This window comes from Chlamydotis macqueenii, chromosome 11, assembly GCF_036417535.1.
Source record: "Chlamydotis macqueenii isolate bChlMac1 chromosome 11, bChlMac1.mat, whole genome shotgun sequence".
NCBI classification, from domain to species: Eukaryota; Metazoa; Chordata; class Aves; order Otidiformes; family Otididae; genus Chlamydotis; species Chlamydotis macqueenii.
This window is the reverse complement of record NC_141566.1, coordinates 11,472,770-11,602,049: the sequence shown is the minus strand read 5'-3', so window position 1 is coordinate 11,602,049 and position 129,280 is coordinate 11,472,770. Positions and strand designations below refer to the sequence as shown.

Here is a 129,280-nt window from a genome sequence, read left to right as displayed (position 1 = left end):
TAACGCTCATCTAAATTAAGTGCTTAGGAAGGTGGACTTTAAGAGTTCTGCTTGTTTGCTTTTCTGATACAGGGTCCTGAGTTTGTCTCTGCACCCACAAAGCTGTGAATTCATTTTTTTGTTTCAAAAGGAAGTGGGCAGTAGCATGTAGCCAAGACCTGGAACTTGAAACAGGGCCAAATATGAGGATGTTCACACTAAAAATTGCAGGAGTTGACAGCTGAAGGGTTTGGAAAATGCCCTATGTTCATATGACATGGAATATGTTATTCCAGGTCTTCCTTCCCCTCCAAATACCTTTCTCAGCTTTCTTTGTCAACCCAGAGGAGACCCTAGTGAGCTGCCTGGTGCAAAGATGTTGCTGAGCTTCAGGTGCAAAGCCCACTAGGAGAATAAATCCTAAGGGAACTATGAACTCTGCTGCACTCAGGAACCTAACGTGTCTGGAGACTGTTTTGTTGAAACAGCAATTTTAGCATCCTCTCCAACAAGCAGGAGAGTTAGCCACACAGTATGGTTGCAGATAGAGCCTGTCAGCAGGAGAGCAGAGGTTTCCTAAAGACTTCAGCTGAACCTGCTACTTTAACAAGAGCTCTAAATATCATCGCATTGCCTGTGCTGTGATCCCTGAAAGGATTAATATCTTGTCATGTTTGGTAAACTTTACAAGGACCAGAGGAAGCTGAGGGAGAGGCAACTGTCTAACACCAAGTGGATCTCATCAGCTCTAATTAGCTGAAACAAAACAGCAGAGACCCAAGTAATAAGAGCTCTTCATGATATTAAGGTGAGTGGAGGCTGTGGGAGGCAGGACACTCCAACAACTGGCTCCTGGAGGCACCTGCATGGGAAGCTGAGGCTGAGCCAGAAGCTCAGCAGTTAATGAAAGGAGGACTGCTCAGAAATGGTTTGTGTGTTAGCCTTGTCCTGGCGTGTGATGAAGCACAAAAAAAGGGGCAGTTCAAAGCCCAAGAACTGTCTCCCTGTCACTCACACAGCTTCTCATGCATACACCATCTGCACAGCTGGTGCCAGGGATGGAAGCATGCTGGAGGACTTGCTTATGCAGCAGTCCAAGTCCCCTCCATCCCCAACTTCATCAGGATTGATGGTGACCCCCCCCTCTCAGAAACGCTTTCAGACACGTGCATTGGAAATAACTACACCAGTTGCCTGCCAGAATTGGGCCAACACTGAGGCAGACAGACATTCGGCTATGGGTCCCATAGCAGGCAGCTGGGACTCCTTCCTGGCACGGCACTTTGGTGAGCCTAGCTGTAGTTCTGACTACAAATGCACTACCAATAGTCAATGCTCTCCCAGGGCCTTTTTGCTTCAGGAGGGTTTTTTAGAGTGAACAGATCAGAGACAAGCAGCAAGAGGAGCTCTGCATTTGATGATAGGAAGGCACACGGCAGAGCAAAGCAGCTTTGCACAGGAGGAAGAGCCACAGGGCACAGAGACAGGCAGATGTTCTGCTGCTGCTATCAGCTGTCTGGCAATGGGACATGGAGCCTCTGGAAATGCAGTTAGTCTCAGCCAAGTAGGAAAACACAGGCCCAGGGAACCAAAGGACACTCAAGATGAGAAAAGAGATGCTGTAACTGCCCCCAAGCCAGCAATACTCATATACAGACCAAGATGCATGACCCAGAACAGCTCTACACAGAGGGAAGCCCTGAGACTGGTTGGTCTGTGATGAACATCACTGCTTCCACTCAGCCCCATATCCCAAAGCACACTAGCCGTCAATACTGGGAAATTTGAAACAGCAACTTTTCCTAAGTCTTCTTCCTCCCACACCAGGTGAAAACAGTCAGAACAAAACAGTCCTACAATGGCTTGGTCAAACACTTACCAAAGACTCAGATTAGTTTTTTTCTTCGTATGCCTCCCCAATCCCAGGTCCTGGGCTGTTCAGGTGACTCCAAAGCAGCAGCCCATCTGAGCCAGAGTCCTGGCTCTGACTTACCCCAGTGCTGATACCCCTCACCTGCAAGGCTGGACTTGGGTCCCAGCTGTTAGAGGACACCAGCTGCAGCATCTGAGCATCAAACTTTGCAGGATTTAGTAGAGCAAACTTCACTTTGTTCCAACTGATAGGAGGGGAGAGGATAATTAGCAGGATCCATTCTGCTTTTCCCAATCCAACCAACCCCACCATTAAGGAGGAGAACTCCTTCTGTCTGGGAGCGACTGCACGTGCCACCCTCTTGATTGGTAATTAGTGGAATAAGAATCTCAGTCAACTGGGAAATTTGCCTGAGTAAATGATATCCTCAAGTGCTTTCTAATCTGAGGAAGGCAGCCTCTCACCTCACTGCTAATGGGCTGCAGTAGGGAGCACAAAAATCTCTGCTGTGGACCCACCTGCATCCAGGAACACTTCTTTAGCTAATTCTCTCCAGGATCCATGCCAGCAGCCCCAGCCCCAGTCCTGCCAAGAGTTTGTGTCAGTAATTAAACTGCCTCAGTCTCACAGCACTTGCTCCCTCCTCAAGGCATCATGAGCATATACTATTTAAGGAGTGGTCCAGACAGAAAAGATTCTCGGGTCAACGAGTATGGGAACTACAGAAAGCCCAGATGCAGGTTCAAGGACAGCTGCAGTACTATTTCCATAGAGAGGACTTTAGAAGTGAAAGAACAGAGGTTATGAGTCAAGACAGAAGCTGCACAGCACCTGGCAAATCACACACTGGAATATTAACTAAAATAACTCTCTGCCTCATCTCTTTTAAATTCAGATGCGCAGGGGAATCCATCAAGGTAATTTATGGTGTGTAGCTGCTGATATGCCAGTCAAAGGAAGCCCAGAGTAACAAGTCTGTTAAAAGAGACCTCATTGATCGTTATCTGCACAAACACAGGCTTAATTCCTTCAATCCCAGTTAATCAGGATACTTTGTTAGATTTCTTATACAAAAGGGTAAATGATCAGTGGGAAGCATTAGGCATTAGATATGCAACCCCCAGATAGCTCCCCTTGTCTGGAGGAGGCTGTGGAGGTGCTGTTTAGTAGGGTACGTGCTCTGGAGCAAATCTGAAAGATCTTCAGCCAGAGGTTTTCAATAGGACATTTTTTTCTTTCATAAATGGAAATTTCTCCATATACAAACCCCCAAGATTTTGATGAAAACCTGACAATTTGCAGATGCAGAGATAATAATCAGGAAGGCAGAAAGAAATGAAAGAGCTTTGCTAGATTCCAGGAGCTCACACAGAGGGAGCAGGCTCACAGATTTTGCCGGGAGCAGCAGAGCGGACCTTGCTCTGTGGATTGCAGATCTGGAGCCATCCAAGGTGCCAGGAGCTGCGGCAAGAAAAGTACCACTAATAGTAGCTTCTCTTTCCACCTTCTGTATAACAGCACAAACAGAGGTCTCTTTTCCTAAGTCTGAAATATTTTTGTTCTTTACTTGAAAAGAAAGCCATTCTGACCGGATTGGTAGGGATCTTTTTGCATGGACTGATGTGCTATTGTGTTACTGTAAGCTGTAACATCAAGGCAAACTGAAAAGCGTTGAGACAGTAGGAGGTAATGCCCAGATCAGGACTAGATCTGGTTTTATTAAATATAGTAATTACCAATCTGGAAGAAGGAATAAGCAGCACATTAATTAAGTTTGAAGAGAGTCTGACACAGAAGAGTTGCCAATAACAAAATTGAAAAAAGCTTATAAAAAGGAGGAAGAAAAAAAATCAGGTGAGAAGATAGCGGTGTTACCGAAATCTGGAATAAAACTCCTTAACAGCAATGAGAAGTTAAGAAGCAGGCACTTCTTTATTGCAGCGCTGGGTGCACGGGGGATCGCTCCACCTAGCGTGCGCACCGGTCTGAAAATATGGACAGAATATATTTAGTTATTTCATGCATAATCATTAATCATTCCCAGAATACTAATACATAATCATTAGTTTTCCTAGAAATCATTATAATATTCCCCACTCACTTGCGCATGCTCAGTCTTTTGAGTCAGGGGTCTTCTGGTGGTCTTGGGGGTCGTTGGAGTGCCCCCTCCTCGAATTTGCTGGTCAAACTCCTCCTTGAAATCTTCATATATGGTCTTGAGAACAGGTCGTGTTGCTCCTTGATTTTCTGGCTTCAAAATGATGGCTCAGGGCCTATTTCCACAGCTGGTGTTTGAGGCCTGCCTTTGTTCTACCACCTTTCTTAATTACCCCAGACATGCTAGGCTAACTTCTAACAAACGAGATGTTGTAACAGCTCTAAGACTCCCCGTTCCCTCTAAGGACAAATAGATTTAATATAAAATTTAACCTATGTGACTACGGTTCTACAGTTAGCAAGAATCACCTCATATTGATATTTAATTTAAAAAAAAATCATATTATTCTAAAATTGTATTGATTAAACATTTTATGTCATGTAACAGAGGAATCCATCAGCAAAGGAAATTACATTAAAGAGGCTGCTTGGAGGAGGAGGTTCAACTCTACCTCACCCCAATAGTCCCAGAAGTCCTTTGCTTATCTCAACCTTCTTCCCTGAAGCCAAAGCAGCCTCCAGGCAGAAAGGGCTTTAGCACATCATTGTAGGAAGACAAGTCCTCCCAATACTGCAGCAGTATTAGGAGGGAATGATGGAAGCTTTGTCCTCAGATAAGAGGACAATCATAGAATGGTTAGGGTTGGAAGGGACCTTCAAAGGTTATATAGTCCAACCCCCCCCCCCCCCCCCCCCCCGCAAGGAGCAGGGACATCCCCAACTAGATCAGGTTGCTCAGAGCCTCATCCAGCCTGGCCTTGAACGTTTCCAGAGATGGGGCCTCCACCACCTCTCTGGGCATCCTGTTCCAGTGTTATACAACCCTCAGTGTAAAAAAAAATTCTTCCTAATATCCAATCTAAATCTACCTCCCTCTATTTTAAAACCATTACCCCTAGTCCTATCACAACAGGCCCTAGAACAGTCTCTCCCCATCTTTCCTGTAGGCCCCCTTGAGGTACTGGAAGACCGCTATAAGGTCTCCCCGGAGCCTCCTCTTCTCCAGGCTGAACAGCCCCAACTCCCTCAGCCTGTCCTCATAGAAGAGTTGCTCCAGCCCTCTGACCATCTTCATGGCCCTACTCTGGACCCTCTCCAACTGGTCCATGTCCTTCTTATGTTGGGAGCTCCAGAACTGGACACAGTACTCCAGGTGGGGTCTCACCAGGGCAGAGTAGAGGGGAAGAATCACCTCCCTCGACCTGCTGGCCACGCTTCTCTTGATGCAGCCCAGAATGCGGTTGGCCTTCTGGGCTGCAAGGGTGCATTGCTGTCTCATGTTGAGCTTCTCATCTACCATCACTTCTAAGTCCCTCTCCTCAGGGCTGGTCTCGATCCATTCTCACGCTGCAGAAAATGAGGCTCTGAGCAACCTGATCTAGTCGGGGATGTCCCTGGTCCTTGCAGGGAGGTTGGACTAGATGACCTTTGAAGGTCCCTTCCAACTCTAACCATTCTATGATTCTAATTTTTTTTTTTGCTGAGCAGCAGGATGAACCTGCAACCATTCCAGGACAGAGATTTACTCAGAAAGCCCAAGTGACCACCCTCAGAGAGGCACAGACACACACTCCTCTGTCAAGCTGCAAAACAAAAGGGCAAACTCCCTTTCCCTGCCCTGACAGTTGCAGCATTTCCAGCTTTGCTATGGCTATCTTAAAGTTGCTAGACATTATAAACTTCTTTTATGCAGATTACTCTGTTGAAGATTATATCTACATCCAAAGGTGATATGTCAGCTGACCTGCCCTGAAATTGCTAACAGAATGACATCACCACTAATTAATCAGCTTCTGCCCTGGATATTTCTCAAATCCCCTGAATGCAAAGCACAGCAATTAGTCACATATTCCAGCAGGAATTGCCACCTTCCTTTTCTCTTGCGTTCCTCTCCCATTTCTTGCTCACACACACGCTCTGAGGCTGTGTTGCTGCGCCAACCCAAGCATTTATCCACAAGGAAAATGATCACATGGTATTGCTTAAAGTCTATATTTGCCTTGCTCATCATCATCCTTGGTAGAGTGTTGGCCAACACCAGTATTAACAGAAGCAGAAATATGAAGGACAAAGGAACAAATATTTCCCCTACTAATGCAGAAAGCTGGACCCCACTCAGACCCAAGCAACCTTTCTGAATGCCCTTCAAAAAGCAAGGGCATAAGCACATACTGAACATGCACAGCAGGAATTCCAGATTAAAAGGGACAAGAGAGAGTTCAGTGGCTGACAGCTCTTCCTGTCAAGTCAGGGATGTTGGGACTGGCTGAGGAGGTAGGGACAACTGAGACAAGGCCACATTGGTCAAATGCTGGGCTGAAGACATAGGACCCTGGACCATAAACAGTAGCCAAAGCATGTGGGGAGGGGACCAAAGTCCGTAAACAATGCTATGGCCATGAGTGTCTGCTGCCAACAACCTGTGAAGCCTCTCCAGCAGCAATACACAGAAAGTTGTAGAGTCAAGCACTCAAATCAGGAGTGCCAGAATTCAGAGCAGCCCTGATGCCCTCACATACAGATGTAAGAGCAGCAAATTATGATACTGTTTAGAAATATAATCCTATTACTTCACTACAGGACCTCCAGCTCTTTCAGCCAGCCAGATGCATCTGTCCCAGACTGAATTAGCACAACAAAGTAGCAGCAGTTCCTGTTTACAGGAGACTGCTATTTGTTGCAGATAATAAAGGACAAATAGCACATAGCCATAAAGCTGCAGAAAGATAGAGGATGCTCATCTTGTGACAGTACATTGTGGGAGCAGGTGCTGCCTCTGGCTCTTAGAATACCGGCAAAACCACTCAAACCCAAGTTTCCATAGGGAACCACTTACTTTGGTTCTCAGAGGTATATGAGATCTCCTGGGTCTGTCTTACAGATATGCCAGGCACCCACTAATGTTACTCAGGAGCAGCTGCACTGCAGAGAGCCCTCTGGGGTTAAGTGTTCCAAAATCATGACCCTAGATATCTTCAGCTTGAGAGCCAAAAGCATTCACTGGGTTTCTGCTTTAAGCTCTGCATGTCAATTCTCAGAAATTTAAAGAGAGGATAAAAATAACCTGTCTTCCAGTAGTGGTGGTGTGAAATTAAACTCATTACCATGTGTGAAGCAGCCTGATACAATAGTGATGAGTACTACTGTGCAGAAAAGAAGTAGATCCTACAATAGGCAAAAGAAAAAACTGTAAGACTCACATTGAATGCAAGCACTGGGTATCCTGTGCACTCAATGAGACAGTGGCACTTCAGAGAAGATCCATGGGGGTCAGGTAATTGGGCTGTATTGATGCATGTGCACAGCATGGGGTGGGGTAAGGTAAAAAAAGCAAATTCAATTTTTATGTCCCAGCTCCTGAACATCAGGTTTCACTGCCTGAACATTTCAGTAGCATTAGCATGCATAGTACAGAGAAGCTTGGTAAAAAGCAAAAGGTTAAAAATGAAACCAGGGGAAAAAAAAATAAAAACAAAACCAAAACAACATAAAAAAAAAACCAAAACAAAACAAACCCCAAGATAAAAGGTTGGGTGAAGAAGACTAATGAAATCAAGGTAGAGAATACCAAATTTGCAAAAAAAGCTTGGCTACTTACAAGGAAAAGGCTAATCTAAGAGCCAGTACTTCATTTACTTTTATAGCTATGGTGGCTTTTAGAGAAGATATATAGAGTGTAGAGATCAGGGGAAAGGGAAGATGTGCAAGTAGAAATGTTTGAGTCTATTGGTGAGAAGGCACATATATGAAAGCAGAACTATCAGAGTAATTCCAGGCATCCTAAAAGCCATGCAAAACAACTCAGCAAGCACTGCTAAGCCCTCGTATGATTGCAACACCCATGAGATCTCACCACAGACTATGGGAAGTAATTTTCAGCTGTCTGATGCCTTTGCCTGGCTTGCATTTTGCTGCTGTGGCTTGAGCCTCACAGATTAGCAGCCAGCTCTCCTTGGCCTCCAGCCCACAGCAAACACATGTGGAACAGCTGCAGAGGGCAAACTGCTGTTGGCCAAGAAAGAATTCATCATATGGACTTACTTTACTGTCTTCCATGTGATGTTTTTAATTGGAAGTGTAAGACCTTTAAATGTCTCTTCCAACTCAAACTATTCTATGATTCTATGATACTGTGAATTTTTCAGGCTAGTTTTCATTTTGTCTTGACTCTATCTCCAAAGCACCTCCATGGGGCATGGCACAGAAGCAGGTAGTCAGCTCTCCTGTTGCTTTTGGGGTATAAAGACAAAGCCAGCAGCTGAGGGTGCTCCAAATTCCTTTGAAGGAGATAGAGGGAAATTTGGAGGAAAAGACACGATGCAAAGGTGCAATGGACCCAAGGAGTCGCTGACAAGAACCTAACAGACCGCACTGCACATCAGCTGCACCAGGATTCAGCACTGCCCTGCTAGTAACAATCAGAGTTACAAGGTTGTGATGCTCACAGCTTTTTCATTTTAAAATAGTTTCTGCTAGATTTTCTACTTTTTTTTTTTAAAAAAAAACAACTTTGACTTTAAAAATGTATAATGAAACTTTGAAAAACTGCATTTTTTGTCAAGGTTTTACATTTCCACTTTAAGCTCTCTACCAGCCAGAACAGCAGTAAGAAAGATGAATTTTTCACAGGAAACAGAACAATTTCTTTCAGTTTTCTCCTTTTTGTCCTTCTATCTTCATGTAAGTGACAAAGAAGTCAGAATATTTTAGCAAGGAGCTACTGCCTTAGTCCCTTTCTTCACTCCCATTTTATGAGCTAGAAAAGCAATAAGGGGTTTCCATCACTTTGAGGAAAGTGGAAAAGCCTGATAATTCTTCCCATTGGAAAATAAAAAATTAAGCCAGAACAAAAAACCTTTGTCAGGTGAAAATGGATGAGAAAATTCAAAGAAAGAGAAGGCTATTTTTCACCAAGAAACCACCCATGTGACCCAGCTTCAACTCTTGTGTTAAGACATTCCTTTAAAAAAAAAAAAAAGGGAGAAGGTTAGTGCTTGCTGCTAAATAATCCTTTTTTTAACCTGGGCAAAACAAAGATCTGTGATGAGACTGTAAAGAGAAACAGTAAAGCTGCCTTCACCCTTCCACAGACAAACCTCAGAGCCTCCACAGCCAGGCAGTGCTGTACACTGATTGCTGCACTGCAAGGAACAGACCCAGACCTGGTCCTGGCCATGAGGACAAGGCCAAGGAACACCAATGAAATCTGCAAGAGGTGTTTTACAGTGGGATTATACACCTGTGAAAGTTACTCAGATATTGGGAGATTACAGCCTGTATGAAAACAGCTGCACATTTTCCTAAAATGCTGAGGGAAGGGGAGAGACATCTGGGGTGCACTGGGCTGTGCAGATTAGGACCTCTTTCCAACAGGGACTGTTGTCCTTTGGCAATAACTAGCACCAAAATACCCTGTTTCAGGAGACCTAGAAAGAGGCATCTATAAAAAGGTTACTGAGGGATTCCCTCAGCTATTGACACACCGAGAAACTTGGCAAGATGCTTGCTCTGGAAACTGCAGAGATACAGATGCTGTGCAAGCTCCCTCTGGGGCTTTTAGGAAGTGTCTGACTCAAATGGAAATCAATGTGAGGCTGGAGTCAACTGCTCTGGAGAGAAAAAGCTCCATCCAGAGCCAAGCCTAGGCCAGCCTCTTTGTGCCACCTTGGGGCCAAGAGACAGTGTCCCAGTGCCCTGCCTAGCTTGCGGTAAGGGAACAGCACACCAAGGGGAGCCCAGGGGTTTGCACCATGCTTCCAAGAGCTTCCTTTCACCACAGCACTGAGTTTCTCCCCCTCCCCCGCTTACCTCGCTTCTGCACTTCCTCTTTATTTTCTCAGGTTCTGCCCACAGCCCTTGCTGGTCACGGTCCCATCCCTATGCCTGGGGCAGGATTGTGCCTTGGTCCCAGGACAGCCTGTGGCCAGCAAGCTGCCATGCTGCCTGCAAGGGTGCAGCAGACCTCCTCCTGGGCATCGTTGCACAGAGTGACCAGGGTCTGGGAAGTTTGTTTGGCCAAAACCAGCCCCTTCCTTCCCAGTTCCCAGACAAGGCTGGAAGGGGTAATTACTGTAGTGCAAGGAAAGCTCCCTAAATCGTAGCTGTATCAGGAGCCACGGCAGTAACAGATACACCTGAAGGGCCAGCCGGGCCACAAGTGCTGCTGGAAATGACACTGCTATGAGGCTGACTGCTAACACGGGACAAAAATGCATTTGCTCCAGCCGAGATCTGCTGCTCTCTGTACCTACATACCAGCAGAATGCCCACTGCAGGTAGCACAGACCCCCTCAGCAGGCGTGGAGGTCAGGGCAAGAGGTATTGCTGGCAGCAACAGCATCTGCCTGCAGGCCTGCCCGAGGAAGGAGCCTGGATGAACCCAGCGGAGGAGCTCCCCCAACAGGCCAGGCTAACCGCAACACATATCGCCCATCTCCACGGCTCTGATCAGTCCCCACCACCCTTAACAAAAAAAGCGTCTCCGCCCCCGCCTCGGACCGACCGCGCGGCAGCAGCGGGGCAGAGGGCTGGTGACGCCGCACCGCCCTCCGGTCCCGGCCCCTTGGCGGCTCCTCCGCCGGTTCCGCGGCGTCTGCTGCCCTCTGCCAGCCACGAGAGGGAAGCGCCGCCGCTGCGGCCGGGCAGGCCGGGACAGGGGCTCTGGGGACACCCGCACAGGGAGCGCCGGGTAAGCACCTCCCCGCTCAGCAAGAGCAAACTCTGAAAGCAGCATCCTGCTGGGAGACCTGCGTCCTCCCCACCCATCCCGCAAGTGCTAGAGCTTGCGGAGAACCGCACCTCAGCCAGGCCACAAAACACTCATCCGGTTTTCAGACCAAAGCGCCGGTTAGACAGAAGCCTCTACACCTCCACTGGTGATAGCAGATTGCCAGATGAGCATCGCAGAGCTGAAGCAGCAGTGATCTAGGTGTTAAAAGATACAGCTTGTTTTATTTATGCATTTATTCCTGCAGAGAAGTGATCAAACAGCAGGCTGGGAATTTCTGTGCAACACCAGCACCTGGTTTCTAAGGAAGGAGACTGATTCAAGAGGCACTATCTGGACTCCAGCAAAATCCAAGCTGTGTCCAATCCAAGATGGACACAGTCTGGTCTTCTCAGAGAGGCTTCCCTCCCTGCCCTGCCTTTTACACAGCACTTCTAGCAGCCCCTTCCCAGCACACATTTGCTAGCCTCACTTGCTCACATGTTAAGAAAAGCTGTATAACGATAGTGTCACCTGCAGATATGTGCAGCAGCCATTCAGGTCAATCAGTGCATTTCTGGTAAGTGGACACGTCAATGGGAGACCTCTGCTTTCCCAGATGAACTTCCATTTTAAACTGAAGCTTATTCAAGCAAGTGATGCATGAAAGTGTCCCTCTGCAAGTAAAGTGACTGTAAGATGGCATTTTATCTATCTGGACTTTTTTTTTTTTCTTTCCTTACAAGCTGAGCTATGGATAGATCCTTCTTCAAGTTACTACTTTTCAGTAAAGTTAGGGTTTGAGCTACAACATTTACTGCCCCAGTCAGGGCAGGTTCCAACCTGTAACCCAACCAAGCAAGGTAAGGAGCAAAACCGGGGGCTAAACCCCTACCCAGCAACTGCAGATCTGCAGAAGTTCCCACAGCTGTTCCAGTGGACATCTGAGAAATCATTGGCTTTGTTTTTGAGGGATAGGGAAATTCAGTCTCCCTGCACCTGTGTTAACACCCCACAGACAGCTGGCAGCACCTCTAACCCTTGCTCTGCTGGAAGAAAGAGCTTCAGCACAAACAAGCTTCATCCCTGTAGCTCTCAACCATGCCCAGACATCAAGTTAGCACTAAGCATTTCCCAACTTATGCTACTGCAGATATACCACAGGTGTGCGGCAAAAAGCTCACTCCTCCCCTTCAAATTCTCCCTTCCAAGCAGGCAGCAGGAGGACAGGTCACTGCCTTCAGGGTAGTCTCCCCCATGAACCCACTGGGGTCCTAACCCTGTGCGTGCACTCACCGTAACACAGAGGCACAGGCCCCCCGCTCTGAAAGCCTGCACCTGCCGTATATTCCTGTAAGCTCTGGAGTGGGTTTTGCTTTTCTTTCCCATTATAACTCCTTGGCTACTTCCAGTTTGTGAGCAAGCAGGTTGAAAAACCATGGTTTGATCTCTAAGAGGAAGATCATCTTTTAAGAACTGTTCACACAAAATGTGACATAAGAGGGTATCTGTTTCTTCAACAGATCTGCTTCCCTGCATTTTTTTGAAGTCTGACCTGATTATTCTTGCAATTGTATTTTTAATGCTCATCAAGTATCCTTAGAGAAATGGATAGTCACTTTTTTTAGAACATGCATATGCAATCAGACAAACAAAATATAGCTCACCTACCCTGTTCTTCCCCTCTACAGCAAAACCCACATTCTTAACAACTGCTCCAGAGAGAGCAATAACTATTCCAATGGGACAGAGCACCAGTTTCTGATCTGCCTTGGGCACATGCACCAGAGGTGCCATCTGTCTTCATTGTAGGGACGAATGCTACCTTCATACTGGAAAAAAAACAACCAAAACAAAACAAAGAAAGTTGTTCCCCGTCCCCCAAGCAGTTGCCCTACTCATATTAGGATTTAATGCATACAATGCCTTCCTCTAGTATTGTTCTCAAATATTTGTATAAGTTTACCTAGATTTTTAAATTGGCAAGTTCAGCTCCATTGGTACTCTTATTCCTGCATTATACAGTTTATGTATTAACCATTGCCTGGACAAGACAGAGGCAAGGAAGATCACCCTTGGTACTTGGCAGTAGTGACCTTGCCACCAAAAGGAGATGGGCATTAATTCAGCAGATGATGTAGCATCAGTTCTGCACTTTGTGGCTGGTGAGATGTCACCCACATGTGCTGGATCACCCACCGCTCAAGGAACATAACCTTAGCACTGGGGGAATGAGGAAGAGAGACTGGAAGACCTGCTGAGGAGGCAATCACTTAAAAAAGATCAGCCAGCCCGGCCCACAGTGTGAACCTGGGACATCAGCTCCATCTGTGAGCATACTCCAAGCCCCTCTGTCTCTGAGCCTTGGCACATGGCACAGTTCTAGGGCACCATAAGATCCGTAGGCAGCCCCTGTGGTCAGGAAATGCCATCTCATCCAGGTACCTGCTGAGCTGAGCCCCCAACCCCCAGCCCCCCAGCCCCCAGCCCTTGGTAAGCTGTGGTCCAGGCTTCATCTCAACTCTTGCTGTTGGGCAGATGCTCTGTCATGGATCGACATGCCCTCTCAACTCAAGCCTCAGCGCTCCCAGCACTCTCTTGCCTGCTATTAAACCTCCCAGCCAGGCGGAGCTGGGATCAGGATCAGCAAGCCTGGGGTGCAGGAGAGCTCCACACACCAGTCTCAGCAGCAAGAGCCACAGAAACCCCCCTCCAGTCCTGAGTTAGAGACAGAAAGTTTGAGAAGCTGCAGAGTGCTGCCATAAGCAGAAACCATGGACACAGGCGGTCTCTGCACCTCATAAATCATCAGGAGGGGGAAGCCACCATTTCATCAGTTAATTACAACTGTTAATCATATTTTCATTAACCTGAAATGAAACTGCCAACATTCTCCCCATTTCCACCCCATGCCCCAAATCCCATTTCTCAGATAGCTATTCTCTATCAGCCAGGGCACATGCTGTCCTTTGCAATATGCATCTGGCCAGCCACCTCTGTACAGTGATTTCCAGACCCTGCTATCTTGTCTCTTTTCCACATCTGCATACGCACCCCTTCCTAAGCCTCAGTAGGCACACATACTGCTTTTGCTTACACAGGTGACGTTTAACCCCCTTGCACTCTCTCAACCCTGCTCCAGGTAACCTCCTAACCCTGCTCAGGATGGGGAAAGCCTGCACGGTCTATACTCTCAACTGTCAGACTTGCTAACGTATTGATCACATTGCTAGAATAGCGTGCCTCAATTTCCCCTATTTGTTAAAATGGACTGGTGCTATAAGCCTGCTCCTGTAAAGCTGTTTGAGCTCTGCCTGTATACCTGTGAACAGAGCTGTTCATGCCAGATATCCCATGGGATAGACAGGAGGGACAGGGAAGCCTTCACCCTCCACAGGGCAGGAGGTAGCTGCAAGGATCGTTCTGCCAGGACAGAAGAGCAGAGTTAACAGCTCGGCAGTAATCTTGCAACAGTCAGGCCTTCGTCCCCCGAGGATGGGGATGGAGGGGTGGGCTGCAAAGCCCCTGTCCCATGCTGCTCCATGCGCCTCGTACAGCCACCAAGGCTCTGCACGCTCCGGCTCTGCTCCTGCTCCCCTGTCAGCTTCCACTCGTGGAAGGAGAAGGGGTGTTGATTAATGTTAGTTGAAGGCTTTGGGTGTTACACCTTCCCCCAGGGTACAGAGAAATAAGGAGCAGCGTGACATTTGAGATGTCCTATGCCTGTGCTGTTACAACAGTGCGCCTCAGCCCTGCCTGAGGGGACAACTCCTCTCTGGGGTGAGAAGGGGATTTAGCACGCCCATGCCTTAACTGCTATCCCTTCCCTGCTCCAGCACTCAGCCCCAGGCCTGGAAAACCTTTCTTCTAGGCTGAGACATCACATCTCTCATGTCTTTCTGTTCTTGGGAAAGCACACCCCAAGCGGAGCCCAAACGTTCCCTGAAGCAGTACTGTTCCCAATCCTGCTAAGCACAGGGCACAACATCAGTGGGAGAGTGAGGACATGGGAGCAACCACAGAGCTTAGAGCTCACTGCTCAACTTTGTCTGGTTCAGTCTTGGTCTATCAAGACCACTCCCAGTCTGAACTACTGAAAGTTGAGAGAAAGTGGTGACCACCCTGGCCAAAGCCAAGCCCTGCAAGTGGCAGGACAGCACTTCTTCAGCCTCCAGAGCTGTCTCAGAGTTATTAGATGAGGATGTTGCACTTCTTCCTCCATTTGTTTAGTCTCTTCACCCACTCCTAACATCCAAGAGTTAACTCAACTCTCTGCTTCCTCTGCTGCTTTCGGGGCTGAAAGGAGATCAGAAAGCCAGCCAGAGAAGGGACGAGGGCTTGATTATAAGCCAGGACTAGAGGCTCCAAGCTCTGCAGTTACTTTTGCCTCCCTCTCCTCTTTGCCACCCTCTGGGAGCCTCAGATATGCTAAGCAGCCTGTAAAGGTGTTAATGGGGAATGTATCACCTCTGTCACAATTGCGGTGCAAGGTGGCACCCAGCACAGAAATGAATTATAAAGAGTGTATTTACTCTCCCAGTGTGAAAACTGCTGGGTTAAATATAACAGAAGCTTTCTGGCTCCAGAAAGCGTAGCTGATCTCTTCATTTGATGGCAGAGTTCTTACTTTGTCAGACAGCCCTCAATCTCTATGGAGCAGGCTATTTCTTCTGTGTTTTTCCTGTGTTAAGTGTGTATATATGTTACCAGGTATGATAGAGGTGCATAAATTGCCTTCGTTATATATGTTGCCATGGAAAGTGTCACAACACAATGTCTTGCCAGCTAAGTCCAGCTTTTTTTGTTGTTGTTGTTCAATGAAGTTTTTGATTGTATCTGAGTAGCACTGGTCTCTGCCGATGCAGACCTTAATGAAGGAGGTGTGTGGCAAAAAGGGGGGGCCAAGAAACCTTCGACACCTCCCTGGCAGCCTCAGGCTAACACACAGCAAACAGGACACAGGATTGTACCAGTCACGACCTGCTTCTGTAGCAGCTTTGACAACTAGCATCTGCCTTCTAGTTAGAGCTTTAGCCACGGATTTCCTTTTCCCTTTGTGCTTACCTAACCCATTAGGCCCCAGACAGAGTCTTGAAGTAAGGATAAGCTGCGTTTGTAATATACCAACACACTGCCAGCACAGACTGCTTGGTGTTCGCCCTAGGTCTTCCATAGGATCATCTGTAATTCCTTGGACTTGAGTCCAATGCAAGACATCCTTATCAGCTACCAGTGAGGAGAGCTTCAATGCCAAATAAGCACTCCCATGAGTTACAGACCTGCTCTCCCAGCTAAGTGACTCCCATACCTTACACCCATGTTAGAAGACTGCAGGTGCTTACCATCATTAAAAAAGAAGCTTCAAATGCAAAGCCCTCTAAATTCAACACTAAGCTGAGTTAGTTTAGCCATAGGGAGGAGGAAGGAGAAGGGAGGAAGAAGGTGAGAAACACCTTGCTTCTACCAGGAGTGACCTTCTGTCGTAGTTTAGCCCTGCTCGGGACCAGACTGCAGTCTCTCTCTGACTCCCCTCACCCTCCAAGGGAACAGGGACAGATAATATAAGAAAAAAAAAGCTCGAGATTTGAGATAAGGACAGAAATAGATCCTTAAAGTTACCGTTACAGGCAAAACAGACTCAGCTTGGGGAACTAAAACCAAAGCAGGATAATGAGAAAGAGAACAAGATAACTTCCCCCCACCCCTCCCTCTTCCTGGGCTTAACAGCAGCACAGGGGGGAAGAGGGAATGGGGGTTATGGTCAGTTCATCACATGTTGCTTTATGCCGCTCCTTCCTCCTCGAGGGGAGAGCTCCTCACATTCCTCCCCTGCTCCCTCGTGGGGTCCCACTCACGGGCTGCAGTCCTTCATGAAACTGCTCGGGCGTGGGTCATTTCTTCCACGGGGTGCAGTCCCTCCAGAACAGCTGCCCCAGCCTCCTTCAGGCATCCACCTGCCCTGGCGTGGGGTCCTCCACGGGCTGCAGGTGGATCTCTGCTCCTCTGTGGGCCTCCATGGGCTGCAGGGGGACAACCTGCTCCACCATGGGCTGCACCACGGGCTGCAGGGGAATCTCTGCCCAGAGCAGCATTACTGCTCCCTCTCCTTCTTCACTGACCTTGGCATCTGCAGCCATTCCTCTCACAAGAAAAATTCTGCACAATCAGGCTCAGGCAGACACCTCTCAGGTTCTCTTCACATCTCATCTCCTCTCCACTTCTTGCAGCCGGGCTGGGCTGAGTTGGGCCCAGTCGGCCGCCTGGTGGGAGACCAGAGGGTGAGGGCCATAAGGCCCACATGGCTCACGCCTCCCCCTCTCTGCCCCAACTCCAGCTTCTTCACATCTTCTTTTTTTTTTGTATTTCCCCCCTTCTCAAATACATTATCGCAGAGGTGTTATCAGGGAACATTCTGTCACCAATTGGCTCGGCCTTGGCCAGCAGCAGGTCCACCATAGGCCTGGCCAAGTCCACTGGACAAAGGGGAAACTTGTAGCAGCTTCTTACAGAGGCTGCCACTGTAGCGCCCCCCTCCCCCCACCCCTAAATAAAACCAGGACACCTTCAGAGTCTGAAATTAGCCAAGAAAAAAAAGTCACAAACCAAACATTTTTATTGGCAAGGGTAATTAAGTATTGTATTCCTTGCAACAGCATTCCTCCTCTATCTGGTTGCATAGGAGCTTCTGTTTACAAGAGGTCTGCAAAGCAGTACAACCCTTCCAACAAGCTGGCCTTGCCAAACGCGTACTCTGCCTTCATCCAGCTAAAGTTATTGGGCTCATCAACTGAGGAACGTTAACCAGTGGAAACTTCAGGACATCCTAGATACAACAGCTTATAAAATTACTCCTTCTGACCTCAAACTTCAAGAGCTCAAACTTTCTTGAATCCTTATCAAAAGTTTAGGCACTATAAGCCATTTTTTATACCAAACTAGCTAACTGCCAGCAACATAGAAACACACCACTCACCTTTAAAAAGTCATTATTAATATTTACTAACTGAATGCAAACTGCATAACAGCTCTTATCTGTGCTAGGTTTAAGGCCAGCCCAGTAAAGACATGTCAGAAAGGCTTCTTTTTAAACAAGGGTGCCAAGGGATCTTGTTGTAAGTAAGGATCTTTGAGAAAAGTGAGGAGATTCATTGCATTAAGTGCATGGTATAAAACTGGGTTAGACAGGATTGCTCTCCCTAAGGGGCTGGTTTTGCCAATCACCTGGGGGAAGTATCTTTTAGAAAAAACCAAACCAAAACAAAAAAATCCTCAGTATTATCCAATCCGTTTAAGACCATGGCCCTTTATCAGCCCAGTTTTCCTCCTCAGCTGGGGGCACTGGCTGGGTGGATAGCCCCCTCAGCCCCTCTGTGCATGATCCTGGCTGGGTGAGAGCATACCACAATGAAAGGCATAAAGCTACCACCCTCCTGGTTCCCCTGCCACAGCCCTCATCTTCATGGCAACTACCGCTTTATCATCACCTTCCTTTGCAATATGTTAAGCTAATCCAGGTCATTCTCCATAGAAACCTTGAAGAATAGCTGCTAATACATCCCAGCCCATTTTCAAGGAAAGACCACATAGAGGGTTTGCCAGCTTTCTTATGTCCATTATAATTTTATATTGCTTCATGTTATTACCTAGCACTGTGACATAGAAGTGGAGGCTGCAGCTGGAACGCCAGACCCAAATTTGCAGCCACATCTAAGAGACTGTAGACTCACTGCCAGGAGAACTGAAAAGCAACGGAGGCTTATTAGCCTTGTTTCTTCAGGCTGAAAGAAGTGCTTTGAAGACAGAGGCAACAAAGGGGAAGTTTCGACTCACCTGAAGCATTTTGCTAAAAATAGCTACTCTACCCTCATCACAAGCTTGTGTTAGACTGCTATCGTATTTTAAAAGAAATTTGGTGAGGTAGGGAAAGGAAGCTGAACTATGACAGTTATGCATACAGCTTCCTTTCCCTACCTCACCAAATTTCTGATCAGCAGCTGCAGCACATGCACAGACACATTACAGTATGCACAGCACCCTGGCAACCATTCTGCCTTTAGGGCTCACCAAGTATTAGGTCCAGCTCAATAGGCAAAACCTAATACATTTGCTATGTAATTGCTGAGGTCCCCTCAGTACTTTGCAGAGGAATCACAAAAGTCAGCAACTCACTGCAGAAGGGAGAAGGCTAAAATAAAAGGTGGAAGCAAGAAACAGCACCTAATTAGAGCAGGGACTGAAAAAAACCCAAGCTATGTAGTGCCTTAGACCCCTGCCTCTGATGCACTGCTGACATCGGGTCCCTCAAGTCCATCCTGTGAGACCTCCCACAGAAACACAACACCGATCAGTAAATATGCTGACTGTGATCTGCAGGTGATTGATCGCAGATGATTTTACTGCAGTCTGTGGGGTGGGTAGAGGGGCTCCCTACAGTATCACAGTGGGCATGGTTTACTGCTGGAGGCTGGCACCTCCCTGTGGCTGGAGAGGAGATGGATGCTGGCACCAGTGCCATGCCTGCTGCTCTCAGGCTCAGATTTTGTTCCTGCTTGGGCTAGGAGTGCCCTGGGTGAACACAGCACTTTGCTAAGATAATCAGTGCTTAGAATAATTCCTCAGCAAACACCCCACCTGGACAGCAAAGCCTTCCTCTCTAATGCCCTGGTTTTGCAACAAGATGTCTTTGTAGGAGGGCTTTAAAGTCATCTAGTCTGCTACAGATCACCAGTGAGAGATGATGTTTGGGCTAATGCTCAGCTACATCTCCTAGGGCAAAGGCCAGGGAGAAATACTGCAGGAGAGTGGAGAGGGAGGGAGAGGAATTCCCTGAGCAGAAATTATTTTGAGCAGAGAAAGCTGCAGAGCAGTGTGGAGTGAGGCAGAAGAAATACAGGAGAGGGAGGTGGCTATGCTGGGGGAAGACAAAAGAACAGAGGAGAGTGGAGGCTCAAACAGCTCCTCTGGGGAGGATGAGGGCTGGCAGGTAGGATGCTGCTCACTGGGGCTCTGTAGAGGAGCCTCCTGACAGGATCACTGTCAGGAGCCGGCTGGGCTCAGCAGTGCTTCCCCCTGCAAAGGGATTCCCTCTGCCAGACGCTATTGGTCCTGGCGCAGTGACGAGCTGCTGGAGTGGATTTCTTTTCCCTGCATATGTGGTAGAGGTATAGGAAAACAGCAGCCCCATCCCCCTCCAGAGAAGCGGGATTCCTTCCTCTGCCATCGCTGGATGCTCTGCACCAGGGCTGAGCACTCACACAAAACCACACAACCTGTCTTCAAGGAAATCCGCTGGGGCTTGTGCTCAGCCTGTCTGCGAGATGCAAGGGGAAAGGTTGCTGTGCCAGCAGAGCACTGGGGAAGGAATCCAAAAGCTCAGTCCCTGGTGAGACCCAGCACATCCCCATCTGCTGCTGGCACAGAGACGCTCCCCTCAGCCCCACAGCCATGCTTGGGTCCTGCCTGTCCACACAGAAGTAGACACCCAGACACCAACTAGTCTTGCACAGCTGTTGTGCCACTGTGTATGCAGAAGGTGCAAGCAATGGAGCCCAGGAGATGTGGGATCTGGGCTGCATTCTTCTCACTCATCAGTCCTTCTGCCTTTTCCCACTTATTCAGAATCATGCTCAACCATGTCTAAGTGCAAAATATTACAGTTTAAAACTCTACCTTAAGTTTATTATTTGTCACTTATTTTAGTGACAAAACATCTTTGATTTAGACCTCCTGGATAACTTTGGGACACTCCTCTTTTCTTGTCCCTCTTGTCAAAGGAAAAATCTTCACTTATTACCTTGAAAGCTACTCAGGAGCAGGAACTGGCCCCTGCTCTGCACAGTCACATGGAAAGCTCTGCCCAACTGGGACGCATTACAAGAGAAATTGCAGGGGACTCAACTGGTACCTTCTTTTCAGGAGTACATCTGCTATCTGCTTTCCTCCTTGAATATGACCTGCAAAAGGGTCCTCAGAGAGCTGGGGGCTGGGGAAGCAGCAAGAACAGGGCTGCTTGATGAGGAGGAGCAAATCAGGAGCTGAAGGTGACCACAGCACAGCCCTTACCAGCTGGGGTGCAGCCCCTGAAGATGGGAGGGCAGTCTCCCACACAAGGCAAGGTAATAGGTCACATCCAGGGAGATCAGCCAGAGACAAAGCTGCAAAATATGTGAGAGGGCCCTCTAAGGGACAGGGACAGATCCAGAGGCAGCTACAGCACAGCCCAAAGGAAGGGGCGGTATCGTGAGCCTGAGCTTAAATGGACTCATGGCCCAGTGGGTGGGTGGGTGTTAGTGGACATCGCAGGCGGGGCTGGTTGGGGCAACTGGGCCTAGTGGTGCACTCAGGGCCCTGGCACAGCTGCAACATCATGGGGCAAAACTCTCCAGTGGTGAGTGTCCTGATAGTTGGTCATTTTTAGGTGTCACAGGTGACTTTTCTTCTCTTCACATTTTGCTTTATGCTGTTGTCTGTAGTTTGGGAAGGAGCAGCACACAAAGCACTGGGGTAAAGTAAAAGTCCCAGAACCATTGCAGATCTGGGTGCTGCTCAGAGGCTGGAGGGAAACCTCAGTGAACCCTTGCAAGAGACTTGAAGTGTAACCTGGAGCAATCTGCAGTCCTGGACAGAGAGAAACCAGACCCAGATTGAAAGGTCCCCTTCACATACCTGGACAAAAAGCAGCAGAATATTTATCCTGGCATTAGCCAGGATAAATTTGGCATTAGCTAAATTTTGGCATTAGCCAAAACTATGTGAGACTGGTGCATCACACTGTCCCAGATTATGTGCATGAGGTTAAACATGCTTGCCTGCTGCAGGTGCATGGACAAACCCCTTTGGGTTGGGAGGTCACCTCTAGGGTGGGAACAGAGACTGCTGCAGTTGCCATCTGCGCTTGAGTCCTGATGTCTTCTCTAGCATCTCAGAGGTTCCATGTGGAAGCAGTGAAGGTTTTGGCCATGCAGACAGACCTGCTTTTTTAACACCTCTTATCTCTTTACTCCTATCTGTCCTTAGGGAACATTCTGTGTGATTTCTAATAGTGAACAAGAATTACCTAATACTTGAAAACCTCAGGATCTGGAACAATTATTAAAAAAATGTAATTCAGAGTCGCCCTCTCCATCATGTAATGGAGAGGGTAAAGCAGTCTAGAGTGGTGATGAGATTTGTGGGATGTCACAGCACAAACAGAGCCTGGGTCTCCTGCTTGCACCCCAGGTCCCTGTCCACCACTCAGCTTTGCCTCCCCAGGGAGAGAAGTTGGGAAGAAAATGGAGGGATATCAAGAAGAAAAGTGGTTAAACCCTCTCTCTCCGTTCTCCTGAGATCCAAGGTACAGATGATGCTGTTTTTCTCCCACGGTGATAACCGTTATTCAACTTGGCAGCACAAGGTGGAGTGAGTGAGTGAGGGAGGGCGAGTGTGTGTGGCTGGTATCTTTTTAATCTATCAAACGTTTCCTCGTTCTGCGGATTGCGAACTCCTGCCCGAGCATCCCTGCTGCAGGATCCCGTGTTGCCATGTCAACAGAGGCTGTCATCCCGTATGTTGTGAGGGAACGTTTTGCTTTCCTGGGGGCTGTGGGCTGGCAATGGAGGGATGTGTATGTGCCCAGATGATGCTGACCCATAATCAGGGCATTTTTTGGTAATTTTTCCCCAGAGCTTCCAGTGCTGGGAGATGATTTACCCCTCATCAGCCCCTTTAAGATATCATCATCAGTGCTTGACTTAATCAGGACATCTTGGTATGAAAAACAGCCTTCTCCTGACCCTTGTACTTCCACTGCAAGTTAGATATAATAAAGCAAACTTCCATTCCCCGCAAGGCCTTGCCGCCTTCCTGCTATTGCTGCTGCTGCAGGGGAGCGTGTGGGGCTGGAGCGAGCTGGTGAATTTGGCTGGGCTGCGAGGCCTCTGCCTGCTTATTTCTGTTCTCTCCTCTCCTCCTCCGTGGGAGCCAGGAGCAGAGGCACCGCAGAGCCAGCCTGCCCAGCCCTGTGCCAGCATGGGTTCTTTTAGAGTGTGTTTAAAGCACCGGCTTCCCAGGGAGATGTCCTGCAGGGCTAGTCAGGAAACAAAGAAGAGAAAGTTTGATGAGCTTTGCTTCTTTCTGCTAGGTTGAGGATGCCTGCAGAAGAGTTGTGGATGCAAATGTAAGTGCCACCCCCAGGAGACAACAGCCCCTCCCCCAGGGTGCTGATTGACTCCAAGGACAGGGAAGCAGCGGATCTGCTGCCTGGTCCCAAGTGTACACCAGGCTGACCTCCCTTCTGTACCTGGGGAGGGAAAAATGTCAGCATTGCAATGTGGAGAAGGGCTATAGGGCTTGTGCTGGAAGAGAAAGCAATGGCATGCCAACCTGAGTGTGAGAAAACAAGAATCCCTTTGGTTCAGGAGTGTGTCTTGCTTTGCCTGGTGGTTACAAGGTGTGGATGACTTGCAGTGTGAGGTGAGGTTGGACAGATGATCTCCAGAGCTTCCTTGCAACCAGTGTTTCTATGATTAAATGTCCAGGTACCAGCAACTCATTGTTTCAGTTTTCTCTGCAGAACTGGGCAGCTGTTACTGGAAGAATTGTTATATTGGTGGTCTGGGAAACAACTTCACAGTCAGAAGCTGGTACCTTGGGCTGGATAGTGGGATGAGAAGCTGCTGCTTCTCCTAGGAGGTTGCTGGCTGAGGCACCCTAGGTGCAGGTTCCTTGGGAACATACGCATCCAGCTCTGTCTTTGCTCCGGGGCTTGCCTCTGGAGGCTGTCCCTTATGGTTATGTCTACAAAGTGCTTTGTCCTCTCCAGCTGTGGAAGAAAAGTGGCCACTGCTCTGGGTGACAGAGACTGGAGGGGACAGCAGAAATACTTCAGCGTGGGCAGTGTTGCACTGTGTACTCCTTTGAAGAGGACCCAAGAAGATGTGAAGGTCTGGACTGAGCTTGAGCTGTGAGTTATTTAGGCTTGGCAGTACACTTCCACTAGGGCCCCCAGGGAAGGTAGCAGTGAAATTTGCTTTTTTTTTTTTTTCAGTTAAAGAAACAAACCAAAATGCATTACTGATAACTGTGAGCCCAATACCGCTAGCTGCTGGCTTGGAAAATCACAACCAGCCAAATGTGCGACCAAACCTTGCCTGGTTTTTAGCCTAGCCTCAGGTCACCTTCTGTAGCCTGTTTGCACATGAGGGCTAGAAACTCCAAAGAAAGCAAAGAGGAAGATGATGTTTCCAGGAACTGGGAGTTCAGGGCCAAATGTCAGCAGCCTGTGGGAGCATGGCAGAGGCCAGAGAGACCCCAGTATTGGCAACCACCACTGACCCAGCCAGGGTTTGCTGCGTCCCAGGTCAGCACTCTCCTGGTCCTGCTCACCTGGGCTGCTGCTCCTCCCTGCAAGCCCCTGCCTGCACATCCCACAAGAAGGCTGAGTGCTGTGGCCATTCCTATTTCCCATTCATAAAGAAAACTGCCTTTCCCTCCTGGAGGACGTTTGTACCAAGCAGTGTCACAGGAATGCTTTGTACTTCCCCTCCAGTTGCTTTGTTCTCTTGCTTTCCTGCAGTTTCCTTGGAAAAGTTAATTTTCCCTGTGGACTTTCTTTAGATGGAAACATTTCCCCTCAATGGATTTGGTGAGCACAGAAAACATCAGTTTGGAATCTGAATGGAAATAATTTGAAGCACCTTGGTGAAGAAAAATGGGCATGCACTGAGAAAGCTTGCACTCCTATATCCATGCCTTGGTTCACGGTACATATGAGATATGGCCTAAATTTATGTCAATAGCTTTCCAAAAACTCTTGTGCTAGCTTCAACTCACTTTCTACTACCTTCTGCAGCAGCTGGCAGCAGCATAAAGCAAATGTAACATGGTACTAAAGTCTTATGTCTTTGCACTCACCTTAGGCTGGTGCTAGCTGCAGCAGGAGGTGTTGACTGGTGGAAAATCGGATGTTTCAGCTATTGCTTCAATTATAGATAGCTCTTCCTCAGAGAAGACTTTTGTGCCTGAGAAAAAGGCAGTGGAGTGAAAGGGACAGCAGCCCGGCATGAGGATGGCTGAGAGAGGATTTGTAGCTCCTCTCTACTCTGCAGAAGGAACAGGGCAAGGAACAAGGCTGTAACTCTCCTCTTTGTCTCTGGGTATCAATCTTAAAAAAGAAGTTCTTTTCCATACGAAGCTCAGGCTATGGCAAGGACAGACATGGTTAGCAAGACAGCTGACACAGGCAAACCCAGTGTGACCAGTGCACGTCCCAGTCTCACAGCTGCTTCACCCTGCAAGCACCAGCCCAAGAAATGCTGCCTCCCAGGTGCTGTGCTGAACCTTATTTTTTAAAGAGAAAGCAATAGACTAATTTTCTGAGAAAACGCTTACGGTACAAAGTGGAAATATCCTGTGGAGAGAGATTGACTTTTTTCCTTAATACTCATGAGAGAAGATTTTAACAGACTTTGTTCTGATAAGTGTTGCAGTCCTTATAAGTTTAAATTTAGTATTGCCTGATATTAGAAATGAAAAGAAAGGTACAGCTAAAACAAAACTTTATTCCGAACATCAGAAGCAACTGTACTTAGAAAAAATATTTTTGCTCCTCTTTCCAAATTGGGATAAATCAACTACCAGATTTGGGGTTTCCTGCCAGGTCGAAGTCCTGTTACAATGCTGTTTTCAGTCAGGCCAGGTGGAAAAGCATCAAGATGGAAAGAACTGAGCTAAATAAAAGGTTTATCTTAATTATTAAGATTCTAGAGCTGAGCACGGGGAAACCACAGTCTATCACAACCCTACTACTCCCTCACTATATGAGCATGAACAAGATACCTTGTTTTATGAGTCCCAGAGGCAGCATGGATGAACGCCTCCTCCTGAGGACACTGCAGTATAGTGTGGTTACTCTACAAAAGCAAAAGGGAAAGCCAGAGCATGGCCAAAGGGACAGCTGGTGTCCTTTTTGCAATGTATTCTGTACAAGGGCAGTTTTGTGTGGCATCAGGGGACTGGTGTGGATGGCTGAGCTCCACAGGAGCTGTCAGGCTCCTGTCTGATTCAGTGTTGAAAACGAACGGAAACGCAAGCAGAGAGAGGTAGGGAAACCTCATGCATGGGACAAAACAACCTCCAAAAAATTTCTTTAGCTTGTCTGGGGCAGAGGTCTGCAGCCAGGGCTCATAGTGCCATGCTCCATGTAAGGGGATTACAGACATCCCCTGGGCAGGGATCAGCAGTGGTGAATGAGTGATCTACCAACAGGCTGAGATTTCCCAGTGAGAAAAGACTGAGTGTCACTTCAGTTGGTGCAGTGGCCTTCCCAAGTCATCTTCCCCGAGGTCTGTCTATACCCCTCCCTGCCATCCCTCCCTCAGCCATACCTCAGCTCCAGGCAGGGGTCCCCTCTGGTCTGCATGTTGATGTGGGGGAAGGGATACCCAAAAGTTGTTGTGGGAGGACAGAGGTGCAGGAAGACCTGTGGCTTTGAGAGGGATTTACCAGACCAAAAGCATTTAGCATGGATGGAAACCAGTTGCTTTCCTTGTCCATTTACTCTGTGGCTCCATCTTTCCCTTCCTTCCTTCCTTCCTTCCTTCCTTCCTTCCTTCCTTCCTTCCTTCCTTCCTTCCTTCCTTCCTTCATTCCTTCCTTCCTTCATTTTTTATTTCCAAGCAGTTAAAAGTAAAGGAAATGAAGATTAGATTCACATCCTCTGTGCTGACCAAGCCTGACCTCTCAGCCCCTTTGGAACAGCTGAACTGGGAGTGGGATCCTTTGGGGGATTTTTCTCAAAGGTAGTGTTATTCCTGGTGAACCCTTGTGTGGATGCTCCTTGCTCAGAAAAAAAAAAGTCCCTTACCCCAAGTCAGTGTAATCAGCTTTGAAACTTGTCTGAAGTCTCTGAGGGTTGTGAGGGCAGCAGGATGTGAATCCGTTAAGAGATTAAAAAAACACTACTGACACTCAGAGGAAAACCGCATTTTCCTGCAGTTCTTTGGGTCAAAGCTAGGACACATCTGAAGAGAGATTGCAGCTGTCCCTGGGAGGTGATAGCTAAGAGCCCTTGCAGCAAAGTGAGTGCCCAGAGGTCTTCCCTAGGCTCCCCTTCCCTCTCTCCCTCTCTGACTTCACTTTTGTCTCCTACCCTCAGTTAGACTTTCATCTCCCTCTTGATTCTTTTCATGTTTTTCTATCTGTGCCTTTGCTCCAAGACATGTCCCTCTCTGCTGAAGCATGCTCCCCTCCCCTCTGCCACATGCACACATGTGCAGGCACTGTGGCTGGAGATGCTTCTCTCCAGCACAGCCCCGGAGAAGACTTGCCCTGTGCTCCATCATTCCCAGCCTGTTGCCAGGCAACACAGCATCACATGGATTTCACTCCCAAGCTCCAAAATAAACTGCATATACAGGGGATTTTCTTCCTGTTCCTCCGAAGAGGTACTTCGTGGACATGGGAACTGGCAGATCTGAGAAGGTGAGGGGTCTCCAGCAGTCGCGATTGGCTGCTGAATTTGCTGGGGTGCTGCTCTGCCTGGAGCAGGAAAGCTGGGACAGACTGGGGTGGTGAAGGCAGAGACGAGACACCTGTAACTCCTGCTGGGACCAACCCTGATCTCCTTGTCCCTCCTGTGTGCCTTGCTCATGCTTGACATCTACCTGCCACACTGCAGTGACAGCAATGCTTCTGACAACCTGTGGGACCAGTACTGGGTTTTCTGTTACACTGGTTCAGATCAAGGCAGTTTCTTACCAGTGTAAGAGGGAACATAGAGCTCATTTCAGTTGTTTTCTCTTCCAAGGCAGAGGCATACTTAACACATAGCTCCTCCCTTTACCTTCCCGTCTGATGGTTTTGCACCCAGGAACTCCCACCCTGAGTTTTGTTTGAAGGCAGCGGCCCCCTCTGGGCACAGCCCCGCAGGCGGCTGGAAGCCAGGCACTGGGGAGCGGTAGGAAACGCTGGCATGATCCTTGTCTCTCGCAGGGATTTGTTTAACAGGTGCCACAGCTTCAGCCTGCACAGGACTGACAGTCTGCAGGCTTTAATTTGGGGCTTTGCACACTTACACAGGAGTTTTGTTTTCACATCTACAGATTCAATGCTAAAATGACTTCAGAATTTGAGGCATGACCCAAGCTTACTTGTTGCCAGCGGGCTGATGAACTATCAGACCTATTTCAGGAGCAAGACACGCCTTCTATCCTGTAATGTACAAATTGCATTTCATGACAGCTATATAACACTCCTGAGAGCAAATTTCGGCACAATTATCACCCTTTGCAGGTCGTAAAAGTCACTCAGCTCTCAGCCACCTGTTTTAGAGCTGTCAGCCAAAGCCCCTTGCAACCGCCGCAGTGGTTAAACACCATGGGAAAGCACACATGAATATTATCTCACTTGAAATGCTGAATTAACGAGGAACACATATCGTGTTATCAGTGAGAACATGTTGCAAATACCCTGTCCCAGGCAGGAGGAGTCCTAGAGGAAGCATGCCTTTCCCAAAGCAGTATATGCCTTCAGAAAGCATGATTCGGACATGCCCTCCTGCATTTCCACACTAAAAACTGGACTCAGTATACTGTCTCCATGAGAGAAACAAGCCTGCTAGTTGGCTTAGGTGCCCAGTCAAAACTAAGAGAGATCAAATTTGGGAAGTCAGGGACCTCCCAACTAGGAATGCTACATTCGGAGTAGCAATGGGAACCTCTCAGTCCAGCACATTGTTAAGGGGCCCTTGGTCTGCTTCAGAGCCTTCCTTGGGACACAGACTGAGCACCTGCCTCTCCTCCCTTTTGTATACCTGATCACCAGAAGTGTAAACTTTTCATTCTGAACCAGAATTACATATTAAAAAACCTCTCTGAACTGAAATATCCCAGTGACTGAAAGACCCAAAGAACTAACCTTTGTCTTTTTGACTGCACAAGTCCATTGTGTCTGGGGCTGAGATGTTCTTGCAATGTGGCATTGCCCTGGCTATGCTTTCCTGGCTTCTTGGTCTCTAACAGAGCTGCCCCTGGACAGACAACCTCCTGGCTCTCGATTTAAACCAGCAACTCCAAGGAAACGTCTCTTTCTTTTGTCTTTGTTTTTTTCCTTTTAATCTCAAGTGTCATCTCACAAAGTTCCAGCATTTTCAAATCTTCTACAAAGAGAATACTCTTATAGTTAAAAAGGAGGCAGGAGTTTTAAAAGACTGAAACTGTGCATTGTAGGCAAGTAATTAAGTTAGTGTCTGCCTCAATTTCCCATCTGAAAAATAAAACCAGGAATTTATGTTGAACAAAGGAGTAGGGTTGTTCCTTCTGCATTCAGTCTTGGAAACGTTTACTGCATTTTATGTTCTCTCTCTCAGTTCTACTCAGAGTAGAAAGCCCAGATGGGCACCTTAATGTATGTGTCCTTCACTGGTGTCACGGCCTGGGGACTTAATGAATTTGCCTCTCTCTCTGTAGCTCACATGTCTTTGGGATGCTGCCTTCAGCAATACGCTTCCTCAGTCACCTTCTATATGTTCCCCTCATGACATCGTCACTTGACATTGTCCTCTATTCATGACATCACTGGCCATCTTTTCATTACATTGTCCCAAGTGTTACTTTGCTTGGGTGACCCCTACAAGCCCTTATGCATGGCCTCTACTGTGCAAGGGGCTCTCTTTGCAAGCACACCCTGAGCTGGTGGCCCAGTCAGTCCCCACTGAGCAGAAAAGTCACAGGAGAGAGCCCCAGTTGTCTCCAGCCACTGGGGCATTGCCTGTGGAGGACACCACCATAAACTTAATCATGGGGTAAAATACAGATGAAGACTCACTCTCTGCAGCATGTCTGGGAAGCAAATGTGGGTTTGACCTACCTGAGGCTAATGGGGGAATCAAGCGTACATGCCCTGTGGTGTGCAGGAGTGATCTCTTTTATCACATTTGCTGTGGCCCCTCAGTGCAGGTGGTGGATACTGCAAGGCTTTGGGAGGAAACAGCTCCAGGTGGCACCTGCTCTGGGAACACATCATCCCTGCGACCAGCAGGGACCAGCAACTGGGTTTCTCATCTCCTCCTGCCTCCTGGGTGATGGTGTGGAGCCCTAGCTTTCCTCAGAGCAGGAGAGCTGTGGGGACAGAAGGAGAAAGAGGACCTGAAACCACACCTCCCTGTGGTGGTCAGGAGCAGAGTGTTTTACCTAGATCCTTGCAATCTGTTTCACTGCTTCTTCCAGCACTTTTTATTGGATCTCCATGACTCAGACCAGGAGCTTTGACTCAGAAGGGGGCTTCTCTGTTGGCATAAATGGGAAGGAGCATCCCTAGGAGCAGGAGTTGCTACGCCTTCTGAAACGTGGATGTGTCACGGGAGACATGGACCCAACAGGCCCACTCTGTGTCAGAGCAGATCTCCATCGTTAACAATAATGAACAGGGAGGCATTTTTTGGCACTTCTTAACTGTCTGCAGGGGCTGAAGGGCCTTTTCCTTGCCTTGGGCCCTTCACACTGCCAGTCGTAATACGATCAGAAATGCCAGTCCCAAAGGGCATTGCTGCCGCTCCTAACCACCATCGTGGAAATGCGAAGAGAAAATAAACTTGAGGCCTCTTATGTGCTAAGCTCAAACCTGAGCAGGCTTTTGCCACAGATCAGGAGTTTCTGTTTACAGCCTCGAGATGAGATGTGCAAGTGGGATAAGTTGATGACACGCCACTGCAGTAAGCAGGGCCAGACAAGCTGACACGTCCGAGGAGCTCGCCCCCATCTCTGCGGCAGTCAGTAGCCAGGGGATATACAACCATACATGCATTCATGAGATGACTAAGGCTCTGCATCCCTCAACACGCATGCAGGAACAAGTTCACACCTCCCGGTGTACCACAGCTCCATTACAGCTGTGTGTCAGCCCTAAGGCTGCCCTGTGGACCCGACTCACCCACCTCTCCCATCACCTGCCTTCAGGTATGGCTGGAGCAGATTGTCCCTATGCCATAGGTTCAGGGTGGTGTCACTGTCACCCTGGAGGTTGTCTGTGCATGGTAGGAGAAGGCTGTGGCATGGGGAGATCAGCATGCATAGGGCTGTTCATTCATTGTAGGTATGGGAGCGAAACCCCACCTATCACAGCACTTCCGCACTCTCATAATCAAAGGACATTCACTTGGCCATGCCATTTTTCAAGTGAAGGAAAGCCCAAACTAGATTGTGTCTGCAGCCTCATAAGCTAAATGGGAATGGAATGGGAGCTGGTGCATGAACCCATCTCCATGGACAAGCCTTTCTCCCTTCCCTCCACGCTTTCCATCAAGAGATTTGAGGACAGAGGAGATACATGACTGCATGCAAAGCTCTGTTCACCAGTTCACCCATTCACAGTTCCTAAAAATGTTCAACATTTCCACTTACTCTGGAGAAAGCTGCACTATCTTGTGAAGCAGTGATGGATCTTTAACTCAGCAAAGACAGGCAGCTTTGTATATATACTCTGTCTTTGGGATATTTCCATATGGTGCATCCAAGCAGAGGGGCTCCCGGGCTAGTATATTAGGAGTGATTTGTAACTTAGAGGACACAGAGTTGATGAAATGACAGTCCCAGCTGTCCAAGCAGTTGCTGGTGGCTGTCAGCCCCATTAGTTACAGGGGGTGGCGACTTGTGGTCTTCTCTCGCCAACACCTGAGGGTCATTAAGTGGCCCTGTAATTGCTAATAGAGCATTTGTCCTGCAGGATAGCTTGAAGGAAAACCTCTCCTGGTGGAACCTAGAGCTGGAATTGCAAAGGGTCTCTGGCTTGGTGAGTTCAGTTCTGGATGCAGCTGCAGCAGGAGATGGACGCTGTGCTCTACACCAGGTGGGAAAGCTTTCCTTGCCTCTGCCCTTCTCTATTCCTGCCTCACGAGGTAAACTTCATTTGTTTTCAGGGTGTTTTCCACCTTCCACATAGGAATGCCAGCTCTGAGGCTGAATATTTTCTCCCCTCCTGCAGGGCTTTTATTAAACTTCTGGTTTAGTGCCCGATTTGTTTCGCTTTCTCTTCTTTTGTCCTTTTTCTGCATTGGAAGAACAACCATCTTCTGCTAGGAGCTGTCAGCTTGACAAAAGAGCCAGCCATCTTGCCAGTGGGGAGAGGGGACTGGGAAGATTTTCCACCTTGATGGCAAGCCCTTGGGAAAAGCAGCACTTAGGTGATAATCGTGATGGCAAGTGAAAGAGCTCCTCGTTCCCTCCTGCTGCAACAGGGGCACATGACACCTCCTCGGGGCAGGAGGTGACACAGCTAAGTGGTACTTGTGGATCTGTATTTTGGATGCTCCCCAGCACTTGTTCTGATCATGGTATTTCCTAATGTTGGATAATTTCTACTGAATTATCTACCCAGAATCCATTTGCTGAGTGCATCTGCGTGCTTGGAGAGGAGGTCTAAAGTGTGCTTTGGTGCTGGCAAAGCTTAGCTTCCCTCTCTTTCCCTGTTTTTGCTAAAAGGCAGAAACAATCTGATTCACTGCCTCGCTGCTTTACTTGTGCAAACCCCTCAGTACAGCACTGATCCTTCTCTCCCATGCCGTGAACCCAAAGATGGAGGTAGCACAGAGAAGACCCAGCAAATGCTCAGCTGTTAGCCACCATGGAGAAAAAAAAAAAAGAAAAAAAGAGGAAAAGGGAAAAAAAGGAATTTGCGCTGTCTCTGGTGGTTGTAGACCATAACCCATGATCTGTAGAGGCTTTTGACACAACACTGTCATGCTGACTGTGACTTGGAGTCAGCAGTGGCCACAGAATAAGAAGGCGGGTCAGGGTGTGGAGCTTGCAGCAGAGCAACAAGTAAGAGAGGAGTGCAAATGAATGATTTAATAGTGGAAGACAGCAAATGGCCACAAACACAGTCCTCCATGGCCTCTTCAGGGTGATTACAGCCACAGCGTGTCATCTCCAGCAGCCACTCACTGCTCTTTTCGGACTGAGAATACGAACTTCACAAAAATCCATTGCTGGGCTCTCACTGGAGAGAAGACAGATCCCAGCAGGGGAGGGAGACCCAGCATTTGGGATTCTGGGAGGGGCTCAAGGATACCCATCTTCTGAAGGGCAAGAAACAAACACCTCTGTGAGCATTGTCATGTATCAATGTGCATCAGCCTTAATGAGACTCAGCAGAGATGGGTGACTAATTCCAAAGCAGTCCTTTATTCATAAACATGGCTTCAGGTAGATTATTCAAGAGCACACAACAGCTTCTTTGAATGTATTCACTGCTAAGCAATCGGCTTTCCAAAGTTTCCTGTTGTGGCCGAGTGGTCAGATAATTCATGTGACACGGTTTCTGCTCCCGACTGGGTGAACTTGCAAGTACAAATGTCACCATTTGTGAGCATAATTTTTCCTCTTCATGTGTGCCTCTGACATTTGCTTTCCACTTACCTTTCTGCCAGTAACATGCAATCACAGCTGGTGGGAGAGAGCAATGCTAAGGGGCCAAAAAAGGGAGGAGTGGAAGGGCCCAGGAGGGGCTAAATGGTGCCCAGAGCCTTGGCAGAGGCAAGTGCTCCTTATCTCTCAAAGATCTCCTCCCTGGTACCCATCAGCTTAATTCCAAATAAGTGCTTCAGGAGACCCGTGCACTGGTAGCAGCAGATGAGATGAATAGCATACCTGTACAACAGCTGGCACCAGAGAGGAGCCGGGGCAGCTCGTCCCAGGGATAAGGAGATGCAGAGCATGTGATCTGTGATGTGCCTTTGATAAGGAAACCATGAAGAGCCATGCCAAGCATGAACCCCAGGGCCAAGGATTTGCCCAGCTGGGGCGGGGGCAGATCTCCCTGCAGGGAAGGGCAGGAGGAAGGTGCTGCCCAGCAGCCACTGTGCATTGCCCTGTGCCTCTTCAGAGGCGTTGTGTACCTCATCCTGCCCAGCTGTGGTGACACATCTGCTCTGCGCTCTTGGCCCGGAGTGCTTTGGAGACCATCCATATGCAGGTGTCAGCCAGCACCAGGGGAGGGGTAACTTACTGGCTCGCAGGGTCTGCCCTGAGCTGCCAGGCAGGTACAGAAGAGATGGCATCCAGGACGGTCCTGGTGTGAGAGCTTGGACATTTCCTTCTTGACCCACCACAGCTTCTGCTCTGCATTCAAAGTGCTTCTGGATCTCTTCTTTTTCCTAGGAAAAAAATCCTCCATGGATATACATTACTGCACACCTGATGTAGAGATGTAGAGCTCCTTAATTTTATTACTTTTTTAAGGTAAAGATCAGAAGCTGATGCACAGGATGCTGTGACTGTGAAGATTTCAGTGGCTGCTACCATTTCAGCAGGCATAGCCACAGCACCAGGAGCTGAGCCTCAGCAGCATTTCTGTAAGTTCAGGCTCCCTTTTCCCACAAACTGTATGGTAGTGTATGCAGCACCCTCCAGGGAAAGCTGAGCGTCCCTGCTGAGCTGGGCTTCCCTGGCCTGGAGAAGTCTGCAGCTCCACCAGAGGCTTCAGATCTTCCCCAGTGCCCCAGGAGGAGGCCACCAGGCCACTCTGCCCAGTGGCATGGAGAGAGCCTCTGTAAATCACCTTCTTTTTTATCTCTGTGGCTGAAGGAAGAGGCTCAGCCTTTGCTGATCACACTACTTCAGGCAACCACAGCACCCATCAACTCTTGCAGCTGAGCCACTCTTGTCCAGGCACGTACCCCTGCTTGCCAAAATGCCATCACCTTTCCCATCCTCTCTCCTGCTCCCACCTCCCTGGGGAAAAAAAAAAAAAAAAAAGAAAAAAAGAAAAAAAAAATCCCCTCTGCAAGCCAGCAGGGGTTAATATTGTCAGCCATGACGTCAGGATCTCAATTTGCCCGGAGAGTCCCCCTCCCCATCTACGAACTCCCTCTCCCCTCCCCTCCTCTTGTGACTTTGCAATGAGCAGCAAAACTCCACAGGAGCTGCGGCAACAGCACTAGGGAGATATCCAGTCCTCCCTCGGAGAGCAGCTCTTTCTGCAGACAGGGATTTATATTTTTGCTACACATGCATATATGTATTTATTTATTTACTGGGTTGCATTTGTTTTTTCCTGTTTTTTTTAACCCTTTCATAAAAAAGCTCCAAACCATCCAAGTGAGGAGCCCAAGATTTCCCTAAAATAAAATAACAGCACAGTGGGGTTGTCTTACTTCCCCTTCCCCCTCAGAAAATAAAGAGGGAGGGGGGAGCAAGTAAGTAAAATCCAGATAAAATCATATTGCTAGATAACTCACACCTCCCCCCTCACACACACACACGCACACACACATACTCTCTCTCTCTCTCTCTCCTCCTCCTCCTCCTCTCTGAAGGTGGGTAGCAGGAGCCATGCAACATCTGCAGAACCGGATGGCAAAAGAGCAGGAGGAAAAATAATCCAAGTGGAGTGCTCAGGGGACACTGAGTTCTTTTTTTTTTTTTTTTTCTTTTTCCTTTTTTATTTTTTCTTCTTCTCCTTCTTCTGCGTACCTGTGAGATTCGATTTCAGATTTTGCTGAGCCCATTTTTGGGCATTTTATTTTTCCTTCTCTTGGGATTTTCTCCATTGCCAGAGGATGTCTCTTGTTGAGAGGATGCTGAAAGGAAGAAGAAACGAATTCTTTGACTGGCACTGAAGGAGGTGGGGGGGGTATTTTTCCCCCACATTTTTTAGGGTTTTTTTTAATTATTCTTTTTCTCTAGGAAATCATTAACTGGGGGGGGTTGGTTTATTTTTTCCCCTCCCCCCCTTTTTTTTGGAGGGGGACTTCAGAAGATCCATCCTTCTTTCCCCTCCCCTCCAAAGATTTTTTTTCATCCTTCGTCTTTGTGGAAATGTGGACATTTCAGGCAGACAGATTGAGTGGAATTGTCTCTGCTTTAGCAGCTCTTTGTCTCGCCTGCTGTGCGCAAAGGTAAGGATTGTGATCCTAGGCTGCAGGGACAGGGGGGCTGAGACAGGATTTGGTTGTTTTGTTTGGGGTTTTCTCCATCGATCTGTATGTGGGAAGGGGGAGGGTGTTCTTTCCCTAAATTGCTTCCCCTGTTGCCCGCTGTTGTTATTTCCCAGTCTGTGTCATTTTAGGGGGAGGAGGGATGCTCATACATGAGATGTGGAGCAGGCTCTCTGCGGACAGAGCCCACCTCGCAGCCCACTTGCAGCGCATCCCGCCCCCCCCCCCCCCCCCCCCCCCGCCGTCCATATGCGATCTGGGGGAAAATGGCAAAACCGAAGCGTTTTGCTTGGAAACATGGTGTCTGTAGGAGCCGATGGAGTGCATGGCACCAAGCTGTGTGCATACGCATCCTGGCAGAGGGCTGCCTTGGCCATGCCTGTGTCTGTGCACACACAGTGCACACGCAGCCACGCTCACATCCGACCGTGCTGTGCCTGTACCAAAGCCCTGGCTCTGCGGTGTACGGGACGTGATGCCCATGTCTGTGCCTCTGCGCAGATTTACGGTTTGCAACATAATCATCTGTGGGCGTGATCCCATCAGATACATCCCTGCATGCGCGCAGTCATGCATGGCCATTTGGGCACACGTGTATCACGACACACTGACGGAGCACAGCATGCTTTACCTGCTCTGCGTGCAGCCATGTGAATGTTTGCACTAATACCCCGCGTACTTGAGCCGCAGATATTCCTGGTGTACGCCTCAAGCGCTCCGAGTGAACTGAGCAATCAGAGGTGCAGGCACCCATCCAGCCTGGACAGGGTGTACGGAGCACACCTGTTTGCTCCTACACAGTATTCGTCCACTGCCTTCACAGACAGGAGCAGCGCTGCCTACGCCTCACCCTCCTCTCTCCCACATGCGGACAGGTGGGTTGGTATCTCTGGGCTGGCGGCTTATGTGGAGTCTGCTGGGGCAGTGAGCTGTGGCATTGCCTTGCTCAGCCATGCACACTGAGCAGTGCGTTCCTGACACACACATGCAGATCCCTGCACAGGCTTGCAGATCTGTGTATACAAAGATTTATGTTCCCATAGTTATAAACATGCTCATGTGCAGATTCATGCCCACCTTACCCACACCATTCACGCGTGGTTCCACTGTGTATGGACACATACACAGGCATGCTTAGAGGCACTGTCCAAGCAAAGGTATAAAGAGCAATGCCTGCATCAAAAGCCTTTGCTCAGACATGTTGTTGCATGTATATTTATATCTGCTTATGTCCAGGGCTGATACTCACCTAATAGTCTGCATGTAATATCTGTGCACACCTTGGAGACAAAACACTCTCCCATGTGCACATGCCTTCACATCCCAGCCAGCAGCACAGTGTGCATATATGTGAATATTTGGCTGGAAGTGTACATGTATATGCAAAGCACATGCACACCCACACAGAGTCAGGGACACACTATTCAAAAATTCAGTTCATAGGCTGGATGTACGTGCTCCCTAAGCGGATGCAGACCCACATTTGCCAGGAATAGCACTTAGACGCAGCTGCTCACCCACAGCTGGGCAAATGCACAACTTGCCTGTTCAGCAGGAGGAACATAGTTTTTTGGATCAAAAGGAGCACTGAAAGGCAAGAGACTTTGCCCTTAATCGTGATGCAGTTTATGCCCTCACTGGGCCAACTTGTAGCTGATGAGGAGGAAAGAGCCCCTATATACCTCTTCCCACTCTGCCCCATTCTGCAGGGCCCCTGGCACATTGGTTACTGTCTCTGTTTCAATTTCCTTGCCTGTGTTAAGGAGGTAACACTGCTTCCTGAGTTTATGTCCTGTATGAAGCTAAATAGAAGCATCTAAATCTCTTGAGAAATACATAGTGTCTATATTATGAATATGGAAATGTGTGTACCTAGGAATGACTGTCTAGAGATGAACAAAAGCTGGTGCACGCTATCAATCCTTACTGAGCATATATACATAAGCATGTTGCAAAACCTCACATATCTGCATAGAAATCCACAGGTGCAAGCGGACCTTGCAAGCCCAGGCACAGTGTTGTGAAGATGTGTCCACCTGTGCACACCTCTCTGGCCTTTTTACAGGGATGAAACAATGCAATGAAGAGCTGTACCCCTCTAAGGTGCATGCTCAGGAACACAGCTCAGACTCTTCCCTCCCCAGCACAAGTGCTGAACAGTTTGTCCACGCACCAAAGCTGGGCCTGGGAAGTGTGCTGTCTCACATTTGCACATCCCTGTTTGGTTGAGAAATCCCTGCATATACACAGCCTGTGCATTCAAGAGCCTTAACGCATGCCCAGACTCCCCAAGTGGTCCCACATGCCTCCACCCACACTTGTACGGAGAGTCTGGGTACCTGGGAACCTGCTTTCAGGCACTCACAAATCCCTGTTTCTGTGCTTCTGCATAGATTGTGTCCGCAGCCCAGTGTCTCGTCATAACCCGATGGAGCAAGATCTGCACCCGCAGTCACCTCCAGACAGACTTGGATGTGGCCACACACGTGCACACGCGGGTTTGTGCACCTTTCACAGCTGCACCCTTGAGCTCCAGTGCTTTCATGTGTCTGCACGTCTGAGTGCACAGGCAGGGAGGCCGTACATCCGCCGTACGGTCAGGAGCGCATGTCTGTCTGTCTGTCTCTCTGTGCGGACACACGGACATGTCAGCACAAACCCTGGTGTCCAGTGAGGCACGGGCCTGGCTGGCAGAGGTATTGCTGTGCTGCGGCTTTCCAGCTTGATTTGGATGGATGTGGGAGGCGGTGTTGACAGGGAGACATGCTGTTGTGGTGGGTGACTGCAAAGAGCAGCGGTTGTCACTGGCAGGGTCTCTATTCTCATGCAAAGCAGAGGACGAGGGTGGCACAGAGGCTGGGTATTCAGGCAGAGAACCTATACACCCCACAGCACTGAATAGGTTCAATATTTTTAGCATCCTCTGCTTTCTGGTTTCCCACCTTCAGTTTTGCTTTGGCTCTTGAGTTGTTTTTAGAGGGAGCTCCCTTCTTGCTGAAATGGCTGGAGAAGCTGGATCAGTGTTAGGGAGGATGGCTGACCTCCCTCTGTGGAAGTCAGAGGGTCCGGAGGGAAAGGATAGCTGCTCTGGCACACTGAGGGAAAGATGGGCTGTCCTTTCTTGTCTCTCTCACTTGATTTGCATTGCTAAGAAGTCACGGTGATGTTGAATGACAGAAGATGAATTTTTACATGCCAAAGATCAGCCGTATGTTGAGGCCAAAGGACAAAAGGAGGAGTGTTTTTCCCTTTACTTTAATAATATGAAGAAATATCTGGGTGCACTGAGAAGCAGAGGTTGCATGGGGATGTGTGACAGCGCAGGGTGCCTGCTGGGATGGGACTTGTGTAATGGGGACCTCAGTGTGGGACAGGTTCATGCTGTGTGGTGTGAGACCAGGAGCAAGCGCCCAGCATGGCAGGGGAAAGGGAACGAGCCCTGCAAGAGGGAGGTTGCAGCCACCCCGTGCATGCCTTGGTGGAACAGAAAGGACTATTTCTGCCTCTGTGTGTGTGTGCACCCACATATGGCAGGACAATGAGGTGTCCCGAGTGTGTGGGTTGGTGGCAAGAGAGAGTGTGTGTGGTGAGTGATGCCTGCATTGAGGGGTGCACCAGCCTGGCAAGATTGCTGGGATGCAGGCCCACACCAGGCAGGAGCACGGAGGGGATGGAATTTGGGATACCCAGGAGTTGGAGGAAGCTGCAGAAGAGGAGCCAAAATACCATCTGAGACTCCTGTGCCAGCCCCCAGGATGGCTTAGGACCCCTGGCAGTCCCGTGAGGCTCATGCACAGGTCGAGGGTCAAGAGTTGTACAAAAGAGAGAAAATATGATTGCAACAGGAAAGAAGGAGGCTCTGCCCATGGCTGGGGTGTCTGTAGCACACACAGGCACTTTGGTGCCTTGGGGCACAAGGGATGCTGTGGCGATGCTGCCTGGTCGGGATACCCACCCACGCGGCCGGTGACACACAGGATGATAAGGACTCTCTTATTTTGTCTTTCAGCCCATCCACTGGGAATATTTCTGTGGTGAAAGAGATTGTGGACAAACTGCTGAAGGGCTATGATGTCCGCCTCAGGCCTGACTTCGGAGGTATGGTGACAGTTGGTCATGGGGAGCAGAGCACAGGGGCCATCACATGTCTCTGCTGCCAACTTGGCTGCTTGCAGCATGCACCTACCTTGTGAAACCCACCCATCTGATGTCTCCTACCCTCCATTCTTTGCTAGCCCTCATCTCCTTCTTGCCTTCTCTCTCATGTTTCTTTCTTGCCTCCTCTCTCCCTCTCACTGGCTTCTTTCCTCCCACTATCACCAGTTTCTGCAGACATTTGGGTTGTCCATGGTGTGATGTTTCTGGGGACATTTTGCTGGGACAGAAACACTCTGCTTTTCCTCTACTCCAAACTTTGGTCCATCACAGACAACAGGTTATCCCTCCTCCACTTCTGTTCCCAATGCCAGATATTTTAGCTCTTTTCCAGGCCAGAGGATTTGGGGGTGATTGCTGGCAGGACTATTGGTTGGTCTGCCAGGCTGCATCCTCAACAACAGTATGGGATAAAATATTCCCTGGGGAGCTGGTGGCCTGGCTGCTGTTCAGTATGAGATGCAAGGATCTGCAATTCCTCTTTTGTATCCTGTGAGCAAAAGGGAGAATGGGAAGGGCCTTCTCTTTGTTGTTATGGTAGAGATTAAATATGACATAATCCTTAGGTACCGTCATAGTCCAGGGTACAGTTGAGGTCCATTTGTTGGAGAGGAGCAGGCAGTGGTGAACCACAGCTGACTGCACAGGGAGGGGGATTCTGAGGACTTCGGAGGCTTGGCTGTTTTCAGTCTTTTCTGGGCAATGCTATTTCCTCCTTACAAGGAGATGTATGGGATTGGGGCATCTTCAGCCTGCAGGAAGACAGGAACCACATCTAGATGTTCTTCTCCAGAGGACCACTGGGAAGCAGATTCATGCTTGTGCTCTTGATGGGGAGAGATGCTAGGGCCAAGTCTGTGGTAATACAAGGGAGGAGTTTTCTCCCAGAGGGCCTGATCCAGAGTTCCTTGAAGCTGGAGGTGGAGGAATATCCCTACTGATTTAATAAATTTTTAAAGTCACCCCAGTGTATCCCAGTTTTCCATGACCCCATGAATGAAACTGTCTCTCCCTGAAACCTCTGATTTCCCCACATCTCGTCCAAACTGGCCCTCATCCATTCACCGCCCCTTACCCTTCATCAGAGACTGCCTTCCCTCTCCATGCAACCGTCCCCACCGCCCTCCCCACCACGCTCTGCCCCAGGGTGGAGCAAGGGCTTTCAGCTGGCAGCACCAAGTACTGCTGGACTCTGGCCTCAGGGAGGGCCTTGGGATGGAGGAGATGCTCATCCCTCCATAGTGCTCAGAGCCATCTGGGAGGTGACTTCAGTGCAGTGGGGAACCACTTTGGAGGGGTTTGCAGTGCTCTGCAAGGAAACAGGGGTTCCCTCTCTTCTTTCTCTCCTTTGAACACAGGATATGTCTGGATTTTGTTCAAAGGCTCTATTTGGGAAACATTAAATGTCCCTATTAGCTGACCAGCCCCAGTCACAGGAGTTAGTGCAGTCACATTTTATGAGGGAGAGAACTGCAGAGATGACATAAAAACTGCAAGAAAACCATCTTGTAAGATATTGAGATGATTATGATACAGTAAAACCATAGGTGATCTGGCTCCGTGGAGGCACGGAGCAGAGGGGTGCAGCAGGGAGCCATGGAGCTGGAGGTCCAGCAGCCCAGGACAATTTCACAGCCTGTGTGCTCTGATGCCAGGTCCCTAGGGCACTCAGCCACCCTCCCATGACACAGACTACCCCTTCCTTCAGCCTGGGCAAGGCAGCACGGGGCTCCGTGCAGGAGCTGCTCACTCTGCTAGGTCCGTGCGGTGCGCTGGCGCGCTGGCTGGGCTCAGCAGGCACTGCATCCTTTCTTACTGTAAAATGGATGGTTTTGGGCAACTGTTGCATTTTATTTAATTTGACTCTGAATTCCCAAAGTACAAACTGCATTTTCCCTCACTCAAGCAGAGGAATAGAAAGATGATGGTAACCCTCTCTCCTGCACTTATCTCACTGTTGCCTTTCACCCTTTCTTGTCCTTCCCTTTGCTCGTGAGTGCAGGTGGCACCAGTGACCATGCTTTCGGTGCTCAGTGTGCGGGGTTGCCCTAACTCTTAGTATGTCTGGCCCCCTCCCCCTGAGGGTAAGCTTATAGCATTTACAGTTGAGGGCAGGGTTGGCTGAGAGGTGAGTCTAAAAGCTGAAGATCATTAGCATTACAAGCCCAGGGGAAAGGGGTGGAAGTTTCCTTGCTCCACTGCTGTCGCCGGAACTCACTAGTTCTCTGAGATTTTGGTCTAAGTCCATTGCTAGGAGAAATCCAGTGGGATCATGCCAGGATGTGTCTAACCCTTTATGGCGTCTAGTTCATGCATAGCCCTGCTGTGGAGAGGGTGACATTCCCTCCAATAAATTGTGTGCAGCTGGAAAAGGCACATTTTGTGCAGAGCCTCAAGGATGAGGGCATTGTGGGGCAGGAACGTCAGAGCAGCCAGTGCTGGGCAACCCAGAGGTGCGGGCAGAGAAAGGTCCTTCCCAGACAGATTCCCACATGAGAAATGCAACCCACAAAAGCAATAAACCAGGCTGCCCTCCCTTCGTCCCTTCTCTGATCTTTCCCTGCTTGCTTTCCCCATATCTTCCTCCTACAGAAGCGCTGTTTTCTTCTTGCCATCTTCCCCCCCACATCAGTGCCTGGGGGCAATTACCCCTGCACTGTCCCCACCCGCACAGCTCTGCAGGCAAGGTACCACCTCTGCATCCTGGGGTGCCTCCTCCATGTACCCACACGGTTGCTGCCGGCAGAGCAGGAGGGGGCTCAGGACCTTTGGATGTAGAGGCACTGGAAGAGCCTGTTCCCATGTGCCATTTGTGCTCCTTGCCATAGCAAGGCAGATCTTACCTCTCAACCTTTCTAAGAAAGCCAGTGCTGCCATGGCACAGCAGCCCTGGGCTGCCCTCCTTGTTCCAGCACCCCCACCATCCCCGGATGTGGTGCTTCAGCAGCTCCAAATACAACTCACAGCTCCCCAGTCCTCTTTTTTTTTGAGAGAGAAAGAGAACTCCGACTAATGCCAAAAGGAGGACAGGCCTGGTGGGGATTGCAGTTCACTTTTTAATTTTGAGATGCCTCGTTAGCTCTGGGCCGAGCTGAGTGCCTGAGAAGCATCAGCCACTCACTCTCCTCCCCTCTCCCCCACCCCCTTGGAAACCCATTAGGCCAATGAGCGGGTCGGCTCTCAGGGGTGATGCTCTGGCAATGAGTGTGATGTGCTCATCTGAGGAGCTGGGCTGAATGGGGGGACACATGGAAGAAAGGGGGAAAGTTGGAGCCATGTGGAGGTGATGGAAAAATCGGGGAGCAACTCCTTCAGAAAGCCATCCCAGCTCAGTGGGGGCAGCCCAAGGGGGTCAAGCATCAGGTGAGGTGAAGTGGAGGAGCTGGCGTTGAAGGGGCAACAGGTACATCGATCCTTGGGGTGCAGGTGATAAACCCTTCCAGCCTAGGGAGCCTTGAATAGTCCCCTCTTCTCTCTCAGCCACAGCTCCCCAAGCCCTAGAGTAGCACACCATGTTGGAGAGATGCGGGACAGTGGCAGGGTGGGACAGGTAGGGACCACAAAGCCCATTTTCATGGGCTGAGCAAGGAGATGGCCCGGCACTGAAAGGGCAATGGGTTGTTGCAAAGCAGGTCTAAGGGTTTTGTCCAGGATTGTGGTGGGGATCTGGAACAGCCTTTGGGGAGGGATTTGCAGGGTAGAAGGAAGATCCAGCCAGGGCTCTTGGTCTGCTGAAGAGGGAGATCTCTGTCCTGGTACTGCAAGATCAGCAACCATGCAGAGCAAGGTCTTTTGGCAGGGTATGCTGGGGAGCCCGCTCAGCTCTGCAGGAGCAGGGCAGCGTGTCTCACAGGGAGATCAAGTCACAAGTGGGTAACATCCAACTGGCCCTAGCCTGGGGGATGGAGTATGGGGGAAAATATTCAGTGGGTATATTGCGAGCACAATAATTACATGGCAGTAAGGCAAGCGGGATGCTCACAATTTAGGACTGGATAAGCAGGGGATGCTGCAGATCAGGTCTGGGAAGCATTGCAGGGCCATGGGTGGGGGAGAGAGGGAGCTTTCAGAGCAGCATCCTGGTTCTTATAAGTGCTCTTAGGCACTCACTTTCAGAAGCGTTAGTTCCATAGCAGGAAAAAAAAAAGAAAAAAAAGAAAGCAAATGAAGGCTGTATTGCCCCAGGGTAGAGAAGGCAATGAAGGAATGGCAGGAGGATCCCACTTGAGCTCAGTGACTCAGCTGCTCTCTGTTGGTGCAACATTTGCAGCCCAAAACTTAGCCAGAGTTTCAAGCAGATGGCTCTGCTTCCCAGAAGCGGATGGAAAGGAGACCTTTTATGGTTTTCCAGCATTATTTACAGAGCTTGTTAGCCAAAAGCAAGGTGAGAGCATTCTCTACTCCTTGCCCCTAGCCCACCTAGAGTGCAGAGTTCCTAGTGTTTCTCCTGAGTGGTGTGCACAGTGTCTGAAAATACCTAGTAAAAAAGGAATGACCAGGAAGCCCTCAGGATTACACAGTAATTACATGTTTTCATGCCTATGGATCCAGCAGCTCTCCCTGCCCCATTTTTAATTTAAACTTCCCTAAGGAGAATTAGCACTTAGGGGGTCTTGGACTGAAATGAGCCTGTGTTGTGCTCCTCATCTGCTCTGAGGCATGGACCTGGCTTCCCAGCTCTTATTGCTGTCACCCAGTCTCACCTCACCTTTGACACTCAAACCCTTCCTTAGCTGCAATATCATGGTCTCCCTCCTTTCTCTCCCCTGCCCCTCCTGCCCTCAGCTCCGCTTGTCTCCATCACACCTGCACCCTCTCAGGGACGCAGTCTGCCCTCACGTTCTGCTTGTTTCCCAGCCTTTCTTCTTCAAAGGCCACTCCAAATGCAGTGGACCTGGGGATGAAATCCTCATCCCTTCCCTTCGTAACAGCATCACTTGAAACCCAGAATTGTAAAAATAAATGATTGCTGGTGCATAAAGCATTGCAGTGAAGCATCGTCAGTAATTCAGGGCTCTGAAACCGGCAGGGCTGGCAGGCTGAGCGGCTATGTTGGCTGGCACGAATGCAGCAGGAGGCGGAGGGGGGCCTGAGCCCTGGCCCACCAGCCCCATGTGGCTGTGAAACAGCTGGTTTTAGTGCTCCTGTACTGGGAAGAATGGGAATTTGGTTTCTTACGTACATTCTAAAGGCTTCCTGAAAATGTCTGTGTTTTCCACTGCATATAAGGTTCAGCCACAGTGGTTATGTTTTTTTTCCATGCAGCTAGTTTGCTTTGACAAAAAGGGGGGAAATTTTAGGCAAAATGATCCAGAAATTTTTGAGAACAAGCCAAAGCACATACATGCTGAGTTTTTTCCTCGCCTAAAGCATTGGTGAAACTGGCAGCACCTCCAGCAGGACTGGCAGGACTGGTCCAGGTGTATGTGTAGCAGGAGGGTGCCCAGGGCCACCAGCGACCTGGGCTGGCACAAGCGCCATGGCCCCACCACCTCCGATGCCGGTGCAGCATCCCAGAGTGGTGGTGCTGCTGCAGAGGGGCCAGAGTGTGGGGCTGGGAAGGGAGCAGCCTGGCAGTGGGGTGGACGCTGGTCCTGGGCTGCCTGTCCCAGGGAGAGTAGGAACTGCAAACCTGCCTTTCCAGGGCTTAGTCCTCAGGTGTCCAGCTCTCTTCCTCTCCACTTCTGTAGCAAAAGTGTCTAAATCTCAGAGCAACCAGATTCAATTTTCCCTACGCTTCTGAGATGCCTTGAGCCAACTCTTATGCACGCTTTGGGGAAGGGAATTGAGACTTAGCAGGAAGGCACTCCTCCCACCAGGGCCATCTCCTTCACTGCTTGCACTTGCCCAAAGCTGGACACAGGGTTAACCTGAAATGCTGCACTTTACGGAGCTTTACGACAGCAGAAAATGTCACCCTTCCTTCACTATACCCCAGCAGAGCAGAGGAGCAGCTCTGGATTTGAAAGCAGAGGGGTGAATATGGATCAGACTGGGGAAAGGAATAAATTGAGGAAGGAGAGGTAGGAGCTGTCTGGAGAAGTCTGCAAACCCCAGTGTCACTTGAGGCCAAAGAAAAGGTGGATGTGCCACCAGGGCTGCCAGTAGTCCCACTTTCCTTCTGGAGAAAAGGGTGTTAAGAAAAGGATGTCCTTGGTCAGGAAAACTGGCTGCAGCTGTACAGCCCTCAGTTCCTTCCCCATTTATGTGACTTCTGGCTCCAGACCATGGGTCATATCCTCTCTAGGGCTAATCCAGAAGGAAGATGACAACCTCCTGCTGTTGTGTCTTACTTTATTAACTGAAGTGGCAGGAAACGAAAGGATCCAGTCCTTCTTGGGACATATGTGGATGTTAACACATTGCCACATGATGGAATTTCTATTTTTTTCACTTTGCTCTTTTTATAGGAAATACATGCTGTGAAAAGGACTTTGACGTTGTAAAGTCAGACATTCAGGACTTCAGAAAAGCCAGAACTGGGGTTTCTCCCTGGGTCTATATTTAGTCCCTTTGTGAGGGTGCATCAGGAGGCAAGGTCCAATAGCTGCTTCCTCCTGAACATCTCTACAGAGCACACAGATGCCATTTACACATCAAGCTGATCTTTTTGTTCCCTTCATTCAAGAGGGGGACAGGCTGGGAGCATGACAGTGGGGACCAGCTGAGGTGGTCCTGGCAGGTGGTTAGGACAGGCTGAGCCAGACTGGAGTGAGATACATGTCTGATGCAAAGGCTGGGACTGAGCAGGCAGAGACCATCTTGGACTCATGCTTTCTTGACTGCTCTATATTCAGACCTGCTCACAACAAAGAATTGGGTGTTTTTGTAACTGTTATCAAGCACATCAGTACAGCACGAACGTGTTCACACCTTCCCTCCGAGGAGTCAAACGTATGCCCTTCTGTGGGGTGCCCAGGCAAAACACTTGATTTTCCAGAATACTTAACAGCATTGTAGTCAGCACACCGCATGTTCAACGCACAGCTCCTATTGATTTCAGCTGCAGCTGTGAGTGCTCAGCCCCAGTGCCCCAAGAGAGAGACACACAGAGTTCATGAAAACCTGTGTGGTTTAGGTGACTTGTGTAGGAAGGAGCACGTAGGAACCCCTGTGACACATCCAGTCCTGGAGAACAGGACTCAGCTACATAAACATCTTTCTTTTCCTGGAGGCCTCTCTCTCACTCACTGCATGGCTATCAGCTTCTTCAGCAAATCACAGCAGGGACCCCACTGTCAGTGCTATCCTCCAGTATATAATCCTGCGTCATCCTCTAAGCAAATCCATCCTCTATCAAACAAGGAAAAGGAATGAACAAGGATCCTGTGGACTGTTTAATTAAGAACTGGCTCCGTAATATCCATTCAGCAGTGGGCATCTTTCCACCTAACTTTCATCCATTTTGTTTTCTCACGCACCTTTTTTTTGAGTGCAACCATATTTTAGAATATTAGACCAGTCCCTTCCTCCAGTGTGACAGAGATTGCAAACTTCTTGCTGCATGTTGAATATATTTGTGCATTCACCTGTGGCCCCAGAAGATCCTTATTACCCTCCTTCAGAGACAGGAGGCTCTGACACAGGGTGGTGGAGGGAGTTTTGGGTGATGTGATGAAGATGGGAATGAAGATGAGTTCCCCTGAGTCTCAGCCAAGAGTCAAATTGGACTTGGCTTTCTGAGCAATCTGTGTGCCTGCCCTAGAGCTCTGCTTGGTAGTACCAAGCATTGTTTTCCAGATTTGGTATCCAGGGGAGGACAAGAAGTCTTACTGTCTCCATTAAGCCAGTATACTTTCACAGGGACTGGAGATGTTGATTCTCATGTCTGTGCCAAAGTCCATGTTGGATAATTGCATCCAGTTGCCCTCCTCCTTCCTTTTCACCCTTAGCTGGTGCAGTCTTTCCCTGCAGCTCCACTCGGCCCCGACACAGCTGCTTTCCAGCGCTGCTGCAGCTAGTCCCTGGCAGTGCACGGTGGCTAGCGAGGGGTAGTGCACCGTGGCTAGTGAGGAGCTCTGAGATAGCTCTCTAAAAGAAAGATGTCATCATCATTTTAACAAAGCATTTATTCTGTGGATTTTCCCTCTTTTCTTAGTCATAGATTTTTTATGACTGAATACAATGCATCCAAGTTATTGATTAACAGAATAATTCCAATTCTTCTTAATTAATTAACTGATTAAAAGCAGATTGTTGTTTATAGCCAGTCTGGAGGATGTTTGCCATCTCACCTGAACCCATCTTCCTCCTTGACTAACATCTAGATAACACTCACCATTTCTGAGATTATTCCTGCTGGTAAACTTGCCCTCGAGGGACTGCCACTGAAAGCAAAATGTAAAAAGAGTGTAAAACCCATTAGTACAAGTCCTTTTGATTACTCAAAATATATTCTCACATCCCTAGAGCTATTAATCAGAACAGCTTTACATATCTGCATTGTTCATTTCCTAAGACTCCCAGTATCCCAGTTAGGCAGAAAAATATTTTTAACCCACACAGCATTAAATACAAAAGCCAAGGAATACGCTGTGGTTTTACAGCTACATGAAAGATAGACTGTGTGTGCATGTCACTTTTCTCACCTGTGTCTGGTTCAAAGAAAAGAAAGTTGGAGGCTACTAAAGTGTCAGGCTAAACTGATGTAAGATGGTTCTTCAGCAGTAGTGACAGCATTTGGTACGGAAGTTTGTAAGATCCATTCTTGCAGATAGCCTTTGGTGAGTTTTGCTAAGTGTCTATTTATAGCTTGATATTTTATGTGAAATATCATGCACTTGTTAAAACATGACTAGAAACATGGACAAGACAAATGATGTGCTTAATGATGGTGTAAAGCCCATTAAAGGAATTCATATCACATGTGCGAGAAAGAGAAATGTTGGATGGTGGAGCCCTATAGCATGAACAGTTTGGTCAAATAAACAGGTATTCTGGAGTTCCAGTGATTGATCCTGTTCCCATTAAACGGAAAGAAACTGAGCTCTTCTCACTCAGCCCTTCCTCCCAGGCTGTAGAAGCACCCATGTTTGCTTTGAGCAGGGAATGAATTTCAGGCTGGTTTGGGGAGCACTGATCATGCAGTTCCTATAGGCTATTCTCCTGATTTTGGCATTTATCCTTGGTTCTGTGTCAGAGCTAAAAACTCTTTTTCTTCTCTGATCTTTCCCCCCTCCCCTCCCTGTTCCTCCTGCTCTTTGCAGTCCTACAGGACCAGTGCTGTTAAGTAATTGTGCACTTATAGATGTCTGTGCTTCTGACAGGGGCAAGCCTCAGCCAAACCTACCATGGCTTGAATTTCCCTCCCCAGACCTCTGGACCTCTTAGTTCAAGTCTTAGGATGGCTCCGAGTACAGTTCTAGTTGGAAAAGAGCCTCTGTAAAAATTACATCTTGTTGTTCCGTATTTATTCTCCCTCAGTGGCTTCCATGTCAAATTTGCTCAGTTTACCAGTCAAAACAAGATATTTCTACCTGCCAGTTCTGCCAGCTCAGACTGGGCTCTGGAAATCAAGCTGTGCTCTCTCTTCTCTGGACATCATCACCATCCAGAAAGGATTCTCAAATCAGGGCTGAGCTGGATGTGATTTTGATTGTGCACGAATATAATTTGTTCTCCAATAATATTACGGGCTCTGTGTGACAGATAGCAGCAAGGCTCCTGTGCTGTACAAACATTGACTAACAAATCTTCCCCACTGCCTGTGGGATGGTGGGCCACTGCTGGGTCCATTTCACATCTAGGGGACACCAAGAGGGGGCAGCTTGCTGAGGATGACACAGAAAACCCGTGGCAGCACAAGGAATAGCACTGGGAAGTTCTGCTTACTGCTATTGCTCTTTATTGATGAGAGCAGACCTGAGCACCTTCAGTGCTCTGGTCCACTGCTTGGTCACCAAACCATGACCTTTCCTTCGACTGTGGTAGCCTGTGAAATCCCCAAAGGGAACAGGCAGGTGGGCTCACTTCTTGCTACAGAGAAACAGAGAGGGTATAGCCGTAGGAAGGGCTCTCACAGGCAGTGAGCATTATTTTTGTTCACAAATAGTTCCCCTTTTGGTGGGTGGAGCAAGAGGGCATTCTTCACCATCCTTTTCAGAAAAACTGAAATTTTGAAAATTTGATCATTGGCCAAATATTTTTTAAAATTATATGTGCCAGATAATATATTCAATGTATATGATCATGTCATATAGTAGAAAAAGTGGGAAGGGTGTCCTGGCTATTGCACTTGTTCCAACCTTCACTCTTTGTGTGCTTCTGTAATGAATCTTACCACAGGCTGTCAGCAAGGAGAAACACCAGAGCCTTCCCTGTCCCGGTCTGAGACTCCAATCTCTGAGCCTGCAGGTTCCTTTCAGACACTAAAAGCCACGGTGGGCTTTTATCTGCTACACAGACCAAGCACTACCAAGAGCAATGACCCAGAAGTAGTATGCCTTACTTGGTTCCTATGACAGTTATCATCTCGTGCTTGCATTTGCGACCAAGGCAATCCCAGCCTGCTGGAATATGAGAACACCAGACTGTCCCTTCCTCTTCCACAGGTCATAATGGCAGCTGTGCTGCAGAATCAGGATGTGTTTTCTGATTAGCAGATCTTCCCAAACATATCTCCTCAGCTACCACAGCAAGACAATCCACCTGCAGACTTCTCTCTTTAAGGAGGTTTGCGTTAGTGAGACCACACCACTTGACTCCTCCAGGTTGGGGGAAACTTTTGCCATGGGAAAGGCCAGGTTCGAGGGGTGCACCAGGTAGTTCAACAGGGGGAAGAAGGGGGATCCCCATTGCAGGTGTCAAAAATCTGAGTGTAACATCAAAGGCTGTCACACCAGGAGAGGAGGCCACCCAGGTCACAGGTGGGAGTTTACTGGTGGGACATGGTCACCTGAAGAAGGAAACCTCCTCCAGCTGGGGAGAAAGTCTGTGGAAAAGCCCAGTCTGCTGGCCTCTGGGGAAGGGTCTCAGCTTGGTAGGAAATTTTTGGAAGTGAGGAAAAGGGTAGGCTATGAGCGGAATTTTTCTTCTCTTTCTCCTTTCATAGCAAAAATAGAACATTCATCACAAGTTCCCCTGCATGTTTTTCTTCCCTATTGCACACTAGCTCCTTGCTAGTATTTGAAGCTAGAGTGAAAAAAAATTGATGAGTACTCAAGTTAATAATGCATGATTATTATGTTGATGAATTGCTGGAGATTAATATATATGTAAAAGCTCTGCAAGATTCGCTCATCCATGCATCCTGAGTGAAAGCAATTATTTTGGTGAACAACTGTCAGCTAGTTTTATCTCTTAATAAGAGGTGCTGGCGTAAAAGGTAACCTGGTAACTTTTGCCCTGCTGAATTTCAAGAAGACTTTTGCAAACCGATCATTACTGAAATGATGGAAACACTAGCACTAGAGGCCAATCTTTCAAAAGTGACCAACTTACAAACTTGAATTCTTCGTCCCACAAAATTCTTGCAATTCTCAGTCATCACTGAATTTTGTAAAATTTTCTCCATCTTGAGACTATGGAAAAAAAGCAGAACAACCTGAACTAGGCACATCCAAGAGACTCAGAAGATGAAAACATATAATCCCATGTATAGCATTTGGAAAGGGGGAGGCTTGTTTGTGTGTGTGCTTTGCTTGTCATGATTTCTAACCCAGGCTCAGGATTTGAATGTCAATATCATGATATTTTCAGGCCTGACTCACTCCTTTTTTTTCAATACTTGCACTGTAAATTCTCCTGACTGTCACTGAGCACAAGCTTTGGGCACCGTGAGACCCCAAGCTCTTGCTCCGAGCTGAACCAAAGGGCCGCATGCACTTCATAGTGTAAGCAGAGGACCAGGTGCGCAGTATGGGGAGGTGGTGGTGTTAGGTGCCTGAAGTCAGCATTAACAAAAACCCTAATAGCAGGCTGTATCAGGAAGGATAAGGTGGGCACCGGGAAAGGGCTTTATCTCCACAAAGGACTTGACAGAAATAACAAGAAAGGAGTGACCTTCTCTCCCTTTGAGATCCCAGCATTATGCTAGGGGATGAAGGACCATGTCCAGCACTGTCAAAAAATCATCTCATGGAGGTACGGCAAGGGGGCCACAAGCAGGGCTGTCCCCTGCTGCTCCTGGATGTCCCAGTCCAGATTTCGATATTTGTGCAAGTTTGGCATGTCCTGACCTGGCCATCTTGTTTCTTCTCTTTTTTTCCCCATATGCTTCACATGTCTGACTGGATTCAGTCCAGGAATTAGGTGCTGTGGTATCCTTTAAAGACAAGAGTCCATAAACAGTGATGAGTGTGACTAACTCATTAAAAATTGAAAACGGGGGAAAAAAGGAAAACACCTTCTTGTTGTCACTTTGATAAAAATGACAAGTCCAGATATTTTGTTGTTGTTACAAATACTTCCAAGATGGAGTAATGGATTTGATATGAATGGAGAAGCTTGTGTTAACCCATTTAAATTAATTTAGCTTGGCTCATTTTCAGCTAAGGGAATTAGATGGCTCAGGATTTGGTAATGTGTGAGAGTGTCTTCCCAGACAGGTCACATACTCCAGTACAGGCCAGGTCTGCAGTAGTTTGGGGGATGATATTTCCAGTGCACTAAGAGAGAGGCTCCTCCATGTAGCAGACATTTATTGGTAATGTGCCAGAAAAGCCTAGCGCTGAAAAGGTGGGTCAGGACCTTTGTGCCCTGCGTGGGCAGATGAGGAGTGAGACAGACTGATGGACAACACGGGAGAGGTTTCCACAGCTGCCAGCTGGTATGCAGGAAGAATGGCTAAATGGCCTCACCTGCGTGCCACCCTTGGCAGCCCCTCCTGAGGGATGTGGAGGGTCCTGTGGAGGGAGGGAGCTGGGTGGTTGGATCCTGTGGGATCCCAGCCAGTGCTGGGATGGGATGTCCCACATACAGCACCACCTCTGCACTGGGAGCATTTTGTCTGTGAGCAGGAGGATGCTGTTATCTTTTCCTCAGGTAGTTTACTGCACACCTACCTCCTGGGCTGCTTCAAGGAGTGTCATGGTGCTGTGAGGGTCCCAGCACTGGAGATTCAGCCCTAATCCTGCTTTAAAATTTGTGTGCATTTGTGGACCTTGTAGCACTGGAGTTCATGCAGGAATCCAGCATTTTGGGTTGTAAAGAGTGTTTTCTGGGCTGTGAGAGTGAATCTGGGAGTGAATCTGCTCTGAGACTAACCTGGTGAGCTGGAGATGAGGCAGGAGGGGGCAGCTGCTTGCACTGAGGATTGCGGTGAGCGTGATCCAGTGGAAAGCTGTAGGTACATGATTAAATACCCTGCTTCCTTTTGCACATTTACCTATGGGGTTCAAAATACTTACGGTCTGCATGCAATTCTTTCTGAAGGTCTGACCTCTTAAAAAGCAGGGTACCAGGCAGTGGGCTAGGAAATGAGGAGCAGCAGGATACCAAAGGCTTCTGAGCCTGCCCGAGCTGGGGAACAGTGGCTGTGGGAATGCAGAGAAGTGCCCAGGCTGGCTGGGAGGAGATGGAGCAAACATGAGCTCTGAGGGCTTGAGTAAAAGCAAAAGGGCTGGAATACTCCCGAGTCCCCCAGAGCTTCCAAGGCAGGCAGAACTGAGCCCCACAGCTGCACTGTCAGGGCCCACAGGGAAGATGCACTTGTGTGCAGGATCCTGACAGGGGTAGGAGGGAAGTCTTCTCAGGTGGAGAAACGTGGGGGTGGCTGATCAGTGTGGATATGATGCTTCACATTGCTGCTGGGGAAAAAAAATGCCTGGCTTGTGTTGACCTGCTGTCAGTCTGCAACACACGCTTGCTCAGGAAGCCCTCTTGCCCTCCTGCTTCTGCTCTTGGCAGAGAGTAAGAGCTGAAGGAATCTGAGATGCGCAATGCCTCTACTTTTCCCAGGATTAGCTTGGTGTAACCACAGGGAAATGCAATGTTTCATAGTGCCCAGCTCTGCAGAGAGGGATATAAAAGCAAAACACAAAGTGTGTGCCCTGCAGACTGCAAAGCCATGGAGCTGGTCTCTATGGGTGCCCTAGAGGATGCAGGGAGGAATGTCCCTGGGAAGGGAGAGCAGGTGACCAATTCTTGCTCTAGCAGCACAGTGCACCAGGAGGTCAGGGCATTGCCTTCATCTCCTGATGGTCAGATCTGGACCTGCCTTCTGCAAGAACCCTGCTCTGACAAAGAAACTGATGGCTGTGGCAGCCTTGCAAAGTAAACTGGCTATGATCTGAGCTGGGTGTTGCCTACTTCAAGGGGTGGATGGTAGTTGGGGGTTGGTTTGGTGCTCTTGGTAAAGTTACTCTTAAAAGGTTGATTGCTTGGGACCCACTGGTGGTGCCAGGTTGGTAATGATCAGGTCTGGTGAGGTGATGAGTTATGTGTCTGTAAATGAGAGCAAATATGCAGTTTGCAAACCTGGGAACTTATTTTCCCCTCAATTTGCTGTAACCTTATCAAGCATACATCACCCAGGCAAAAGAGATGCAGATAGAAGGCTTTGGAAAACTATCTTCTTCACTGAGGATGAAACAGCTTTAAGAATCTCTCTCCTGAATGTTGACCTAGGCCTCTCCCAGGAACTGATGGTATTCTGAGTAGTCAGTGATTTTTCTCCATGCTGAAAACGCTCTGTGTGTGTGTGTGTGTGTACAGGTGCTTTGCTGAACTGAGTCCATGAGTAGTAGAGATACTGTAAGGGTTGGCGTCTACTCTCTTGTTCTGATTTTAAGCCTTTACATTTGAGATCTTGTTTTTATTCAGCTTGGGTAGCTGTCTACCAGCATCTTTTAAAATCAACCTTGATTTAGCTTCCTCTGTAATCCCTCAATACCTCTGGGACAACCTTTACACTGTTTTTGCAGCCAGTTGATTGTTCTCTCTCACTTCCAAATTTCCATGGGATATTTGCAATATCCCACTCTAATACCTACTAATCCATTAAAAATACCCATGAGATAGATTAAGTAATCCACTGTGCCTCACAGATTGTGCTCCTTAGCTCTCTGCTTTCCCTAGAATATTCGCAGAATGAGTGCTACCTCTGCATTGGGAAAGCATTGGTTCTCCAAAAGGATCCCTCAGCACTGGCTCACAAAGAGGCACAGCTTGCTTGAGAAAAAGCTCTGTATCTATTCAAATCTACAGGGACAGCCTCATTTGACAACATGCCGGAACTGTGGCTGCCATTATCAAGGTTAACCTGTTTGTTTGCAAAGAGCATCACAGGATAGCAGTTCTTGAGTGGTCAGTTCTACCTGCTCTGCAAGCACTGTGTCTCTTGGCTCCTTGCTGAAGAATTGGCCTCATTGCTTGTTTGGACAAAATTCTGTCTCTTACAGGAGCCCTTGATCTTTTCAATGTTTCAGTATTCCAAAAGTCTGCTCAAGAGCTGTGCTATGGTTGTACCCTCCATTAGATGTTCCATCCAACATGTGTGCTATCCTTGATATTGCTATCTTGGTGAGAGCTTGCTCTAACTCTTCATTTCTCTTGGGAAGTCCCCAGTATTCCCCCTTCTTAAATGAACAGCTCAAACTCAGTCATCTGCCTGGATGAGGTGAAAAGCCCGCCTGTGAAGATGGCAGAATGGTACAGGCTGGAAATCCTCATTAGCCTCCTTGCACAGGGTGATGCTGTGTCTGGTCTGATGTGGATGGATGGAAAGCCTGGTAAGTTTAGGCACAATCTTTTTCTGTGCACAGACTCAGCAGCTTAAAAAGTGCCAAGCGCTCCCGAAAGAAGTATGGCAAAATATAAGAAACCTGTCAGGCGGAACTGTTTTCTGCCAGACCTACTTGGAAACTAGCTGCAATCTCCATGAGAATTAGGGGTGGTAGATACCCCTCCTGCCCCTGCAGAACAATGAATGCATGTGAAAGCAGCAGGCATTGACAGCCCCACATATTCTGGAGACCAGGACCCTGTATTTCAGCTTGAAAATACCATACTTGCTTCACATGAAGGAGATTCCTCAGGAGCAACGAGTCCCTCATTGTCTGTTCCTCCACAAACAAGAAGGAAATGTCATATTTTTTGATTTGCCATGAGACCATCTCTTTTTCTGTTAATGTGTAACAGGGGTAAAAAATGTAATGTCATGGTATGCTTTGCTCTGTTAAATCCAATGGATGTCATGGAGTGACCTGCTAAGAGTAGGGGGAGAGCTATCAGCCTCTGAGCATGTGTGATGTTCCTGGCTGTTATGCTGAGCCTGGCAAGCTTACTGTGCAGCATCGGCTGCAGGCTGGGGAGAGGTCATGGAAATAAGAGTGAAAAACCAAGTGGAAAAAGGGTTGGAGAGTGTTTAATGGGCATTTAAACCTAGACTTTTTGGAAAAGTTTAAATAGATTCTTAAGAGACCCTGCTGAACTCAGTGCTTCTAGATGTCACTGCAAATCAGAGATACTGGATAAAAGTGGTTCCCAAAACATTTCTGTTTTCATGATACATGGTCAAATTTTCTCACTCCTCAAGCAATATTAACACTTACTGAGTTTGTGCTTGATGTACCTAAGCTGAAAAAAATAAAAGGAACTGGAAAATTAGTGTTGGGAACCTTCTTTGTGATTTGGCTCCTGTAGTCTGCTGGGATGGCATCTTTTAGACATTCTACTATTAATTTCTATAGCAGAGCCTCAGTCTTGAGATCTGTGAGCACAGCTATTAGGCAGACAGCAATTTGTGTCACCAATCCTCCTGTATGCTGAAAACCCAGGAGCATTTCCATTCTCCCTGTCCTGGGGTGTGGGTATAGACTCCTTCACAGTGAATGTGAGTGTCCTGACAGTAGACTGGCCTCCGAGTTATCTTTTGGGTGGATTTAAAAAAACTATGGCTGAGGACTAATTAGTCCATCAGCTGAAAATAATTCAAGGATATCTGTTTTGGGAGGGACGGAGTGAGATTTCTTAAGAGACTGTGTGGCTGCATCCAGGCAGCAGCTCCTCAGCTAGTGACAACCCTTGTGCTGAATGTGCCATCGTCTGCACCTCTGATTACCTGGAGCTCTTGCCTTCTAACTAGCCATGTCTGTCAGCCCTTGTATAACCAACTCATCGCTGCATGTAGCAGTGACGTGGGTCGTGGTTTTAAGCTGTAAACACAGAGCCAGGGTGCCCTGAGGTTCAGTGCAGAGGCAGCGGCTTGGGCAAACCATTTTCTGCAGAAAGAGCTAGTAGATACTGAACAGTTTTCCCTTGTTCAGAAAAGCAGGGATAAGACTGAAGGAAATAGTCCTGGGAGTGAAATTACAGTCTATGTGCTGGTCATGCCTTTGGCAAGCCTGTGAATATCCTAACTGCTGATCCTGTTTGGTGTGGTGGTCACTGAAAATGCAAGTAAGGCACTGCAGTCCTGTAGCTACATGTATCAGTAAACCTAGTCCTCTCGATGCCTGCCTGTATCGCCCTGCATTTGCAGAAACAGTTCCCCCAGCCAGTGCAGGGCAACATTGTCTGGGATTTGCTGTTTCTGGGCTCTGATGCTGCTGCTGTCCTCCAGCGTCTGGAGTGCTGAGGATGAGGAGCAGAGTTTTGCATGGACAGAGTTTTTTGCCTGTTGGTATTTACCGTTGCAGAGTAAGGCACAGACCTGTCCTATACGTAGATTTAGTGGCTGAAGCCTCTAATTTTCTCTAGTTGGCTTTGTTTGCTCAGCAGAAGACCTTAAAGCAGCTTTCCTGCTGCTGCAGGGATCTCAGAGACTGGTGATGCCACAGGCAGGGTGCAAGCAGGGAGCGCTGGAGCTCATGCACAAAGCTGTCTTGAATAATTTTTCCACTTGTCCAGAAACAACAGTGCTGTACTCCCTCTTCCTGCACTGCGTGATGTACTCTAATGGCAAGACAGAGGCTGCCCCTTTAACATCTCTAACCTCCTAAACAACGTGAGCAGCCCCCAGGATGGGTCCAGTAGGTTTGGAGAGGCTGCTGTGGTTTTATGAAATGCTGCACATGGGAGGTTGCTTTTTCTTTTCTCTGTACTGGTGACACATCATCTTTGCTTCAGTGGCTTTACCATGCTTTAAAATAGAGATGTAGACAAATTGGCAAAAGGCCAGAGGAGAGCAGTGCTAATTGTCAGAGCTTTAGAAAACATGACCTCCGAGGAGAGGCTGAAGAAATCAGGTGCATTTAATCCAGGCAAAACAGTATTTGTGGGGGAGGGAGAGGGATGTCATGGTTTCTCCGTGCATAAAAGCTGTTGTTAAGGAAAGATGATGGATTTATTCTTTCACTATCATTAGGGAGCAATGATGAGCCAAAACTACACTTACACTGCAGAGAAGGTTTAGTTTGGATATTTAGGGAAGCCTTCAGTGCAGTGAAATGCAAGAAGAGATTGTCCAGGGGAGCTGTAGAATCTCTGACACTGGTGGTTTAAAGAAACTCTGGTCTGGTTCTATGAAAGATATGGGCTGTGCAACCCCCCAGAATCCCTGCTAGTGCTTTTGTTCCTGTAGTTTAGGCTAACGGGCAGGTTTGAGGCTGATACCTCTCCCTTAGCAACCGCAAGCCTTGGCTCTGCCAGCATTGCCAAGTCCACGTGGTCAGATATGCATGAACCAGACTCCTCAAAGCATTGACTGTAGTTCATAAAAATGGCGTGGCTTCAGTGGACAATAAAGTAAGCTCTGTTTATTTGCCCACTGTTCTTAAGTCTTTTTGGCTATGTCTGCATTGCAGTTGGAGATGTGACGGCAGAGAAACCCAAGCTTGCTCTTATCTTTCTTGGGTAGGAGTAAAGAGAGGGCAGCTTGGACCTTAGTACAGGGCAGTTGCCCAAGTAAGCACCCACTGTCTGGAGACTTATTACACTGAATTTTGTGCTATCATCTTCACGGCTCTCTGTAGCTGAGGTACTAGGCTGAGATCTGGAAGACATGTCCTGAGCCAGGCTGCCATCACCTCTGGCTGTAGCACAGGCAGACACAGGCTTGGGAACATGACCTTTCCTCTGCAGTCGTGCCATAGGAATTACCTCTGTAGCAACATGACTCTAAGTTCTGGGGCTTTTAAGCATTATAAAATAAAGTGTGAAATTAATAACTGGTTGCTGGGAAAATATTGCAGATTAGCACAACTTGTTCTCTACCTTGACTGTTTTTATATTTGACAAGTATCACTTGCAAAAAAAAAGGACAGGTTTTTTTATAACTCTTTTGTCTTCTTCCCTTCCAACTTCCCGAGCAGATTTTTCACAGGCATCAAACCACTTTCAGGACAAATTGTTGGTGTTTTCTCCAGTGCTGGTGAGAAACAGGGATGTGTGAGGGTGCTGTTCGCTGGTGAAAGTGGCAAAATTTCTCACATTCCCTCACTCATAATCTTGCCTACAAATTTTTTCTAGGCATAGTCTTTTTCTTTAAGGGGAAAAGGTCTATTCTTTTTGCACCCATTGGTAAGGCACAGATAAAAGCATAGACCTTTAGTATCAGGTTTGCTTCTTTTGCCTTGTCTCAGATCCACAAATGCAGTGTTCTGCCTTTTTGGACAAATTTACAGATGACATTATCGCATATTTTAAATACCCTACTTTTGTATCCCTCTTGCCTGAAGCTATTAACATTGGCAGAATTTATGTCCTTTGTTTGTTTTGTGTACTATTTACAGCCTGAATGTTTGACACCAGCTGGTCGTTTTTCGTTGGGCTGCAGTAAGAGGTAGGGCGTGCTTTTTCTGTTGGCTGTGTCCGTGCTCTTGCATACCTGTCCTGAGGAGACTGCGAGCCAGTCTTCACAACAGGGATGGAGAAGGTGAAATGGCTTCTCTGTGATCAAGCTAAGAGTGGGTCCAGTAAAGGCAGGACTTTGCATACCTTCATCTTTGTATGACAATCACACACTTCTGCCTGGGGGTAGATGGGCACACACCCCGGGGGTTGTGAGTGGGCAGTGGAGCCTCCCATTTGCCATGATAGATGGGGTGTAGAGGTCTTGGCAGTGCTCAAAGTGGCCAAGAGGAACATTGCTGACTGCGTACAGCAGCTGAACCCAGGCTGACGGGGAGCAGTGTGGCTCATCTCCACTCCAGTGTTCGTCTTGGAGCTGGGAGTTGGGAGGTCTGGATCTTATCCATGGCTCTGACACTGAGTCACTGCATGACCTCAAGCGCTCAGATACCATGGTGATGAACACAGCACAAATGTCTAGACAGATAGATTAGATTGAATAGAATCTGTATTTGACAAATATTTGTATATCACCACTGTCAGTGCTCCCCTGCTATAACCACCCAGCCTGCTGGTTTCAGTGGGTCTCCTACACAGCAAGGTGGGGAAGAACCACTTTTTGCACTGAGGAAGGAGGGAACACACAACCACAGTGGCACAAGTACCGGTGGTGGCAGACTGGAAGCAAAGCAGGCAGTAAGGCAACTCTTGGAGGAAACAACCATGCACAGCAGAAAGGCTCAGGAGTCGGCAGCTGGCTTGCCCCAAGCTCTGCTGCAGCCCTGTGCGTGGCCGCGTCTTTCCTCCTGTAACCAGTTAATCTGTAAGATCCTCAGGGCAGCAGTGACTTCCTCCTCCTGCAATGGCTTCTATCAAAATGCCCTGATTTGAGAACATAAGACAAACTATCAAAATGAAGCTTCTTAAAAGCTTTCCTGTGCCACTGTCATCTTCTGGAGGTTGCAGGAGAATCGTCTCTCCCCAGCGTGACTCTTGGTTATTTTCCTACCGGTTTCCCTTGTGAAAGATGAACCTAGCAGTACAGCAAAGATGTGGCTAGGAGTGTGTCTGTGTAGGGATTTTCAAAGGCTCTGCAAGGTCTCCTGTGCACCCCTGCCTCCGGCACCCCTGACTGAGCCAGAAGTGCTGGAGAAGAGCACTGCCACTTTAAGGAGATTTGCATAGCAGGGCTTAATTACAGTTGTTGATTCTGATGTTTTCAATGTTGTTCATATTCCATTAAAGGATAATGCCGCTTAATTTGCAGCAGAGGGTCTCGGTTAACAGTACACCCAATCACGAGGCAGCCCTAATGACACTACTTCCCTACTTCTGGTAACACATAATTAAAAAATCACTTCATTTCCAGTTGTGTGGTTCTCCCCTCTCCCCCAATCTCCTAATTACTTTCTAAGCCATTTCATTATTATCTGTAAATATTTAGCACTTAGATCTACTAATGAGTCCATGGAAGAGTTAATACCTTGAGTGGCATAACTGCTTGCCATTCCCTTTCCAGTACTGCATTGCAAGGAATCATTTTTCACCTCGCACATACGAAAAGAGGGGCTTTCCTTGAGGTAGGATTGGGTTTGTGCTCTGGCTTTGGGGCTGTGGGGATGACAGGAGAGGAGCAGCACTCAGAAACCCCATCTCAAGCTACGGGAGGTTTTTTTTTTCTCGTTTTGGTAGCAGATGTTTGTATCTCTGCAAATTATTCTATGTGGCTTAAATCCTCTGAAAGGGCTGTCCTGTCGCATGGCTGTGGGAGCTGCTAGTCAGAGGGGCTCAGGCAGAACTGGGTATGAGTTTGGATCTAGCTGGGATGCCCACACATCCAGAAGAATTGGCTGAAATGGCTGGTTTCTGCCCTGACTCTACAGGTTTGTGGGAAGTGGTAATACAGCTCTTGCTGCACTTGGCCAAGAGAGGGCAACAGGTCTGGCTGTAACTGCCCTTGTGTGGTATTTCTTCACAAGTTCCTCTTGCATGCCGCAGTCAGTGGCACTTACTGTGGTGTGCGGGTAGCTTGGTCATTGGGTACGGCAATATTTGAATTTCCCAGCAAACCTGTGCACCTGTGATGTCTACCACAGCTCTGTGGCTGCAGGCAAGAGGATGTAGGGTGACAGGTGACGTGTGCTCTGATGCCCACGGTAAAATGGGGAATCTGTTCTCTAATCCAAACGCTGCCCTTCTCTGAAAAGCCACTATACAAATACTGCTTTCTTACTTTATAGATCTGGTTCCTGTACTTGTCTGGTATCTTGGGTATTAAAATTCACTTGGGGTTTTCAGGCTGAGCATTCAGAGCTGACAGAGTGATGGAGGAGTGAGCTGGAGTATCATCTTCCCTGCCCATGTATTGTATGGGCTTGATTGCTATGGTCTTTGTATGGTCAATCAGTAACACCTTATGCAAGCCCACTGGGAGCCTAGTGATGGTCTCTGAAGGCATTATTTGGAATAACCAGAGATAATTGCATAACTAGGGGGTAATTAACTTCCAGGAATTAAAGAATCAAGCTTAGGCTGCACTGCTCCTAGGGGTGAGTCTGTAAGGCTGGGAGTCAGAGAAATCTACTCTTCTCTGATCATTTGAACATGACACTTGTAAATCCTTGATACTTGGGAAATGTAAGGCTGCTTCAAATCATATCCATGCATTTCTAGGCAATTCTTTAATAGCAGGTAAGGGAGGAGGGCTTCAGTATGGTCCTAACCCAGTCCATTTGTGTTTCAGGTAACCCTGTCACAGTGGGAATGAGCATCCATATCTCCAGCATTGACCAGATCTCTGAAGTCAACATGGTAAGTCTGGAAAGAAAGAAAGGAAAAAAAAAAAAAGCCTAACAAACTGTTCTTCTATTTTCTGGTTGAGATGTACCTCCAACACAATGGCTCCTTGGAGCCGCCTGAGATCTCAGGGTGCACTTCTGAAAAGCAGGGTAGTCACGCCCCTTCTTCCTTCACTTCCTACTCCAGACCTTCCCTGCAGCTAAGTTGCTGGAGGAAGAGTGACGTTTGTCTGGTACTGAGGAAGTATTTTTTTTTTCTTCTGCTTTGGACACAGAATTTTGATGAGTGATGAGAACTTTGATTTAAGGCAGAATTCTTCCTCACTAAAGCTTAAGGAATTCAAGGATGATTTCTCCACATGTAGGGTGATGAAAAAGAAAATCAAACACTTAACTGGGCCATAGGAAATGAGAGGGGCTCAAATGTCTTTCTCAGCATACTGCTTTCAGGCTGATCTTTGCTCCTTCCACTCAATGAGGGGCCTGTGTCACTGGGTAAATTCTAGTAGGGTTAGTGAGTGTCTGTATCGGCACACTGAAGTATCCCTGGTGCTACCTGTAAACATGTGGACAGAGGATCTCTCCTGGCATCTCTGGAGCTAGTGGCATCTTACCCAGAGTAGATTCTCATCTCTTATATTTCTGTGCTGGTTGCACAGCCACCTCTCTAAGCCTTTAATGTTTATGCCTTAAAACAGTAGATGTGAATTGTATTTTTTTGGTTGACAAAAAGGCAGTGGTGGCTTTACAGTCAGCCCATGCCTGCCAAGTTGAAAAACTGTCAGTGGCTTTTCATGTTTGCTGGTGGTAATTTGGCATTTCTTTGGAGGTCTGTACTGGAAAGGGAGGCATCTAATGGAAATCTGGTTTTGGGTGGCATTGCTAGACCAGAGCTTTTCATAACACTGAGAAGAAAAAAATTATCTGCTCAGATAGCAATGGTTTGGAGTGAAATTTGTTAATTATTTTCATCATAGTTTGGGTACACATCCAGGCCTGTGCTATCTGTCTCCCAGAAGCCCTTAGCACCCAGCAGAGGACACGGATTGTGCTGATCATTGCCTAACTTTGCCTTCCTCCCTCCTGCCCAGAGGCTTTTGCACCAAACTCCTCTCCTTTCCAAGAGGCTGAGTGGAGTGGAAGGCTGGTGGGGACCTCCTGGCAGAAGCTGTCCTGTTCCTTGGTTCCTGACCTATGCAGGAGAATCCTAGGCCAGTGTAAAGCTCTTGCTGTTCAAGTCAATTAAAAACTTGGTTTCCCAATGCTCCTGTCCTATTTATCTGCTTCTGGACTCTCCTGCCCTGTTTCTCTGGCCCACCAGTTATTCTTCTGTTGCATGGCGGGAGGAGGGGAGGTGAGACAATCTGACTAGTCATTTTGGTTTCCAAACTGCTTGGAAATCCTGAACACATATGTTAATACGACCCAGGGTGAAGGGACAACCATGAACCTTCATGTTCTCAGATGAAACAATTTCTTTTGCAGACTCTCTGCTATCATCCCACTATTACTGTAATTATCTGCATGGCATGTTACACCTCAGTCTAGTAACAAAGGCACTGGACAGTGTGTAGAGTCAGAAATTCAGGTACAGTCCTATGTTCCCATTGCATTGGGTAGCTGCGCTTGAGGTTAGGCTCAACTTAGAAGAGCCAGATGGCTTAACCTAGTTCCATGTATCTTGTCTGTCAGGGCAGAGCTCAACTTTGCATCATCTCCTCCTCCGGTTTCAACTTGGACCTGAATTTTCCTATGTGGTGAACCAGCTGTCACTCTCCCTACTAGAGCCAGCATCAAAAATTTGGGGTCTGGACCTGTACCTTAAGACCCCAGCTTGCGCAAACATAACTGGGAGGGAGTGAGGGATTTGATTCTGAGCTTACCTGTAACAACTGCTCTGATCCTCCTCTGTAGACCTGAGAAGATAGCTGAGCACTGCAGAGGCTGGAGATCTGTCCATGAACTATAAAGGCTGATTGAGTGCTTTGTCATACACCTGTTGTGAGCAGCTGTGGTCAGGCATGCTGCGTTCTAGGCTAGTAGCCATTCTTTTAGCAACACTTTTCAACCCCTGCCATGTGAATGCGATGCATTCCCATGTCCAGTGAACACGTGCTTCCCTCCACTGCAGGATGGCAGGGGCAAATGTGTATGCTCGGGGCTGGAGAGAAACAGCAGCAGTAATATCTCTGTGGGGTGCATGGGAGAGCAGGTTTCCTGGCATGGACCTTCACCCACATGCTGCTCTGGATCTTTCAGAATTTGGGCAGCACCGTTGATGGACATTGAGTGTTTTGATGACTGTGGCACGACTGTAATCAGGCTGGGCACCAGGCACTGTCTGTGCCACGCTCCTGTTGATACTGTGAAGGCATGTCACTTCTAGGCTTTCAATTATCCCTCCTGCTCTCTGTTTAACTTGACAATCATAGAATCATAGAATCATAGAATGGTTAGGGTTGGAAGGGACCTTCAAAGGTCATCTAGTCCAACACCCCTGCAAGGAGCAGGGACATCCCTGATTAGATCAGGTACATCCCTGACTAGATCAGGTTGCTCAGAGCCTCATCCAGCCTGGCCTTGAACGTTTCCAGGGATGGGGCCTCCACCACCTTTCTGGGCAACCTGTTCTAGTGTTCTATAACTCGCATCGTAAAAAATTTTTTCCTAATTTCCAATCTAAATCTACCGCCCTCTATTTTAAAACCATTACCCCTCGTCCTATTGCAACAGGCCCTACTAAACAGCCTTTCCCCATCTTTCTTGTAGGCCCCCTTGAGGACAAGTATAATCTTCTGCCCATCCTCCCTACATATGTTGGGTGCAGAGAGAGGAATGGGGGACAAAGTTGCTACATGTAAGAACCTACTCAAGATCAAGATCTATAAGCACCATGGTGAGGCAGCTTCAAAAATGGGTTAAAAAAACCAAAATTGTCTTGAAGAACAAACATTTAGGGAGCAGAAAAGTTCTCATGTGATGTAAGTTTCCAGGCTGAAGGGATTTTATGTGCATAATTCTTCTGTGTGACAGATGCCCCGGGGAAGGGGCTGTGTATTACCCTTGCTCTGGACATGGATACTGGCAAGAAAAACAAAGCATTTTTTGGCATCGTGTGTGATTGGGAAAGGGACTGTGCAATGAATAAATTAAAGGCACACAAGTGAAGCTGGGTTGTCATGACAACCAAATAGCTTCTATTGTTCCACAGGAGTGTTATTACTTACTGCCCCTTGTAGGATAATTAATTAATCCTCAGACATCCTTTCTGGAACAACAGCCCTGGTGCTGGGGCTGGGCAGGCTGAGGAGAACCCCCAGCTCTTCCATGCCTTTCCCTGGGACTCTTGGTGACTGCTGGCTGGTAATGGTGGGGAACAAGTGCTGTCAGTGACTAGCTGTTGCATGATTCAAAAAAGTTGTTTTCCACAGGAGTCCAGCTGGATGCAGTGCTGTGGAGAAATACAGCTCCACTCGTGATCTAAGGGGCACTCCTTGCCTTCACTCCCATGGGAACAGTATTCCCAAAATGATGATGTGGTGACATTTCAAACCTGGAGGATACAGGGCTCTCTGCAAAGGCAACACAGTTATGTCTTTATGCTGGAAGTTCCCAGACGCTCTGATAGACATAATGCTTTGCAGCTGCCTGTACATGCTATGTGTTCCCTGGTGCCTTGCTATACAAAGTTAATGCATCTCCATTTCCTTGAGGGTCATGCCCAGTTACTCTGCCATGGTACAGCTCAGAAGATGGAGTCATGCCAGAATGCAGAATATTCATAGGTACAGTGCCGGCTTTGTAATGACCTCCCAATGATGAGGGACAAAAACTACAGTTTGTATTTTATAACAATGGCACCTTCTTGTTCATTGCAGCTGCTGCCTGTGTGTGGTCAGCCATATTTTCAAGCTCACTCGCTAGAGTAATGCTTTATTACTGTGTACTCCTCTTAGCCCTACTAAGCAATGTTGAGCTGCAGCCCCTGTGCTTGTCGGTGATTAGAAAGATCACTTACCGAGCCAAGATCAGTAACATTAACTGAAATGCCTGGGAAAGGATGCCAGGGGCCAGGGCAAATAGGTATTGGGGAGGGCACATTTGACTGGCAGACCCTCTGGGAAGTGCTGATCCATGAAGATGAAAGGCCTAGCTGGAGTCTTTTCATATCCTGTACAAATTTGCAAGTTGGGGATTTAAAGGCTGAACGGAGGAATGCCTTCATAATGACGTTCAGTATCTCAGATGATCTGCAAAGAACAGAAAGACTGGATCTCCTAGTTCTCCTTAAAGGAAATGGGTTGCATAAGTTGGTTGCATAAGTCTGGTAAACGCCATTTTGCTACAGGTGTTGGAATTGCAGTAAGCACGGAACAACATGCAGGTATATATAGATGCTTATTGGTGTATAGTGATACTTGGACAGTGCCATGTTCAGACCTCTTAGTATGGTACCCAAGTTACGGAGGAGTCCAGCAGTACTTCTGACCCAGGAGAATGAAGAGCACTGGCAGTGTGGAGCTCAAGCCACTCTGCGGCTGAAGCAGCATGCAGTTTTCTGACCTTGTGGTACGTGGCCTGGATGCTGCCCAAAGTCACTATCAACTTAATGATCTGGTTCAACCAACCTGCTTTGGTGGATCCAGTTCTGATGGTATCCAGTACCAATGGGTTCAGAAGGAGCTGGAAGTCTTTCCCTGCTCCTGCATGTTCTTTCAACAGACAGCTGAGAACTGGCCTGTCCAGAGCATATCGTACCTGCTGCGTGGTGGGACTAGAGGCTAATTCTTTGAACTGTAGCCTTCTCTCTCCCTAGATAATCTTTGGGGACATATTTTTCTTGTACCAGACAGTTCAGACTCCCTTCAAGCATTAATGAACTATTTCAATACGGAAAACAACCTGAAGTTTTTTATGCATTTGAAATAAGAGATGGTTACCCTTCATAACGCTTCAATTTTCCTGCCCTATGATCTGTGCAGTCCTAAACCTGCTCCCTCCTGTGTATCTGCACACCGTAGAAAGCTCGGCGCATCCAGCCGTTATAGTTGTGATTTCTTTGTGGCTCCTATAATTTATTCATCCCAAGATGCTCTCCTACATCTGCAATAACATTGTTTCAGTTTGTTATAGCACTAGCTTTAAAGTTTTATAAACCTGATGACAAGTTGAAAAGTTACAAGAGGATTGTTGTAGAGGGTTAGTGTAAGAAATAAGGCTTCCAAATAGAAATGTTTGCAGGAATATACCTGTTAAAGGAATGATGCCTGTGGGATAGGCAATACCTTTTACTGGGGCACGGTCTGCAGTGCAGACAGGTTAGAAGTTGGTGCAGGATGCTTGGCAAAGTTGACCTTGATGCTTCGCTTCATTGCCTCCTGCTCCCTATTCCTGAATCACCTGTTGCCCCGCTGCTGTCTTGTCAGTGACTGCACTCACACTGGCACACCGCACTGGATCTCTTGGGGGTTATAGAAGAAAACATCACATCTGTTATTTCCCAACTTCCCAAAGCCTGCTTGAAAAACAACCTGTCCTGTTTGGCAAAGAAGTTTTCCGTGTTCAAGAGAGATGTAAAGCATGTCCCAAGACAGCGATGAGCTGCAAGGGTTTTAAATTGGCTTTTAACCCAAAAGAATGTGGATCAGATGGTGTATAAGGGTGTTCCTGATGAGGACAGTTCATCGTACAACCTGTTACGCCATCATCAGTGAGACATCACTCTTCTCACTACGTCAAATTTTCTGTCTATTAGGCGTGCTTGAAATAGCCTTTGTAGTGGAATCTGTGCTGACCAGGCTTTGCAGTTCTGTTTCCACTGGAATATGAATATGCACTGACTACTTGAATCTGAATTTCAGTGTAACCTCTGCACAGTAATACATGTGCTTGACTCTGCTGTATGCTGGATGTAGGTGATGGAAGAAGGCGGTATGGGTGGCTAGGGTCTGTACAAGAGGCTTTCTTTGGGACAAAACACAGCAGCCTCTTAGGCTGTACGGTCAGAGCTCTGACCTTTGGGCCCTTTCAGGAAAGGGGAAGGGAAAGGCAGGAAAATGTATATCCATGTGGGATTGCTGATCTGTATGCATAATGTCCAATCCATTCTTGAACTGTTCTGACAGTCAAATTATGTATGCAAAACTCTGGTTTCCTCAGGGCTGATGCAACTTTAGCAGTAGCCTTTGAGGACCCTCAGCAGATTCTCTGTATACTTGCAGTAACGGACAGAAACAACTTTGCTGCAATATGCCCCTGAAAAGGACTTTCCTTTGGTATAGATGTCTTGAGCTTTAAAAACCAAGATTTTTAAGATGAAGTTTCTACTATTATACTGTGCCTTATGCTGCCATATGTTCTCTTCAAATATATTAGCATTTTTCTTATTCTTAACTGAAAGTGTTCTGTTTTGTTACTATCTCTTTTCAGTGGAGAAATGACATACAGATATTTCCCAGTCAGTCTATTCTATGTCCCTGGGTATTCAAAGATTTTTAAAAAGCAAAGGTTAAAGCATTTAAATCCTACAGTCAGAGGTTTCTGGAGTTATATGCTATGAGATACAAGTACGACATGACACTCCAAGTGTTGTAAATGTTTCCCTGTAGCCTAAGGTATCTCCAGCCCTGTGACGCTGTGGTATCTGAACTGAATGTGTTTGTATGCATTACATCTTGGTATTTAAGACTGCTGAATATTGAAGACTGCCAAAATATGGTAAAACTAAGAGGCAGCTTTGATGCTGAGCTAATGGTGTGCTGTAATGGTACTGCAGAGGCTGTGGTCCTGTTGGATTGCTGTAGACTCCTGGGATGTTAGAGTTGCAGGTAGCAGAGGTTGCTGTAGGGCCTTGGTGCCGGAGAACGGCCAGATCCTACCAGTGTGGCATGGCAGGAATGGTACAGCTCAGACTTTGAGTTAGATATCCCCAGGCTCTGTGCTGGCCTGGACAGATAGGGGTTATGTGCCTTTTTCACATGCTAGGGGCTTCTGTGTGCTGTGATTTAAACCAAAGTAAGGTATTACAAACACGCAGCTGAGACGGAAGGTTTCTTCAGAGCTAGCAGGTGCCTGTGCCTTCCTCTGCCGATGATTGTTTCAGTACAACTTATGTCATGCAGCTATTGTCTATTGAAGTGCTGATGTGCAGGGCTGCAATGCACTGGATGGCTGTTTGCTTGGGAAATCAAACAGTGGCAGTTCTGTACATGTGAAGTAGCATTTTCCTGAAGGGGATAGTCACCAGGGGATGCAAAGGACAGTCCTGCACAATAGTTGTATGCAGTGTCCTATGCACACTGCCGTCAGTTATGCATAGTCACCTTGGTGGCCTTCTCACGTCTCTGCTTCTCCAGCAACAGGATGTAGCTTGTGCATAAACACGCAACCACTTGGCTAGCTGGAGGAAAGCAACAGCATCTGGATGCTTTTTCCTTCTGCTAAAGGGATTTTTGGAGAAATAAAAGATAGCTGTAGCAGGATAGAAGTAGCCTCCAAACCACTCTAGACATACCAGCTTTGAGCTGGTCTCTTTAGCAGGCAGGAGGTACAACTGCCTGCTCTGTGGCCTGTCTAGATAGATGGTAAGAGTAGAAGTCTACTGAACTCCTAGAAACATCTTTGCAACAAAGCAGATGGCAGGGATGCATCTCATCTGTCTCATCTGCTAGATTGAAGGTTACTTTGTCAGTCCTTACAGTGGTGATATCCTGTGACTGCTGAGGCTCAGGGTAAATTTCACCAGCACTAATACAGTCTAAAAAGTCAAGAATCAGATGTGGATTTCTACTCACACCAGATTATACTTTTCTTTAACTGAAATCCCACCGATTGTGCTGAAAGATCCTTTGGACTCAGGTAGCGCATGAGGACAAGTAGAGCATCTGGCCTCAGGGGTGCTCTGCAATGTGATGGTAGCGGGAAGTAGATGCTCAAGTTTAAACACACAGTTGTATGCTTTCTGCCCGAAAGACAGGGATGATCCTTCCACAAAAGGGTAGGGGTTTTCAACAAAATAGTTAAGAATAAAGCAAACTTGTGAAGGGACCTGAAGTACTCCCCATTCATTGGTTCTCAAAATCGGTTGCAAAGAGATTGTCCCAGCTTAAAAACTAGAAAATAGGTCAGTGTGACTCATATGTCAAAATTTACTGTATTTATGACAACTTGTAGAAAGGAAAAATCTTATCTATCTTCCATAATATTTCACAGATTATCCCATTCCCATGACAAAATTCTCCCTATGCCCTTGGTCCTGGTGTTGCTTGACTGCAGAGACAGACCAGTAAATTCACCACATCTTAGAGTCAAGTTGCGAAAGATCATGACACAGTCTCTTCCAATACCATGGCCAGCTGAAAGCTAGGATCTGCACAACACACCAGCAATTCCTTCTTAGGCAAAGATCTCAAGGACTCAGTGCATGTGTAGCAGAGAGCAACCTAGTAACGCAGCAGTCCTGCCAGGTCCCTGCCACTGTACTGCCTGGAGGTGTCCTCATGTGAGAAGGGACAGCATTATCACTTCCCCGATAAAAGGGTCTTCTGTGATTGTGCTGAAGGGCTCTGATGTTTTGCACATTAATGACATCCCTGAATGAAATATTTTTGTTAGCTGAATTGCATGATTTTCCATGTACATAGATCAGTAGATGGTGAACTGTGAAAACCTTGCTGAAACAAGCTCTCAGTTGAAGAAAGACTGTGAACTGCTGGACTAGAGAATCACTCTATGCCTCTGATGCTTTCTATTCTACCATGCTTGTTTCTTCCTAGGGATCTTGTAGCATTCCCATGATATTTCAATGGGAGAGTTTGCAGAAAGCTCTTTGTCTACGTAACTGGAAATTCTTGGTTATGGGAAAGCTGTTGGGTAGACTAGCTGACTTCTAGCCTAGACCTTGGGTTTTGCAGCATGAATAAAATGTGGTGGCAATGCTTTTTGCAAATTATTCCCCCCATACATCTTTTTGTGATGCTGTTATCCCTAAGGAGCAGCTCTGCAAGTCCTCCAGTATCACAAGTTCAAGCCTCAGGAGGGCTGAGTCAACGCTCCTCCAGTACTGAGAAACAGAGTTCATATGTTTTGCTCACTAGGTGATTTCCCAAATGAGAACATTTCTGTGCTCTCAATGAAGAGGCCAAGTTCACTCTGCATTTCGTAGGTGACTCCACCCCATGGCAGGAGAGAAGTCATGTTGGAGAGGATGACAGTCCACGGCTATATAGTCTGCAGCGTGCCTTCAGCTGAACAGTGCTATGTATTGCAGTGCTTCATCTGTTCCTGTATCAGCCGAGTTATCTTTAGATCTGAACATGACAATGTTCTGTGGTGGTGGTATGAACCACTTCAGCTTACACCCCAGCATTCCTGTAGCAGTTAGAATTGCTATTGCAGAAAACTTTGCCTGGGATAAAAATGCCGTGGTTTTTGGGTTTTTTTTTTTTTCTTCCTTAAATTTTTATTCAGGTTTTTACACAGGCAGAACTCCCACAGCCTTTATATATATATATATTTAATATATATATTAAAAAGCTGTCTGTATTTGAGAGCAACTGCCACCTGTTTCAATAGCAATGCTGCAGCATTGGAGAGGATTACTGCAGAATGCTAAAGTATCTTCCCACAAGTGAAAGCTTCATCTGGTTTGATTGAAAACCAAATTAGATCTTGAGAATCTGACCTTCTGACATCCTGTCATATATATGTTTAAAGCATCTAGCAATAGAGACTATATGTGCGCAAGAGTGTCAGCACCTCAATATAGAACCTAGATCCAAATACAAGTGCTTGCGTGTTGTGTTGCTATTTGAATATGTAAATAAATGGGGCTATATATAGCTCTATATGTTATGTACATGTTAAGTGAAGGCGGCAGATACGACAGCTGAATAGCTTTGATGTTTCTGAATGCTGGTAGAGGTTCCTTGCATGCTCCCTACATCTCTCATGCTTGCTCCTACCCCTCTCAGCCTTTCTGCTATCAAATTTTTCAGGCCTCTGGAGAAGATCATGTGTGGGGACAGGAGTTGTTAATATTCTGAGTCTGTGCTGAGTTGCTAGGCTACAGAGAAAAATGAACATTCAAGGAAAACGGATGGTAGAAGGAAGAGGATCTGCTGAGCTGTTTGGAGGTCCAGAAAGGTCCTCTAGTTAGACAAAACGGATCATCAGGGGGAAGGAGAGCATGCACGCATGTGGGATGAAATGTGGGCAGTCCCTGCTGCCCTGACACAGGTGGAGTCTCAGGCCAGCTTCAGCCAGAAAAATGGCAGAGAAGGGAGAAAAAGGCAAGATCCACTGACCCCTTTCCATGTCCCTGGCTGCAAGCTATGCACAGCTGGTCTCCAACTGTGCCAATCTATGCCAGCCTAGTTGAGGCTCAGGACATGGTGTAAGACAACTAACATTTAAAGAATTTGATTGCCTCTGCCTACCTCCTGGAAAATGACATCTTTGTGGTAGTTTTGTGAATCTGGAGTATCAAACCTTCCTTCTCTAAGCTAAAACAGTGTCTTTAATGCACTGTGTGCCTTGATACTGCTGCACAGAGTCTAATGGTTTTAGTGCTGAAAGTTGTATATATAGCATTTTATTCTGCCATGTAAAGTCACCAGGCTGGAGTATGCACTCTTATGCACCCTGTGACCCCTCTTTGCAGGGTGCACTGAGCTCCTATCTGAGGCTCTGCTGAAGAGGGAAGCAAACCTAAAACATGATCACTGCTCACAGGTTGGACCTCATCTCCAGCTTGCACTGCAGCAACCTGGTACCACAGTATCTGCTTCAACTTCAGTGTAACTGCAGGGAAAGGCAGCCTGTGGCTTGTATCTCCCTGTCCGTCCCCTGTGATGCATTCCTCGGTCATGGACACACAAAGTATTGACCCTTTTATCTATCAAGAGTTTGCAGCTAAGATTCAAGGGGACTTGAGGTTTTACAATACACAAGCTTCTGTCCAAGCCTAGTTTTCCTGAGTCCCAGTCTAGTTCCTGAACACAAACCTTCTTCCTTTCCAGCTGTTCCCCCCATAAATGAGTGTCATGTATTTAGCTGTGCAGGCTGTGAGCCATTGGACCTAGCAGGTGCCTTATGTTCCACTCCTCCTGACGGATAGCTTTGTCCTCTGCTCTTCTGCAAGATTTCAGTTCCCTTTCAATATTACTAGCTGTATCAGACCCCTCAGAAAAATTAAACAGTGCCTTTGGGTATTTTTATTATCTGGATACTTTCTTTACTGAGCTCACATGGGCTCCCTGCCAATAACTTTCAGCCAGCTCTGCAAATAGAGCTCCTTGGCTCCAGGACTGTTGGTCCTAGTACTGCAGAGAGCACTCACTCAGCATGGACAGAGACTGCAGCTCATTCTCCGCCATCCAGTTGGCCATGAAGCCAAAGTCTGCTTGCTTGTGGACCTCCACAGCCTGCTGAAATCTCCATTTTCTTCATGCATCCTGTAACAAGCTCGACTTGCTCAGCAGAATCCAGAGTGTTTCATACAGCTGCATTTTGAATGCTATTGTCAATTAACTACACTGCACCCGTCCATCAGGTTTATGATCCTGCAGCCAAGAGTTGGATTGCTAAAGTGGAAGAATGATAGTATGAGCTGTATTGTGTGCACTGCTGCTGGTGTCAGCCTGGACTGGTTCCCTTGGCTTTACCCTGGCATAACCAAGGGCAGACTAACCCATGGATGGAGGCAGAGGTAGACTAAATCCAAGATGATACACTGTCTGGTCAGTACCCTTGACAGTAGAAATTGTTTCCTGGAACAGATCAGTTGATAGCCCTGTACTTTTTGGTTGTCCCAGCAAGACTATACAGTGCTCTGTTCACATCGCAGTTGAGATAGTTGATTGCTAGTGCTTTTCTCTAATGACTTCTACAGAGTTTGTCAGCTTAGGGGCCACAGATACAGCTATGCAGAATATTCATATGTAGAAGTAGTGATCCCAGATATAGAACTGGGTCTCTGTGTGCAAGAGTCTTAGGGTTTTCAAGTGCAATAGTTTGCATCCAGTTTGCTTGGGCTTCTTGAAAAGTAGACTTTGTTTTTCAAACCACAGGGCTGTCATCCTCTACCCTTCGGAGACCGCCCTTGACCTAACTGAACCCTATTGCCAGAAATATGTTTTGCTTCTTTGCATTTCACCATCTTATCTCCTTACTTCAAGTTATCCTGCTTGATTAACCTGCTCTCCTACTACAACAAGGTGACCCACTTAGTGGATGAGGGAAAGGTTGTGGATGTTGTCTACCTAGACTTTACTAAAGCCTTTCACACCATTTCCCACAGCATTCTCCTGGAGAAACTGGCTGCTCGTAGCTTGGATGTGTGTACTCTTTGCTGGGTAAAAACTGGCTGGATGGCTGAGCCCAAGTAGTTGTGGTGAATGGAGTTAAATCCAGTTGGTGGCTGGTCACAAGCAGTGTTCCCCAGTGCTCAGTATTGGGGCCAGTTCTGTTTAATATCTTTATCAATGATCTGGACAGAGGGATTGAGTGCATCCTCAGTAAGTTTGCAGGTGACACCAAGTTGCACAGGAGTGTTGATTGCCTGAGGGTAGAAAGCCCCAGAGGGCTCTGGACAGGCTGGATCGATGGGTCAAGGCCAATTGTATGAGGTTCAACAAGGCTGAGTGCTGGGTCCTGGACTTGGGTCACAACAACCCCATGTAACACTACAGGCTTGGGGAAGAGTGGCTGGAAAGCTGCCCGGCCGAAAAGGACCTGGAGATGTTGGTCAACGGCTGGCTGAATATGAGCCGGCAGTGTGTTCAGGTGGCCAAGAAGGCCAATAGCATCCTGGCTTGAATCAGAAACACTGTGGCGAGCAGGACTTGGGAAGTGATGGTCCCCCTGTACTCAGCACTGGTGAGACCACACCTTGAATACTGTGTCCCTCACTGCAAGAAAGACATTGAGGTGCTGGAGCGTATCCAAAGTAGAGCAACAAACCTGATCAAGGGCCTAGAGCACAAGTCTTATGAGGAGCGGCTGAGGGAACTGGAGTTCTCTAGCTTGCAGAAAAGGAGGCTGAGGGGAGAACTTACTGCTCTCTACAATGAAAGGAGATAATAGCGAAGTGGGTGTCGGTCTCTTCTCCCCACTAACAAGTGACAGGACAAGAGGAAACAGCCTCAGGTTGCACTAGGGGAGGTTTAGATTGGATATTAGGAAAAATTTCATCACTGAAAGTGTTGTCAAGCAATCGAACAGGCTGCCCAGGGAAGTGGTTGAGTTGTCATTCCTGGAGGTATTTAAAAGACGTGCACATGTGGCACACAGGGACATGGTTTAGTGGTGGATTTGGCAGTGCCAGGTTAACGACTGGACTTGATAATCTTAAAGGTCTTTTTCCAATCTGAATTATTCTATTATTCTATCCTTCCTACATTATCAAACTTTGCTTTCTACAGGAAATAAACACCATTCTAATCTTTTGGTCAAGCCAACCTGTGCCAGCCTAGTTGAGGCTCAGGACATGGTGTAAGACAACTAACATTTAAAGAATTTGATTGCCTCTGCCTACCTCCTGGAAAATGACATCTTTGTGGTAGTTTTGTGAATCTGGAGTATCAAACCTTCCTTCTCTAAGTTAAAACAGTGTCTTTAATGCACTGTGTGCCTTGATACTGCTGCACAGAGTCTAATGGTTTTAGTGCTCAAAGTTGTATATACAGCATTTTAGTCTGCCACGTAAAGTAGTAATATTGCTTCATTCATAACATGATTCCCTACCTATGCAGCCCCAAACTGCATTGGTGGCCTTGACCACCACAGGGAATTACAAGCTCTATTTAATTTTTTTTTTTCCCCAGGGAAAAAAAGTTATTTCCGTTCATTACACACTTAACACTTGCCTACCGATGTGGGGATCCCAAACTGCAGCATGGAGGCAAGTTAGCATCAGTGTCTTATTTTTACAGATAAGACAAAATGAGGCATAGGTAAAACTGCCCAGTCTCCTACAGAATTAACCGTGAGTGAGCTGAAATTGATACCCAGAGGTGTTTGCTAGAGTACCTAAATCCAATGGGCTACTTAACTGCTTTTATTTTGCATTCCTCCAGCCTTTTTTTCCCCCATGATCTCTACTAGTCAGTGTCTATGTGGAGGGCTGCAGAACCTTTCCTGCTTGGGGTAGAGTCTGACTAGATTGGTGTCCAGTAAAACTCTTGGCAAAGTGAAGAGGATTTTTCATTTAAATATAAAAAAAAAGGGTACAAAAGAGTGAACAGTTCTGGGAATGTTTTGGAGAAATTACATTTTTTTCTGTTACCAGGTTGCTCCTGTTAGAAAGCCTATTGAGTTTTAAGTACTTGAAGTGAGCATCTCTCAGCAAGCAAGAGGTAAGAAAGTCACTACAAGGTGAAAATTCTCTGAGGATACATGCAGAGGCTGTGAAGCCCCTTTGAAAAGGTTTAGGGAGCATCGCTGGTCTTCCAGCATCACCTTTCCCTTGACATAATCCAGTTTTCTTCCCCCATCCTTCTGAGGGCTTTAGAAACAGATATCTTCACTAGTCAATATTCAAAAGCCTCACTCAAATGTAATTTACTCTAATAGGCTAGTCGTTGCATGTTTAATTAAACAAAAAAGTTATTATTAAAAACATTTTTGAGATTTAATGGCTGTATATTTTATATGCCCATATGTGTATGCAGGAGGACACTGGCAACACATGTTGTAAGGCAGTAAGGGCAGTGCCGGGAAAGTACAAAAAGATGAGTTGGGAGAAGATAGGTGGGAAAGGAGAGGAGAAGAGGTGGGATACAGGCACCGGCACTGTCTCACGGCTTATGAGTGTGCAGAAAGCAGTTGTGTAGCATACTAGATTAGTGCAGGCAAACAGTGGAAGGCGGCCTTTCTGAAAGCACCATGTTTTCCTGTCATGGATCAACAGAAGCCTATGGCAGCATAATCTGTTTTATATTATCAAGTACTTCCAACCAGAAAGCTTGCTGTAATAAGACTCCCTTTACAGCTATGCAACGCATGATCGTAACACTTCTCTGAGACTCCACAGAGATAGTGCATTAATGTTTGTGTGTCTCACACTGTGGTAATGGCTGACTTAGTGCATACCTAGAAGGAGGTTAAGAGAATCAACAAAAGGGGCTAAGTTAAGATTTTGCCTTGAGTAAATGTGGTAAGAGAGAGAAGGGATTTGAGAAGGCTTGATGAAGCCATTTGGAGACATCTGATGCACTAGCAGAACACAGATATAAGCAATAAGCCTTTATGAGTCTCCAGGAGGTGGAAGAATCCATGTTACCAGCACTGTCTGGGACCCATGTCATTCCTGGGACAGACTTCACTTAGGAAAAAAGCATCATACTTCTCATGGAGGGAGGGTCAGCTTGCTGCCCTCCTTGCACTACCTCAAGCCACTCACCCTCTAACTTGCCATTTTCCTGGCAGAAATCACTCAGTTGAGGACTTGCTGCCTGAGCTCCTTCCTTGTTTAAGTGAGTATCTTACCTGTTTTATCTCTCCAGGTACTGCAAGGAGTCATTACCTGTTCCCAGCCCATCTATCAGTGAGAAGATAGTGTAAGCACAATCCCTTTGACTTTCTGCCTGAAAACTGGTCAAATTCACACATCACCTTTTTCTGAACTTAATGTGTGACCTTGCTTCTCTGGCCTTAGTTGGCTGTCTGGACAAAGCGTGCCCTTCTGTGCTGGTTTGGCATGGGAAGGTATAGGAATCAAAAATCAGTTTGACCAGAGTGGTTCCTCTCTGGAAAAGGCAATTTCTCAGGTTATTATGAGGTCTGGAGTGAAAGCTAATGATGATGCAGAAAGGGGAAGGTCAAACAGTCCTGCTTTTGAGGGTAGAATTGGCTTTGGGTTTTGCCCAGCTCATGGCTAACTGAGTGAGGAGACCAGACCGGCAGAAACGGTATGCAGTAGCTCACAGATTTTATGGCTTAAGGACAGAAACTGCCTGGCATTGTTTCCTAAGAGCTTGCCCGAGGAAGATGTCATGCTGCAGGTGGTGATTTTGGGATTGCTGCCTGTAACACTGAACAAGGTTGCTGTTTCGCATGTGAGAGCAGTTGATGCTCATCCCTGAGCCCATCAGTTTTGGCTTTCTCCTCTTGACCTCTGCTTCCAGCACGACTGGGGTTGTTAAGCAGATGACATATGGTACTGCCTCTTGCTTGGATAGAGCATTGATACACAGACTCAGACATCTGAAAGCCTTGTTATGGGCAGATCAATGCTCTTTTGGCTTAGGACCCAGCTAGATATGTCCTCTATCTCACACCTGCAGGACCAGCAGCAATCCAGGTGCTGCAGGGATAGTGCATGGCAGGAGAGAAATAGGACAATGAAGTGACACTTTACTTGCACACCTCTAGTTGTTGAGGATATAGCTGATATCTGTCCCAGTTTCTGGACACGCATTCAGCAATTAAACACATGCAAATTACTACAAAAATAGATCAGATTAGTGAGGGAAACTTCTCCATGCAAAGTACTTCTCAAGTCCTAAAGAAAATGAGTTCAAGAGCACAAAGACCTGCAGCACAGAAGGGCATAGAGCATATCCTAGGAGCCAACCGTTCCTGTCCCCTTGCATTAATGGTAGAGAGATTGCAGGTGGAAGGTGCTCTTCCTGATCTCTGAGTCAGTGCTGACATCTGATTATTCAAAAACACGAGAGGTGGAAAGAGATTGTGGCTTTCTCACCCACTAAATTGAAACGTAGGGAGAAAGGCAATATCTAGAATGCTTGTCACTTTATGTATAACAGTTGTCATACAGAGCTTCAGACTTGTAAACTGGGCACTAGCTTGCACCAAAAGAGAAATTAAAAGCAGCACTTTGGCAGAATACTTGCCACATGAAAAGTATAGTAAGTACAAGAGCTGCTGCCTCCTGCCCTAAGCAAAGGTGAGAGTCTGAACAGACTTTGTGCTGTCTTAGAGCTGGAAAGAGTATTTACTTCTGTCAGACTAACTGGTGCTTGTTAAGGTCTGAGACCCATTGATTTATCTGTGTGGAAATGGACAAGCCCTTATGAGGGCCAAGTAGTTTTATTAAATGAGCTTGCTAAGGAAGAACCGCGGCAGTCTTCCTCTGTCCTCCATGTATTGTCCTGTACATTTTACACTGCTCCAATTCTTTCCAACTGATTGCAAGCACATCCTGTCTCCTCCCCTTAAAAATAATTCCTCTTATTTCCCCTACCCCCTCCTTAAAATGAAACATACTTGAGGACTACTTTGTCCTTTAATTTCTTTCCCAAGAATGACGGGAACAGGAGACGGTGTTTAATCATCAAAGAAGTTGAAGCCAGCAAACTGTTCATTAGTCTCTGGCAGTGGCAGCTTGGTTTTTACTAAGTCAGACGGTCCATTTTTCTCCCTCTTTCTGGAGCATCTTGGCTTTCCTAATGTTCTTTTGTGATCTTGGGCAAGGAGACCGTATGCCATTTGCTTATATGGCGAAGGACTTTTATTTGGTCACTTCTGCAAAAGGAGGTGCTTTATCAAAGTCAGAGTGGAGGGAAAATAGGGGAAAAAAGTGAAGTGGCACAGCTAGTGCTAGAGACAAGTTGCAAAACCTCTTTTATGTCTCATGCCCAAAGTCATGCAGCAGCAGAAGTGCAGTATGGGTATGTAGGGGACAAAAGAAAGTCCAAGGAGAACGTAGGCCCCTTCCAGAAGGAAACTGGTGTCCTGGTTACCCAGGACATAGAGAAGGCTGAGGAACTCAATGACTTTTTTGCCTCAGTCTTCACCAATAAGGGCTCTTGTCCCACCACCCAAGCTGTAGAAGGCGCAAACAGGGACTGCAAGGATGAAGAACCGCCCACTGTACTCGAAGAGATCATCTGAGGAACTTAAAGGTGCACAAGTCCATGGGACCTGATGAGATCCATCTGCGGGTCCTGAGGGAAGTGGCGGATGAAGTTGCCAAGCCACTGGCCATCATATTTGAGAAACCGTGGTGGTCTGGTGAGGTCCCCGATGACTGGAAGAAAGGGAACATAACCCCCATTTAGAAAAAGGGGAACAAGGAAGACCCGGGCAACTACAGGCCGGTCAGCCTCACCTCTGTGCCTGGCAAGGTCATGGAGCAGATTCTCCTGAAAACTATGCTAAGGCACATGGTGAGCAAGGAGGTGGTTGGTGACAGCCAACATGGCTTCACCAAGGGCAGATCATGCCTGACCAATTTGGTGGCCTTCTATGACGGGGTAACAGCATCAGTGGACAAGGGACGAGCAACGGATATCATCTACCTGGACTTGTGCAAAGCTTCTGACACTGTCCCACACGACATCCTTCTCTCTAAACTAGAGAGGCATGGGTTTGATGGACAGACAACTCGGTGGATAAGGAGTTGGCTGGATGGCCGCACTCAGAGAGTGGTGGTCAACGGCTCAGTGTCCAGGTGGAGACTTGTCATGTGTGGTGTCCCCCAGGGGTCCGTGTTGGGCCGGGCCCTGTTCAACATCTTTGTCGGCGACATGGACAGCGGGGTACAGTGCACCCTCAGCAAGTTTGCCGATGACACCAAGTTGTGTGGTGCCGTCGACACGCTGGAAGGGAGGGATGCCATCCAGAGGGACCTGGACAGGCTGGAGAGGTGGGCCCGTGCCAACCTCATGAAGTTCAACCAGGCCAAGTGCAAGGTCCTGCACCTGGGTTGTGGCAATCCCAAGCACAAATACAGGCTGGGCGGAGAATGGATGGAGAGCAGCCCTGAGAAGAAGGACTTGGGAGTGCTGGTGGACGAGAAGCTCAACATGAGCCGGCAATGCACCCTTGCGGCCCAGAAGGCCAACCGCATCCTGAGCTGCATCAAGAGAAGCGTGGCCAGCAGGTCGAGGGAGGTGATTCTGCCCCTCTACTCTGCCCTGGTGAGCAGGGCACCCCATCTGGAGTACTGTGTCCAGTTCTGGAGCCCCCAACACAAGAAGGACATGGACCAGTTGGAGAGGGTCCAGAGGAGGGCCACGAAGATGATAAGAGGGCTGGAGCACCTTTCCTATGAGGACAGGCTGAGAGAGTTGGGGCAGTTCAGCCTGGAGAAGAGGAGGCTCCGGGGAGACCTGATAGCGGTCTTCCAGTACCTCAAGGGGGCCTACAAGAAAGATGGGAAGAGGCTGTTTAGTAGGGCCTGTTGCAATAAGACAAGGAGTAATGGTTTTAAAACAGAGGGGGGTAGATTTAGATTGGAAATTAGGAAAAAATTTTTTACAATGCGAGTTATAGAACACTGGAACAGGTTGCCCAGAGAGGTGGTGGAAGCCCCATCCCTGGAAACGTTCAAGGCCAGGCTGGATGAGGCTCTGAGCAACCTGATCTAGTCGGGGATGTCCCTGCTCCTTGCAGGGGGGTTGGACTAGATGACCTTTGAAGGTCCCTTCCAACTCTAACCATTCTATGATTCTATGATTCTCCACTGCAGAAAAGTTATTGCTTTGAGTACCTTGCAAGTGCTTGGTGAAACACAACCTCCACTAGCAGCCTGAAATAGTCACCTTCACTTTCAGAGCCCCTCCAAACGGTATCTGAGTCATTTGTCATCTACAAAAACAGACTTGGCACAGGAGACATCCATGTTGCCAGAAATACTGTATTCTGAGCAAAGATTTGACACTTTCACATATATTATTCCTTCCATTTCTAATCCTGGCTTCTGAGTCTAGTGTAGTTCCCAATGAGCATGCACACTTCTGCCTCTGGATGAGTTTAGTACTGGGTACTCTACAGGTCACAGCACAAAGTAAAATGATCTGACCCAACCTGCCAATGATCTGTGTCTCCTAGGAGCTCTGCTGAGGCTTTATGTGAAGCAGCCTGCCCAGGAGGATGCGTCTGGTGACTTTCTGTTGGTAGATCGAGCTTCTGCCTTGCAGCAGGAGGCTATGTATCCTTAGACTATTCTTTCCCATTAGTCTCTTCCTTTTATGACTTGGACTGTGTTTTCCACATTAATGCCTAGACCTTTCAAAACTCTGTTAAGCTCCTGACTTCACACTTTTTTTTAACAGCAAATTCCACAGGCTCTTTGGAAAGTTATTTCCATTACCTTGCCTTCAGTCTGTTCTTGTGCAAGAACCCATTGCAAAACACCAGATACTGTTATCACACGGTGCTTAACCCATGCAACAGTTCTCCCCACCTGTCATAATTTAGTGCCATTCAAACTACACAGTCTCGCTCTCCCTCCCCCCACCCTCTGAGAGAACAGAGAGAGATAATATAAGAAAAAATGCTCAAGGTTTGAGACAGGAACAGGGAGAAATCCTTAAAGTTACTGTTAGGGGCAAAACAGACTCGACTTGGGGAAAACTATTTGTTTATTATTAAAACCAAAAAAGAATAATCAAAAAGAGAACAAGGTAACTTCCCCCCACCCCTCCCTCTTCCTGGGCTTAACATTATCTCTACCTCCTTCCCTCTCCGAGCAGCACAGGGGGGAAAAGGGAATGGGGGTTATGGTCAGTTTATCACACATTGTTTTACACCACTCCTTCTTTCTTGGGGGAAGAACTCCTCACATTCCACCCCTGCTCCATCATGGGGTCCCTCCCACAGGGTACAGTCCTTCGTGAAACTGCTCCGGCGTGGGTCATTTCTTCCACGGGGTGCAGTCCCTCCAGAACAACTGCCCCAGTGGGCCACAGCCTCCTTCAGGCCTCCGCCTGCCCCAGCATGGGGTCCTCCATGGGCTGCAGGTGGATCTTTGCTCCTTCGTGGGCCTCCATGAGCTGCAGGGGGACAGCCTGCTCCACCATGGGCTGCACCACGGGCTGCAGGGCAATTTCTGCCCAGAGCAGCATTACTGCTCCCCCTCCTTCTTCACTGACCTTGGCATCTGCAGCCGTTCCTCTCACAAGAAATTCTTCACAATCAGGCTCAGGCAGACGCCTCTCAGGATCTCTTCACATCTCATCTCCTCTCCACTTCTTGCAGCTGGGCTGGGCCGAGTCAGGCCCAGTCGGCCGCCTGGTGGGAGGCCAAAGGGTGAGGCCTGCAAGGCCCACAAGGCTCGCACCTCCCCATCTCTTCCCCAGCTCCAGCTTCTTCGCATCTTCTCTTCTTTTTCTTCCTGTTTTTCTCCTTCTTAAATACATTATTGCAGAGGTGTCATCAGGGAACATTCTGCTACCAATGGGCTTGGCCTTGGCCAGCAGCGGGTCTACCCTAGGCCCAGCTGAGTCCACTGGACAAAGGGGAAACTTGTAGCAGCTTCTTACAGAAGCTGCCACTGTAGCCCCCACCCCCACTAAATAAAAACAGAACACCACCCCTTGCTGCTTCATGCCTCTATCAGAGCCTTTCTACTACTTTTGAGAGAGGATGTAATTATTTGCGTTCTGCTCAGTAACCCTTAAGTATCTAAAAGGGGGTGGGACTCTGTAAGCTTGAGTAGCATAGGGTTATAATTATTTACTGACTTAATACAGGCAATACAAGGAAGCAGAAAAGAGTAAGACTGATTTGGACTTCTTTTAAAGTGATGTAAATACAGTGAAGACCTAAACTGTGGAACTCACTACCACAAGATTGCAGATGCCAAAGGCTGAATATTCTCAGAGATAAGACACTCTCACAAGAGAAACTGAATATCTTCAGTTAAGACGCTCTGGCTCAGGAGATACTTAAGCCTCAAATAGCTGGAGAATCAAGTATCACAACAGAGACTTTGTTTTGCTTATATTCCTCCTTGCTATTCTCTTTACTGTTACTGAAGTCAAGATACTAATATAGAAAGACTTTTGGTCTGACACAGTATAACTATGTCTCCAAAACCAGCATAAACAGAATATGACAATGAATATGAATACCACTTGGGACATATACCATGTTTGTGTTCTCCATAGGAAAGCCTATAGAGGGTGGAAGCTGGGACAGGTAGCCTGGGAGGACTACCGAGTGACTGTGCGAGCGGCCAGGGATAGGGTGAGGAAGGCTAAAGCCCTGATGGAATCGAATCTGGACAGGGATATAAAAAGTAACAAGAAAAGCTTTTACAGGTATGTAGGGGACAAAAGAAAATCCAAGGAGAATGTAGGCCCCCTCCGGAAGGTAACGGGTGTCGTGGTTACCCGGGATGTGGAGAAGGCTGAGGTACTCAATGACTTTTTTGCCTCAGTCTTCACTGATAAGAACTCTTGTCTCCCCACCCAAGCTGTGGAAGGCACAGGCAGGGACTGCAAGAATGAAGAACCGCCCACAGTGCTCGAAGAGCAGGTTCGAGATCATTTAAGGAACTTGAAGGTGCACAAGTCCATGGGGCCTGATGAGATCCATCCGCGCGTCCTGAGGGAACTGGCGGATGAAGTTGCCAAGCCGCTGGCCATCATATTTGAGAAATCGTGGCGGTCTGGTGAGGTCCCCGATGACTGGAAGAGAGGAAACATAATCCCCATTTTTAAAAAGGGGAACAAGGAAGACCCGGGCAACTACAGGCCGGTCAGCCTCACCTCCGTGCCTGGCAAGGTCATGGAGCAGATTCTCCTGGAAACCATGCTAAGGCACATGGTGAGCAAGGAGGTGGTTGGTGACAGCCAACATGGCTTCACCAAGGGCAGATCGTGCCTGACCAATTTGGTGGCCTTCTATGACGGGGTAACAGCATTGGTGGACAAGGGACGGGCAACGGATATCATCTACCTGGACTTGTGCAAGGCATTTGACACTGTCCCGCACGACATCCTTCTCTCTAAACTAGAGAGGCATGGGTTTGATGGATGGACCACTCGGTGGATAAGGAGTTGGCTGGATGGCCGCACTCAGAGAGTGGTGGTCAATGGCTCAATGTTCATGTGGAGACCGGTCACGAGTGGCGTCCCTCAGGGGTCCGTGCTGGGCCCGGCCCTGTTCAACATCTTTGTCGGCAACATGGACAGTGGGATAGAGTGCACCCTCAGCAAGTTCGCCGATGACACCAAGCTGTGTGGTGCCGTCAACTCGCTGGAAGGGAGGGATGCCATCCAGAGGGACCTGGACAGGCTGGAGAGGTGGGCCCGTGCCAACCTCATGAAGTTCAACCAGGCCAAGTGCAAGGTCCTGCACCTGGGTTGTGGCAATCCTAAGCACAAATACAGGCTGGGCGGGGATTGGATCGAGAGCAGCCCTGAAGAGAAAGACCTGGGAGTGTTGGTAGACGAGAGGTTCAACATGAGTGGGCAATGCGCCCTTGCGGCCCAGAAGGCCAACCGCATCCTGGGCTGCATCAAGAGGAGCGTGGCCAGCAGGTCGAGGGAGGTGATTCTGCCCCTCTACTCTGCCCTGGTGAGACCCCACCTGGAGTACTGCGTCCAGTTCTGGAGTCCCCAACACAAGAAGGACATGGACCAGTTGGAGAGGGTCCAGAGGAGGGCCACAAAGATGATCAGAGGGCTGGAGCACCTCTCCTATGAGGACAGGCTGAGAGAGTTGGGGCTGTTCAGCCTGGAGAAGAGGAGGCTCCGGGGAGACCTGATAGCAGTCTTCCAATACCTCAAGGGGGCCTACAGGAAAGATGGGGAGAAGCTGTTCAGTAGGGCCTGTTGTGATAGAACAAGGGGTAATGGGTTTAAATTAGAAGGAGGTAGGTTTAGATTAGATATTAGAAACAAATTTTTTACAATGAGGGTTGTAGAGCACTGGAACAGGTTGCCCAGAGAGGTGGTGGAGGCCCCATCCCTGGAATCGTTCAAGGCCAGGCTGGATGAGGCTCTGAGCAACCTGATCTAGTCAGGGATGTCCCTGCTTCTTGCAGGGGGGTTGGACTAGATGACCGTTGAAGGTCCCTTCCAACTCTAACTATTCTATGATTCTATGATTCCATGCTGACATGAGACTGTGCACGAGAAGGGCAACTCTTTCCTTAATTTTGGACCTCTTCTCTCACTGCAGTGAGCGGGCAGGGACACACGGTGCTATCCTCCAAAGGGGTGTTCTTGAGCCTAGGGACTCTAACAGTGTGTTGCTGTCTGCAAAGGAGTACCTTAGGTGGTTTTCCAGTTAAAGACTGAAGCTGCTCTCTGCACATCTTCTCTACCTGCTCTACCCCTTGCTATTCTCTGATCTGTAGTAAAGGAAGTTCAGGTTCCCACCCTGAAGTGTTGTGTCTCTTGGTCTGGGCACATCCCTGCACATTGCTTAATGTGTGTGCCTGACCTGCAAGCAGCTGGCCACACTGACCCACTCTCCTATTTTAATCCCCTTTCCTGGACCCACATGTCATCTCACTGGCTTGGCGTCCTTAAACTTTACGTTCCTCTGCACACGTGAGTTTGTTCCTATTAGGCTTAGTTCTGACATCCTCCTCCTGGGACACTTCTTCTCCAAGAGGCAGCTTTGGTCTCCTGTGACAGTGGGCTCCTTTCTGACCCCAGACTGCACAGAGCCTGCACAAGTGGGGAAGGGTCCAGGCTGACTCCAGATTTGCTTTCTAAGGATAGGTGAGCATTGCACTCCTAAAGGGGCTCTGTGAGATGGAAGTGGAGGGGCTCGTATGGTAGATACTAATAAAGGTGTTTGGAATATGAGCCAATGGAAATTAATTCTTGAATTCATACTAACGGCGCTAGCTTATTTCCTTTCTTGCTGTGCCTCAGCTGCTGTTCCCTTAGACTTATCTACCCTGTCCTCTGAGAAACTGGAGAATCCCTGTGCACTCTTGACTGAATTTGTTGCCTCTGAGGTTCTGCAGGAAATAGCATCCTCCACCCATGTCCCTCTCATGTCAACTTTTCAGCCTTTCACTGTTGAGTCCTCTCAGAGTGGTCTCTGCTGAGTTTCAGGGAAGGCTGTAATTACCAGTCTCCTTCTTTTGTCTGGAGACAGATGCTAGCATCCTTGTCCTCAGTAGCTGGCAGGATGCACTGCCATTTCAGCATGAGGCCCCCAAGTAAACTCCGCTTTCCTTCTCCAGGGCTTTTGTGGGCCTCTCAGTGAGCTGTCCTCCCTCCTCGCAGGGAGACACCTCTGCAACACGAGTGGCTGCCAGCTCCACGTGTTGCTCTCACCTCTGTCTAGTGTGCGTCACACACATCAAGAAGGAGGAGAGAGAAAGAGAGCAACACCTTTGCCAAACCTGGGAGCGGGGGAGGCAAGGAGGGCTGGGACTGACAACTCTCAAGGAGCTGCTCGGCAGAGGAGACCAAACAGAGGCATGTGGAAGAGGGGGTCCCACGGGATCAGTCATGCTGAGCAGCTTTCCAGCAGCTTTCCAGCAGGCTCAGGTGCCATCTCAGCTTTGTGAGGGGCTGAAGGGGGGAGCTGCAGGGCTGAGTGCGGTCCCGCGTGCAGCTGGGCCACGAGGCCTGCCTTGCAAGGCAGGGAGGGCAGCGCAGGAGTGCTGCTGTCAATAAAAGGGCTGGAAGCAGTGTTGGAGCTGTGCAGCTTGTGAGCTACTGGGTACTGGACTTCTGGGACAAACCAGGGAATCTGGCCACTGCTGGGCTAGTGGAGATGGAGGGGGGGGGACAGCTTGTTTTGAAACACACAAGCTCTTATGGCATAAGGGGCGTGTGATTTGTAGGTCAGTGAGGCCTGGCAGGGCTCGTCTGGGTCTGAAACGGGCTTTCCCCTTGCCAGCGCTGTTGACTGCAGTGTTTCAGCTTCTCGCAGTGGGATGCTGGTCAGGGTGGGTACAGGCTGCCATGGTCAGTTAAGCTACAAAGCCCAGCTAGAGAAAGTCTGCAGGTATCTTTGGAAAGCATGTTTTTCCTGGGGGTGGAAAATAGGACCAGGTGGAGGCACGTAACTTCTGGTCATATCCACCCTTCAGAAACCCCCTTTCCCTTGTTGCAGCCTGTGTTTTTTAAAAACTGAAATCTAAGTTCACATTGAAAAATTTCCAAAGGCCTTTGGAGTGTAACCTGCATCGAGCTTCTGAGAAGGAGTTGTATCTCCCTTCCTCTATGCTTGCCTCTCCTCCCCCAGCAGCTACCAATCGAAGCAAGAGGTTGCAGAGGGTGGCCCGGCACACGTATTGTCCCTCCAGCCTGGGTCTTGCCTTTTCCCCTCAGTGTGGTAGGTGTACCTGGTAGAGTGAGCTGGGAGCTCTCTGCAAAGCTCTCCCATCCTTGTCACAGCAGTGACTGGCCTTGGCCAGACTCTGGCCCTGCCTGAGCATTTTATGGTCCTCCAGAAAGACCCAGTGGAATCCAAAACAGGAAATTTGGAAGCATTTTTGTTGCTACTGGAGCTGCACTGGCGCAGTGTGGAGAGGCTTTAGGCTGCTAGTTTAGAGGCAAGTGGAATGTCCTATTTGTCTGCATCACCTGCTTGCGCCTCCAGCAGTAGCAGCGGAGAAAGCTGCTTGCTGGGTACGCTTGGACAAAGAAAGCCTCTTCACTTATCCCTAGCACAGGCAGTAGGGAAATTCAGCTGTGTTGTCTCACTGAAGTGCTTCAGTGGTAAGACAGAAGGAAGAGCTGGAGGGGTGCATGGGCTCCAGGTGTGTTTGGTTTTTGAAGCTCTTCATTGAGTCTGGCAAATGGGCCAACTTTCTATTTGCTAGTGATGCTGGGAAACCCAGCTTGTGGTGTATCTGTGGTATCGGTGGGCTTGTGAATGTCATTGGTTACTGGAAGGTTTGGGAAACCCAATGACATATAAAACCCTACAACAAAAGGATTATCATTCAAGACTTGGAGGAAAATTGGGCTCATTACTTCTGATTCCTGAACTTATGAACCACTGCATGCATTGGCTCCATTTGGCCATTCTGCTTCTGCAGAACGCTGTCACCCTTGAACATTATTTTATCTGCCTCTGAAAGGAAGGCTATGATTAAGATCTCATCAGCTCTGGAGCCTGGCCAGGTGGTGATGCTAGGGTGTCATGAGGGTACTTCACAATTGCCTGACCAGACTATGGCGTGTAAAGTGGAAGGCAAGCTCACTGCTTTCTCTCCTGAGTAAGGGTCCCTCTCACTTGCTGTAGTGGGCTGTATCAGTGCTTCCTCCAGCCCCTTGTCTGTGCGCTGCCCTCTCTCAGGGGCCTGCAGGTAGAGCATCCCTCTGCCCCATAGCTCATCTGCTGTGCCTATCAGTGTGTCAGCGGTACCTGCGCTCCCACGGAGGACTGATCTCTGTGGGGTGGACACTTGTCTTGCTCTTTTCCTTCTGCACAGAAGCCCTGCCCACTGTTCAACACTGATGAGGTAGAGGGAGCAGGAGGTTGAGAAGTGGAGCACAGGAATAAGCAGAGAGAGGGGCCGAGGGAAACCTCAGGCACTAGATGAACCATGATTACAAAGTGCTCCAAGAATTCCATGACGCTACCCAAAGAACTCTATTGTGCCAAGAAGCCCAGGAAGATTGGAGAACAGAGCTCAGCCCAGGGCTGGGCTGGCTGTTCTCCCACAGAAAGGTCTTTGCATCTGAAGAACATCATTGGCCTGATGGGTAGGGTGCAGGCTTTTATTTCTGCACCTTTCTGAGTTTGTTTACATCAATCCTGGAACTACAGAAGATGTGTTTAGAAGGTGTATCTCTTAGGTGCTAATGACTGTTCACTTTATAAGCAGCTTGCCCTTTTTGACTTCTGTAGATCACTGCCACCTCATGTCTGCTGCTGCCTGAAGGCTGGCAAGAGCCTGCGATGACAGCAGGGTGGCCCAGTTAGGGGTGAGGTGTTGCGGGACTCTTGTCAAGGATCAGGAAAATGCAGGTCAGTGAAGCAGCTTGCCAAAATGTGCAGGTGGAGCTCTCAAGGCAGGGAGAATGGAAATGATGCCTTTGTAGCTGAGTTTCCCACAGGCAGGGAAAGAGTCTGTTACCAAGTAGGGTAGGAAGCTCCAGGAACTCAGGTGCTCTGCTCCTTTGTGCTCTCACTGCAATGCAGGTCCAAATACCCTGGGAGTGGTACCAGGGAGAACATTTTCCTTTGGAAGGTCTTGACTAAAATGAAAATGTTTGTGCCCCTGAGAGATGGATGGTGAGGCTTCTGAGACAGGAGTTTATCAGTCCTTGAAAAGGCAAAGCAAAACAGTTTTTTGGCCAGAAAGCTGTCACTGTGTTTTTGTTCTTTTCAGTGTAACACAGAAAGTGACAGATATAGCTTTTGTATCCAGTCTACAGCACAGATTTACTCTGTGACCTTTCGGATATGCATGTGGGTCTAGATTTCTGAATCATGGTTAGATACCCAAAAGCTGGCACACCCATAATGTGGGATTATTTGAGCTTGTTTTCAGAGGTGCTAATCAAACCTGGCTTCAAGTAAAGTCAGTGGGAGAAGACAAGCAGGCAGGATGACTCTCTGCTCAGCCCAGATGTTAGTGCATGGGCAAGGTCCTCACCATCCTCTTGCACAGGGCTGGAATTTAGAATCATAGAGTAGCTAGGGTTGGAAGGGACCTTCAAAGGCCATCTAGTCCAACCCCCACGCAAGGAGCAGGGACATCTCCAACCAGATCAGGCTGCTCAGAGCCTCGTCCAACCTGGCCTTGAATGTTTCCAGGGATGGGGCATCCACCACCTCTCTGGGCATCCTGTGCCAGTGTTCTACCACCCTCATTGTAAAAATTTTTTCCTAATATCTAATCTGAATCGACCTCCCTCTATTTTAAAACCATCACCCCTCATCCTGTCACAACAGGCCCTACTGAACAGCCTTTCCCCGTGTTTCCTGTAGGCCCCCTTAAGGTACTGGAAGGCCACTATAAGGTCTCCCCGGAGCCTCCTCTTTTCCAACTCCCTCAGCCTGTCCTCATAGGAGAGGTGCTCCAGCCCTCTCATCATCTTTGTGGCCCTCCTCTGGACCCTCTCCAACTGGTCCACGTCCTTCTTGTGTTGGGGGCTCCAGAACTGGACACAGTACTCCAGGTGGGGTCTCACCAGGGCAGAGTAGAGGGGCAGAATCACCTCCCTCGACCTGCTGGCCATGCTTCTCTTGATGCAGCCAAGGATGTGATTGACCTTCTGGGCCGCAAGGGCGCATTGCCTGCTCATGTTGAGCTTCTCGTCCACCAGCACTCCCAAGTCCTTCTCCTCAGGGCTGCTCTTGATCCATTCTGCGCCCAGTCCATATTTGTGCTTAGGATTGCCCCAACCCAGATGCAGGACCTTGCACTTGGCCTGGTTGAACTTCATGAGGTTGGCACAGGCCCACCTCTCCAGCCTGTCAAGATCCCTCTGGATGGCATCACTCCCCTCCAGTGTGTCGATGACACCACACAGCTTGGTGTCGTCAGCAAATTTGCTGAGGGTGCACTCTATCCCACTGTCCATGTTGCCGACAAAGATGTTGAACAGGGCTGGGCCCAACACGGACCCCTGAGGGACGCCACTCATGACCAGTCTCCACTTTTACATTGAGCCGTTGACCACCACTCTCTGAGTGCGGCCATCCAGCCAACTCCTTATCCACCGAGTGGTCCATCCATCAAACCCATGTCTCTCTAGTTTAGAGAGAAGGAGCAGAAGCAGAAGGAGAAGGAGCAGAATTTGCAGAGCAGAAACACCCATCATGCAAATCTTTGTGATCAGGAGGATTCCTGTGGCACTGTAGGTATCTGCTTTGGAAGAGAAAATGCATCTCTGACCCTACTTGTTCTAGATCATTTGCATGCATTTGTAAAAATGCATTTTATTTAAGAACTTGTGAAAAACCACTGGCTTCTGTAAGGCCATTGTCAGTAAGACTTGTGCCCGTTTCTATCAATATCCTGTACTTTTAATGCTAACTTATTTACCCCCAAAAATCTTGGCTCCTAGGATATTTAATAACTATTACAAGAATGTTTTCTGTCATTTGTGTGTGTACAAGACCACTTCCTGCACTACTTATTTACCTGAGAAGAAATAAGTGTTCTTCTAGTATGGTGTCACAATATTGTGTTTCTGAACAAGCTGATGTGGGGCCTCTGGATCTCCCCTGGATGTGCTGTTACTGTCCAGCAACTAGTATGGTTTCTGCAGAGCTACAGCTGTGGTCCACCAAACAGTTCTCCCTGTAAAATTCTTGTCTTAGCAGCAGTTTTAAGTGTCAGCCTTTTGCTATCAAATAGGAGAGGAGCAGGAGAGAATGTATGGCACTGTGCTAGCTGGGGATGATTAGGGAACTGCCCCTTTACCAGTGGATCATGCTCCACTGGTGACAGATTCCCTCCACATATGTCCCTTCCTGAGAATCACAATGAACTCTCAACTTAGCTCATATAACAAGGCAAGTGCTAATAACTTGTCACGGCTGGCCTGGGTTGACTTTGAAACCTTGGCCTCGAGGTGAGATTCTCCATGTGCCCTTGGGAGTTTCCTGAGTTTCTGCTCAAAATAAAATTGGCTTTTACCAACTGCGTGGTAACAAGCAGTGCCTGAGCATGACTGTATTGTGTCCAGACACTTTTACGTGACTTAATTGTGAGATCAATCCTTGAAATCTTTGGTGCAGTGTAGCCCACTGCTGGCTGACATCCTTTAGTGCTATCACAGTCCTAACTACCACCAGTTTTGCAGCCAAACTCTAAGCAGGCTGGGACAACATGAGTGGGATGCAGTTTTGTTTGACTGGAGTCATGTAATGTTAGTTTGTCCCCTACAAAGCACAGGCTTGTTTCCCTTTTCCCAGAACAAAGCACAGTCCCCCTGACTGATGGAGGTGCAGACACAAACATTTGGGTGCCAGGGAATTTGGAGACCAACCAAAGGTTTCCGCAGCAGCAGTAGTGAGTGGACTGAGTTAAGGTTCATACTCTGGAGCCAGACTGACGTTGGCATGTTTCTCTCCCAGGACTACACCATCACCATGTACTTCCAGCAGAGCTGGCGGGACAAACGCCTGGCGTATAATGACCTTCCTCTCAACCTGACTCTGGACAACCGGGTGGCTGACCAGTTGTGGCTGCCAGACACCTATTTCCTGAATGACAAGAAGTCCTTTCTGCATGGGGTGACGGTGAAGAATCGGATGATTCGGCTCCATCCTGACGGGACTGTCCTATATGGTTTGAGGTAAGTCTAAGGGGAATCTTTGCTGGTTGTGGTCGAGAATGACATCTCATCTAAACTTTTTCATCTTATCTAAACATTTCCAAAGATATTCTGGTAAGGCAATGATCCAAAAGCCCAAAAGATACTCAAGTGTTGCACAGTTTTAAGTATCTGTTCTTTCTCCAAGCTGGAAATGGTTGTCTCCTTCAGGCCTCCCAAGTTTCCTGTGCTGCTATAGACAAGTGTTGGAGACCAAATAGTCTGCTCTGAGTGTTTCATGTCACTGTCATTCATGTTGCATAACACTTCCCTTTGAAACACCCATTTTCTGTTGCTTATGATTTTCTGCAAGTTTGGCCTATGGAGATGAGACTTTGTTACTCTCGTATCTAAGGCTGGATTTTTGTAGCATTTGAGTCAAATCACTGTAGTAATTTTTGAGTATGAGATAGGAGACATGGTTTTGTGCTGTTAAAAAAATTTCTCTTTACCACAGCAATTCTGAACACTGAGGCTTGAAAGTTGATATCTAGTAGGAGAATGGTCCTCCATGAGGAGGCTTTTTGTGGTGTCTGGAATAAATTAACATAGGCAAGTCCACAGCCTTTGAAAGTGCTGTGCTTGTGCGTGGTGGAGGTGGCAAAGGTTGGCCTTACTGTATCATCTGGATATGTAAAGATGCCAGGGTAGGTAAGAAAGTTAAATGGAGGGGGCAGAGGGATAAAAGGGGAGTTTGTAGCTATAGGTAAGAGTGCAGGTTTTGGATGCTGTAGCTGAAATCTAGGAAATTATTTTCCCAATCCTGTATTTGTCTCCTTTGAGCTTTTCTCATAGGTTTGGTTTTTTTTTTTCTGTTCAACTATCAAAATTCACAGCTGGCTTTTTAGACCTGCCTCCACATTCACAAATGACTGCAATGTGCCATGAATGCCTGAAGTCCCTCTAGCTTCATTCATAGTGGTACAGGCAAGGTTTTCTTTAGGGCTGCTCTCTGTACTGACTCCAGCATCTGCAATTTTGCTGACAACAGAAGAGCTAGGTCCAGTTTTGCAGGTGCAAATAACTGTGATCCTATTCAAAAATACATAGCCATATGCAAAGCAGATGCAAGCAGGTACGAAAATAGACATTGAATATTCACCCGTGTTCCCTTTTTCTTTGTAAAAATGCATCCATGCTTGTCCTGCAAACAGGAAGAAAAATGCAGGTCCTCCCTGTGTTTTGAAGCCTATTCTTGTCTTTTTCTGGATTTTTGGAAGGATTCATGAAATGGAGCTGCCCTGATGGAAGAGGGCCAAAGGAGACAATTTATGTTTCTTTTCCTTTGTTTGCCTGTTTGTTTTTCCCCGAGTGAGATACCACAGCTCTGCTCCTTCTCCTTCGCGCCAGTCACTTCCCCCTCCTTTGAGCTGATCCTGTAACAAAGTGACTCAATCATGCTATTTGTGGCACAACAGTCATTTTTCTTTCCAGCAGTGTCTGATGTCAGAGACCGGGGTGGATGACATCCTGGCAGGCCCCTGTCTTCAGCAAGTGTTCAAGTGACCAGCAGGATAAGGCGCAAGTGCTGGATCAGGCCCCAAGGTCCAAGTTAGCTCACATGGAAGTCAATCGGTATTTTGTTTCTGCCTTCAGTGAGAACAAGATCAGGCTTCGGATAACTTGTTTACATGAGTGAATGAAGCCCTTTATTCCTCCGCTCCACTCCATTGTCAAAGCTGTGTGTCAGAAAAGCATATGCTTGTTTTTGGTAGAATTAGCAAATTAGTGGATGAAGGGAGTACAGCAGATGTAATATAGCTACATCTTAGGAAAGCGTTCGATACAAAAGCTTACTCCAAAATTAATTCACACTGGGCTCAGATTAAAAGCTGGTTGCCCGGTCTCCAACAAAAGGAATGCATAAACAGCAGCGGGCTGTGCCGGGGCGGCGATGCTGGGCTGCTGCGGGGCTGGAGTTGGGACTGGTGTTTTCCACTCCCTTCCCCAACGACTTAGCAGATGGCATAAATCCCAGAAGGCCAAATGGGGGCCTGGAGCCCAGATGCAGCCCAGAGGGCACTCTTATCTCTGCAAACATGCAGTGGGATGTGTGGTCTGCGGTGGGAGGATGCAAACCGGCAGAGCGGACAGGGTTTTTAGGAGGTGTAACCTGGCATGATGGTGCCTGAACTTGCCTGGCCCCCAAACATGTTGAAGGAATTAAAAGTGCTTGTGAACCATAGGAGGGCTGGTCACCTGTGGCATGCAGCAGGAAAGTGCTAAAATGGTGTGGAAAGTCTGCAATATGAAGGGAGGCTTAAAGGAGCTAGCCACAAAGACAAAGCAATCAGCTATTGAGTAGTGGAGGGAGGTGCATAAAATAGCAAGGAAGAGCTGGATAGCACTGTGTGAATTCAATATATTTTTCCTCCTAATGGCTATTCATCAGAAATTTCATCAAATTTTAAACAAAAAATTAGGGAGAAATTTTTCATTTAAGAAAAAGTATTTCAGAGAATGTTGATGTTTCACTCCTAATGTTATGTAGAGAATTTTTCACTTATGTCAATATTTCCCTCTCTATTTCAAGCTGCTTTACTACCACTGCTGACGTTTGAGAGTTACATAGAGAATTATCAAAGGCTTTCTCTGGACCTCCAGAGGCTGTCTAGTCCACCCCTGCCACAATATTCAATAAGCTTGACATTATCACACATACAAGCTATATTACAGTTTGAGATTTTTATTTCCTTTTCTAGACCATGTAGCATCCATTTGGTAGTGAAAAAGCCAACACTTGTCAAATGCTGATATCATGAGTATTTTGCTGTGTCTGTTTTCAGAGACCTAAAAATAGAAACAACAGTAACAATACTGAAATCCTTATATGGTAATTTGAAATCATATTTGAAACCAGCTTAAAAACATCCTTCAGAGAAATCCTGAAGCTATTTCATTTCTTTCTAATTAGGGACAAAATCAGATTCCAGCAAGACAGGTGCTTTGAGGAGCCCAGAGTGCATCCCTGAGCTCGCAGGAGGAGCGGGTGGGCTGGGATGCTGGGAAGCAGGCGCAAAGCTGAGTGGACAGCAAGTGAGATGCAATGCCTCACTGGCGAGGAGCCCAGGCAATGTAAACTGAGCAACTGAAAAACTGCAGAGGAATTTTATGACGGAGACTAAATCCTGTGCAGAGAGAATGAGGGATCTCCTCCTGTGAAGGTGATAGTGGTGGTGGGGAGCATGTGCACATATTTCATGGTTTTCTAATTCCTGCCCATGACAGTCACTGCAATGAGGTGCGTTTTAGAGATGAGGCAGTTTGGATGCATGCAAAGGTACCAAGGCATAGCTGGGCTCTGAGCTCAGTGAATACTCTCCTGGGGAAGCAGACCCCTGCTCTCCTCATCAGTATAAATACCCCAGTGCTTAAAGCAAAGGGGAAAGAACTGTCATACTTAAAATAACTCAAAATTTGCAGTTTTAAACTGAGAGAAGCTGGGCATATCTGGTTTGGCAGCCCTTAATTTCTGCTTTTCACGGGGGTAAGTTCCCATCAGTCAGCTGCTCCCTGCAAGGTAGCAGCTCCTGGAGGATGTCAGCCCTTGCATTGCAGCAAGCTATTGCTGACCCGCTTGTGGAGCAGCCCTTGTTCCTGGGCAAGGCAGCAGCTAGGGCACCACTTCTAGCTCACCTTTCATAGGGAAGCAATGCAGGTTAACAGGCGTATGCCAAGCATACAACCCACTTGCTCATCCAACACCAGGTATGCTGCCAGAGCCTCATGCCACCCTGCTGTGCGGTGCCTCCAGGGCTGCCCTGCCTGCTCCCCACAGCTGGGTCTCTGCTGGAGCTCATCTTGAGGACTTCTTCACAGCTCCCATCTCTAACCTGTGTCTTGCTCAGGACCCAGCCCTTTCTATATTACGTTCCTCAGGTCCCAGCCTGGGGTTATTGGGTTCTCCAGCTGGCAGAAATGTATCTCCTGCTCCTGTCTTGTTCTCCAAGTAGAGTAGAGTAGAAAGATTTCTCCTGCTCCCATCTTGCTTGAAGCCTGCTGTTTCCAGCCATGTCCTTGTTCTCTCCATGGGTGGTGTTTGATTTCCTGCAGAGAAGATGGCCCAATGGGTTAAGACTGAGGAGTTTTTTCAGTACTGAGACCACTAAGCAATTTTCTTCTCCCATCTCACAGGCCAGAAGGGAAGAAATCTGCAATTTTTGCTTCTCCCTCCCTCCCTGAGAGAGGTTTATCTGGAAATGTGAGAAATTATCCATGCTGTACCCTGTCTGTAGTAGCTCTGTCTGCTCCCTTCACAGGTTAGGCAAAAGCAATAGAAATCGGTCCTTTGGCAGCTTGGGTTAAAGAGTTAGGCTTTTGTCCATCTAGCTAGCCCCTTGGAGCTAGTCCTGCAGCCTTGTACTGCTCTCACCATGGAGCTCTGCTTTGGGCCAGCTCCTTAGCACAAAGATGTGGGGGTGGGAGAAGAGAGAGTTTGTTAGGTGGATGAGGGAAAATGAGAATTTAATTAGGAGCTCAGCTTCGCAGTTGAGGTTAAGGACAGATCCTCTTCTGCATTTTTGCGTCCTAGGTTTGCGGTGAGGGACTTAGCTGGAAACACTGGAAGCAAGTTTAAAAAAATGGAATTTCAGAATAATCTTAGAAGCTGTGGAAAAAATTTGAGCTCACTAAAATGGTGTAAAGCAGCAAGCCAGAGCTGCTTCTCCATCCTTAATGTTGCAAGAACAGAGGCAAGCATCATCATCGGGGCCTGGCTGGAATTGCTGCCTATGCTATATGTCCTATAAATCTGACTTGTTTATTAGCAAAAATAGAGATCAAGGCGTATCCACAAAAAAATGATTCCCACTGTCTCCTCACAGATCACTGAAACAGGTTGCGTGCCCTGAACCCCTGGCTCACCCTGGCAGCACCTCTTAGCCTTCCTCCTCATCCTATCCCTGTCACCAGTCTGAGCCCATCCCTCGATGCTGTCTATTCTTTGCCAAATCCCACAGGTTTAAGTCATGGGTTACTATTTTATTAACTCAACTTCATCCTAGCCTCATGCTGTTGAAGGAAGACACCTCCTGCTCCATTAAAGTCACTGTTGTCTGAAGCTACCAGAACAAATGAATCTCTCTTTAAACATGTTCCACTTGGGTCTTTGTTGCCCCCCAATCCAGTTGACAACTTGCCAGACACACAGTGCATTTGCAATAGAATAAAGAAGCAGAAAAGCAAAACCTTGCAGCCAAGGCAACTCTGCTTTATAGTCTCCCAGGGTGGAAAAATGGTTGATTTAGATGACTGGTACTCTGAGTTCAGAAGAGCTTTTTTTTTTTTTTTTTTCTCCCCCATCTGAGTGCAATGCACACTGTTATTTATCAAAGGATGCCTATGCAAGCATAGATGCTTTTGAAAACAGAGTGACCTTAGCAGGATTGTGCCAAGGTTTATGGAGTCAGTTTTAGGCAAAGAGACACAAGGGGAAAATATTCCATATCCTTGCCTTGCTCTTGGTTCTAACATAACCTCCAGGAGTTTGCAAAGATCAGACTGTGTTAAAAGAATGGCAAAATTCACCACGGGTTTATAAATCCCTCCAGGCCCTTCGAAGTTTGTGCTTACTGCCAGGCAGAAGGTGACATTTGCCAGCATGTTTTTATGACTGACTTTGAGAATGTACAGAGTAAAAACTCAATTTTGGTTTTTTCCCTATGTTCAGCAAAACAGCAATTTTGCCTTTCTCTCCACTCTTAGTCACCAGAACTCCCTTACAAATCTAACTTTCCCCATGGGGCGAGCCTGCACAAGTCCTGCAAAACCCGAGCTGCTTCTATCCGATCTCCTTATTGCTGCAAACTGCTGTGAGCTTTGGGAGCCTGTATCCCAGGGGGACAGAAGCATCTTCAGCTTCTTGAGAGATCTGAAATCCAAAATGTTGCAACCAGCAACTTAAAAAAAATGTTTAGCTTTTGCTTTGAGAGTGTTTGTGTTAGTCCCTACAAAATGACAGTTAATCCATACCTGCAAAATAGAGTAAGTGCCTGAACCTCTGGCTGTGTCTCCCCTTGAATTAGGACGGCAATGGTGGGGGTATTTGTGGTATACTCCTCCTAGTCTCATCCATACAGAGTTTTAGGCAGCATCTTTTCAAAGCCAAAGGTATCAGGGAACATTCCTGGGCACTGGAAGATCAGTGGCCCTCATAGTCAATTTGTTTCCTGGTTTTGATCCATGTTCATGAATAGTCTCTTGGGCATTTCCCAGTTACAGCACGGTAGAGGCTGGTGACTGCTCTCAATAGGCATTTTGCATGCAGCCAGACCCTTTTTCTGGAGGGCAAGAACTTAAGTGTAAACAAAGGCTGTTCTATACCAGTTGACACTGGCCCCAGGAACCAGTGCCAGGCATGTTTATTTTGCTGGTATAAACACAGTTATGATGTGGACAGTGCAGCAGTTTATTTTGTAAGGATGAATTTAATGGGAGAAGACCCCACTTGCTTTAGGAACCCCTCAAAGGTAATAGTCTTCCCCTGTCTCACACCCAGTCCTCCTTAGAGAGTCCGGACCTGCTCCTTTTGAAATTAGACGGTATTTGGGGGAAGTAATTTTTTTGCAGCTAGTGAATTTGGTTCTCCCAACACACAGGAGATGATCTAGAGCACAAATGGGTGGCTGATGCCTTCAGAGCTGAAGTTTGGTAGAGGACATCTGACTGGAGCAGGAACTGAAAGGGCAGCTACCTTGGAGGCGGCCAGCAACGGGATAAGGAGGAGATGGAAAGAAGACATTCAACTGCAGCAGGTTTTAATAGCAGGTCGGAGCTCTATGCTGCTCTGTGTCTGTGAACTTATATAATCATTCTAAATAAGACAGAAGAAGTAATTAATAATTAAACAGCGATGAGGAGGATCAGAGAGGGAATGAAATGGCTGGTGGTGTTCATGTTAGAGAACTGAAATATTTGTGGAGGACTGATGGTTTGCAGAAACTTAAGCATTCCGTTTTGAGCTGCAGCTGTGGTGCGACAGTCGTCTGCCGCTGCTGGGTTCAGCTGGTGGAGCAGGCAACAGCGGAGTGACAACAGGGTTTGGTTGCATTGCCTTTTCTGTGCCAGCATCTGCTTTGTCAATACAAGCTTCAGGTGGGCAGAGCTTTCCTCATTGTAACAAACAGAGACCTAGCACACACACTATGTGACTTGAAACTTCGTGGCTGCTTTTCTAGAGATGTTCTCTGCCTCTCCTGGGGTTGAAGGACACTCTCCAGAGCTACTTTGGATTCTGCTTGGGTCCACTGTGTGCTGGCTGAGAAGAGGGATCTCCATCAGCCTACAGCCTACCAGAGCTGCTTGACAGCTCATGAATGCACGTCTCTTTTCCTTTTTTTTTTTTTTGAGATGTACAGTGGTTTCTCCACAACCCTGTCTCCCCCCAGATGAACTGTGTCTGTCTGCCAGCTACGCAGGGGAGTAGCAGGGCAGTGAGGACTTGGCTGCTTTATAGCACGACTGGCTACAGACCCAGGAGAGATGATTAGGGCAAGGGCATGAATGTCTTTTTTTTTTTGTGGGGAAGGAGGTGTAAGGGTTGTGACAGGAGGCTGACCTGGAAGCCCATGGGGTGGGCAGAGATTGAGGGAGGAAAGGGGAGCTGGAGATGGAGGGTAGTGGTGATGGCTGGGCTTGGTGGCTGGAGGGAGCTGGACCACTTCATTGAGTGCATCCTGCAAAGCTCAGGCGAGCCTCTCCCCTCCGATGGGCAGTGTCTCTGTGCATCTCCATCAAAGCAGATGAAATTTCACACCACACAAATTTTTGGATTTAAAAGGAGAGGGAGGTGGATAGAGAAACGGGAGAGCAGGAGAGGTAGGGAGAAGACGCAGCCTGGCCAGGCGCCAGCGCCTCTTGCTAACACCACGGGGAAGGTGGCATCCTTCCCTGGTGTTCCCTCTGGCCCCCACGCTCCCTGCTCCCTTTCACTTTGGTCACGTCTCCTGGAGGCAGCGTGCTCTGTCTAGAGCTGTTTACAGGGCGATGGTTTGTTCTCTGTCTCCTCATCTCCTTTCTCACAGAGTAAGTATCCACTCCTCCTCTGCTTTCTGTCTTTTAACCTCTCATTCTTCTCCAGCTCTCCATCCCCAGGCTGCTTTACCCCCTTTACCCCAATCCCTCTCCTCTGTTCTCTTACGCTGGTGGCCTCCTGTCCTGCACTATCTGCTCTCCTGTCTCTCATCTCCACTCCTGCCTCCCTCATCAGTGCTCATACCGTCATCACTCTCTGATCCTCTCCTCATTTTTCCATGTCTTACTTTCCTACCACCTTTACTGCCTGTTAACCCTGCTGAGACACCCAGGAGCTCCTTAGTGTCAGTCCTCCCCATCTACCTCTCCATTCAGTCCTCCCCATGCTGACTTCTATGTGCCGCACAAACACATCTCTTCACACAACAGCTCAGAGCATATTAAGGTAAAACTCATCAAAGCATTAGGCAGAGGTTTGTCCTGTGGCCTTCTGGACCAGAGATGGCATGTTCTGTGACCCCCTGATCACTGGGGTGCCTTAGTTTTGCTCCCACTCACCTTTGGCCATGAGTGGAGCCTCTCATCCCTTTATGAGCCTCACCTGACCATAGTACACACCCACCAAAGGAGCTAGAGAAATCTTTTATTGGCCTCTCTAGGAGCAAGTGAATGTTGAGTTAGTCACAGAGGTCATAAGTGGACATTTCACCAACAGTGGCAGGTGCTGTGTAAAGCAATGACAGGGTTGTGATGCTGTGGGTCACCCATGACCTTCAAGCAGGGTATGGCAAAGGGAAGATTGTGTCCATGATGCTTTTTGAGATCTGAAGTCTGAAGAACACCCCCTTCCTCTCTGGGACATTACTTGCTTTATCCCCAGTAGGGCTGGTTTATCAGGGTTTAGGAAGCCCAGAGGCTGGACCTGAGCTGAACCTGGTGCCCTAGGCCAGGTGCCCCTCACATCTTTTCATGCTGCAAGAGCCCCACATCCACGTGGTCCTGTGGTGCTGGTGTTCCTGGGATTGCCGGGTGCGTGTTGCTGTGGGTATGACATTGCAGCTGAGATGCTCCAGACATGCAGTGTCTACAGCCCAGGACAGCCATGTGCGGCTGTGCTATGTCTGCTCTGAAAACAGAACAAAACCTTCACCTTACATGGTCCCAGTTCTCACTTGCCCAAGCAGCGATACATGGGCACATCAGCAGGAATGTGGGACTTGCAGCCAACTGGGCTATCTCTGGAGAATGCTGAACTATACGGTGTGGACACATCCACTCTTTAATCAGAAGCAAAGAGAAATTATCTGACTTATGAGGACAGATGCCCTCTTAATCTTGTTTTTCTCCTTTCCGTCCTACCTGTCCTGAGGTGCTCCTCTTTGAATCAACAGGGCTAAATTCTGCCCTGATGTAAATCTCTACTGATATAAATTGGTGTGATCTTGCAAAAATCATTGAAGTGGCTCTGGATTTATGCTGGCTGTTAGTGTGAGCAGGATTTGGCGCGTGGAGTGTGGTAGCCATAGCTCACTGTGTCGTGCTCTGCATTTCCAACCAGCACTGCAGGTGATAAGCAAATCCTGTCGAGAGGCAAGAAGGGTCCCTCTCGAACCACAAAAGGCTTCCCCTGGATGTCCTTTGTGTGGCCGAGTCAGCCAGCCAGGCTGCAATTTTGGGATGGACACTGTGGAAAGGTTTTAGCCCACAGGGTCCCACAAATGGGGTGGAAAATTTTCATTTAATACATTTTTGCATCTCACACTTCAGGGAAAAAAGGCAAAAGCATTTTTAACTGCTGTTTCCCATGGGTGTGGTATAATATATACAGTATATGCCATGTGCGGCATAGGGGATGAGTCATACCCGTTTGTGACTCTTTGGTCTCAGCGCCTGGCCAGGATGAACTCTGCATCTGCCGCTTTGGGCTCCCCTGGCAAGGTGCAGCTCCCCCCAGGTGTGCTTCAGATTTGCTCCTCCACCGTGGTCTCCTGTGCCCAGCTGCCCTGGTCCAGGAGGATTAGAGTGGGAGAGTCATTGAGTTCTGGCAGCTCTCCTAGAGATGCTAAACCAGGAGGCTATAAAAGCAATACACGCAATCCCAAAGCCACAGTGATAATTTTTAAGTGGCTCCTGTCCTGTTATCCTCCCCCCCTCTGAGCTTTCTCCTCCACCCCAACTGCATTACAGATAAAAGGGTTAAGAGCTCGCTTGGGCCCCCTGCTCAGAGAGAGGGCAGTTGCAGTGCTGTATCTAGACCCAGTGAGGATATATATAAATTCCCTCCGTCTCTTCGGATCTATTTATAGCACGGCAGGCAGTGGCAAAGGCTCTCCTCGAGGCTTCATCTCCTACAAACAGTCTTCACAGACAGCAGAGAGATAAATTTAGCACACGAGATTTCTTAAAGAGCCAGCAGCTCTGCGGGGCTGCTCGCCTGCCCTGCTTCAGCCCCCACCCTGATACCCGCACCAGGGCAGCCCTCTCCTGCAGGTTCTTACCCCCCTCCTTCTCCCACCCGCTTTCCAATTTTCTGTTCAGCTTCACCCATTCTCTCCCCTTTTCTGGTCTCTTTTTCTTTCATTGATGTTTTTTCTTTTTTGGTTTTTTTTTTCCTCCTTTTTTTTTTGCTGGTTCACCATCTCATCCTCTCTGTTTTCTTGTTTTTCTTTTTTGTTCCTCTCTTTTCTCTCTCTCCCAGGCCACAGGGCTCAGAAGATAAAGCTTTCTCGTTAACAGTTCACTGGTTATGCCTACATAGTAAAAAATGTGTAGCTTGATTAATGCCTTCCAGATGGTTAATTGAAAAAAAAAAAGGGGAGGGAATGCACCAATCTCTCCCCCCTCTTCAGCACTCTGCACACATCCATGGCACAGGAAGAAAACTGCATTAAAGGGTGAGGAGAGCAATATATTTGAGAAATAGAGGCAGCCTCTTAACTCCAGGGTGGTGTTGCCAGACTGGTGAGATAGCTGTTGATTTGCTGTGTCTTTGCTTCATGCCCTCTTCCCTCTATCCCACTCCCCAAAATTCCCCATCCCAGAGAGCAATGCTTCTCCATGTACCACATATAACACACATAACCTCTCCTCGCATCCTCATGTGAACCCCACTGCAGGCACTGTGCTGCTCTGCCCCCACCCCATGCTCTGACACCCCCAAAGCAACACTGACCATTATTCTCTCCCTGTATTTATTTTTCAGGGGGATGCACACACACACACCCCCCCATGTGTCTTTCATGGATCTTGATCATGCAATCAGTTGCGCAAGAGTGACTCTGTTACCAGAGCTGCGAGCCCACAGGAGCGGAAAGGCCCCCTTGGTGGGATCTGGGCTTTTGGATTTGGCAATGCCAAAGTGAGGGTGATAGAGGCAGCGTGGGGGGTTGGGGGCTGCAAGAAGGGTTATTGGGGCAACTCAGGAGGAAAGGGGGGTGATAATGTCGTCAGCTGTTCCTCTCCACAGGTCATTGCTGGGCAATTTAATTAATGTATCTTCTGGTTTATGGACACATGTAGGCTGTCTTCCTCCTACAATCGGACATACCTTTCTTCTTCCCCCCTGCCTACTCCTGGTTTCTTTGTCTTTCTCAAAGGAGAGACACAGGAGGAACACAAATTCCTCCCCACCCCATTAATAGAGATACTGCTTTGCTGACGTGAGTCATGAAAGGTTTAAGCCATGCAGTTGAGGGTGAGCCACATCCAGCCCCCCACTTGCAAACCTCCCACCACGGATCTCCCTGGTTTCCAGGGAAACAGCGGCCCCAAATGCTGCCTGACTTTCATGTCTGCCTTTCATTTCTCCTTTTTTTTTTTGGAAGAAAAACCACACAACTGATTTTTTTTTTCTCCCTTCCCCTTTCAGGATCACCACCACGGCTGCTTGCATGATGGACCTGCGGAGGTATCCCCTGGACCAGCAGAACTGCACGCTGGAGATCGAGAGCTGTGCGTATGCCTTGTGCCTGCCCTCTGCCACATGGTGCCACCCGATGCCACCGGCCCCAGCCGCATCTTCTGCTCGTGGGATGCCTCCCAGGGGTGTTACGGGCCAACCCTCCTGGGGCAGTACCAATCTCCCTCATCCAAACTCCATCCTGAGGGGACCTCGTGGGTGAAATGATGAGGAAAATGGAGCTCTACCAGCAGGCTAGGCATTAAAATCATTCTTATCCACAGAATGGTGGTGGAAGCCTCCCTTAGCCCTAAGAAAGCCCTGGAGCTTGCCCTTGCTCTGGCTGGCTTCACTCTGTGTGGGAGGTGGGACCCGAGCCCTCCCGCAGCCCCTCCCCACCTGGATCTTCCCTTGACTCCTATGGAAAGCCTCTCCCAACCACACTGGTGGAGGAGGTCCGGCTCTCCCTCATAAAAATGCATCACAGTATCCCCACAGGAGCGGTCCAGAGCAGCAGATCTCACAGTAATGATGATGCAGCTTCAGTGGTGATTATCAGAGAACTGCTTTTTCATAAAAGAAGTCCCACAGCATCCATAGTCGGAAGGCGCCGTGCTGCCTTCCCAGCCCTGCCTGCGCCTAGGAGCCCCCTTTCTGCTTGCCACTCGGGTTGCTCAGGATGCACAGCCATCACAGCGATTGGCGTGGTGGGTAATGGGATGTAAATTAGGTCCTGCTGGAAATACTAATGACATGTCATTTCTGGCACTCCTTAGCATTTTGAGAATAGTTTACAGTACAACCAAGAAAACAGAAGGCAGAGAATTATGCACAGTTCCCCATGTTGCAATTTTGTTCTTAATGGGACACGTCAAGCCAATTTGTTAGTTGAAGCTATGTTTCCTTACAATATTTCTAAGATCCACGCAGAGATGAAAAGATTCAATTGTTTCCTTCCTCAGAGCTTTTGTCTTTCAAACACTTGTGCATTTGAAATCTGCAGGGCTCCATTTTGTTTGCTTCCAAGTCCACACAACTCTGGAATAACTGTCCTTTCATGACTGGCTTAAAAACCACAGTATATTAAAGAACCCTAAAGCAAACCACCAAAGTAGCCCTTTTGTGGTGCAGGGGTGCTGGGTGTAGGCAGCTGGAGTGACCTTCCCCACAGCAGCTTGGGGCACTCACCTGCAGGAGAAAAGCCATTGCTGGCACTGCCTCTTGATCCCATCCCTCCATCCCGAAAATAACCCTCACTCTGCACACACCTGCCTAGCTGTGTGCTAGGATTCAACAAAATCCTGATGAGGCAGGCAGCAAACAGGCTGTTAATCTGACATTTTAAGATGTCATATCAATACTTTATGATATTTCAGGCTGAAATGACTTGTCTTTGTGAAAGTTCTTTTACTTTTTAAAAATAAAATGTAAATTTGGTTTTCTTTTTAAAGCTAGAAATCAAAGTGAAGCATTTATTTTTAGAGTGAAAAACCTTTCCTGTTAGAATCACTTTAAAAAATGGCTTCCCAAAAAACGTTTGATTTCATATTGCATAATGCCATAATAAAAAAAATACAAAAATTTGTATCCAATACCAGTAGGTCATAGAATAAATGGAATAGAGATAGTTAACTGTGAGATCTCCTAAAATTAGTTTCTGTAATTTGACATTTTCATTGCTGATCAGGAAGTAAATTTGAAGTTACTGCTGTTAAATTTGTGGATGATGAAGACAGCAGTCTGCATGGCTTGCTTGATGCACATGTGAATACCTCCCAATCTGAATACATCCAGAATGCATTTGAATACAGCTAAATGTGGAGGTCTGTGCCCGGGCACTGGAGCGTGGGCCTGGCTGCCAGACCCGCACGGGTATCGACCAAGGGAAATGATGGAGGGATGGCAGACCCTAGCACCGCTGCTGGAGGTTTCATAGCAGGGCTCTGACAAAAAGGGCTGGAGTGAGCCTGGGTTATATAAACCAGGGGAGCTGTGAGTCAGAGCAGGGAATCAATTGGCCTCTGAAAGTGCTGCTGGTGAGAAGGGGAAAGGGACTCTGTCTATATTTGGTTTTCCAAAATTTAGAAAGTTGAGAAATCAGAAGAGGTTGAGAAAAGATGCTAAAAAGTGGTTCAAGGGCTAGAGCAGGTGTTTTGCAGTGAGGAACCTCAATAGCTCAATCTGGTTTGTTTACTGCAAAGGCGGTGGAGAGGGGACTTGTTTACAGGCTGTGTGCACCTCTGCGGGGCGGGGGGAGCACTGGATGGAAAGGACTTGGTAACTTCCTAGAGAAAGTCAGAATAACCACCAGAGTCTCAAAGTCTGAGCCAGATGCATTCAAATGTAAAATCACACACCATGTCTTTAGCTGCGAGAGTGTTTGTGCCGCTGGAACCAGCCACCACGAGGAGTGGGGGGACTCAGCTGTTTCTCGCTGCTTGCCACACTTGGTCTCGGTGTTCTGGGAGAGACGCTGCAGCCAGATGGGAATACCAGTTCCTGTGCACAAAGCTGGGGTACTCGAGGCAGTGCAACAGCCTGTGACACTCCAGTTTCTGCAGCAGATAAGAAGACAATCTAAGGGTCTTGAAGCTCTGTGGGTGTGGGTGCTGTACTGCTTACTGCCATGGGTGCAGAAGCATGCCATGGAATGGGGAGGTGGAGCCCTGGTTCAGCTGATTTACATCAGAAGCAGATCTGGCATAGCATTTGGAAGATCGTTATTATTTTTTAGCACCCATGAATAAGCGTGGTAATGACTGAGAGCGCAGAATGTGGGCTTGGAGACTATATAATCATCAAATAATTCAGTTTGGGAGGATCTCAGGGTGTCCCTAGTTCAGCCCCCAGCTGAAAGCAGGGTCAGCTATTAGACCAGACCAAGTTGCTCAGCTCTTTGTCCACTCAGGAGCTGCAGGATGGCACGATTCTCAAAGTTTCAGCTCAGATCTGGGGTATCCCTTAGACCCTAAGGCTAGGCAGAGGAATTTCTCCTCCATGCTACATTCAACAGGTCTTTGTTCCCCTGATCCCATCTTGTGTGTGCTGGCCTTGCTGGGTATTGCTAGCCAACTACCTCTCTGCTGCGAGGGCTTGTGGATAAGGCAGACTGTTGTGCTGCAGTGCAGGTTGTGAAGAAAAGCCCTGTGTGGGTATGGATGAGGTTCATGCTCTAAAGGAAACCTTGCACCATGCCGTACCAAAGCCTGTACATATCTTACTGCTTCTCTGCACAGAGGTGCTCTCATGCAGCTCTGCACTTTGCTTAGAATAAGAGGCCAAGCCTTGCACAGCAACAGCCACAGTGCTTGAAAGTGCAGCTTGCCACAAACGGTGTTAATTTTCAAGTGGAGATCAATCCTTGCCCACAAGGGAAACCGACAGGGCTGTGAACATAGAATAATGGACTGATGATTTTGTCCCCTGGGCCTCATTCCCCATAAGTCCAGAGCATCTGGGGTGTCTTTCTCTTGGGACTGTGGCTTTGGGCTCCTCAGCACTTCCCGCCTGTGCAGCCCTGTCTGGCATGTATAGTTTGGGGTTAAAGTGAGAGGCTGAGTTAACAGATCCATCATCCTGAAACGTAAGGAATCAGTATTTTTTCCCAGCCTGACTCCCCTTTCCTCTCTTCTCCTGTTACTGATCTTTTCAGTCAGCACTCTGTAAAAGCAGCTTCCAATCTCAGAGACTGTCCACTTCCCGGCTCCAAATTTTGACTGAGTATTCAAAAGAGGGAGATGCTCTGATGCTCAAATTTCTTTTCAACTGCTGTTGTAAATCTTTTTTCTCTCTGGGAATTTTTAATACTTAAATGCTCTGTTTCCCTGGTCTCCACCAGAAGGTATTGTGTGGTCTCCCCCTTCTGGTAAAAGGAGGCAGTTTTTAAAAAGCAAAATGGCATGTTTGGTGCATTTGACAGAGGCTTCTGATGCACAAGTCCCTGTCATGTCAGCCACAGAGATTATGTAGTGCAAGTCAAGGCTTGATGGGCCACTTCTCACCTTTTTCTCCTGAATTCTAGCCAGAAGTGGGAGTTCTGACCAATTTTTGTTCTTTTCTCCTGGGGACTGTACTCCCAAGCTCAGCTGAAAAAGAAAAGTACACCAGCGGGGAGGGGCTATGCTTGGTGTCTGATAGTGTGGGCTTTCCTTTGGATCCTCCTCCAGATCATCTTAGTGAAAATGGGGGTGTCATCTGCTCCAGCTTGCCAGCTTAGTTCTCTCTGTGCTTCTTCATCTCTGCAGATGGCTACACAGTTGATGACATTGTCTTCTTCTGGCAAGGGAATGATTCTGCTGTCACGGGGATGGAGGTGCTAGAACTGCCCCAGTTCACCATTATTGAGCAGAGGCTGGTCAGCAGGGAAGTGGTCTTCACCACCGGTAAGTCTCTGCTGAAGGGATGCAATGGAATGTGTTCAATGACAATGTGGTTGTTCCTCAGATTTAGATGCTGAGGCACTAAGTTAGGATCTAGGCTTCAACTTAGGGTCAGATTCCTTTGGAAAAGAGACATCTTCTGTTCCTAGCAAGTTTATTCTTTTTTTTTTTTTTTTTTGCCTGCTTCTCTTCAGAGACTTACGAGATAATTTTTTTTTTTGGCTGCAGTTGTTTTCATTTCTTAGTCAAAACATCAACTGAGCTCAAAACAGAACCTCTTCAGAAGGTTCTCAGCCTTTATGTTATTTTTATGTGGTTTGCAACTGGCTCTCGAAGCTACCATAGGTGCAATAGTAAATAAAATAATATATCAGTTGAAAAGCAACTGGTCTGTGAAATGATGCAAACCCATCTGTACATGCCACAAAAAGATCTGGAGAGAACACCTTGGATTATTCAGATACTGCCAGTTGGAAAGTTGGAAGGATTTAGATTTTGGTTGCTGTCTTCGCTTTGATCTGGCATGGAGTTCACTACCAAAATAGCGTGCCACACACCTGTTAAATAGGACAATTTGTAAATTGTCATGAACTCACAGGCTGAGTCTATCAGCAGTGGTGATAGATGGTGATGTTGTTACAATAGTGCCTTGGGGGCATGCTGGGAGCAGGATCCCATTGCAATGGTAATCTAGAGACCCACAACAAGAGGCAGTATTCCTCCAAAAGAAGATTGCAGTCTAAATAGGTAAGACCTTCAAAAAAAGCCTGGTGTAATACTGTGTTCAAACTATGCAAATGGCACATAACGGTGAGAGAACATAACCTCCTTTTTCCCAGTCTACCTCCCTGATCATTAAGGATTGTTGTTCTCCTGTTACTTTAGCTGCCAACCCGTGATTACACCCATATTGCTGTGTTGCCTAAGGGACAGAGGTGGGAAGAAGGAATGACTTGGACTTTGTTTCACAGCAGTGAGAGAGGCCTTGCTGTGTCCCCGACAAAATGACCCTGCTCCAGTGGAAGGACTCTAAAAGTACTTATTGCCTTCACCATCCCCATTAAGTTCGCTAAAAGATGTGGAGGAAGTTGCAACAACTTGGAAAAAAAAAAAAAAAGACAGACATACAGATTAACTAACAGTACCCTATTTGCATATGAATTTACCCAGTCTGACCATAACCCATTTTTAGAATAGCATGGGAAAAATATGATTCAGATCTTCATTGGTGTTTGGAGGAAAAGCTAGCACATGAAACATTGGAAAATCATCTCACTGCATCCAGATGTAGGGTTAAAGTCTCCTGTGTAAGCCTGTATCAAATTGGCACGTACCATAATAGCAATTTCAGCACTGAACAGACATTCTCCCATGATGTCTGATATAATAACGTAACTCATGTAGAGTTTCCTTTCTTCTTAATATTCTGAGCCAACTGACTCTTCCAAAAACTGATGAGTCTGCAAAACTAAATGAATAAAAAAAGATATATTTCTCATTATCCTTGCCTTTTGACAACATTTTCCAAATAAAATTTCCGTTCCTAACATAACCTCTTACCATAAATACAGCGTTGGCCTCCTCTGAAACAACATGTCTCTTTAATGTCTTGTTGACAGGTTCATATCTGCGCTTATCCTTGAGTTTCCGGATTAAAAGGAACATTGGTTACTTCATCCTGCAGACCTACATGCCTTCTATTCTCATCACCATCCTGTCCTGGGTCTCCTTCTGGATCAATTATGATGCTTCCGCTGCACGAGTGGCACTGGGTATGTACATTTTCATCATATGTTGAAGGAGGTGTTTTTTTTGAGGGAGATCAGCTAGGACAGCTGTAAGAAAGAAAATACCTATTCCTTTATGAGGTAGCAGCTAAGGAAGCCACATAGGTCTATCAAACTTGCCATCCCAAATTAAGGACATTTTTTTTTTCTGAGAGCAAGCTTCAAATTCACAGCCAGAAGAGCTACTTTTTGTTGTTGTTGTTGTTCAGAAGTATCAGCACTTCCCGAGCTTGAGTCTGTATGATTTGAAAGTAAAAGTTCTATCATAAATTTCTGTGGGTGTGAGTTCAAACTCTATAATGAAAGCATAAATGGTCACAGCTTCTCAAACATGTGAGACTCTAACATGCCATGAGGCCACTGGTTCCTTCACTCTAGTTTGTATTTTTAAGCATAGGAGTTTGGGCACCTCTTGGTCAACAAGTGTGCCAGGACCAGTTAGTTAGATGATAAATGCTGAGGATGAGTGGCTAAAGGGTAGTAAAAATGGTGACTGAATGGCTAAAAGATGAAAAAAAAAAAAAGGAAGTAGCATTGCACATTTTAATAATCATTTAGGCCCCATACAGACATTTTTTGTAGCTGAAGACCTTCATAACCAAGGCAAATGTGGGACAGTAGTTAAAGACCAAGTTCTTCTTAAGTACATGCTCCCCTAAATAGGAATGTTTTCCTATAAGAGGAAAAAAATGAGATCTTCTAAGCAACAGAAGGGAAGTGGGGGTGGATTGCAAATGAGGATTTTGAAGAAGAAACAGGAGAAAAGGGGGGTGGCTGGCATATGAGAATGGGATTGTGCAACATGATAGAAAGTTCAGTGATACAAAGTTCAGAGGAAACAGGAGAGCCAAGGAGGGAGAAAGATTTCATTTGTGAGTGGAAAAAGGCTCTGAGAGGCAATGGAACACAGGTAGAGGTTGGGTCTTACAGCAGAGGTTGGGGGCTTAAATTAGCTGTAGGAGAAGACAGAATTGAGAAAACTCAGAGGAGGGATGGTTTCTACAAAGATATAAACCAGATTATTTGGTTGTGCTTGCTTAGGGAGGCTGGAGCAGGGAAACAGGGAGGGAACAAGAAGAACATGGTAAATTAAAAAGGTAAGTTGCATTGACAAGAGTATCATCAGTGAGAGAAGAAAAACAGACCATGGCAGACACTGCTGGCACAATGAAAGTAGGAGAAGGGTGGACATGAGATTCACAGATGTTGAATTGCTGCTGACATCTGGATTCAAAGGAGAAGACTGAAGAAAAACATTGTAGATCAGAACTGGAACAGCTCTCCCTAAACTATTCGTGACAGCTCTCTATCTGACTTGTCCTTAAAAAGCTCTAAAGAACGAGACTCCACAGCCTCTTCTTGGCACTTCACCTCCACCTGCTCATACAGTCAAAATGCTTTTCTTTGCCTCTGTCTTAAATCACCATTGCAATTTGTTCAGTTCTTAATGGAGATGTGGAGAACATTCTATTCCTCCTTTCTTTGCCCCGGATTTCTGCATATTTAGACTACTGTCTAAAATAGGCAATATAATATATTGTACATATATAAATATATCTCCCTTCTGTTTACTCTTCTATGAACTGAAGACTATTAGTTCTTTAAATGTTTTATCAGAAGTGATACTAAAGACACGATGAGGGCGAAGGGGGAACAGGACAAGCAGAGGTCCATAATGCCGAGAGAAGTTTGAGAACCATCACTGTAGAGGCAGGGCTGAAACCAGAAGAGCAAATTAAGGTCATGGAGACTAAGAGAGTTGCCAATGAGGAGATGATGAAGAAGGACACTAGAAGAAAAGCAAATCAGCAAGAAAAGCAGGACAGCTGAGCTAGAGAAGTGAAAAAAGAAGACTAGGTGGAAGAGGAATAGTTACTGCTCCCAAAAGAAGCATGAAGGCTCATTGTCATCTTTTGGAAGCTGGCAGAAGACTGTCAAAGAGACAAATCTGAGGCCACTCTGACAGTCCAGAGAAGGGAATAGGCTGAGAAGAAACCAAAGAAGACTGAAGCTGTGAGAACCATAACGGTGCACCAGGCTCTTGGAGACTAAGTAGATGGGGGAAAAAAAATGTTCAATGAGACCAAAAAATGTTTATTTAAGATGCAGGAAATATGAGTAGGCCTAAAAAGGAGAGTGTGAGAACCATGGGAGGAGTGAACTGAAGTAGTGAATGGTAAAGCTGGTGAGAGGAAGGTGGGAATTGATGGGGTCAAGGATGTAGACAGGAGCCTATAAGGCAGGCAAAAAAAAAGATTGTGCCATGAAGAGGGAATCTCTTCACTCTTCCTCCTGTTCATGGCATTGGAAAGACACAGTAGGATCTTGTTAAGGATACTGAGGCACTTAGTAGTGCTCAGGGACACCTGAGGAGTTCATGAAATGGAAAAAAAGGAGGAGAAGAGGTTGAAGACTGAGACCAAAACTGAATGTTTCCTACCACCCTGAGGGAAAGAAGAAGGATCAGAGAGGATCAAAGAACCAAGGTCCAGAGGATGTTGATCTCCATCGTCCTGATGATACTCAGCTTTGACATTTTTTTCGCAATGTTAACAGCTGGTTTATTTTCTGCAGCGATTTGTACTAGGTAGCAGGGCTTAGAGTAATGACAATTTTCTTCCCAGTTCCACTGCTCCCATCCCTGCTGAGGTTGTCCAGCTGGGAGGAGGGATGGGAAGCTGAGAATAACATTTCTGGAAACCACACCACCTTGGTAACAGAGCACTTACCTTCTCCTTACAGGGGTCACTACCGTACTTACAATGACTACCATCAATACTCATCTGCGAGAGACTCTCCCAAAGATCCCTTACGTCAAGGCTATTGATGTTTATCTCATGGGATGCTTTGTCTTCGTGTTCCTGGCACTCCTGGAGTATGCTTTTGTCAACTATATATTCTTCGGACGAGGCCCCCGGCAGCAAAAGAAACAGAGTGAACGGATCAGCAAGGCCAACAATGAGCGCCACCGTTATGAGGAGAAGAGGGTGAGAGAGCAGGTTTGTCCCCTTCGTTCATTGTGGCAGGAGAATTCAGACTTTCCACTGTTCATTCAGTTCTGAGTGAGCTGTGGAGCAGCCTTTCTCCTCTTCATGACAGATGAACACCAGTTCTCCTGTCTGGTGATTACTGGGAATTTTTCTCTTTGATCATTTTTTCATCCTCCTCAAGCTGGTTTCATAAGGACCATCCTCTTGCATAGAGCAGGTGTACCCAAAAGTACCCCTACATCTTTTGGTCCTACTGTGTTGGCAGAATCACACCACCTCACTCAAAGTTTGCTGCAAGCACATGTGGCTAGTCCTTCAACTCCAGCATCAGTGGATAACATTTTCGGAGTTCAGGTTCAGAGCTCAGTTCAAACAGTCCAGAATCATCCCTGACAGTGTGACCCTATGTGTGTTGTGCACAGGACATCCCCACTACCTTTCTCTCTGTCTTCCCTATTCTAGGTTGACCCTTACGGTAACATCCTCCTCAGCACTCTGGAGATGAACAATGAGCTGCTGGCCACAGACATGATGAGCAGCGTTGGCGACTCTCGAAACTCTGTCATGTCCTTTGAAGGCTCAGGAATCCAGTTCCGCAAGCAGCTGGCCTCTCGGGATGGATTTGGTCACCACCCAACCCTGGACCGCCACGTCCCACTGACCCACCACGCTGCAGCCCGCAACCGTGCCAACTGCCGTCTCCGCCGGCGGTCATCTAAGCTGAAGCTCAAAATCCCAGACCTGACAGACGTCAGCACCATTGACAAGTGGTCACGAATCATTTTTCCAATCACCTTTGGATTCTTCAACCTTGTTTACTGGTTGTACTATGTAAATTGATGCCTGCAGCCTCCAAGAGAGATAGGGACAGACACTCAGACAATGACAACACGAGAGTGTTGTGGTCTTTTGGGTTTGGGTTTTACTCTTTACTATCATTATCATTTATTCCTTTGATTCATTAGATTTATTCTAAGCTTACTCTTCTCTTTTCAGCACATGTAGAACCACGGAGTGTGGGGGGGGGTAAGGGAGAGAAGGGTATACGGGAGGGAATTTGGTTTTAGGGAGGGACGTGTTTGTCTAAATTTTGGTTTGCTGCTGAAGGACTTAGACCATTGTAAAAAAAAAAAAAAAAACTACACCACCAAAAACCGAAAAAAAAAGAAAGGAAAAAAAAAAGAAAAAAATTACAGAAAAAAAAAGAAAAAAAAAACATGAAAAAAAAAAACAAGAAAAGTTTAAAAAAAGTGGGGGAGGGAGATCTAAAGAAATTGAGTAAAAAACTGATGGGGGATAGGTTATCTTTGGCTGTGCTCACTAATGCACTATCCTCACTTCCATTTCACTACTGAATTTCATCTTTCTCTTCTCAGTATTATTATATTTTTTTAATCTTTCTTCTGTCACTGCTCTTAACCCCTTCATGTTTATTCTTTCATGGATTCATGAGAAGGTGGGGTTTCATTCTCATGGTATGAGATTTCTCTTTGCTTTTTCTCTCTTCCTCTCTCTTGCTTACAAGCCTAAAAGAATCTTTTAAACCAACAAATAAAAAGAATATTTATTTTGGAAGAGCTGGGAAGGGGGGAAGACAAGGCAATTATTTGGGAGGGAAGGGGCAATGTGGGGTTATGGGAGGGGGGGAGAAGGAAGCTTATCAAAACAAAGGCACATTTGCAAGTTGCCTTTTTCCACCTTCAGGAGTTTGCAAGCTGGTTTTCCTGAATGAATGTGTGTGTGTGCGTGCGCAGTGCATCTCTGTGTGTGTGTATGCAGATACGGATGTGTGTGTGCAAGCATGTTTTCTGGGGAGGGGAGGGGGGGTTTTGTAATGTCTTTTGTAGAAAGAGAACACAGATGACATTTAATCGGCAATGTTTTGGGGGAATAGCAGGGTTTTGTTTGCTTATTGCAACTTCGCAAGGTTGGAGGTCAGAGTCTCAGCTTGTATTAGAGAGACAGAGCTGGGGAGGAAGATTGTGCAAATATATACTTGCTGAGGAAAGAGAGGGCTTTGGGAATCAGCAATGGGACAGTGCTGCTGTCCACCCCTGGCATCTGGTCTCTAGTAAACTAAGCTGATTCAGTCCTGAAAGGAGGGGTTGTCCCAAATTGTTCCCACCCTGCATCTTTCTTACTGAGTTTGGGGAGAAAAGCAGTTTCAGGACTCTGAAAACTCAGCCCTTCCCTCCCTCTTACCTGTTCCTTGTGCCAGACAAGGGACTTCACACTCTAGCCCACCGAGTGACCATAGCCCATAGCAAGGTGCAGGAAAGGGTAGATGTCATTTAACGTTGTGCTTCAGGACAAAAAAAATCTGGAAGTGATAACTATCCACTTTCCTAAGAAGGTCAGAAGGAAATGGTGGGCTGGCACCCTGTGATCTGTAGTGCTTCTGTCAGGCCTTGCTTTATGTCTGTTAATACATGCAGAGTAGAGAAAAGAGCACCCTGTGTCCTTTCTTGCAGAAGGTGTAACTAAGGATGCAGTAAAGTTCCATGGAGCATCGTCCCGCTGGAAGATGATGGTCTTCAAAGCCTGGGCAGGGTGAAGGTTGCAATGAAAATGCTGAGCTTGTCAGTGCTTGTGGAAGCCCCTAAGTCTGTAGCAGCTTCCATTCACAGGCACTCATTATAAAGGTACAGAAGGGTAACTTGGCCTTGGACAGCAAGGTCAACTTTTTCCAAAGGAGCCAGTGACTTTCAGGAAAATCACTGAATTATTGGCCACTTTGGCAATCACTGATGATTGATAATCTCCCTTACAATATTAATAAAAGCCATGAAAATAATAAATTCACAAGTGCAAAACTTTAACCCTAGAGTCATTCTGCCATTCCTGGAGTAATGATGAGAACCTTTTTCTTACCTGATGGAGGTTTTTACATGCCAGACACACAGACACACACACACACTGCCTTGAATCCAACTATCCCTTTATTTTCCTACTAGCATTCTCTTCCTTTTTCCTTGATTGCCATTGCTTGGGAGAGCAGAGTGATCTTCTGAGACCAGGGAAACTCCTGTTTTTCAGATGACAGATGCATCTAGTGCACATCTTTTCATTCATTAATTTATGTCTGTACAGTGCTGTGAAAATGTGAATCACTATAGGCCTGACCTAGTAACACTGAAGTAATGAAAAGTTTGCCCTTGACTTGGATGAAGCAGTATCAGGACTCAGCAGAGTAATAAGTATTGTTATTTATTTATTGGTAATGTGTCTTATGCATTTTCTACTAATCAAATCATAAACATAAACATAAACATTCATCCTTAATCACGCCCAGTCTCTGTCTCCCTCTTTCATGGTCATGCATGCACACATTCAGTCTAGGTCTTCCTGGACTCATCAAGGTTTCAGCACAATTGTTAAATCAGACTTAGATTCCCAGCTGCCCTGCAGAACAGTCTTTTGCTGGTTTCCACATTCAAGAGTGATGCTGTTGAAAATGGGTTTTCCCACTGTTGTTGCAGTTTATGGTCCAGATGGGTCTGGATAGGAATAAGAATCTGAGGAGTGAATGGAGCTGGATGATAGGGCTAGGGCTGCACTGGCTATTTTTTTCTACCCAATACACAGGAAGTTAAGGCTTGGCCAATGGAGAAAGTTACACTTTCTAGTGGGATTCTATTTGGAAATGGCTTTTAAATGGTTTAATGGAAATCATAAAGCTGTGTTTTATGACATCAGCAGTATAAGTGGATATATGCATGTCAGATGACTGCAGTTCCCAGATGGAGGCCGCCTATCAGCAGGTTCAGTTTTTAAGGGAAGTCTAACCAGCTGCTTGATGATTAAACAAAATCTCTAAACATTTACCCTTTATATATGTGATTGCAATGTAAAGTGTGATTGGAACGATAGAAGGGAAAAAACGAGGAAGTTATAAGAAGCCTATTAAGATTGGAGGGAGAACAAATGGCCATGTGGTAAGAAATTGTGAAGCTGAAGGAGATGACTCAGGAACTCCAGTAATTTGACAGTTGTAGTAAAAGCCTGACAAATGTGTAGTAGGAGTTAAGCACCTGAGAGCTCTCAGATAGTCCCAAAGACTGGCAGGGGCAGCAGCAAGCAGACGATGCAAAACCCACCTATGCTGCTTGGGCGCTGAGCCCCACACAGAGCGGGGTCCTGACTGACCCCATCCAGTGCCCTGCAGGTACAGCCCAGGTCCTCCAGCAGCTGGAGATCAGGCACAAGGGGGCTGTGTTTAATATCTGAGGCTTCAATCAGAGATTGAGCCCAGAATTTCATAGCTACAATCCAAAAGCTTTCCAGGGAAAAAGCACTGCTCAGCTGATTTCTTCACCTGCTGGGACTGGGACCCAGACTCCTTTGCTATTGCCTCAGTTCTCTGTTGGCTGGGTTCTCTTTCTTATCAGGAGTCATCCTAGTTTCTCTCTTTGAACCTGGTCACTTTTACTTCATAGAGTCACTCTTAGTATATCCAGACATCCAGACTATTTGGTCCTACACAATAATCTTTGCCAAAGAGTGTGCGGTCAGGACTTTCCACAGTTCAGGAGCTGCCTTATAATTTCTGGTGATGGGGCAGAATGCTGGAGAACAACTGAGTGTCCCGTGAGACGGATGAGTAAGAGGAAGTGTGTTCCTGTACAGAGAAGAGGGAAGAATGCGGAAGGCCTTTAGAAATGCCCTCCTCCAGAACCAAGTTAGCACCTCCATTTTCCCCCTCCATAGGTGTATGTGTCCATCCCTAAGAAAGGCAACAAACCCATGTCTAGTTTTTAGGTCCAGTGATCCAGAAAGCAGATATTGGAGGGGAAAAGGCATTTTGATCATACTCAAGGCTTAGTCACAAGCGTGAGGAATGGAAATTCATGAAACCCTCATGCAATGTGTACAAAGCTTGTGTTATTGGAAAGGCGGAGGAGATTTCCATGCTGCAGCTTGTGTGCCCACTGCTGTCAACCTTTTCTTCATGAAGGGAGAGCAGTGGGGAAAGGGAGGGGAAAGTCTGTGAGTGCTCTTCAAAAATGGAGCTGGTTCTGACTTTGGCTGCAGTGGTGCAGCAGGCAATTCTGATCAGCACTTGGTTTGTTTGCAGTTTGGGGCAGGATTGCTGCTTGCTGGGTCATGTTTTTTAGCAGAGGCTGTAACACGAGCATGAGGGGCACTGCAGGCTGCCTGACGGAGCTGGGTTGGGGGAGAATGTTTTGCACCCTTCCCATGCATAACAGCCTGAGGCAGGCATGTGGAGGAGGAGAAGGAAGAGGAGAAATAGAAATGAAATCTCTCTCAGGTTATACATGGCCAACACAACTCTATCACTTCATTTTCTGATACTGTAGAGTGCTGTCACTCAGGGACCTTTAGGAGCTAGGACCTTGGGACTGTAATCCTACCTGTCCCCCTCCTATCCCCCCTTCACCTTGAGTATTAAGAACTGAAGAGAGAACGAGAGAAAGAGCAAAAGAGGAAAATAAGAGCCCTGGTAGCAAATCCCTGCTATTCCATGGGTGAAAGTAAAGCTTTGGTTACTAAGGTAAAAGAAAAATGTGTACCTTTATATTCATGTCTTCAAGCATAAACCAGCCCGTAGTGTATATAGGATAAGTTCACAGTGCATGAAACAAACAGGACTGTAGGTCTTAACTGGCATCCAGCTTTCTTGCATGCACATCGGACACCACGCCAGCAGCTTATGTCTTGCAAATAAATAGGGAACCTGCCAAGGCTTGGCACTTCCTCTGTCCAATGGACAGCGCATCCACTTCCCAGAAACAGAGCCATGCAGGGAACTGATTCGTCCAGTCTGTTTGACCAGATCTGCTCCAGAGGCTCTGGCAGGAGGAGATAAGGGGTGAGGGAGGGAGCTGGCTTTGTTTCCTTTTTTTTTTTTTTTGTGAGGGGAAGGGGTTTTAAATCTCTGAGCTGTTATCAGGCAGAAGAGAAACCTCTGGAGCTGCAGACAAAAGGACAGTGGCTTTAGGGAAGGTGGTTACCGAAATCCTAACGGAGAGCATGGGATGAGGAAGAGGTTGGTGGGAGAGAGCTGTATCTCCAGAAGCAGAGCAAATAGGAGAGAGGTAGTGAAAATGTATGTGCAATACAATAGGTTTGAAGGGACTAGAGCACGAAAATCGGGGACCTCTGCTGAGTCAGGCTGGGTGCAGCTGCAGGCAGCACTCACGGAAACCCAGCCATGGCAGCAGTCCCCAGCGGGCAGAGACTGCGGTCTCTGGGAGATAGTGAGGTCAGGAACAGGGGAAATAGAGCGTGACTCACAGTGCTCTGCCATCAGTATGAGCTCAGTCCCTTTAGGCAGGGACAATCATTTGCATCTGGACAACGTTGCAGGAGCTGGGCTGGGTCGCACAGGGGAGCGACCGCTGTGCCAATCTGGGGCAATGGCTGAGCTCTACCCTGGTGTCAGAGATGAGAGCCAACTGAGCAAGAAACACTATGCGGGTTATGAAATGCTTTCTTGGAGATGATACTGGGCTTACCAAGCAGGGTGGGATGTCTTTACAGTAGACATGGAAATTGAGTCAGGGGCATGGGTCGGGTGAGAGATGTGAAACCTATGTGTTGAAAGCAGGACCTAATGCAGATGCTGGGAGGAAGGGAGGAAGGGTGGGAGGGAGGGAGGGGATTGGAGACTGGGGAGGAGAAGATGTATATAGTGTTGGGGATTGGGTTTTATTTTTCATTTGGTTTTGTTCTTTTTTTTTTTGAAAAAAAATATGTTTGATTTCTAATGTCTTGATGTAAACCAAATAAAAATGGTTCTGTACATTCAGAAGTAAAGAACAGCTGAAAGGTGACAAGTGTAATAAAGAAGCACTGTCCTCCAGGCTGATACTATAACGCATTTCCCCAGACTTTTCCCGCAGAGGCTGGAGGGCAAACCTGTGCCAGTGCCTGCATGGAGGCGCAGCCCACTGGGATGGTGACCTTAGGGCTGACTCCCTGATCCACCTCCAAGCACAGTAAAGAAGAGGTGGGCAGTAGAGGTGGAAGTGATGGTATGTAAGTAACTTTTCAGAGTTTGATCCTACCATCCCCGAGGCCAATGGAAGGAGGCTGAGTATCAGACCCTAATCTCTTGCACACATGGTCTCTTCCTGGACAGCCAACTTGCACTATGCCTTACTGTATCTTGGGATGTAGTGAAAGGGGTGAAGATGATTTCAGATATCACTTGCATAAATGAAGTAGTGCAGATGGAGTAAAGGCAGTATGAACCTGAACTTTCTATGAGAAGTTGTTGTTGCTGCTGCTGCTTTCTGCCTTGTACCTTTGTCTAGTGCTACAAAATGCCCAGCTGCTCAGAAGAGGTACAAAGAAAGCCCTCCATGTCAAAAGATTTATCTTAAGACCCTTTGCAGTTCAACAGAACCTTGCCTGTGGGTTCCTGGCTGTTTGTGAAGGATGGGTTTGGATGAGAGTGCAAAGCGGGGACCTTGTGTTAAGCTTCGTCATCTGTCTTAGTGGCCATTAGCCTTGCAGAGACAAATTCTTCAGGAAGGTCAGAAGTACAGGAGGTCAGAAGTATGAATGAGTGAGGTCAAGTGTAGGGCACTCATTGAATTTGTACTGAGGGACATTTGGTTTCCATGCAGCTCCCAGTTAGCAGAAATGAGCGATTGGGAATGCCAAGGATGATGATGGTAGTGGTTCTGAGACATATGGATAACCCTCTGTGCTACAATCCATCTTTGTCTGGACTGGGAGGAGTGTCAAGGGTGAAAACCAATTGCCTGTCTGTCTTATCTTAAGTTTAGCGCTTTGGAAAAGCAGAGGACAGTCTTGCCTCCATGGGGCAGAAGTGTGGATTCTTTCTGCAGCTGGGCCAATGAATGTTGTATTGTTTGTGTTACTGCAGTGATGCTAAAAGAAAAAAAAAAAAAACTTTACATGGAAGGCAGAGCAGAGGGAAGTCTCAATCCTCTTAGGAAAGGCCATTCTTCAGCAGTAAAACTTCTCTCCACTGCAGCCATAACTCCAGCTAGATGGCATCAGTATGGTGCAGCCACACAGCCCTGACTCAGCCATTTCTGCTGATGAGTAGGCCAAGCAGGACTGATGGGTCAGCAAAGACAGGTGTTTTGCAGAGATGAAACAAGGAGGAGTTGTGTTGAGCATGAGCTCCTGCACCCCATTGCGCTCTGGATTAGAAAACCCTAGAAGAGAATGTAGTTCCTTGCTCCAAGAAGCTTATGCTGTCATCATCCTACCCTGCAGACAATGGATCCAAACCATCCCAAACCTCCTGTTCTCAGCTCCATGCTGTGGGCTGCCTGCTCCCATCTAAGACAGCCAGAACTTGCCAGTGCCACAGGCAGAAAGGACTTACAAAGGAGTATTGAATATCTGTATGACAAAGTCAGGTTGTGAGAGGTGGTAGACCCATTTATGATACAGGGATGCACATTTTATCATTTGCACAGGCTGAGCTTGGCATTTATACTGGCAGACTTCTCCCCCAGAAAGGATGAGATAGCACAGTGGTGAGTAACATTATTTTTTTGAAAAGGATGATAGTTTCTCCTCCAGTGTGTGTTTTAAACAGTAGATCAGTTTTGGTTTGCCTTCTGTAAAGGCTAATGCCTCCCAGCTCTCAGTGCTATGCCAGCTGAATGATGTGGGGCAGGTGCAGGGCTAATTGCCATACTCAGTTAGATGCTGGGTCCAGGTCTTATTTGGGGACCTTGCTGGACATCAGTGGACAGAGGGTCCAGGCAGGAGGGTCAAAGATCTTTTCCATGCCTCTCCCACCCCTCTGGACATGACTTTGACTGCAGAGTCCTTCACTGGGTATACCATCATGTGGCTCACACTGCCCAGCTGCACAGATAGCCCTAGCACTGCTGAGCCCGGTGGGGAGGGCTTGGGGACCAACAGACTGGGAGAAGCCAGGCCAACCAGGAATGAAAATGTGATTGCCTTTGTTGTGATGTCAATACCTCGTGGGGACTCAGACAAGGGGCAATGGCCTGTTTTTCAGCATCAGGAATGCCTTGTCTCAGGTTAGCAGAGGCATTTCTCTCTGCTGCTGCTCTCTACTCTTCTCTGCAGAGAAAGGCACTGCCTCTTTGCTGACAGATGCTCTGCCCCACACTGGGACGGATTCGCTTGACACCGCTCAGTCCTTAAGCAGGTCCTCTTTATTTTCACCTGTAGGGGATGATGCATTTAGTTGGTCTCTGCTTTATCACCATCCCCTGGCTGCGTCCAGGGCTATGGAGCCTGTACTGCTGCAGCACCAAGCCTTGCCGAGGCAATGGCCATTCACAACGAGACCAGAGGGTCTCAGTGGTGAGTGTAGGAGGTGAGCAGGTAACTTCTTACTGCAACGGTGGCTGTTGTGCAATATTATGACATGTTAGCTGGTAGGCCAAAGGGGAGGTGCACCTTCTGAGAAAGCTGGCTCTGGCATAGCTGGCAATGCTTAACCTTGTTTCTCCAGAGACAGTAGCCCACAGGACCTGAAGTTCTGGGGACCACTGTGCCACCTACCTCAGGGATATCTGGGGACTCATCAGGGGTATTTTGAATGGGAATATATCTTTTGTGACTGCAGATTCCAGGCTGTTGTTAGAGATGTCACCAGCCTTACGCCTCATGAATTTCGAGGTAGAGAGAAGGGAGACATATCCCAGAGTCTCTCACAGGCATAAACTGGACAGAAAGCCGTGAGTTTCACCCCCTGACAAGGCTAGGTGATGATGAATGAAGAGACTAGCAACAGAGGTGAGGTTACCCCAGCCTTCACCTCTCCCATTTCCATTGCACTGAAGCAAGAAGGGAATGGGAAAAGCAGAGAAACATGATGGAATTAAACCCACACAGTGCCCCAGTCCAGCAAACCCGCATCCCTTGCTAAACTCTGAGCACAGCAGCAGTCCTGATGACTGCGCATCTGCTTAAAATCATGCCTGGATCCATAAATTTCACTGGGTTGGGGCCAAGCCAATGTGCTTGGCAGACCAAAAAGGGAAGATTGCTACTGAGCAACCCCATAGAAAGGCTCAACAGTTGTCACAGAGAAGAATTTCTAACATCTGGAAAGATGAATAGCTAGGTGCTGGAGAAGAAAATGGAAAAACTGAGAATAAAGGAGAGCCTCAAGAGTTACCCAGAAACATCTCATCCATTGGCAAGTACACATGACCCTGGTGGCAGTACCATTGTCCAGTCTGTGGTATTTTTCTTTCCATTGCCTGGCATGTCATAATATTGCGTCTTTGTGCAAAATCACATCCCCTTTCAGAAGAGAAACTGGTATCTGAAGGACAAATGCCCACTCATGATGCGCTCACTACAGAGATGTTATGCCAAGAGGTATGAAAGCAAACAAGATTACACCTCTACAGCCGAGGCATCATTACCAGGAAAACCTAGACCATTTATGCCAGTGTATCATCCTCTCAAACTGCACCCATCCATCTTTCTCTCAAAGATGAAGAAGTGTCATCTTCTCTAACTGGGGACATCTTATGTGGCCTGAACTTCAGACAAACAACTAACTGAACGACAATGACAACAGGACAGGGAGATCAATGGCAATGTCAATGTATACTATCAAAGGAACTGCTGTGAACCATCTTAACATACTCTGAGTGGCTACGTTGCATCGTGTACAGCATTACAAAAAAAAAAAAAACAAAACAAAAAACAACAAAAAACCCAGAACAAAACACCCATTTTTATGATCTTTAATTTGCATTTTCTGCATGAAATAAGACCTTGATCCTTGTCTTTTTTCACAAAAGCAGATTCTGCTTTAACTGATGTAAAAACAACAGGAAAGAAAATAATGTTTCTAGCAAAGTGATTTAGATGTAGAAATTTTTGTAAAAAAAAAAAAAGGAGGGAAAAAGAAAAAAAAAGGGAAAAACAACAAAGAAATAAAATAAAATTACCTAAAGAGCCATCTTTGTCTACTCTAGAGGTGGGAAGGTGTGATTGGTGGGTGGCACCTTCTGCTCTCAGAGCCATCTTGTGTCAGTCAGAGAGGCACCGGAGTCCATGCCATGCGGCAGGAGGGCTCTCAGGAAGGGCATGCTCACCAGTTACTGCCGGGTGCTTTCAAAAACTGTCTCCTTCATCTTCTTTGAGGGAGCATGGACAGGGGGAAGGGTGGGAAGGGGCAAGGAGAGTTACCTTGATTTTATTTGGGCGTTTTGTTTAGGGTATTTTTGTTCCTGCAGTGACAGTTTTTGAAAGGTGATGGTGAACAAAAGTAAAAACAAACAAACTTGAACATAGTTTACAATTTTGTACAAACCATTATAAATACTAACAACAAATGTTTTTAAAAATAGTCCATACCAGTGCCAAAATAATGTAATGTGTACATTAATTTATTCTCTTCTTTTTTTTTTTTTTTGAAAAAGGTGTTAAAACACAAAAATATTTCTTTTTTAACAAATGCTGTATGTGGACATAAATGTACTTGAATGCTGTTAATTATTAACTGGTTAGGAATCTTTCTTGGGTTTTTGAGTTTGCTTTTTTTTTCCTACCCAGAACAAAAGTAACACTTATAAAATACAGCCTTTACAGGAGAAACAGTCAATTTTTTCTCTGCTGGTTTGAATGTTCTTACATGTTTCCATTTTCAAGGCACTGTCTTTAGGCCAAATCTGTATTACTGGCCTCTGAAAAGCAAATCAACCTTATCACACAGAGGACTCAAACTTGTCCTTAACTTTAAACATAACTGTAGTGATGTCATTTGAAACATCTATCCACAGGACTTTGCTAAGACTTAAGCAAAGTTTTCTGCATGTCCAAGACTTCTGCTGGGTTGAACCAAGAGCTGGAATACGCAGCCTACACTGCCTAGAGCAGAGGGGAAAATTAGAATAACTCCTCATTCTTATTTTCCACCATAAGGTGAGTAACTTACCCTAATTTTGAGGAACAAAGGACAGAGATTACATTTTCAAAGGCTCTTGAGTCCTATTCACACAAGCAAATAAAGTATTCAAGCACTTCTAGACTTTGTCATGCTAACCTTATTAGACTAGACAGGACCACTTTCAGAAATGACTGATGCACTTGGAGTAAGGCATTGAGGTATTTCACGTTAATAGGCTGAGACTTGAACTCCCATGTTTCTTTTTAAAAGTTTAAAAGGCTTGGCCTTTTGAGGTCATCTAGAAGTTTTTTGGATGTGCAAGTAGGGCTGTGTGGACAGCTGCTGCAGAGTGGGAAAGTGTGTTGAGTGGCCGGTGTGCTGCAGTGTGTCGGCATCACTCTGTGAGGACATGAGGGGATGCTATTAGGGATGTGGGATGCATGGTCAGCTGAGACCACAGGTACAAGGAGGGAGCTGGCTTTGAATCTCCACTTTCCTGTGGTGCAAATTGATGTTACTACTCCAAGTCCCTCACTGCAGCTGCACTGAGTGTCCATCCAGACTGTGTTCTTCACAGATTGGTCTGCTCCACATCTCTGTGGCTTTACACTGTAAGCATACATCTAATAATTAAAAATACAGGGAAAGTGAGTAGTGCAGGGCTGCTGGTGGGATGCTGGAAGTCTGTCTGCTACTGATGGGACTATCCTTGCATCTCTGAAGCAGAGAGATGCTGTCTCCCCCACACTCGGTCAGGAAAATAGGAAAATTTACACAGCCTGATATGCTCCAACAGGAAATTCAGCTATCTGTATATCTTCTCACCTGGGACCTACTGCCAGTGGGATCAGTGTGGGTGTTAGGATGAAAAGTCAAGAAAAAATGCTAGGAACTGCATTCAACACTCAACATGTGAAATCCAGTCCTTATTCCCCTCTCCAACACCGACCAAAGCCACCGCCCTTTCAGCAAACTGACTGCATGATATTTGGTAGGTGATGGGGAGGAAGGTTTCTTTTTTGTCTTTTGAATTTTTCACTGAAGTCTATATGTAATACTTGCTTTCTTCAAATATGACAACTCAACTTTTAACTCTCTCATCAGCCATCAGCACTGTTCTTGTCTTTAAAAGCCCTGAAGCCCTGCTGAGCTGAGAGGCTGCCCTTCCCTGGCACAGCCACAGCAGTGGGGAGGCTCTGGGGGCATTGCTGCCCTCTCCTCTTGGACTTCCTTCTCACTGACCCCATATTTGCTCAAAGTTGAAGCTTTTCGAAATGTAATGTGAGCTAGAGGTCTGGTCCTCAGTCTTGGATGTCCAAACTCTTGAGTGTCTCAGCCTCACTAAAATCATAGGTGAAAGCTAAAGAGGCTTTGCCCCCCAGTAGAAACAGTAAAAGACAATTACCTGGTAGCTTTAAAAGAGAAATATCAAGTGGATCACATCTGCCATGTTTATGCTTAAATAATGGGAGAATAGGGCAGAGAAGAGCAGCACAAAGGAAATCTTTTCAAGCTGGGATGGTGAGTTACAGTTCCTGCTAACACGCCACTCCAGAGAGCTTCTGAGATGCTGTTTTTCCTTTTGCATTCATTTTATTAAAGACATAATTGTGTGTATGTTTAGCTGCTGGAAAAACTCATCTTGCCATCTCATTTAATTTACAGTCAGATTTTAGCCCTGTAAATGTCACTTTAGCTTCCTGTTCTCTTCTATTTAATCTATTGTTCCCTGGGTTTCCATGGCAAGATCTCATACTGCAACAGGGAAAAAACTTTAATGATTTCTTCTAGTCCATAGACCATCTTCAGGGCTCACACCTGCCCAAGATAACCACCCTCTGTCCTTTTATGAAGAATATTTTGTCTAGATAAGAATTTCAGCAATTTTGCTATATTAATCCATATCCTTAGTAAGCGGCACCAGTATATATCCAAACATCCTGGAAGCCCAGATAGGGTAGATCTACACTGTTTGCAGCAACAAACACCCTGTTAAACGCTATACCTGCCCACCTCTGTTATGGGGTACTGAAAGGATTTTTTTTTATAACAGCAGGAATTTTGTTATCATTAATGGTGCTAGTAAACTTACTGAATATTCAAATAATGTTAGAGCTCCATATTTTCAAAAGCCTTTAAGTGATTAAAGCATCCAAGTTCCTCTGACTTTTCAATGGCTTGGGCATTTAAGTTGCATACTAGTAGTGTCCAAAGTGATATCCAAAGTTCGTAAAAACATGAATAGCACGTTCAGATTGGTTTATTCTGAAAATTCTCTTGCTGTTGGAAAGAAGAAATCCTCAAGACCAGTTTGTAGAACAGCATGCAAGAATATCAATACACTCCCTCCTAATTCTATTTGCAGGAAATACCACTGCAGATCAACCTCCAAAAGTTTGGAAGGTAGCAACAAGGCAGAGTTTAGTGCATTGTCCTGCCAACTGTCATGCATTAAAATGAATATATAGCCTCTTAAAATTGAGAAAGACCAGAGATACTTAAACAAAATTGTTTTCGAAATTTCAAACTAATGTCTTTAATCATTAATGTTCAGTGTCAAATAAGTTTCATTTTTCTGTTGACATATCTTCAGAGCATTTTGTGTCCAAGCATATATTATGTTTTAATGTGTATCAACAAATTTCAGGCAGGCAGAGATAGGAGGAAAATTCAGAAAAAAAAAAAAATTGAGAGCAAAATGAATACTACACCTTAAATATAATACAGTATTTTATTTCAAAGCAGCTGAAAAGCATTTCATTCAAATCATCATGATTTCACCTTTTTTTTACAGTTTTTTAAAAAATGCAGATTTTTGAAGGAAGAAATAAGAACAAGCATTTTACAGCAAATTGTCTTGTGAAGTCTCATGTGACAGACCTTGTGCTGAAAAGCCCTTGTAAGTCACTTTCTGCCTCGAGAGTAGAAGGAGCAAGCCAACTCAGCTGCAACCCAAACATGTTGTTTGAGGGAGCCTAGACATTTTGTGCTGGCTGTTTAGATCATGCGGCTTTCCCCCAGACTAAAGACTTCTCCAAATGAGGGTGATGGTGAAGCAGCTGTGCAAATTGGGCACTGTGTCAACAGTTTAAATATTAACTGTTCCATATGTTCTCACCAGCCCATGGGAAATGCAGTATCAGCCAGAGGATTCAACCTTGAATCCCGCTCATGGACTATTTTCCCCCAAACAGAGCTCTTCAGTCACAAACAGCCTGGAGATAGCCCA

General features: G+C 47.2%; 1 protein-coding gene across 3 annotated transcripts; it reads left to right on the top strand.

Annotated features, from left to right (window-relative positions):
- The first annotated feature begins 35,502 nt into the window (after window positions 1–35,502).
- LOC104476614 (gamma-aminobutyric acid receptor subunit beta-4) lies at window positions 35,503–115,790 on the top strand. Of its 3 annotated transcripts, XM_086756368.1 has the most exons (10): window positions 35,503–35,586; window positions 39,635–39,723; window positions 62,192–62,259; window positions 92,952–93,172; window positions 105,030–105,112; window positions 109,304–109,441; window positions 111,058–111,210; window positions 113,968–114,224; window positions 114,678–115,036; window positions 115,330–115,790. In XM_086756368.1, coding segments are annotated over exons 1-10 (1,449 nt in total). In that variant the 5' UTR covers window positions 35,503–35,506; the 3' UTR covers window positions 115,331–115,790. The 3 variants fall into 3 exon arrangements, with proteins under 3 accessions (XP_086612494.1, XP_086612493.1, XP_086612492.1); XM_086756367.1 differs by having other exon boundaries at window positions 113,968–114,212; window positions 114,678–115,790; XM_086756366.1 differs by having other exon boundaries at window positions 114,678–115,790.
- The last annotated feature ends 13,490 nt before the right edge of the window (window positions 115,791–129,280 follow it).

What these genes read in the sequence shown, in the direction of transcription:
- LOC104476614 (XM_086756366.1), top strand. Translation starts at nt 35,507, where the DNA reads ATGTGGACATTTCAGGCAGACAGATTGAGTGGAATTGTCTCTGCTTTA. An exon ending in CCTCAGGCCTGACTTCGGAG is followed by an intron (nt 39,724 to 62,191) that starts GTATGGTGACAG and finishes TTTGTGTTTCAG; the next exon opens with GTAACCCTGTCACAGTGGGA. An exon ending in CGCTGCACGAGTGGCACTGG is followed by an intron (nt 111,211 to 113,967) that starts GTATGTACATTT and finishes TTCTCCTTACAG; the next exon opens with GGGTCACTACCGTACTTACA.